Source organism: Aphelocoma coerulescens, chromosome 3, assembly GCF_041296385.1.
Source record: "Aphelocoma coerulescens isolate FSJ_1873_10779 chromosome 3, UR_Acoe_1.0, whole genome shotgun sequence".
Taxonomy (NCBI): Eukaryota; Metazoa; Chordata; class Aves; order Passeriformes; family Corvidae; genus Aphelocoma; species Aphelocoma coerulescens.
Genome location: NC_091016.1, coordinates 64,956,126 through 65,100,304, shown reverse-complemented (window position 1 = coordinate 65,100,304; position 144,179 = coordinate 64,956,126). Strand labels below are relative to the sequence as shown.

Sequence of the window (144,179 nt, the reverse complement as noted above, 5' to 3'; positions counted from 1 at the left end):
CTCTTTAATTTATGGTATATTGAACAAACTGTAAATGTTGAATTTACAACATTGTGCTTGTCACAACATCAGCATTCTTTGCTCTGACGTAGGATTCAGCACTTCATTCTCCTTTTACAATTATTTTGCCAAAACATGGCAAAAATCATATCCACAGAAAGGCTAACTACCCCTCAAATAATCTGTAAGTGGTCAATACCTACCTACAGTTCACCTAGTCTGCAGAGAGCTTTGTGATCTCCAAGGGAATTACTTGTACATAAGAAAAACATTGATTAATTTCTTATGTTTTTTTAAACACTGGCAGACATATGACATATATTGTTAGCTCATTGTTTAAAATTTCATAAAGGGTGGAGCATGCTATGAATACTTGTCTTTCATGTACCAGTGAGGAGATTGCAGGTGTCACCATGTTCAGTTGAATTGAAATCTTCTCAAATTTTGACCCATGTGGCAATTCCTTCCCCAGGTATCAGAAAACCTTGCCCTGAAATCTTTGGAAGGACAGCAAATCTGCCTATTGAGTCTTCTTTCTCTTTTCTTTCTCATTCTTCTGTTAAATATGTACTTCTAATTTCACATAATAAAACCTTTAGGCATCCCATGTGATGATTAAGAATTTCAGCCAAAATTTCAGCCTGTCATGACACCCCAGTTTTACCCCTGCTTATGAAAAAAATTAAACTAGAAATTATGGAGAATACTATTCAGAATGACTGAATAGAGGAAAAAAAGATTAAACTAAAAATTTCCCTAAAACTGGAAGGTCATCTCTTCTATGCCTTCCTAATCAGGATTACTTGTTGATGAGTGATGGGTGGGTCACTCTCCAGGTTTTTAAAAGTCTGCATGCTGAAGATCCCATGATGTCCCTAGTCCAGGGTTAGCAGTCCCCAAGCAAGACATGCCACTGTGGGACCAGAGAGTTGTTCCAGACAGTGGGTGGTCCTGTCTTGCCTGTGACACAGCAGTCCCCAAAGCATCAGGGAGAGCAATGGGCCATTGTACTGCCTCAGATCCAGGGTATGCCTCAAAGAGCAAGTTTACACTTTTACTACTAAGTTACTTACAGGTTTTTCACTTAAAAAAGAGCTCAGCTATTCCAGTAAAAAACAAATCAATCAAATACAAATAACACCATTGTAATGAAACCAAACCTCCCTTTAACTTTCCACCCTGCATTCGACTCAAGCCCACAAATCAAGAAAGGCTGAAAAAAGAAACTCACCATAGTAAATGTTAAAAAAAATATATTTTAAATCAATTATTCTATTTATCCAGGCTTCTAAAATGATTGAGTGATAGAGAGGAATTCCAAAAATATTCTTTTCCTCTAAAAACTGGAAGTCTACCTGAATAAAATTCAGTCACTGAGTATTACATAAACACAATCCGTAGCTATCAAATTTAGACGAAAGAAGGGTTAAGGTAATTACAGTCTTCAAAGCATCTCTTTTCTACTGTTGTTTCTAGTTACTTGATGATGCATTAGATAGCACTTCAAATGCATATCATTGGTGTTTATATGATAGAAAAAATAAGTGTTAAAATTAATGTCTGTAGTTCTTCTCAGAAACTTCTCTTCTGCAGACTGAACAACCCCAACTGTCTCAGCCTTTCCTCAGAGGAGAGGTACTCCATCCCTCTAATCCACCTGATGGCCCAACTCTCAACTCACTCCAACAAGCCAATGTTCTTCCTGTGTTGGGGATATGAAGTTCAACAAGTGAAAGTGCTGCATTCTGCACTTGGGACAGAGCAACCCTGGCTGTACAGACAGACTGGGGAATGAGAGGCTGTAGAGCAGACCACTGAAAGGGATCTAAGGGTTCTGTTCAAAGGCAAGTTGAACATGAGCCAGCAGTGCCCTGGCAGCCAGGAGGGCCAAGCGTGTCCTGGGGGCCATCAGGCACAGCATCGCCAGCCAGGCAAGGGAGGGGATTGTCCAGCTCTGCTCTGCACTGGGGTGGGCTTTGGGTGCCACAGTATAAACAAGAAGGGTATAAAGCTATTAGAGAGAATCCAAAGGAGGGCAAAAAAGATGGTGAAGGGATTAGAGGATAAGCCATATGAGGAGCAGCTGAGCTCACTTGGTTTGTTCAGCCTGGAGGAGACTGAGAGGAGACATCATTGCAGTCTACAACTTCCTCATGAGGTGAAGAAGAGGGACAAGCACTGACCTCCTTTCTGAAGCCAGTGATAGAATCCGAGAAAATGGCCTGACGTTGTGTCAGAGGAGGTTTAAGTTGGATATCAGGAAAAGATTTTACACCCAGAGGGTGATTGGGCACTGAAAAAGGCTCCTCAGGGAAGGGGGAGCACCAAGCCTGACAGAGTTTGAGGCATCTGGACAACACTCTCAATCACATGGTGTGACTCTTGGGGTAATCCTGTGCAGGGCCAGAAGTTGGACTTTGGTGATCCTTGCGGGTCCCTTCCAAGTTCAGATATTCTATCACTCTATGAAAATTTTGCCTAAGATGAGAAAAAAGTTTCAAAGTTTCTGGGAAACTCAGCATGTATATGAATTCAGTGCCAAAGGAGCACTACCTTTGCAAAGCACTATTCTTTTATTATCTTATTCACTACTATAAAATCATATTAACATATATTAGGCAATTGGGTACCATTTTAGCAAAATAAGATAAAATATAAATAGACTGCATCCTTTGCAGTCAAGCTAATTCCACTGTTTTTCTTGCCAGTGGAAATCCCTAGTTCACGTCTTTTTCTCACGCCAGTTTTCCAGTCATCTGATTTTCAACATAACTAGAGCTATGCTTACACAAACCACTTGAAACAGTTACTCATAAATGCTGCAGTGCTACTTACATCTTATTCTGTCCCCAGTGGTTATCATGTATTATTTCCTATATTATCTGACAGTAACTGCCACAGGCCTGCTAGAAGAATTGGTTTAAATGCATAAAGAATACAGCTACGTAAAGAACTGCGTATCTTGGGTGTTTTTAGATCTAGTCCTGATTTAATTAACCTAAAGCATGTAATTTAAATAGGAGGTGAATGCATTAATACCTCTGTGGCTGAATTGCAAATCAGGAATTCATAAATTAAATCACAGCTTGCTTAACATTCAAAAAGCATGCCCGGGGATTTGATTTTTTCCCTACAATGCAGGGAGCAATTCAAATAACACTAAAAATTAATCCATCACTGGATTTTTGCTCATGCAGTAAACAGCACTCTCTTCCTGAGGAGAAACCAAACTAGGTAAGACCAGCAGTTGTAACCCAGTTTTCCTTAATCTGTGGGATAGGGACAAAGCAAAAGAAGAAAAAAAGAAAAGGAAAAAGGAAAAAGGAAAAAGGAAAAGGAAAAGGAAAAGGAAAAGGAAAAGGAAAAGGAAAAGGAAAAGGGAAGAGGAAGAGGAAAGGGGAAAAGTGTTAAGTCTTCTTTTAAAAAAGGGAAAAAGAAGAGCTTGCTTTTCTGTTTTTGCACTTTGTTTTCTTTGACAAAAATATTTTTACAACCCCAAGGCTCTCTGGCTTTTCATACCTTTTCCCAGGAGTTCTCCTAATGCAACAGCATTGCACTGTTAAGAGTGCATATGCAGTGGATGGCAAACAGTGGCCAAAAAGAGCAGACAATCATACAAAAATATGAAGTGTTGTAGAAAATATCTGCATACCTAATATTATAGTGCTATATCTTTGGAAATAATTGAACTCTATCCTTAACTGCATTGCCTACTGGCATCATGATGCACGGGTAGAGGAAGAGACACTGACATTTGAAAATATTGCATTAAGTACAGATGGGTGTTTCAGGCAAGACAGGGCTAAATACATAATGCCTACAATTCAATTTTGTTGTTATTTACAGCTGACAGTGGATTTCTGATGAATGTGTAAGGATAAAGATAGGTGTAGGTGGTTCTCAGACAGTCGAAAATAGCATTAGCATACCATACTTGTCTGTGGAAAAAAAACCAAGGTTACAAATAGATGCCAGGGAAGGCTCACTGACAGTTCCTCATGGATTATTATAGCTCATTATTATGGTATTCATAACAAAATCCTTCCATCTAGGGGAAGGGAAGGGAAGGGAAGGGAAGGGAAGGGAAGGGAAGGGAAGGGAAGGGAAGGGAAGGGAAGGGAAGGGAAGGGAAGGGAAGGGAAGGGAAGGGAAGGGAAGGGAAGGGAAGGGATAAGTCATGTCTTAGCAAATACAAAGATATCCTCCCTGTCTTGGGAAGTCCCTGTGTGAAAACTTACGGAAACCATAAGAAAATCTGAAGAAGCACTACTACATGCTGGCCCTGCTACAATTGTTTTACATACAGCACCTGCTACTGATCACTAACAAAGTCAGGATTTAGGCTGACATCTTTAAATTCTTACTCTATATATGGTTCTGTGAATCATAAAGAGTATTCTCGCTTTTCCAAGTAAACATAGCCCTGATCCCTCAGTGGTCTGAGTCCTACAGAAACATGTCACTAGGTGGGATCTTAACTTAAGCATCTGCTTACTACTGAGTTCAGTGAAACTGCTGCTATGATTCATTTTAAGTAAACCCTAAGGACAGGATTCTTGTACTGCCTAAGGACACCACGTGGAGTCAGTGACACAAGACTTTCTGAAGACACAACCAGAGACCACGTGAACATTAAAGGATATCTTTAATGGCAATGGATGTCTATTTTCAAGGAACTGAACTTCATCCTGTCTGAACTGGCCACTGAGAAAGCCCTTGTCAAGACTGAGCCCTCTAATTCAAATTGAGTGGCCCACATTTCACAAAGTTTTTGTTTTGTTTTGTTTTGGATTTTTTTAGCTGTTAATGCACACTTAAATATTCTGCTGCCTTGGAACACCAAGAAGGTGCTAATGTCCAAAACCCAGAGGTAAAGATATGCCCTGGGACCTGCACTGGAGAAGGTCAGAACTTGAATATTTCTTTCATTTGGTTGATTAATGTAATTCCAACCCTTTGAAAATAATAGGAGAAACAACAGCAAGTCCCAATACAATGGTGCTGGGTTTGAAGATCATTCCATGCAGAGAAGAACACAGTGAACCTCATGGTAGGGAGGGATAGAAAGAGACAAAAGGTCTTGGTATCTGAACTGGAGATTCTGAGATTGCTAAAACATTTCAGAGCACCATGACAGTGCTAAAAACTAATTTTGATTCAACTTTTCATTTTAAAATTTCAATTAGAGCAGATGAGACTAATAAAAACAAATCATAGATTAAAAAAAAAGCATTTTGTAAGTAAAACTTTGCTCCATGTGAAATTATTTTTTCTTGCAATTCTTTCTTGGCAAATTTTAAAATGTCAGGTTTTGTATACAGATGAAATTAAAGTAATTTTTTAAAACTGTAAGCTTCTCTGAGAGAATGAATTTGTAGTCTGTGTTTCTCAGATAGAGATTCTGTGTGGGCTTGAGAAATTTAGGCTGGAACAAAGAATTTTTGAAGGAGACAGGAAAAGATGCAAGTACAAGTAAATTATTGACATTTTCTCTATTAAGCAATTTTTACGTGAATTGCTCTTTAACTGCTGGACTTCTAAATTACATCCAAACCTTGCTTAAACATAAGGACAAGGTATTCTAAATTACAGTAGTGTTATGGCCAGACTGAGAAGGCAGCCTGTGCTCTCCATTTGTGGAGTTGTTTGAGATATAAATGAACTGTATCAGGGTGGGTCACTTATTTTTTGGTGCCCCCAGTTTCAGTCTGGAATATAGACTTCTGACTGCATTTACAGTGTCTTCTAGAGAGACATTTCTGAGGGAGGCAACGGAGTTGATCTTTTTTTCTATCTGGAGGACCATATGAAGGAGGACACATGCTGTATACATAATATGTCTTTCCACAGGTAGGCTGTCTTCTCTTTTCCTCTCCCTCTTTCCCCTTTCTTCTACTCTTAATGCTAGAAATAAATCTCAGAAGCTTGGTGGTCTTTGTAGGAGGTGGGAGTTAAGGCCAAAATAGAAATATAGATCCATCTTTATATTAAAGATCACATAATGTGAACATTGATAATACCCACACTTGTACATCCTTAAACACTGTTCTGAGATTTAAAATGAGCATTTTTTTGATAAAAAGGGAAAGGCTTCCAGCCTTCAGGGCACAAATCTGTTTTCCAGGATGACTGGAAACATCTGGTAATCATGCCTCATTGCCTCTGCCACGCAAATATCTATTAGATGGAATGAGCAAACACTGTAAATAGAAGATATTGGATAGTTCTAATAGCACATTGGGACAAAATTAGTCCTTCACTCTTTTAAAAATCAAAGTGCCTGCTGTTGCATGAAGCTACTCTACTCATATTTTTCCACACTAGCAAAGAAAAGTTCAAATCAATAGTTAAAAATAGAAAGGTATTTATGGTGAGAAGACACATAGTCCACTAATACCTGATGACAGATATGGTGATTGATACACCTTGGTTTATTTGCTAGTGTTGTGTGTAGAACACCACAAAAAAGTAGTGAGGAAAATTTAGACCCCTATGTAATAAGTGAGGAATCAGTCCTGGCACCACCAAAATGCACCTGTCAGAACAGGCAGGTGCTTTTGTGGACACTCAATGCAGTGAGGGCACGGCGTGGGATCTGAATGCATGTTGACACATCCACCAGCAAGGAGCTGTCTGACAAGGCACCAGACAGGGAATGTGCCCACCCCCATTTCAGGATTCCATACCTTTGTGCATGCACTGTAGTCTGGAAGCAGAAGTGAGGAGTAGCAAACAACTCCTTTGATCAGCAAGGTCCAGTGGGTCAACTGATCTTTTCTCCCCCACTCCTTTCTCAGATCCACACAGATCATGAGACCCAAACAACCCCTGCTCAGTGGTTGCAGCTCACCTGCATCCCTTTCCCCCTCTCCAGGGCTGGGACAAGCAGCACCAGAGTCTATTTCAAAGGAACAAGTTGATACTTTATTATACCACAAACTTAAAAGGAAAACTTAGCAGAATTAATTCAAGAGAATACAGTACTAGCTGTATTGAAAAGGTACAAGTCCTGAAATCCTACCTCAATTTATACCCAATAGAGAAAGAAGATGGTCTTTATTGTTACAATGCCATAGAAAAAAAGAAATAGATACGGATAAACTGATGGATAAACTCCATGGCTTCAGTCAACAAAAATTTCACGGTCATGACATGTTCTCATGGGCAAATCATCCCCTGGCAATCTGTGAAATTGAAGACTAGACTAATTTTACTTGGGTGCTTAACAGAGGCACCTGTGTTAGGGATTTTGTGGTCCAGCATGGACACAGGAAACAGAAAGACAGATGCTTCCTCAGGAGAGACAAATACCTCTTGCACGATTCAAGTCACTTCCCACTCTGCCACTACTACTTCTCCCTAGTGTAGCTCTCTTCTCCATCCCTCCTGTACATCTTATAGAATTGGAACTCTTTCTTCACTCCTAGCAGAAAGGGAATTTCATTATGGATGGGCTGGAATAATAGCAGGTGCCAGAAGAGAAGAGATACTGGAAAGTTGTTGCACTCTTGTGATACTCATGAACAAAGGAAAGTTTTCCTAGTAGGACCTGGAAGGGAAGAAATAAACTGTCTGGCTTTCTGAGTTAATTATTAGAGACAGATTCTCAGCTGCAAATACCTCTTCTGTATTACATCTGAAGGATCCTATGCATTTGCCTGTAATTTGTGCTTGTGCCCTAACCCCACTCAACATCTGATGGTCCAATGCTCTCCTGGGCACTTGCATTTAGGGAGCCCCATTGGAAGGGCTTCCTGACTGACCAAGTGTGCTATTGAAAAGCATGAATCATGGGGTGCTCTGAAACCAGCTTCACAATACTTAAATATGAAAAACCTATATTCATTCAAAGAGGGCAGACTGACTTCAGCCTTTCTTCTGCACAGATGATTCATTCCAGGAATAATGAAACGTCAAGGTTTTGGCAACCCATCCTCCCACAATCTGCCATATCAAGGCACAAACTTACGAGGACAATCTGAACTCTGAATTCATGTTCTAATTACTTTGCTTACTTGACCTTAGAAGTGGTGCGGGGACTGCAAAGGTAATCACTGCCTGCCAGGTGAAACACTCACAATAGCAGGGTCATGGTTCCTGCCTCCTAGACTTCCTTTCCTTTGTGCTTATTTTCACAATTACTTCAAAAGTCCTTACAAGATGTGTGACTGAGAATTGTTAAGATTTTTATATAAATGAAGTCTTGAACAATGATTTGTCACTCCCCATTCAATTGTAAGTGATTTCAATGAGCAGCAAAATCTCACACCCCCTAATGCTATATTTGGCCAGTACTGGTGCACAAGTTCAAGTAGTCTTCAAGAAGAGAACATTTCTACCTAGGAGTAGCTTGATGAAAGATATATACACAGCAAATATCCTGCATTCAATGGATAATAACCATTTTGTATGCTTCCACTGTACATGTCATCTGAGAATTGCAGAACACTTCTCAAATGTTAATTGAACTTCGTAATACCCTTCTGAGACACATAAAAGATGTAATGAATGCTTCAGCTCCTCAGTAAACTGTAGTAGCTTCCAAGAGAGAACCAAGAAATTATCTGACAGTATATAAACACTTCAGCAGGAAGTGAGAAATGTCAGCATATTACTTTGAAATAAAGGGAATTCAGTAGCAGTATATTCCAGAAAGCTAAAACTTCCTTTTGCTTCAGATTCACTGAAACATAAACAAAAATACAAGTCAGGAATTTACTATTCTCTCCTATTAGCTCACTGTTTAGTAATACAAGTGCCCCAAGCTCTTTCTGAAGTATCGCTGTAGCAAATTCTGCCAAAAAGCAACATCCATTGTTTCTCTTCTCCACCTCCTGCACCATTTGCTGTCCCTGTACAGCAGCTATACCATCAACTACGGCTATTGTACAGCCTCCCACTATGGGTCATGGTATGGATGCAGCATGAAGTGGTGTGGCCCCAGGCAGGCCAATTCTGTGAGACCAAGGCTCTAGAAACATAGAATCATAGAATCACAGAATGCTTAGGATTGGAAGGGACCTTAAATATCATCTAGTTCCAACTCCCTCCCAACTCCTGGTTTAGTGAAAGGCAGGGATGCCTTTCACTATACCAGTTTACTCAAAGCTCCATCCAACCTGGCCTTGAACACCTCCAGGGATGGGGCATCCACAACTTCTCTGGACAGCCCCAGTGCCTCACCGCCCTCATGGTAAAGAATTTCTTCCTACCATCTAGCCTAAACTAACTCTCCTTCAGCTAAAGGCCATTGCCCCTTGTCCTATTACAACATGGTCTTGTGCTGAGACCCTTTCCAGCTCTCTTGTAGGTCCTCTTTAGGTACTGGAAGGTTATTATGAGATCTCCCCAGAGCCTTCTTTTCTCTAGGTTGAACAACCTCAATTCTCTCAGCCTTTCTTCATGGGAGAGCTGCTCCAGCCCTCTGATCATCTTCATGGTCCTCCTCTGAACTCATTCCAACAGGTCAAGGTCTTTCCTGTGTTGGGGGCTCCAGAGCTGGATGCAGCACTCCAGGTGGGCACTCTTTCACAAGAGCAGAGCAGAGGGGGAGAATCCCCTCCCTCACCCTGCTGGCCATGCTGCTCTATATGCAGTGCAGGACACAGTGGGCTTCCTGGGCTTCAAGGACATATTGAGCTTTTTGTTCACAAACATCCCCAAGTCCTTGTGCCCAGGGATAGTCTTGATCCTTTCTACACCCAGTCTGTACTTTGCTTGGGATTGCCCCAACCCAAGTGCAGGACCTTGCACTTCACCTTGTTGAACTTCATGAGGATTGCATAGACCCACCTCTCAAATCTGTCAAGGTCCCTGCAGATGCCATCCCTTCCCTCCAGCTTGTGGACTGAACCACTTAGCTCCATGTCGTTGGCAAACTTGCTGAGAGTGCATTCGATCCCACTGTCCATGTTGTCAACAAAGATGTTAAAAAGTGCTGGTTCCAGTACCAACCCCTGAAGAATGCCACTTGTGTCACTGCTTTCCACTTGGACACTGAGATGTGAACTGCAACTCCCTGGCTGTGACCATCCAGCCAATTTTTTACCCACCAAATAGCTGATCTATCAAATCCATGTCTGTCCAGTTTAGAGACAAGGATGTCATGGGACAATGTCAAATGCTTTGCACAAGTCCACATAGATGATGTCAGCTGAGTTTTTCCTCTTCTGCTCCTCCTGTAACTCAATAGTAGAAGAATTTTTTAGGCATGATTTGCCTTTATTGAAGCCGTGTTGGCCGTCACCAATTACCCCGTTATATTCCATGTGACCTCCTTTGCAATGACTCTGTTCCCTGGTGCTCTACAAGTTTGCTTATGGCAAAAGAAAGATCTTTCCCACATCCCAGAACTTGCATTCTAAGTAAATCAACAGAGCAGACAGATTCTGTTCCCCTAGGTAACAATAACCAACAAATCTTTCCTCAAGTTCCTGTTGCCCTTTGAAGCTCCACTGATTTCAGCAGAATTACAGCTTACTTACTCCAGTAATATCAAAGACAAATTATTCTCATAGTTTTCTTTATGATTAAATGATTTATGGTACAAAAAGATAATGGCATCCACAAAAGGAGAAGTTTTGAATGTGATGCTAAGGGTGGGATATCCAAACCAGGCAAGAATAAGGCTACCATGGATACTACTACTCTATCATTTCAAGCACTTCAAATACATAAAACATTAAAAAATAATTATGCATCTACAATATCCATGTTTACAGTCATCCATCATGCAACTTTCCATTGCATTTCCCATATGTGCTCCCATTTACCTCAGGCAAAAAATACACATGCTTCTTCACTCTGTTTTTCTTGCAGGCAAAGACAACCAAGTCACACATCAGAGGTTACAAGAGATCTTAACCTAATAGACTACAGATGTTTCATGGAAGGGAGAAATCAAAGTGAGAAAAGATATTGTAAACTAGTTTGAAATTATAGAAGTATCAATAAACAATCATTTCTACAATTTAAGGGGGTAGGGGTGCAAGGACTCTTTTTTTCCATCAAATGTCAGTGTACCCTACTAACAGGACATCTCTCTATTGCCAGTGGCTGTTAGCCTTCAGAATTTTAGTGAGAAATTAAAGGTCATCTTCCTATATGTCATATCCTACTGCAAATTAGTTTTTGCAATCACTAATTGATGAGAAACTGCAAGTGCTTATTATACAGATAAGTGTGAAAGCTTCACTTCAAGTTGATTTCTTTCTCCTATTGTGGTTATTTGGAAATGAATCATCTCCTATGCTCTCTTTTTAGTAACTGCAGACTACTTGCAACTAAAAAGAAAATAGAAAAGGAAGGAAGAGAGAACATAAATCAGAAAAATCAGAAATAAAAGTTTACTTCAAATTTCATATTTTATGTTGCTCAAAAATACATACATAAACACGGGACATACTTACGACCTTTCATCCTGTTGTAAGTAGTACTATTATCCCTCCTATGCAAATGTGAAAACTATGACTCAGACATCTAATTTGTGTAGCTTGCTGATTCTGTTATGCATTTGATAAAGAGGCTTAATAACTCACTGAGCAGAGTCTCTGCATGCTTGCACATATTCACAACACAAATACTGCACTCGGAATGCAGTAACACATCACCATGTTCCAGTGAAATCCTATGCCACATGGCACCAAGAAAGATTATTACCTGTCCATGTGTTGTCTCTTGTACTTGCAGCAAAGAAATAAGCTAAGCAGGTATACTTCTCCAAGAAAAATTAGCCAGGAAAACTCTTTGCCCTCCTGTAATATCTCCCCTCACCAGGTTCATTGTTCAAAATGGATTAGTGTGGAAACACGGCTACAATAGTTCACCCTTTTCTCAGCCCATGAACTGGCAAGCCACAAGGGAAAAAAGCATCATCCCAAGATCATTCTGCTTTCTGAATGTCAGGTTTTAACCCCAGCTGGCAACTAAGTACCACAGAGCCACTCACTCACTCCCTACCCCTACTGGAATAGAGAGGAGAATTGGAAAAAAGTATAAACTTGTGGGTCAATATAAGAACAGTTTAATAATTGAAACAAACTGAACAATAGCAATAATAATAATAATAATAATAATAATAATAATAATAATAATAATAATAATGAAAGAGACACAGGAACACAACACAGGAAACACAGGAAAATGAAGCAATGTACAATAAAAGTGCTCACCACTCATTCATCAATGCTCAGCCCATCCCCAAGAAGTGATAATCCCCTTCCAGCCAACTCGTCCCAGTTCATATACAGAACATGATGTTCTATGATATGGAATACCCATTTAGCCTGTCTGGGTCAGCTGTCCTGGCCGTGCTCCTTCCCTGCTTCTTATGCACCCCCTCACTGTCAGAGCATGAAACTGAGAAGTCTCTGACTTAGGGTAAGCACCACGTAGCAACAAACAAAACATCAGTGTCTTATCAACAGTATCCTTGTACTAAATCCAAAACACAAGACTGTGCCAGCTACGAAGAAGAAAATTAATTCTATCCCAGCTAAATCCAGGACACTTAGGAAAAAGTAAGTGAAGTGCAAGTGCCTTTCTTTTTATATAGACACAATACTTGTAAGATGCAAACTCAAACATTTGTCAAAGGTATGACAAGGATGAATGCAAGTAAACAACTTCAGAAAGAGAAATGCCCTGCTTTCTATCATAAATCTAAACTGAGATTACATCAGCGTTCTGCTTAAGATACTCTATTTAGACAATGTCATTATCTCACAACAGCCATCTATAGAGTACTGTGTGGGTTGAGGTCAAACCCCAAGGTTTCTATAAAGCAGGCATTTGCAAGTGCTAAAGTGAATTTCAGCACCAAAATCAGAACTTATCTTTGGGACATAAGTTCCCTTACCCAGTACTTGAGGGAGGTGCCTCCCTCAATCTGAAATCACAGACACAACTCCTTCCACTGCTGGGTGACCATCTCCATGTCACTTCATAAATCACTGCTGCTGCTGCTGCTGCTGCTGCTGCTGCTCTTATGTCCTAATCTGCACCTCAAGAACAAGACACCCTGCAAAGAAGATGGAAGGCCTGAGCTCTCATCTCTCATGACATCAAAAGGACCTAAGCACAATTTTAGCAGAGTGCTTAAATCATAGATGATAGTTCAGGGGAGACTGGGAGAAAAGAGGAAGTGAAGGATCTCTCCTTTTGGAAGCTGCTCAATTTAGTTGTGGATAATTAACCATTTACTTAGTCAGAGCAAAGGGACAACAATAATTCCCAGTTCAGCTATTAAGAAGCTTTGCTTCCTGAAGTGAACTTTAATACCAATCCCTATTCCAGTGAACACTGTAAATACAAAATATTTAGCATCTAGTGACAAATGGCAGCCAAATAGAAGTATGGAACTTTACATTTTGGAAAGGAGTTGTGATCCTGTGATAGAATATCTAAACCTGTTGGTCAAACTGGCCTTTTGTGGCTAAACTGATGACTTGAACTTGATGAACTCATGCTGTATTGCATCTCAAGGTGATTGTTCCTACTACTCAATAATACAAAATGAGGTTCAGCCTCCCTCACTATCTGCAGGGATTTCTAGGACTGCACCTGATGTTATGAGAAGACTGACATCAGACTCTCTATGGAATTCAAGTTTTCCAGCATGTCTTTTCCTTTCCTGTTGTTTTTCTTTGCTTAGCCTTAAGCCCTTGTTCAGTCTTCTGGTCTACATCTGTTACGTGCAAGCTTTAAAGTGTAGATCTGTCTTACAAAAACAGGCAGCCTTCCGTTCTGAGAGAAGCAAGGCATGCTGCACACAGCAAGAATGCACACAAAGGCTTCAAGAGCATTTTTGAGTATGAATTGCCAGAGCAGACAAATCAAGCAAGAAGCAACAATTATGAACTGGAAAAGAGAGGACCTTATTTTACACTAATTGATACTTACTGGGAAGACAAAAGAGAGATTAATTCACTTCACAGTATCACTTAATGTGGAAAGGTTTGAAAAAACAAAGCCCATGGCATGCCTGTAGGTAATTGCTCTCAGTCGGGCACGTTACGGGTGCCTTTTGCAAGCACTGTTTGTGAGAACACTGCTTTCATGATTTATATGAGCCTCTAAAATTATCTCCCTACAAATTACTGCAGATATGGTGGTAAAGTGGCTTCCTCTGCATGTAGAAGAACAGAGAGATAAAGGCTGCGAGGAGGTGCACTGAATTTTTATTTTGGCTCATTTCAGTGGTGCCTCAGCTCTGGCTTATGATTTCATGAGGGGGAAAACAAGATATTTGAAGGGCACATCAGTAGTTTTCTCTCTTTATTCCCATTTAATATACTTTATTCAACGTGGCTTGAAAAAAAAAAGAAAAAAATAGCAAGAAAACTTCCTAAAATACATTTCTTCCTAGAAACATTTGTTCTTTGTCAAGAAACATCACATTTCTTAGAAAATATTTTTCTAGGATTTAAGGTTAATAAGCTGAGCTAAGAAATTCATCTCTTCTCTGCTTCTCTTCACAGTAGTTTACAGTATATTTAATATTTTTATTAGCTCTTTGAAATCTGCCAACTTCATGCAGTATGCACAGTTACCCAGTGCAATACTCTGAAACAATGTTATTTCTTTAGATTTTCTGAATGGCAGAAGCTTCAAGTAAATTTATTTTAACATTTTACATTAACATCAAGCATATCTCTGCTGATATCAAAATAAAATGCTTGTGTGTGTTAACAAATATATAAAATCATTTGGTATTACCACTTCTTATATTGGAAGCATTCTGAGTGCAAATTATCATTGAAGAGTTTAAAAATAAATAATTGTCTGAAAAGTACATGTAACAGCTTCTCAGGAAAACACGTTAATTTTTCAGTGATCCTAAGAAAAAAGAGATCATAACTCCTTGATTAAGATTTAAATTCAAAATACTGTCTTTAGGACTTCTTTGAATTCAAAAGTACTGTTTTAGAGACAAGACTCACACATACATAGAATGCTAAACCACCAACTTAACTACCACAGCACTGACCACTGTGTCCTTAGCTGACCAGGTGGTCCAGCTTTCAGAGAACGCAGAGTTCATTGGTTCTTCTTTCCTTGTGGACAAAACAAGCAGATTTAGGTACTTCAGAATGACACCCACGAATCTCCTTGCCAAGGGTGTGACCCACGATGTTAGACAACATGAAATGACAGGACAAAGCTGTGACATCCTGCCCTTCTCAGTGACTCAGAGGTAACAATGGGTAGCATCCTCCCCTTGATCCTTCTCCTGGAAAAGGACAGTTTTATCTTCAAAAATAAAGCTGAAGAGACTGATTTTAGACAACAGCTAGCAATCATCGCAGTCATCAGTCACAGCTAGCACAATTTCATGAGGGGGAGGTCCTGCTTGTAGAACCTGATTTAAAAGGTAACCCACCTAGCTGGTCTAGGAAAGCCAGTAAATGAAGTCCTTTTGGACTCCAGTGAAACTTTTGGTACTGTCTCCCACAATATCCTTCTGGACAAAATATGCAGCATACACCCACACGTGATGGATGAGCAACTGGCTTACAGGTCAGGCACAAAAGCTTATACTGAATGGGGTGATGTCAGGCTGGCTGGTGGGATTCTGCAGGGCTCCATCCTTCAACATCTTCATGAACAACCTGGATCCAGAACTCCAAGGAATACTAAGTAAGTCTGCCAATGACACTAATTGGGAGAAGCTGTCAATTCCCTTGAAGGCAGGGAGGCCCTGTAGTGGGACCTTCACAGATTAGAGGGCTGGGCAATCACCAACTGTACGAGGTTCAATGAGGGGAAGTGCCGGATTCTGCACCCAGGATGGGGCAACCCTGGATGTAGGTACAGACTGGGGAATGAGATGCTGGAAAGCAGTGCCATGGAAAGGGACCTGGGGCTCCTGGTCCCTGCCAAGCTGAACATGAGCCAGCAGTGCCCTGGCAGCCAGGAGGGCCAAGCGTGTCCTGGGGGGCATCAGGCACAGCATCGCCAGCCAGGCAAGGGAGGGGATTGTGCCAGTCTGCTCTGCACTGGGGCAGCCTCACCTCGAGTGCTGGGGGCAGTTTTGGGTGCCATGATATAAAAAAGACATTAAGCCATTAGGGAGTGTCCAAAGAAGGGCCATGTGGATGGTTAAGGGCCTTGGGGGAAGCCATATGAGGAGGGGGTGAGATCACTTGGTTTGTTCAGCCTGGAGGAGACTGAGGGGAAACCTCATCACAGTCTCCAACTTCCTTGTGATGTGAAGAGAAGGGCCACACTTCTCTCTGGTGGCCAGTGATAGAACCCAAGGGAATGGCCTGAAGCTGAGTCAGGGGAGGTTTAGGTTGGATATGAGGAAAAGGTTTTTCAGCCAAAGGGGGACTGAGCACTGGAACAGGCTCCCCAAGGAGGTGGTTACAGCACCAAGGCTGACAGAATTCAAGAGGCATCTGGACAACACTCTCAGGCACATGGTGTGACTCTTGGGGTATCCTGTGTAGGACCAGGAGCTGGACTCAATGATCCTGATGGGTTCCTTATAACTCAGCATATTCTATGATTCTTTGAATTCTAGACGATGACAGACTTGGGTTCAAAACCTTCGTTTACCCTATGAAAACCTCTGGAAAGCAGTCTATTCCTGCCAGACTTGTCTGACCAATCGAAGAAAATTCAAGATTCAGTGGGTGAAGAAGAAGAAAGAAAAAAGATAAATTATAATATAATAATTATATAATATAAAAATTATTTTCACCTAAAAACAAACATATTTTATTTATCACTTGATACAAAATACATAAATAATCTTTGCAGCAGGAGCAGAAATCTCCAAAAAGCACACATTCTTACAAAAAAAATCCTCAGTCTCATATTGTGGAGGGTGAAGTTCATCTAAGCATAATCAAGAAGTTTCTCAGCAACTCTGAAGGTGAAAATCTATGTGACTATGGATCTCAAATGTATCCAGGATACAACTGACCAGTTCATAATTTTGAACCTCAACACCTAAACTATGCTGGTATCCTGCTGACCAAGAGTCTCTTGAGATCTGATATTTTTGTCCAATATAGAATGATATTTGGGTTCATGTAAGGCAAATTACAACTCCTAAGTAAAGTGTATTGAGATTAAAGGAGTATCTACAGCAACTGAAGACAAGAAAGAGTGAACCCCCTAACCTAAAAGAAGTTCACCAAGGACATTCAGAGGTCCTTTCAGAAGAACACAGAGGATTAAAGTCTCCTTAAATGTTCACAAAAGCCAACATATCCCTTAGTCGGAGACATTACCTGGATGATCCATTAGGATGCTGGACACCCAATATTTAAATCTAACTAATCCTTACAGTATATCACAGCTGCAAATGAACTCACAAGAAGAAAAAGTGTACATCTTTCTCATCCAGGGAAGTCACTACACTGAGCTGTCGTTTGTCAGCTTCAGCTGCACATTATTTACAGTGCTTTCATCTTGTCTCAGTGTATTTATCCTTTGTGAGCAAATAGCAAAAAGGCAATAAAGTAAAAACATCATAACACAAAGACATGGCAATCCTTCTGCAGCATGGCTTTTGCAATACATATAACATCAGGATCTCACTATCAAAAGAGGTAAGAAAATATACCAAAGCCTTGCCAGTCATTAGATTTTAAGTTCTCTTCTTGAAACATAGCAAAATACAGCCCCTTAAGGGGCAACAGTTTCTCCCATCAAAAAACAAAATTAACTCTGATATCCAGATGGAAGTTGCAGATATAATTTTAATATCATGCTTTTGACTTATGAGGTTAAGCTGTTTTCATTAGGGAGCTTTTTTAAGTTAACTTGGCATGTACTTTTTCCTAAATTGCATAAATTTAGGATTGGAATAACAGATACTCTAATCTTGGCCAACACAGGGAAGAGCAATTTCTGGAGCAAAGCCCTTTCTGAGAAGTGAGACATTGAAAATTCTCTATGGAAAGGAACTGTGACTGAAGACACTACTACTTACTCCTTTTTCTTTTTGGACCATTCCCCATGTTCCTTTTGATAAAAAGAACAACTTCACTGCTGCCTGTCAAAAGACAAGACTGAGAATCTGACTAAAACAGGTGTCAACAAAGATAAATACACTTAGTGGTACAGGGAACCCTCAACCATGCTAAGATAAGCAGCTGTTAAAATCAAATCCTCTCTTCTCCTCTCTCCATCTTTCCATTAGCCAGGAAACATTTTCAATTTTCCAACCCTAGAAGTTAACAGATGGCTTTCCTAATGGGTGAAGATCGTGACTTTGCCTTGAGAGCCAGCTGCCATGTGTGGTCTACCTAAACTTCAAAAAATTGATATTCCTATCCCAATACTGAGATTATCACTTGGGAAGACCATTATTCAGATTTGGCATTCATTTTCTATGTCTAAACTGTAATATTTTAGGAAGTCAGGAAGACATAGCTCACATTATATTTTTATTAGCTCTCTACAGATTTGTTCTGGGCAGGGGAGACCTGGAACGTATCAGATGAAGTGACTGCATGGCTCTAGGGATGGTACCATGATGGGACCCACTTTGAGGATCAAGAACTGCAAAGAAGAGATGGGATCTACCAGCAGAGGGGCAGAGGCTCACAGGCTCACAGGCATTGCCAGCACATTGAGGAAGGTGATCCTGCCACTCTATTTAGCATTAGTGAGGTACACCTGGGTTCCTCAGTACAAAGGCAAAATGGACATATGGAGACAGTCAAGAAAAGGGCCACAAAAATAATTAAGAGACTGGAGCATCTGGTATACGAGGAATGACTGAGATTGCTGGGACAGTTCAGCCTGGAGAAGAGGAGGATCTTATCAATGTGTGTGTACCTAACAGGATAGTGTAAAGAGGATGGAGCCAGCAAATTGAAATTCCATTTAAACATAAGAAAAAGCTTCATTACTTTGTGTGTGCTTAAACACTGGAAGAGGTTGCCCAGAGAGCTTGTGAAGTCTCCATCTTTGAAGTTACTCAAAACATGACAGGACAGCCCTGAGCAACCTGTAGTAGATGACCCTGGTCTGAGTGGGCTATTGGACTCCATGATCTCCACAGCAGCCTCCTCACCTCAGGCATTCTGTCATGTCTATGACCTAGGACACTGGCAGCATCCGGAGCATTTGCACAGGTACTGAGACACAGGTTAGGTTTTTTCTTTGCAATGGCCCCCCATCTTCTCCCTTGTAAGGCAGGTAAAGAACGGATTTGATGAAGACACAAAGAACAGATGAACATGCACACTGTGATGACACATTCAGGTCTGAACCAACAAGTGGTACAACAAGTGGCTGTGTGAGAATGACCCTATGTGTTGGTTTAACAAAATCTGGTTTGAGGGGGCAGGGAAAGAAGGAAAAAGGAAACTTCTATGTCCAGCACAGAGCCAATCGCTGAAGGCTCTGACAATGGGCAGGTTACTAGCCCAATTAGACAGGTTGGTAACACCTCTGTGATGACATATTTAAGAAAGGAAAAACCACAAGAATATCTTTCTTGCTCCCCTCCGAAGGGTGGCGAGGGGGCCCCTGGGCCCCTTCCCAGGGAGGGCTGCTGGGCCCATCCAGGGGGCCGCATGGCCAGAACCCTCCTAAAGCCGGGACCGTGTGGCTGGGCCCCTCCTGAGGCCAGAACCGCCCATGCGGTGCCGGCGAGGACCACACAGCCAGCAGCAAGAGACATGGCGAGCAATCCCCTGATGTGGAGCCCGGACGAGATCAACCTCTCAATTGCAACTTACAGACACCAACATTCTTCCAAGTCAGGGGAAAAGGAAAAGTTAGGACACATGAGAAAAACTAACCTGGCAGCACCAAGGTCAGTGAAAAAAAAAGGAGAAGGAGGAGGTGCTCCAAGCACTGGAGCTGAGATTCTCCTGCAAGCCGTGGTGAGGACCATAATACAACAAACTGTTTCCCTATAATTCATGAGGTGCATGGGGCGGTGCAGAGATCCACACACAGCCTGTGAAGCTGGAGCGCGTGGATGCTGAAAAGCTGTAATCTAGTGAGGAACTTGAACAGAGAGAGAGGACCTTTGCTTTCAGAGATCGAGGAAGAGAGCCTTCGCTTCCAAACTAGAACAGCTCATCCTTAAAAGACTAAACCCCATGAACTAAAATGACCCATGCTAGGCAGTTGTGGGAAGACTGCTTGACCCATGGGACGGATTCATATGGCAGCAGGTTCGGGCGAGCTGTTGCTTGTGAAAGTTAAAACCACACTGGAAAAGTTCACAGAGAGCTATCTCCCATGGGAAGGATCCCACAGCACAGCAGAAGAAACTCTTTTCCTTAAACATAAAGAAATACTTTTAAGAAGTGAAATACTGACCAAAACCCCATGTTTGTTTCCTTGCACAAAAAAGAGGGAGGGATTGGGGAAGAAAGGTGTTCTGAAAGTTTGCTTTGGTTCGCATTACCCTTTTTACTTTTAATTATGTCAATAATAAATCTCCTCTATACTGTTTAAATTTTGAACTTGTTTTGCCTTAAAGTTTTTTTTCAGTAATCCTTATCTCTACTCACGAAAATAAGTGAATAGTTTTCTCGTGGGTGCCTGGCACTTAACCAGCGTCAAATCACAACACAATGTGAAGGTCAAACTGTTTGGACAGCTGTTGACCAAAATATGCATTATCTTTGACATCTTTAACTTTTATATGCAAGAGTAATTAGAAGTAAAAGTATCCATTTGTTTAAAACTTCCCATTATTTCGAATTCAGAGTATTCATATGGGAACATGAATAACAGCAATTATATCAGTAGAGTTACACTGGGCAGATTTCCCTATGGCAGATCAAATGTATGTTTTATCACTTCTTGTAAGGGCTGCAAAGGAAATAATTAACAAGGAAGGATTTGAAAGGGAACAGGACATGAGTCTGAAGGACAGAATAAATAATGCAGTCCTAAAAACAGATCCATGTAGGATGCCCACAAAAAAGTTTTAGAAATGTAAGCGGGTAGAGGCAATGAAATGTTAAATTTGATAAACATGTCAAGCTACAAGATCCCACAGTTGGATTTATGGAAAGAATCATAAGCTCACACTTCACACAGGAGCAAATTGAGACTATTTCCTCATTTGAAAGTAAGTAGAGCTTGTCAGATTTTAAGTTCTGTAACTTTTAATCATTTCTAAAATTAACGAAAACACACATTGGAAAATTCTCAAAAACATAATCCCTCATTTTCCCTCATCTTCTCTCTCCTTTTGATTTTGAAAATAATTTAGTTCTCAAAATAAAATCACATGGATAAATCAAAAAGTCAGATATCATCATGCTCATCCTGTAGAGATTTCACTAGTGTCCTTCCCCTCCAAGAACCAGTCATCTCTTTATTCTGCCACACTGTATTATTTAATTTCATTAATCACATAATGGGTGGCATTTTCTTAGTGTCACATAATGCTCTACTTTTACTGTTACCAAAGTGGCATTGCACTGTAGTTTAGAAGTGATATTTGTCACAGGGCAATTTATGATGGCTCACAGTTTTCCATTTATTTCTGAGTGCTGTGTGGAACCTGTGACGCCTGTAACAAATATTCTACTAGTGCATTCTGAGGATTTCCTAGAAGTATATAATTTTATTTAAATTACCTATTTGAATCTCCTCCCTTCAGCAAAAGCCAAATTTATGGCCACATAAATATTTTTCCCTACATTACCATCTCTGAGTGTGCAGAGCAGTCAGTCTCTGTGGACAGTATTTATCCAACAGATTCATCCTTTGTATATGTCTAATGCTGCCTTTCAGGCATATCAGAGAAATCAGTATTTAGCAGTGAGATTGCCAAAGATGACTCAAGTGATGTGATCTGTAACTGCACACATGCAGGGAGAGACACAGAGATAGCAGCAGGTAGGGGAACCTAGATAATTCTCTGCCCTGGCTATTCCAGGAGCCACCAGAGGAACCACCAGCCCAAAAAAGACCCATCTCCTTGCACAAGGAGGAGCACCAGGGCACAAGGGCAGGTGAGGGAACACCAATAATGCCATCAGGGAAATGAGATCTCTCCCTAGACTGTCCCCAGGCTGTCACAGGGAAGTCTCAGCCCCATGGGCCAAGCACAATAACCAGCACCACAGGGAAGCGGTTTCCTGAAGCCCCTCCCAAACTGAGGGGTGTCACTGCCTAGGGATATGGGAAGCAATATGGGATGCAGGAGAAGAGTACCTTGGGATTGCACAGAAATGTACCACAAGATGCATAAGGGAGGAGGCACAGGCAGGAAAAGGAAATGATACAGGCCAGCTCCTGGTTGCACTAAGTCTAAGAATGGTTCCTAGGGGCCCTTAGTGTGTCCCCCCGTGTGTGTTGGGTGTCTGTACGTGGGTCCCTCTCCACAGCTGGAGTGGTGCTGCCGCCTCAGGGCTCCTATGTCCATGTGCTGGGATGCAGGGAGCAGCTACTGGGCAGACTGAGTGTCTCATCCAGATGCTCACTGAGAGCCATATGGTGTACGTGTATGTATATATATTCCCACTAGCAGATTTTCACCCTGAACAGCCAGAGGGGAACAGGATGAGGCTGTTGGTGCAGTTTGTATTTCTGTTAGTGCTGAGTTCGTGTCTGTGGTGGTCTGTAGGGCCAGCTGTGTGTATGTGCTTATGTGTGAGTTCCATAAAGGTGTTTGCAGGCATGACTATTGCGAATACAAGCCCAGTCTGGCTTGTAGTTGGACCTGAGGGAACAGAGCTGCAGCAACCACCCCTCTGTTGAGCTACTGGATTTGGAAAGCCTAACCAACGACCAAGAATTAAACTTGCAGAGTCAAAATAGCTAAGAGTTAGAAAATGCAAGATTGTATGAACTGAACTGTTCCCCTTACTATAGTATTTAATTATATCACATACTAACTTCCTCTAGACCATTATGTCATTCAGTACAGTGATAGTTTTTCGGAAAAATTTTGAGTCTTCTCATTCAGTATGTAGCTCCAGCTCAGCAAAAGCAAAACTATTAGTTTGTCAAGGATAGTTGAAAATATAGTTGACTATCAAGGACAGTTAATATAGTCCTTAACAAACCATCATGAATATGCTTTTTAGCCTTGCCAGATAAAGAAATTGAAGACTGTATCACAGAATCACAAAACCATCGAGGTTGGAAGAGACCTTCAAGATCATCTAGTCCAGCCATCAATGTGGTCCACCTGATACCCTTCAGACTTGTTATGCAAACAAAAGCTATCACTTACAGCTACATTTATTAAACGTTGAAGAGACATTTTATTTTTTACAAGGGCAGAAGAACTCAGAGATGCTGAAACCTGAAGTACTTTGTTTCAACTAATGGATATAGTATTTGCCACTCGGCAGATTGCCCTTATCTGCAGAGTCACTGTCACAATCTAGGAAGGAGACACAGGTGATCTGTGAAAATAGAAATAATGCAAATGACTGAGACTGCTTCTTTTCTGTGAAGAAGGAAAAAGCTGAACTGCTACCAAGAAGAAGGAATTACTGGTCTTCAACTTCACAAACACCCCTTCACCAGAATCTTGGCTACACAGTCCTATATTACCTGAAATTATTTGAAGAAAAGGTCTCACACATTATTACCCTAAAATTACCTTCAGCATCTGAAAGCATTATTTCACATTGTCTATGTCCTTGAGAAGTAACTCTTGTAGTAACTTTGCAAAGGGCTGCATTCAACTATCACTCCCCTACCTTGAAATTTTGCTTAATGAAGCCTGTCAGGCTCAACTCACAGGGCTTCTTGCCAGCCCTCTCTGCATCCTAAGTTTTCATCTGCACCTGCCAAAAGGTTGATTTATTTGGGCATAATAATTTTTTGTGTGTGCAATCACATTTCTGTGAGCAGTCATAAAGACTTGTATATAACACTCAATTTACCTGGGCATCTTTTTCTAAGGGTTTTTTAAAGACATTTTTAATGTAATTTTTAAGTCATTTTTAATGCACAGAAGGGCCTTCTGATAGTGAGGATGATACAAATCTGGCTATGACACAAGGTATGGAGTGAATCTCCTGGCAGCCTTGACTTTTGTTCCCCATCTTCCCCATTCCTTCCACAGCCAGGCACAGTTGTATTCAAAGGGCTAAATATTAATTGTGTCTAGGCTTACATTAAACTCTTCTGATGGCTTTGGTGCAGCAAAGGGCAAGCACAGAGGGAGGCTCCCACACTCTGTGCTCATACCCAGAGATTAAAGTCTTTGAGAATGGCCCAGTTTTAAAGCCTTGTTCCTCCTGCTCTGTGTATGACTATACATGCCATATTTCAGAAGGGGATAAAGAGGCAGTGTCTTTGACCATGTAAAATCTCTTGAGTTCTTGCTTTCATTTCCCCTTGTCCACAGCTTTTTCCAAAGACAAAATAACTCCTATTCTAAAGCTCTTCCTAAATGCGATGCTAAATGGCTCTCTCCTACCAATGAAGGATGCTGAAAATACTCTCTCTGGCCATGAAGCAATACATGCTATCTACTGAAAGTGCCCATTAATAGCTTACTCAATCTTCTCCTTTCAGTCCACTTTAGAATGAAAAAAAGGAATACAAATTCCCCAGATCTATATCCCTCTCTAAGTCCAGTGACACTCCTTTCCCATTCCCTCTTCTTCCTCCCCACAAATTATCAGATATACATCGAAAATGTGTGGTCAATTCTGCTACTGTTACCTGCCCTGAGCAGCACTGGTTCCCATTGCTTGTGGCACAGGCACACAGGAAGTCCTTAGACTAAAATGCCTGGGATTCTGCATCTTTCTTTTAAGCTGAAACTTGTTTTTTCTCCACTTCTGTCATTACCACTCTTGAAAGAGCAGGAGGTGCTCTGCACAGGGTGAGCAGACAGAATTAGTGTGCATCCATGATGAGGCAGCAGGAGCAATCACTGCTACTCTATCACTTTCCTGTTCACTAGGAGGTATTTTTTCTGCCTTACCAAAGATCTCTTCTGATTTCATTAGTGAGACAGTAAAAGAGCTAGGTCCTAATGATCAGCCATCAGGCAGTCCTGGAGATGCACCTCTGTGGTCATTTGGAGCAACTGATCACGAAAAGGTGCCGGTGCAAACAAGCAGTGTGCGAATCAAGCACCCTGTAACAATGAATGCACAGCTGAAGAGAACGGTTTTGAACTTTCTTATCTGTGTTATCACATCCAATAACAACCACACCATCTAGGGGAGAGCATCCTTGGAGCCCTGAACAGAAGGTTCTCTGAAAATCCTGAGGATCAATGAGATCCAAGTCATTTCCAAAGGACAACTCTCTTCACAACCACCCCTCCCAAAATGCGGCCGTAAAGTTCATCACATTTTATTACAAGGTTCTGTTATTTCTGTAATCACTGAGGACATCGTTTTGCCAAGATCCCTGACTCACTACGATAATCAGCCGCGCAGTGATCTCTGCACCGGCCTTTATCCCTCCAAGTCAGTCTCCCCCGCTTCTTTCTCTCCTCTGTCTGCCACCGATGCCTGTGGCGCTGGGGAAGGAAACATTTTAAGCGCTTTGCCTTCAAGTGCCACTCGCAGGGGAGGGGAACGCCGCCGGCGCGCCGCCCGCCGCTCCCCGCAGGTGCGCCCCGCTCGCCGCTGGGGGCGGCCGTCCGCGCTCCGCCGGCCTGGGAGGAGCGGCGGGAGCCACCTCCCCGCGCCCGCGGCCCGCCGCCGCTCCTGCGGACACGGCCCCTCCTCCCGGCCCTCCCCGGCCCGCCCCTCCCGCCGCACACATGTGCCCGCACCCAGCGGCGGGACGCGCCGTCGGGGCGGGCGGGCGCCGTCGCCTCCCCGACACCGCGCCAGCAGCGCCGCGCGTCCCTCGGGCGCGGGGAGCGGGTGGCCGCGCTGAGGCCGCTGCACGCCATGGCTGTCGCCTACCTGCTGGGCAACGCGTCCGCGCCGCTCCTCGCCGGCGCCCTGGAGGTCCCGTTCGCCGCCAACGCCTCCGCCTGCCGCCCGCCCGGGGCGCCCTGCCCGGCCTGGGGCAACGCCTCGGCGGCGCTGGGCTGGAACCGCTCCGAGCCCTGCGGCGGCGGCAATGGCAGCGCGGGCGGCGGCGGGCCCTGCGCGCCCGCGGGCGGCGGTCCCTCCGTGGTCACCGCCATCGCCATCATGGCCCTCTACTCCGTGGTCTGCGTCGTGGGGCTCTTCGGCAACTTCTTGGTCATGTATGTCATCGTCAGGTGAGTGCCGCCCCGCCCCGCCCCGCAGCCCACGGCCGCTGCCGTCGGGGCGGAACCCCGCTGCCAGGAGCCGGGATACGGGACGGTGTCCCGGCGGGTATGCTGCGGTCCCCCTCCGGCGGGCAGCGCGCAAAGGACTGCACTGGGGAGTGCGGAGGGGCGCCGGCCCCCGCGGGAAAGGGAAGGAGGTTTTTGTTAAAGACCCGGAGCGGGTGATGGGGGAAAAGAAACTTGAGGTGGAGCCGTGAGGGGCGGCCGGTCTGTCAGAAACCGTCTGAGGATGTTCTAAGGACCCTCCGAGCTGCAGCACCTCTGCGAGCGGCTCTGGCCAACGGGGCCTGAATCCCGCACCTGTCCCCTGAGGAGCGAGGATTTAAAGGGACTATAGCCACTGCCTGTGAGCGCGTACGGGTACGCGGTGGTACACGGATAGCCGGCACGTATCCACCTGTCTTTCCACCCACCTCTCCCAAATGCACGAACAAAATGTAAATGGCACCGCGGTTAAACGTTTCTCTATGCCCGTGTTTGGAGATCCTCTGCCTCATGTCTAGATCTCTGTGTGCATATTGATATCCATTTATATGTGTGTGTATAGGCATAGGTGCGTATACACGTGTATAAATAAATACGTATGCCGTGATCGCGACCGCTCTCCGTAATCCCGGCGTTCCGGCTGTGCTGCGGCACTTCGCAACTTTCTCGCCCGCAAGAGAAAAAGCCCCCACTGGGGCTATTACAGATCAGATCCCGCGCGATAAATCCATTCCCCGTAAATGAGCGGAAAACGAGTGAGAGGTAGATGAAAGAAGCTCCTTTGCCGGCCTGGCAGCGGAGCGGAGCGGGGCGGGTGGCTTCCGTGGGGGAACACTGCCACCTCCCGGGAGCGATGGGCCGGGAGCGGGACAGCGGGGCAGGACAGGACGGGGCTGACTGAGCTCATGTCCTTTCGTGGCTGCTCGTCGTTGCCAAACCAAGCATCCACTGAGCCCTGGAGAGCCCAGCGGGAGCTTTAAAGGGGGAGGATTGGAGTGGCCCGGGGGCGCGCTCCCTTCCTTTCGAGGCAGCCCCGGCATTTCCAGTTTCCCCCCCGTCGGGAGCGTCCGCTCCCCCTTTGCACGCTGCGTTCCCCGAGGAGTCGGGGCCGCAGCTGTCGGGCATAGGTGCCGTGGGCGCAGAACAGGGGCTGTCTCTTGGCATCACTTGCAGACCAGCGGCACCGGGTGGCTTTGTGGTGCGTGGGTGCAGCGCTGGCAGTGCCGGCTTTAGAAACCCGGGGGTGAGGGTGGCGGTCACGGTGGGCTTTTACAGCAGGGTGGAGGATGATTCCTTCGGCACGTGTTAGGGATGCCATTGCAAAGCCTGTGCATCTGGTAGACCTAGTGGGAACACCAGTAATATCCATCAGTGGTTCAGACTAGACCAGTTCAGAAACCTTGTGGGTTTAACTGTACTTTAGAGGCTGCATGTACACAGCTGGGCAGATTCTCTTCCATCCTGTCTGTTTTTTGGTCAGTCCAAAACTCAAGCTGTCTTTGTGAAGATACATCTGCTGAAAGGCTTCTGAGTGGGGGCATGACTGCAATCACCATAGCAGTGTTGAATGCATTGCTCTGGGAGAAAAAGCAGATGCACAGTGTAACAGAGATGGGAGAGCTGTCAGCAGAGAAATATGCCACAGGTTGTCCCTGGAATTATGTGTTTATTATCCTGGGCATAACCCTTACTAGGTTCATATTTCTTACAGTAATTAATTGAATTACACTTGCACTACAAAGTCAAATCGAATGAGGCACTTGTATTTAGATTTCTATCTAAAAACAGCATCTTTCCCTGAGATGACAGCTTAAAAACAAAGGCCAGAAGCAGTAGGAGAAATGCATTTTCATTTTACAGAGGAAAACACAAATTAAATGGCTTGTCCAATACCATCAGGAATTCTATGGCAAACCCCACATCTCCTGTTCAAGAACAGCTTTTAGTATGACAGAATTCCTTCCCAATTAATACCACGTAGCTGTTTAGCAATTGGGATCGAAAGGAGTTTACATGCTAATGGCTGAATAGGATCTGTGGCTTAAGCAACATAAAAATACATTCCCTTTCTGTGCTTCTCTGTAGGTGTAGTGCATCTTGTCAGCAATAGGGAGCTTAGTGATTTAGTTCCTGTTGCCCACTATACTAATATGACAGTGTTTCAAATCATAGAAATGTACCTATGAAATGGTGACCCTGTGTGCTCACATTCACGCCTCCTTGCCTCCAGCTACACATAAGAGGCCAGTGTTTCACTGGATTGATTTTTTTCATCCTATAAAACTCCCCTTCTTTATCTGCCTTTCCCATCATGCCTGCTCAGGGAGAACAAAATATTGAACTTCAAAATAATTGTGAGAGGAATTGACGTTACTAAAAATGAAGATTTTTAAGTAACATTGGTACCTAGTTTGGCTTGAAAATACTAGGAGTTGGGAGGTAGGTGCTTAGATATTTGAAATTGTCCTACTCACCTTTCAGAGTCTAGCCCCAGTGAAAGCAGCAGTGGCTTCAGATCAAGTGTGCTGCATGCTAACATCTCATGTTTGGTTTCTTTGGAAATATTTTTTAAATAATTATATTATTCTTATAAACATTATTACTCTTACAATTTTTCCACATGAGGCAAATCCAGGGGTTTGGAGCCAGAGCTGTGCAAGTGCTGGCCTGACAGGGAACTATCACTATCACTCCACAATGCCACCCTGCTATCCCTGCTGGGGCAAACAGAGATCAGAAAGCAGATATGTCCAATGAGGAGTTAGAAATGTATTGTGATTATCAATGGAAAAATAAGGCTCTTCGTGCAAAGCAGGTCCACAGATTTCCAATTTATACATATTACTTTATAATTAATGCATTCTCATCCACCTTCCTCATTCTTCCAGATGGTTCCTGTCCAGCTGAATGCTCTCATCTTTGAATTAATATTTATGTGTTTTATATGTAGTGTGTGAGGCTTAACCTCATGTTACTAACACTGACCTGTTTCCTTCCTCAAATACCAAAAAACCCCTTCAAGTGACAGAAGCAGTAGTTTAATAGGTTTTGCTGCCAGCTGTGAATTTCCTGTAATCTGAAAAATCTGTAGATAATTTTTATTATCTATTTTCCTCATGTGCTTTGTGTAAGTGTAAATTACTAATATGAACACAATGATGTTATGGCTATAGCAACAGCAAATGCTACTTCTAGCAGCTGCAGAGTACAACAAGACAGTGTACAATTAGTACCATGTGGCATTGAATTAATTTACACAGTAATCCAAAGGCTTTTCCAGCTTTCTCATCAAGTTGGTGGGATATTAGTCTCACAATTAGAGTGGGAAGAAGAATATGCCTTGTGATTAAGGCAATATGCTAGAAAGTTGTAATAGATCCTAGATGAAAATCTTGAGTATTGCAGGTCTGGAAGAGAGGAATAGCTCACAGAGGCCCCAGTCCCCCATGATCCAAATACCCTGGGAGGACTGTAATTCCCCCAACAGCCGCTGTAGTCACTCAAGTTCAGAGTGATTTCTCATTTATTTTGCTATAAATTTTATCACATACCATAAACAAAGGGGTCTCAGGTTCTCTGTGATCCTTTGCAGAGGAAGGAAATGTCTTGTTTCATTGAGTAAATGATTACAATGCTTAAAAAAAAAAAAAAAAAAGGAAACAGGGAAAGAAGTCAAAGAAGTCCTCTCCCTGAAATTAAGAGAAATCTTTCTATGTGTCTCAAAACAGCCTCTTAATAGTGTTTTGAAAAAAAAAAATAGAGCATCATCTAATCTGGAAAGACTGCAGCACTGAAAGCTCTGGTTAGTTCAGCTGAGCTCACTCGCAATTCAGAAAAACTGTTTTATTAAGTAGAACAGACTTAGAGTTGAAATTTCAGTTATAGAAATAATTGATATCACCAGGGGAATAAATATTCTCACACACATGCACAGAAGTGTGGAGTCTTTTTAGAGAAAATTTTCAGATTTTTTTTATCACAAGCTGGAAAGTGGGTGAAGCAAAACAAGTGTTTCTAAACAATGGGTTCTTTGCAAGGTGACATGGTGTTTTGGATGCAGTATTTAAGCAGCTTACAGCATCTTTTGCAGCAGCATAGATCAGGGAGCTTGGAAACCAAGAAATGCATAAGATTCCTGCTTTTCTTTCCTGTCCACAGCCTCATGAACTTCTCTGCATTTGCATGGCATTGCATGTGTGAGTGTGTGTTCTGCCTGTTCCACTGACTGCAAAGGTTCCACCCCTGTGCTAAGAGCTGAAAGCCTCAGCAGCCTTATCCAATCATGTCAATTATGAATTAATACAGCTCACAGCACCAGGCAGAGAAGATCTGGGGACAGAACTGAGGGAGCACTGTTGGGCAGGAGCAGCAGAGGAGCTGAATTAAATCAGCAGCATAGCAAGGGGGTGACCCTCAGCATCCTGCTTTACAGAAAGGCAGGTGTCCCTGTTTGCACACTGTTTGTGACAGAGTTTACCAACCTTTGCTAGTGGGCAAATGTTTAACTAGCAAGCAGCTCCCCTCCCTACCCCAAGATGAAGGAAAGCAGACAGATAAAATGGAATGCACACCTTTGTATTCTCTTTTTCTTTCCTTTTACTTTTGATTATGTTTTTACAGACATGGTCAAAATTTGACCAAAAAATACATGAGGCTGCAACCTGGGGGTAACACCCATCTCACTGAGGAAGCAGAGGCACCTGAGGGATGAGTGAGAGCTCTGCAGCCCCAGACTCATCTCCAGACCCAGTGCTTGGCCCCCATCCCAGTACACTCCCGCACATAAGACAGCATGCCAGGCCCAGGTGCACAGACCCTCTGGCTCTGGTAGTACCACTGGGCAGTTCTGGGCAGAAAACAACCCTTCTCACTCAATTTCTCTTTAAAAAGCTGTTTGATCCCACTGTACTTTTCCTGGAGTGCCACTATGGCAATAGGTCCCATGAAAAATAGTATGAAACACTTCCTGATTTTTCTTTTAATTTCTTTTTTAAAACTAATAAAGTGTTACCAACTTTTCCTGGCTTCAACAATTATGTAATATAAACTATGTTTGCACACATTGCTTAGATTACATAGTTACTAGCAAGCTAATGACTAATGATCTATTTAGCTAACATAATCCTTAATGCTGTATTTCATTTTAATTTACAGTGTTTTTCCAAACCATCAAGCATAACTTTTGCTAAACACTGTGGATAAGCTTTTATAACTTCTCTAGATCAAAAGGTGACATATTTACAAAAATCTCAAACCTATCATGATGCAAGTCCAAATGTCTCAGGATCATAATTTAGCCTGCTAGCCTCTTTTCCAGCCATAGCCAGCACTTGGTGTTTAGTCACTGAGTGAAAGAAATAGGGGCAATACTGTGTGAGTATCACTCTTAACAGACTGTTAGACTGCAGAGGGACTTTCTGAGCTGCAGTTTTTGCATCAGCATTTATTCAGCAGCTTTTTGTGGACATTTCTAACATGCAGCAGTCCCCAAAAAATTAAGGATCAAAAATAAGATTGGAAAAAGAAGGTCACAAAGATTGCCACTACTAAACAAAGCTGCTTTGAAACAAAAATTTGAAGCATTTTTAAAGATTCTAAGTTGGTTATTTTTAAGCTTAGGTGTTCTGAGATGGTTGTTTTAGAGATCTTCATTAACAGGCATTTTCAAAAAATTATTTATTTTCATGATGATTCCAAGTGGAAACAAGTTTCAAATGCCTGATAAGTCTCTTCAAAGTACAAATCCACTCTGGTAACTACATTTTTTTAAAATCCAATAGCAGCTATTTTCTGAATTGTTGTGCTTAAGCTGATCTCAAAGAAAGCTCTTTTCATAATCATCTTTGTCTTCTTTGGTTTATATCATGAAGTTTGGGTTTATGATATTGAAAGTGGGAATATTATAATTATCTTTCAAAGACCCCTAGTCCCTTTTGGAAGTGGACTTTTAATGGTGTTCACTCTCAAGCAGTTCCACAGCTTAGCTGAGCTGTGATAAGAAGCATTCTCATTCATCCATTTAATGTTAAACACTTCTAAATTTTATTTCTATTTCCCTTTGAATTTACATGATGAAAAAAGGTAGGGATGACACACCATAGCTAATCAAATAACTGTGAAGGACATGAAATAGATTTTTTTTCCACCTTCTTACTGAGAAGTGTTCAATTATCAGCTATAAGATCTTGTACCTCAGATCAGGAATAAGACTTCAGAACAAAAATGTTTGTGCAAAATGGAGCATCTCCTCCTCATCGTGTTGTGTGGAGCAGTTCCAACTGAGTGAAGTCTCTTTTTAAGGGGGAACAGAGAGCAGCAGTTGCCACAGTGCTAATCTTCAGCCCTGGGATGAGCTGCCCCTGTAGAAAAATAATCTAAGGAGCCAATTACCCAAATCGTTCTCATAAGATTGTGGTCTTAATAACTCCCTTAGAGCCTCAGTTTCAGACACAATCTCATCCTTGACATGTAGAGCAAGTGAGTCCATGATTTCCAGTATTTCTGATTTGGTCTTCTCATATAGCACATAACTGTGTTCCTTCTTTCTGTCACACCAGCTGCCACCATTGCCTGCTTTCTGCTTTTCCCCCATCACAGGCAAGCCTTCCTCCGCATTTATTCTCTCTCTAGTTCCTTTGGCTCACCTCTGTCGTTCCTTTCCAGATCACACTCAACAGCTTCACCAGAAGATCCCAATCTCCTGTATGCAAGAGGCCATGCCTTGTATACCTGCTGTTACTTTGATCTGTACAGTCTGTGTATGGCCTGGCCTACAGCCCTATGCCACCTCCCTGCTACCCTCTGGCCAAGGGGTATTGATTGATTGGGATTGATTACCTGATGTTCCCTACCACACCTTTACGGATCTCCTATCTACTAGCAGTAAAACTGTCTTCAAAAGCTTACCTGCCAGCTTCCCTGCTGACCAGGGATATTTCATGTACAGTCCTTATCTCAGGTGATCAGTCTACAAATCAGGAGGAGGGTACCAGCACCTGGAAACCAGACAAAATAGCTGATAACTTGTCCCCTCTGGAAAAATGTCACCACAGTTATCAGAGATGTAGTCAGCAGTTTTACTCTCAGTCACACTTCCCTGAAGGCAAAAGGGAGAAAGTTAAATTGAATATACTGACAGTTTTCCTTTATATGTCCTCCTAGCAAAGCCAAACCTTCAACAATAAGCACCTGCTGCTTGATAATGGCAATATATTGAAGTTAGTCTTTTTAGCACCATTGATTTATTTCAGAGAGATATGTTACACAATAACCATGAAAGCAGCGACCTTTATTGGAGACCCATATGCCTCAGCACCAGGCAAACAGAGTCTCAAATAAAAGTGGTTTGGCAAACAGGGCAGATTAAGTTCTGAAATAATTGGCAGGTAATTTTCCTCCCATTTAACTAGGCTGGAAGGGAAGGAAGTGTACCAGCAGATGACGGTTTGGGCACAGGAGCATACTTATTACTGTCATTTTTTTTTTTATCATTAAGTAGCTTTTTATGATGTGTGGGAAAAGACAAGCAAATTAGGAGTTATAAGACATAGCAACATCTTAAATATTTTTGTGGCAAGTGATATACCTATACTTGTTCTTGACTGGTTCTCCACCCTTTTTTGAAAAAAAAAAAAAAAAGAATGTATCACATCATCTTTATTTTGTATGGATTTCTGCCAGGATATTTTTCACATTTATGTAACTTAAAAAGGCATGAAAATAATAAGAAATCATAAAATAATTACCTGTTATGACTCCTGTGAAGTTTGTGTTTTCTCTCTGAAGTAATCTCCTTGCTTGTTAATCCTCTCAGTCAGACATCAATGGAAAGGACCAGCCTTCCTCCTGAAAATAGCTATTTTTTCCCAAAAGAAAAAAGCTTGTTTCATTTTCTCTGGGTAGGGACTAAACTCACTGGCTCAAACTAAATAGCAGAAAGAGGACTTCTATATGATGCCTTTGAGTAGCAAGAAAAAAAATCAGAAAGAGCCACAAAGACAGCAGCAAGTAATTTTTAGTCCAAAGCCCAATGCAGGAAAACAGGATGATGTCATATGCCCTCACAACTCTCATGGTGCCACATCATTTCCAAAAAGATTGGCACTGGAGTCTAAAGGTGACTCTGCCTAAAAAGGCTTTTGTTTAGCTCACTCTCTCACAAAGCTGAGGTATGAGAGAAATTCCTGATGGGTTCTGAGTACAAAAAAATATGGCCCTGAGCTGGTGCTGCTTCCTGGGAGGTGATGTGCTCTGCTTGTTTCTCCTGCATCCTGTAAGCAGATACCGCTGGATCTGCACATGCCTTGGCACTGTCCTGATGTGAGGAAGGGGTAAGCTGGGAAGTCAAAGATGCTAACAAGGTAACCCGAGGGAAGTAAACTTTGGTGACATTCTGGCTGAATCTCATTTGTGCTATGGAGGAGAATAAAATGAAAAAGGAGCTTGTCAGTGGGAAAACAAATTATTAGGGAGAAAAGAGGTAGCAACTGAAGCAACTACAGTCCAGCAGTTACCTGTCCTGTGATCAGGTCCACATTAACCACATATACACTCAAACTCCTTCAGAAAATGGACATCTGCTTGCCAGTAAGTGAAGAAAGGAGAGAAAGCTCCACCAATGTATGTGAAGTATGACCAAGTTTGTCAAATAACTAAACTCTGTGATTTTAGATCTACTGCACTCCCTCAGTAAGTCATGCCTTGACACCTAAGTGATGCCTAATATTTTTCATGTCTCAAATCACCATGACAGGTCACAGCAGTGACTGGGTAGCGCCGTGCTGGCAGTCAGGATGCAGGACTTTAACAGGAGAGAACAGCAACTGCCTCTGTCTTTCTTAAAGGCAGTGAAAGCTTCCTCACTTCCCCATTTCGGCTTTTATCCCCAAACTCGGGATGGGTGCAGGAAGTAAGTGAATGTGGTGCAAATTGCACAATTTAATTACAACCAAATGTGAATGCTTTCAGCTCTATTGTTGTACACTCAAGTTTTTTTTTTTTTCAATTTATTGTTGGTTTGGTTTCACTCAGGGCTTACTATGTTTAAATTACAGCCTTGTATAAGATCTCTTGAGTAGAACATAGATCAAAAGGATGCAGAGATTGTTAACCACAAGATGGCACCTCAAGTCTGGATGGCCTTACTGCCTGATAACCTGTCAGGGTGGTGCACAAATGTATGGTGCTTGTAGCCAGAGATGAAATTTGATAGTGTAAGGAATAAGCATTCAGAAGTACCCATGAATAGAAAAATCAAAGACATAAGTTTTCAAGCTGATTAAATCATGTGCTCACAGACAGGAAGGTTAGACCTATCCAGAATATATATGACTTCAAAACTTTTAATGGGTTACAGCCTGCCACAGCACACATCACAGCTGTGGCTGAGATACAGTACAGGTCTTTCACTTTATAGAGACCCATTACCATGTGAAGAAAGAAAAAGGACAATAAAATGGGATGGACATCAATAAAGTCCATCATTTGAGACCCATTAGCTCAAAGGTACTTTCCAGAATAAGGCTTTTCAGTGTCAAATATACTAATTGGATTGGCAGACAGAAAAAATTTTGAGGGTTTTTACAGACCACCTTGAATATGTCATGACCTTGTTCAAAGGTTTAAGGGCTCAACAAAAATTGAAAGTACCTGATATCTCAGAAAAACATGCCAAAAAATCCGTTTTTCCTACTGTTTTTGAGTTGCATATACAAGATGCACCAGAACAATCACGGAGAAAAAAAAAAGTTAATTTGAGTTGATTCAACTAGGCATACTTGACATGCTTTTATCTTCCCAGCCAAGGCGACCTCAACTAATCTAGTGTATGCATTCATACAAAAGATTCTTCATTTATTTAACAAGCCATTTATGCAAGAAGAACATGAATTTGAAATGCTAACCTCATCTCCAGCATCAACAAGAGTTTTGTCAGGTTGTCTGTACGCAAGACCGAGCTGTTGGCTGTTGTTTCTTTCAGCAGCCAAACCATTTTTGAGAGTGACTGCTTTCTGCAGGGAATCTCCAGCGATTTTCTCCAGTTTTTTATGTATTTTGTGCTGAACTTAGACACAGGTCATGAAAGAGTCTTTGTCTCCAAATAAGCATCTGTAGGCAAAATCTTGCATGCCGTTGTATTGCTGAAGGTAATTATTACGAGTCTGTCATCAACCAGCCCATTCCCTAAGTGCAAAAGACTGTCTCTGCTTTCCTCCTCATCGATGTTATTCAGATAGGAAATTTTTCAAATTAATTTGTAATGGCATGTATTACTCTGAGCTGCATCATTAATAATAATTTAAAAAAAGCAAGAATGTAGCTGTATTCTTATTATACTCTGTATTACACTGAGCTAAATGTGGACCTCTCTAGCTTCTTTGCAACAGCCCAATGGCACAAGGATGCTGTAAAACTGATCTGGTCCAGAAGGGCAGAAGGCTCTGGAGGAGAGGATCTCAACAATCCACACGGATGTAAACCACTTGACCAAGGAGCAGTAGGGACACGACTAAGTTGGTTGTATCGACCACGATAGCAGTACACAAACTCTTATCTGTTAGGCTTAAATAAAGTATGATGCAAACTAAAGATTTCATTAAATTTTAAGAAGCTTAAAAGAAGAGACTCTTAAAAAATATTTGAAGGTGGTAACTTAATTATTGGAGTGGACAGGCCAGAAACAGGGCTGTGGCAGGTGTCTTTGCAGAGAGTCACAAGCATGCTCACATCTCTCCTGTTGCATGAGAAGTGGAAGGGAAAGTGGTCCTGGCTCCTGTCCAAGGTGCTATTACACATTTTACAAGGGGGCTGGAGTCTCTCTGAGGTTAATCTGGTGAAGGTTTTACTTGGTTTACAAACTACAAGTGGCCCATGGGCAGCCAGTTGAGTGGTCCATTTCAAGACCTTCTATTAATCCTTGAATGCTAGGAAACTTGGTGACTATCTGAGCTGAATTCTCACTCTTTTCTCCACTGCTTTTTTCTGATTCCAAGCAAATCCCAGTTGAGTGGACCAGTACAGCTCAGGTCTTCAAACTTGAAGTCTATTTTAAAGCTTAGTTGGATTGAAGATAAAGACAAGGCTGAGCTTTCCCTAAAAAAATTAGACAGATATAAAGTGTACTCTTACTGTTGTAAATCTGATTTATCATCTACTATTACCAATAAAACAACACTTAATAAACAGATATTTTATGATACAAATCATGCACTGAGGAGTTAGAAGGGGTATACTAGTGGGTGTCAGTATTATAATGAACATAATTAATTTGGGTATATATCAAGAGCAGTATTGTACTAAATATTCACAAAAAACCTTGAATCATCATATTTTATTACTCTTTTCATTGCAGAGTTGTAAAATAAAAGTAAGGCCACCCAAAGTAAACTTCTGTCTTCATTTACAACCTTGCTCATTGTCATGCAAAATTTAATACACTTGATGTTTTAGACGCTGAAATTTCAATGTAATCTAAATACCAGTATTCAGATTTTCATGAGTTTGCAATTAAGATTCTTTCTTTACACAGCTGTTAATTTTTAGATTCTCTATTGGGTTTGAATGAAAGTGTGAAAGCAGTACCTTAAAAGATTGCATTTATAAATTTTGGTTTTGCATTATACATTTTGGTATTGCTAAGTCACTCTCAAGTATAGAAACCTCATGCCATGTACATCTACGTCTGGATAATGGAAATGTTTGTTCTGCTTCTTCAAATAGGTAGACTGGTACCTTAGCAAAAAGTATAATGACAGCTAAGATCAAGACTTTGAAAAGCTCCATTTTGATTGACTGTTACTTTTCATGCTGTTAAAATTACATTTAATCAATTGCTTTGGTATTTATTTGTTCATGCCAAAAAATAATCCTGGGGGCACTGATAATCTACTTATTTGGAAAAATACATGTTTTACAAAATGTACCTTGCAGAAATAAGCCCCTTATAAAGTTGTTAAATATTCAGTACAGAGAAACGCCCAAATCCTATAGAATTCACTGAAAAGAATATTGTAAATTTCAATAGACTTTTGTTGATTAGGCAGTTGTGGAGGTAAATACTTTCTATCACCATTAAGAGCTGTGCTTCTACTCATTGTAAGAACAGCATGATTAGAAGTACAAAGATTACAGAGTACCTCAAGCAAAACCCTTCACTAATGGTCTACAGAGGCCATTAAACATAGTAAGTCCAAGAACTTTTAAACTTAAACTGACAATGAAAAGTAGATAGCAAAACTGAAAAATGTGTAGCATTTAAGTGGGATAAGGCCCATGCCCAGTGAAGAAACTTTATTCTATTTATTCAGAGCATTTTTCTGTCCATCCTCTGTCATGCTAACCTGAAAGTCATTTATGTGTTGGTTGATGGTTTGGGGTTTTTTTGCTGTGTCAAGTGTTCCCTTTAAATCGTAGTGGCTTTAATTACTGATAACAAAGCATTGTCATTATTACCTGATGATGCACTCTCCAGAGAGACCTGTCCCAGAATCACGTGTGATGACAGCAGCTCTGAGCAGCATTCCCAAGTGTGCTTTCTTGTCCAGCCATAAAGATAAGGCAGGCAATCATCTAAGGTCTGAGCAGGGATCAGCAGCCTGGGTGAGGGCACAGAATCCTTGTCACCCTTACCTGTCTGTGCAGAGCTGAGAGCCACTGCCCCTCTGTTGCTGTACTTGCCTGAGCAGATCAGGTGGGAGAAAGCTGGACATGCCTGCTCACAACAAAATCAAACCTTCAGGTTAGCTCTGGACATACCTTCAGCTACTCCTGGATATCTCAGACCTTCAGAAAGACATTCATTTTGATAAACCACAGGGCTTAGTACTGGATAATAGTAAAAACAAAATATAAATGTTGCTGCTTTCATTCTCATCTGCAAGATTCTCCAGCAAATTGCCCAAGAAATATTTTCTCCTTCCTCCAAACAGTTTTTAGAGCTGTACCTCTCCCACACTGCAATCCTGTACATTTTTTCCAGTTTCCAGAGGAGAGAGTTATGGATGCTTGCAGCATCTACCTCCTCCTGTGTTAGTGTTACAAACTTGCTAGATAAACAGAAAAGTTTTGACAGGACTTTGAGAATATGAAGTTTATTTACAACTGGAAGGTGTCATATTCAGATCATACTTTCTCAAGGCAGCATCAAGATAGAGTTTGGATCTACTTGAAAATACGTTTTTTAAAAGCACCCTAAATTGAAATTAGAGTTATTAGTGGCTTCTCATGCATAGTGCTAAAAATGAGAGAACAAATCCAGTATCAATGGCTTCAAATGTTAATCATAAAAGCTTTCTATGTCCATTCAACATGAAGTCTGCATTTCTCCACACCCTACTAGAGAAAAGTTCCAAATGTATGTTCCCTACCAAATCCTTTCATTGGGATTTTTTTGCAACTGACTCATGTTCTGAAGAGATCTAACTCAGAGAGATAAAACCCATTAAATAGTGTATTTTACATTTTGTCTTCCCTAGCAGGTTCCCTGACAGGTCTTTTGAAATGGGATGTTCCTCTTGAAAAGCACTCTGTAAATTGTAAAATGTTTGATCAAACACTCTGCTTATTAGTTTTGCAGAAATGGAAGGAAGTTTCATCAAAAGAGCAAGCCATCTGACTCCCCAAAATCCAAGCAGCCACAGGGCCCAGCAACCTCAGTAGCAATCAGGGCACCAGGACAGCATGTCCAGGAACATTACTTAAATTGAAACATCTTTTGTACCACTGCAAAAGTACAGCATCCACATTGAAAGTGGGTCTCAAGTGCTGCTCAGTTGGAGTGCTATCTGCACTACTCCACAACCTACAAATGAATTCTCTATTTCTACAGAACATGGTTATGATATTTAGCATAATATCAGCAGGTACAGAAAATCTATCCATGTAGTACAGTATCTGATCCGTAAAGATACAATTTTTTCAGCTTCTCAATTCTCTAGCATTTGTAATATCATTTCTTCTATGTGTATCTTTTCCTTCTGCACAAGTTAAATTAATCTTTTCTTCCTTAACACCCTTTCGTTGATGTCTCACTGAACTGCCACCATGTAGGTGAATCATTTGGTCATTTGGTTAAAAGGTCATTTGGTTAAAAGCAGAAAATGTGATCTTTGACAGTATCTAGCACATTATTTTACAGAAGTTTCTTACAGGCTCAGTTTTATGGATTCAGTTTTATTTAACAATGTCAGTTGTGGTCATTCACATGCTCTGCCAATTTTTTTTTCTAGGTACACGAAAATGAAGACTGCCACCAACATCTATATTTTCAATCTTGCATTGGCAGATGCCCTAGCAACAAGTACTCTGCCATTCCAGAGTGTGAATTACTTGATGGGAACGTGGCCATTTGGTACCGTCCTTTGTAAGATTGTTATATCCATAGACTACTACAATATGTTCACCAGTATCTTCACACTCTGCACCATGAGTGTGGATCGCTACGTGGCTGTGTGCCACCCAGTTAAGGCCCTTGATTTCCGTACCCCCAGAAATGCCAAAATTGTCAATGTCTGCAACTGGATTCTTTCCTCTGCCATTGGCCTGCCAGTTATGTTCATGGCAACTACTAAATACAGGCATGGTAAGTCTGGCTTTCATTCCTAAATTGAGTATTCAACAGTTAAACTCCTTTCTGCATTGCTTCACTGTAGTGTACAGGCATTGAATTAATTTCTGACCTCCAACCTGTGTAAAGCACTTAACAGTGCAAATGAGCCCCTTCAACAATTTTTCATCTGGCTGTAGATGACTGGGCAAGCAGTGCATGTGATCTGTCTTTTATGACAGGCAGCTCCAGCTCCTTCTGTGGGTCCTTGCAAGTCTTGCTGTCCCACATGGTTACTGTAGTGTTTGGAAGAGCATCTGTGCCTGCCTGCCTTCTGCTGTGGGGCAGTTCTGCATTGCCCTACAGCACTGGACCCTGCACTTTATAAACGCAGGATACTCCCACTGGGAAGCTGGCAGTCATAAGTATGTTACACCCTGTCTGGCAGGACATGATACAGAGCAGAGAGCATGTTCTGGATCACTGGTACTCCAAGACTTTCCATAAAGGGATAGTGACAGCATGTCAACATAAATCCAGACCCTTCACAGTGCATAGTTACCTATTGTCATGTCATTCTCTTCCCCGTTGCCCTGAAATGCCCAAACTCTCAGCATACATGGTGGCTTAACAATCTTTCTTTTCACCATGTTTTATACTAAAAGTGAAAATGAGTCAAGGTTTAAGCATTTATGACAATTCAGCTCTTTTCCTTGTTCAGTGTACATTAAATTCCAAGCCATAGTATGCAAAAGAGAACATGTTAATTTGGTTTTGTTTTCCTAACTCACACTTCATGCATGTTTTGCAGTACTCTGTCCTACCAATGTTTGTGCAAATGACAGGTCACAGATTGCTTCATTTTACATGTTTACTTAGGCATAAAGTCTTCATATATTTGCCTGTGATATTTAATTAAAGAAAGGTTTAAAGAAAAGGAAATTAAAAACTGACCTGCGTGTTCTTCTGTGCTGTTTTCCTTTTCCCCAGGCTCAATTGACTGCACGCTTACGTTCTCCCACCCTGCTTGGTACTGGGAGAACCTCCTGAAAATCTGTGTGTTCATCTTTGCCTTCATCATGCCAGTGCTGATCATTACCGTGTGTTATGGGCTGATGATTTTACGCCTGAAGAGTGTTCGCATGTTATCCGGCTCCAAAGAGAAGGATAGGAACCTGCGGAGAATCACAAGGATGGTTCTTGTAGTGGTGGCAGTGTTTATTGTCTGCTGGACTCCCATCCACATTTATGTTATCATTAAAGCCCTGGTCAACATCCCAGAAACTACTTTCCAGACTGTCTCCTGGCACTTCTGTATTGCTCTAGGGTACACAAATAGCTGCCTTAATCCAGTCCTTTATGCATTTCTAGATGAGAATTTCAAAAGGTGTTTCAGAGAGTTCTGCATCCCCACTTCCTCAACCATTGAGCAGCAAAACTCCACCCGAGTCCGACAAAACACTCGTGACCATGCTTCCACTGCCAACACTGTGGATAGGACTAACCATCAGGTATGACTAGCAGTGGAGATGTCATCTCTGGATCCAGGCCACCCGCTTGGAGATGACATGTGTTCTGAAGTTACCACTTACACTGATTTGTAGCTGTTGGAAGGTCTGAACACCTTCAAGGTTATATTTGAAACTGATGTATGCATACACAGAGACCCTAGTCCTGCATGGTGCTAGTTGCTCTCTGCCCTCCTTGATGCTCAGAAGCTGAGGGTTCTAAAGGGTACCTTGAGTGACTGGGTCCAGCGTGCATGCATGTATAAAGTGCATAAAGCAGCATTTCACTCGCAGGATGTTTACAGCAGGTTGAAAATTAATCACAGATTTCTCTGTTCGTACTCCTTGTCTGCTGATGGAGACAGGATTGGGACAGAATACTCTTCTTGTCCCATTGCAACAGTGAATAAAAAGATAAAAAACTGTGCTTGTTCACTTTTGATTAATGTACAATGAAGGCATACCTGGCCTTGTTTGTCCTGAAAGACATGTAAGACATAAGACCAAGGCTTGTCTACATGCAGTTCTTGTATCAGATAATTATGTGGTGAATAAGGTGGGGTTAGATATGTATGTGTATATATATATGTATATAAATATATACACACATCTTAAAGACTAATGTGTCATTTCGCCATTTCACATATACCAAGAAAATACCTTTTCCATGTAGAAAAAGCCTTTAAGAAGTAGGGATTTCATGGCACATCAGATTACAAAAGAAAGAGTTGTTTTGGTTTTTTTATTCAGCCTACTTTTGCATAGTTTTTGCAATGAAGCTCTTTTGTATGTGTTCAATATCTATGGTCCTGTGATTAGTCTTTAGAATTTGCAAGCCCTGTCTCTCAGCAAAACATGAAAGCAAATCTTAACATTCACGAAAATAATTCAAGCACACTGCAAGCACTAGAAGAAGATTGAGTTGTCTAAAAAAAGAGCAAAAGGCATAAGCTTGGTTCATTCATTGCCATATCACCTTTCAGCAATATACTTAGGTTGCTCATGCACCACTTTCCCACTGCTGCCACTTCAGCCACAAGCTGGCTGCCTCCTCGAGGTGCAGAACTCAGTGGCTTCTTGCAAAAGCAGCTACCCACCTGCCACTCAGCTGCTGCCAGATAGCCCAAATCAGAGTATTCCCATCTCCAAGCAGACTAAACAGTAATTGCACCAGAAAACAGGAGGGCATAGTCTAAAGGGAGAAGGGCTAAAGAAGCTGTATTAAGCGTCAGCAGTTGGTATTGTTCACCAGTGTCTGAGTCATACATGCCAAACTGTGGCCTGTGAAATTGGCACCTGGCTCAGTCTGGTGGTGAAGCAGAACTGCCAAACTTGGCATAGGTGCACATATATATGTTTGTTTGTTTGTATGTATGTATGTATGTATGTATATATGTGTAGTATTTACTAGGTGTAGCAAATTACTAGATTCATCTGTTAATAATGCATTTGTAACCCTCGATGGAGTCAATTTTGTGCATGTGTCTGACAACAAGATTGTATCTCTGTCTAGTACAATTCCAGCTTTTCAGAGTGCAGTGTGTATGCACCCATTTTCTACATTTAGTTATATATCTTTATATTACTTCTAGGAGAGCTGTAGCCTTCTCAACTTCTACCCATAGAAAATATTGATGTGGTACTGCCTAGAGGCTGAGTGAAATAAAGTCTATTTCCCTGAGCACTGAGCAAGCACAGAATAAAAGATGATGTTTCCCAGAGAGATGTTTCAGCTTACACCAACAAGAGAGACAGCCTGCTGGGGCAGGGATGGACCAAGCAAGTGAAGTGATCTTGAGAGTGGCAATAAGGAGGAAGCTAGTCCTATAGTTGGGTTCTTTGTTGGTTAGGGTTTGTTTTCTTTTTTTTTCCTATAGTCAATAGCGATGAAATAAATAAGTTATGAAGAAATAAAGCATATGGAAAGAGAAGGGAAGTGAAGGACAATGAAGGGAAAGGGAGGTGAGAGGCAGATTGCTGAGGAGAAAGGGAAACATAAGGAAGGAGGCAGTAAGTGAGGCAGTAAGGATGGAAACTGAGGCAGAGAGCCAATCTGCATGGAACAAAAAAGGTGTATGCAGAGCTGGAAGAAATTGTTTGACTACTTTATTAGCTCTTCCTAGCATCTAACCATCAGTTTTCCCCAGAGTCAGGGAGAAGAAGACAACGCTTGGTAACTCAGGTCCTCAGAGGTGGGTCTGCATATTTAGATATTTGAAAGACTTTGGAGTGGCCAGCTCCACTTTCCTCACCACCATCCCTGCAGTCCCTGCTTTGGCAGTTGCTGATTCTGCCATTGGTTTATTTCTGCCAGATGTGCTCCCCGAATGCTGACCCGGGCCTTCTCCCTGGAGTTCAGCTCAGCAGCTATTTGGTGCAGTCTTTCTCACTCTCCACAATGTCTGTAAAATACATTCACAGCAAGCCATGTTCAAAGCTTAACATTAAACTTAATTTATCATTTCTTCTCCAGCAAAAATTTCTGTAAGCGACATTTTTTGATGTCTGCTTTTATCAGAATGAGAGACAAGATTGTTCAACTAATCTACACTAAAAAGATTCTCTGGAATAGTAACTACAGGTGTAATACCTAATATCTTTATATTATTATTTTAAACAGAAAAAGCCCTAGAGTGAATGCAGCTTTAGCTCTCAGAAAGAAAAAAGAAAATAAACCCTCAGACAAACCAATATTTTCTCAGACAGTGAGATTCTGTAAATTTTATAGATGGGGTGTTCTTTTCACAGGTAAGTGCTTTCTGTGCAAGAAAGTCTAGCTTGTGTATCTGTTCATTGAAGTCTACTGACAAGTTCTTTCTTGTATAGACAAGGCCTTGGAGAGTATTTGGTATGAATTCTAATTGCAAGGCTGTGTAGTACTTGGCACACTTCACATAATTTTCTAAGACAAAGATGTTCTACAAGTTGCTTTTTTGCCATGATGCCATGAAGATTTTTGCCTTTTCTTTTATACCCCTGTTCTACCTTTTTTACAACTTCTGTATTCCTAGTGCTTTTTGCCTACATTCTTGGACTTGTTTGTCAAGCTGAGAGACCAAACATTTTAGAAGCTTCGTAGCTAGGGATCAGTGTGCCCCAGACCCCAACGTCCTCTCCAGAACACATTCTGTAAACCAAGATAGAACCATCCAGGGGAAGGTTCCTGGGGGAGGGGGGCTCATTCAAGCCTCTCATTGGGGAATCTCTGATAGATGCTAATTAGTAAAACCTATAATGTTATACCAGATCTTTTGGGGGTGTGCACTGCAGTGTGCATTGCGGTACATTCCACCTGGACATGTGCACCTAAGGATCCTTAAAATAAATACCAAGGTAAAATCCCTTTTCCCCTTCTAACTGTGTTTGACTCTTGATTTTAAGACCAGGAAAAGACATCAGCCAAATGAGAATTCTTTTCTCCTGCTAAAGTTAATGAGAACTGCGAGGCTCAATCACATAAGGCCTAAAGCTCTAAAAGCATTTAAAATTAACACTCCTAAGCACTTAAGTTGTTGGAATGAACAGCAGTGTCTTCTGTCAGTTCAAAACCACCAACAGGAAGCATAAATATTCATATTATTCTGAGTTAATATACTGGCCTTTGGCCTACTCTGTGGCTCCCTGGCATTACCAAAAGGTTGAGATTAAGTGCTTGATTATTGTTTTACCAGCATTTACAGAAAGTGAAAGAGCAAAATAAGTTCAAAACTGCAGAAATGCAACATCTTGCCAATGCACAGAGCAGCATCTGAGCCATAACACTGATGGTGCAAGCATTTGTAGGAATTGTAAATGCTCAGTGGAGAAATACAGTTCTGAGGGAGAAAAGGCAGTGGCTAATCAGGCATGTGGAAACTGGAAGAGCCATAAGACTGAGCTGTTTCACATCTGGGGGGGTGTATCTTGTGTTACACTAACTCCTGCAGTAAAATGCATAGGATACATCTGTTCCAGAGTGAGCTTAAAGGCCAGGCTCACTTCAGTTTTCAGGAGGGTTTATGCAATCTTGTAAGTGCATTTGCATGGAGAAGGAGTGATGTAATCCTGGGGGGAAAATGCTTGAAAAGCAAAACTGCTTTCTTTAATCTTTTCTCTGTACGACCAAGTACTGGCAGGGGAGGGGAATAAAGAACCAGATACCAGCTTTTGCAAATGGCTGAGGGTTTTTGATGTCATTGATATTAACTGATTCGTATCAAATATCTTGGCAAGTATATCAAAATCGCTTTTACTTCAGATGCTCAGAGACTCTGCATCAATTTGTCTCTGAGATAAAAAAAGCTTTAATTTTTTTATATGTAAAAACAATTGATAGTTGTTTTTCCCTGAAAACTGTTTTCCAAATATATCAAGTTTTTTGCTAGTATCTATGTGTTAATAACAAAAATTCCTAAATAATTAGGAAACTGGATTATTAATAATTATAGAAATCTGAGAAATTTAATTTGTTTCAGTGCATTAGTTTCTTTGTGACCCATTTTTATAGCTGCTTTTATAGCAGCTTCACCTGAATGTATCCAAGCAACTAAGCAAATTATGTATAGGCACATCTTCAGGAATATTTAGTCATCCTGTGTGTAACTCTTGTTTTCTTCTTCAGAATTTTAGCTTCTGATGCTTTCTCCTCAACTACTGAAATGTCTGAATGCCCTAATGGAAGCTGCAAATCCTCCTCATATGATGAAAATGAGGCCTCAGATATGTTCATTAACAAAAGGCTCAGCCCTGAAAGCTTTGCCTTTACTGCCTGAATTGGCAGCCACATATAGAAATAAAAAGGATATTGGATTCAAGAGAAAGTTTTTAAGTTAAAACAAGGAAAAATTGAAAGCTAGTTTCACTTTGATTAAATAAATGAAGTGTTTTCTTACTTCTTAATTTTCCTAGTGCTATATGAATGACTGTGAACAAATATGGGGAATGCTGGTGAGTCCTGTTGCAGAAACATTGAAAAAAAATGGGCAGCTTCTGTTACTCCAAACCTTGGCAGATTCCCATCTACCTGTGTTAGCAGAGAATGGCCTTCCTGTGTATTTTTAGAAAATTGATGTATCTCCTTTGTAAATTATACTGTATTTCAGTAATAATTTTGAAGTACTGATTTCTTTAAAAGCCCATTTCTGGCAAGATAGTGGCATCTACGAAACACTTGTCTAAGTTCAACAGATCCTTAAAATTGGGCTTTCTTTTGTAGCTGACGTGCATTGACATGGGCTCTTTGTCAATCTCCTGGCTTCATCTGTGTCTCTGCTTTCCATTCCATAAACCCTTGATATGCAGTGTCTCCCACCGAGCGCTCAACAGGTTCTGGTACAAAATTTGCTGGGCTGATCAAAAAGGGGTTGCAGGCTTCCAGGACGTGGTGTGCAGTAAGCAGGTTTTCTTCATGAAAATATCTGTAGTGTTACTGTGCCTGCAGGCAAGTAGAACTCAGCATGGATACTGTGGACACGCAGGGCTGAGAGGTTGTTGGGTTTGTTTGCTGATGCAAGTCCGCCTCACACAGAATTTAAACTAGACTTCAACTGAAAATCCAAAAGTTAGACAGTGTCCTGATATGAGCACAGAATGTATTCAACTAACATAATAATTCCCCTGTAACTGCTACAGAAAGAATACAGAAAGGTAATGAAATTTTTCTATACTTGTGAAATTCATAGAGTTCCACCCTAGAAAGAGAAAAAATGGCTTGATGTGAGGTATATTCTAATTCTAATTCTAATTTCAGACCTACTAATGTTTCTTTGTCTTTGTCATCATTTCCTCTGCCTTTGTTGCTTCACGGCAAAACCATAGTCTTGCCTTACTCTGGGCTATGTGTTTAGCTTTATACAGCAGAACAGCAGCTGCAAATGAGAAATAAATTCCTCCTAAAAAAACCCAACACACAAGTAAACACAAACTTATGGGTGGGAAGATATCAAGCAATTGTTCATTGTATTTGCAATTTCTTTCCTTTCAGTTGGAACTTCAAGAAGCTGAAACTACTCCACTGCCGTGACAGGGCCTCCTGCTGCATGGCTCTCAGAGCAGTTGCCACTGCCACAAGTGTGCTAGTGGGAACATGTAGGATATGCTTTCCCTCAAAAAAATACCACAGAGGAAAGTGCCTGCTTTTCCGGTCTGTCAAAAATTGCTTCTGCAGCACATCTACATTGCACATAACAGAAGCATGAAATGCAACAGCAAGCAGAGCCAGGAGATACGGGGGCCTTCCAGGCTCCAGTGTTCAAAGCAGTCATGTTTACCAGGAGTACATACCTTAGCCTAAAACAAAGCTACTGTGCCTGTAGCAACCTGACATGCTCTTGGTGACTTTCAGTGGTGTTAAAACAGGTTGGAAACAAAAATTCAAAGGCTAGACACCTATAGTTTGAAAAATAGGTGACCTTTTGAGGATGAAAAATAATGGGATGTGAAGTTGTAATACTGTTGGGTACACTCTATTTACTCTTAAAATTTATTTGTAGAGGTGTTTTCTGTGCAGGTTATTTACGTGCTGAAGTATCACAGGGTCATCTAGAACAACACATTTGTAGCTCAAGAGGTCTTCTCTTGCAAGGATTGAATGTTCTGCAGTTTCAAAGGAAAAATTTTTTTCAGTGATTCCTTAATAAAAAGCCCCCTAAAACTCCAAGCTTCACCTTCTGCTTCTATTTCACATATTAAAAAAAAGACATTAAAATCAAAACAATGAGCTATCACTTTTTCTAAAAGAGTTGAGTAAATGAAAGTATTCCACATTATTGATTGTCAAATGATCTCCAAAACAGCATATATTAACATAAATTGTGAATTAAAATGTAGCTATAAGCCTGTCAGAGCTTGCACAGACTGATGATGTCTTCTCTTTCAAGTAGTTACTCAAATTTCAGCTGCTCTGTCAGCAGCATTTTCAATTTGTAGGAAAACAACAGCCCCTATGTGAAGTACTTGGAGCAGTTAATGCACTAGACCTATTTTAAAAAAGAAATTTTAAAAAATTCACTATCTATTTTTTTCTTAACCAAACCCATAATATGTTTGCTTTTCTAATTAAGATAATACATCCTGCATCTGTATTTTGTATTAGCTGCTAAAACACATTAGGATTTCAGGAAGAAACATTGTACTGCAGCAAATGCCTTCTTATCTGTTTTCTAGTATGAAAAATAGAAATATTCATGTAGATAATTTGTGGTGCAATGGTATTTTCTAGACATTGTTTTACTTCCTTTGTAAATAATTCATCAGTAGTTAACTGGGGGGAAATGTACTTTGATGAATTTAAGTGTATTCTAAAATACAACTATATGGAACAGGGGTTTTTTTTGTCTTTTTCTTTCTGCAGCCAAAATGCATTTCTTATTTTCATTGTTAAAGTCTGTGTAACAATAAGGTTATATAATGTGAAATTGTTTGGTTTTGCCATAGACTGCATAATAAAGATTGAAGACCAAATCCTTGCAAGTTGTAAATTAAAGGATTATTTGAGTTTCATCACTGTGTTGCAGCTAAATATGTAGCCTATGTATCAGCAGAATATGAAGCTAAATATAGCAGAAGTGCCTTAATTTTTTTCTCTTTCTGTTGAAAATTCCACTGTGTTGTCATATGGATTTATGTTTAATTTTGTGTTAGTTTAGCTGTATCACCTCATAGTCATCATTAAAGTTTAACCCAGTCATCACCATTCTAAGAGGTTTTGCATCTAATTTTTAAACAGCATAAGATAGGCACTTGGAAGAAGTTGATGTATTGTTTTTTACCACACAGCAGTATTCTTTAAATAACAAAACCAACATAGAATACACTAGATGTAAATGGATTACCATCCCATGACATCATTACTACTTGATGGGTTCAGAGCAATCGACATGCTCACAGACAATTTCAAAGAATTTTAAAGTATTGAATGAATATTTGAAAAGTCTTTACTGATAGACCAAAAACTTGTTTAAGTAAACTTAAGATCATAGTTTTGTGAATAGTCAAAAGTTCAGTTTTCACAAAATTTACATAATTAATTGAAGTCTTTATTTCTTCTCTACTTTGGATGAAGCGCACAAGCAACATACTGTGACTTGCCAGCAGACAGCCAAATAATTTTAAGGATATTTTTTGTTTCTGCAGTTTAACAATTGAGAAACCTGACTGTAAATATATTTAGCAGTAATAATGTTGCAGCCTTGATGGTTTAAGGATATGAGGAAGTAAATTTTATTAGAACACTAGCAAAAAGTAAGAAAAGTGTCTTTGTTGGGGTTTTTTTTCCAGATTTAAATGTTCATTGGTAGTGCTTTGCAGTAAGTAGCATATCATTACACAAATTCTGTATCTGCATTGTAAACCGTTAATAAAAATGTCTGTGTTTCTTGTGTATTTGCACTCAACCCCACTGTCCACGTTTGTGATGAAAACATTAAATAGCACTGATCCCAGTACAGACCCCTGAGGGACACCATTTGTCACCAATGTCCATCTGGCTATTGAGCCTTAGACCATGGCTCTTTGGATGTGACTGTCCAACCAGTTTCTCAACTACTGAACCGTCCACCCATCAAACCCATATGTGCTCAATTTACAGAGAAGGATATTGTGGGAGACCATGTCAGAGGCCTTACCTGTGTCACGACAGATGACATCCAAGGCCCTTCTCTCATCCAGCGATGTAGTCACTCCATCGTAGAAGGCCAAAAGGTTGGTCAGGCAGGATTTGCCCTTGTTGAAGCCATACAGGCTGTCCCAAATCACCTCCCTGTCCTCCATGTGCCTTGACATAGCTTCTAGGAGTTCCGTGATGTTCCCAGACACAGAGGTGAAGCTGATGTGGTTGTAATTCCCAGGAGCCTCCTTTCTACCCATTTTAAAGACAGGTACAAGGTTTCCCTTTTTCCAGTCACCTGGGACTACACCTGACTGCCATGACTTTTCAAATATGATGGAGAATATCCTGGCAACTACATCAGCCAACTCCCTGTTTACTTTCAGGAGCCTCTATGTAAGGGAAGAGGAAAATTGAAGAGATTTCCTACTTAAGTGTCTGCTCAACAAGAGGTGCTCGATCCTGGAATTGACATTTTCCACTGCAGAGACAGACTCCATGAACCCAAGTCTGTGTGAGTTTCTCTCTCTTGAAGCTGGAATGCAGCTGAGTGTACCTGCAGATGCTTTAGCAGAAGAAATACACAGTTGAGCTGGCTTTGAGCTGGCTTGTGCCTGCTCACTCAGCTAACAAAGGGAGAGGAGAGATCAACAGCTGAACTCTTTGTCTTTTTGGCTTTATTGTTATTAAAGTCAAGGCAGCATGAGTAGGCTTACCTGTGCTACAGGTATCTGACTCTCATTTTGCATAATGGGAAGAAACCTTAGAAATCTACATCATGCCCTTCCGTATCTCCAAATTAATAAAAAAATAGGGCCTTTATAGTGATTGTGTCATGGGCAAAACAGTCTCAACTAATTCTTGCTACTTAACACAAAGTTTTCATAAGGATTCAGGTAATCGGGAAAAATTCTAGGAATCAACAATATACCAACTGCAGCAGTGAAAGTACTACTTTGGTGACCTCCAGTGGGTCCCTGCCCCAGTGTGGATTGCTTGCAAACATGGTCCTCTGGGGGGTGTCCCTGTCCTTGCTACCTATTTTTCACTGGTTCTGGTGTGCTGGGGTCTTTTTGACCAAAGCAGTTTTCTATATAAGGTCAGTGTTTTGCCAAATTTACAAAAAAACAGTTTAGCTCTGATTTTCCAAAGACCATTCAATAATTTTTTTTCAGTGACCTACTTCTGAGTTACTTTATTTTCTCAGAACTAATTTTTTAAGATCATGTTCTCTTGAAGGCTTTTTCGTACAAATAAACGGAAAGACGTTCTTTCAGTTTTTGCTTTGTATCAAACATTTTCTTCAAGGTGTAGGATTGTGGTGGTTTACTTCAAAATATCCATTACTCACTTATTTTCTTTCTGTGGGATAAGAATTAGGAGAAAGCAAAGCAGGCGCAAAACTTAAACAGTTGTGGTACGAAGAAAGAGTTTACTACTAGTAGAATTAAAAGTAAAAAGAAATAACAAGAAATTAAAGTAAATCCCCTCTTCCCCCCCTTCCAGCACTTTCCTCCTTTTACCCAACTTGCACAAAGGATAACAGAATATGGGATGTTAGTCGGTGTTGCAGTTCTTGAAAAGTCTCTTTCATATGCTTAAGGAAGAAAAGGGTTTTCTTCAGCTGCACGTGGTTCCCAAACTGCCACCAACAGCAGACCCACACGGAAAGAAAGAATCTACTCTGGCGTAAGACATCTCTCCCATGAAAATCTCACAGTTCCTTCACACTGCAAAACATGAGCCCCATCACATGGGGTTATTAATCTTTTTAAGGATGAGTTATTTTGGCCTGAACACAAAGGTTCTCTAAAAGCCTCTCACTGCTTCTGTATAGCCTGGCACAGGCACTCTTGTCATACATAAAATCCCTATTAGTGCTTGGTCTTTGCATATTAAGTGCTTTAATTAATTTTGAGTTAAATATTTTTAAATTGAATGTTAAAATTAACCCATCAGCCCAGGTACACAAATCAAGTTTTATTACTTTGGTTTTCACTCGTTCCAAGCTGTTCATTTGTGCCCTTCCCAGTAAAAATCCCCAGTTAAAAGTTCCCCAGTTAAAATCCCTTTTCAAACATTTATCACTTGTACACCATAAGAGCTATCTTTCCTATGTTTACTGTATACTTTTACAAGTGTTTTAAGATGTGTTGGATGTATTTTTTTATGTTTTACTTGTACCTTGGTTTCAAGGCAGATTTTAAAAACCCCAGTTGCAACAAACAGCCCAGCCCCCATAGCCATACCCCCGTAAGCTCCATGACTCTTATCTCAACTAATACCACCCCTCTGACAAGGAGGAGCCATTGGTGGACAGAGATAATCTGTCAAAGGGAAAACACCAATCACCTTAAACCAAAGGGGCGGGCTGTGGGCGGACTGTGGGCGGAGCAAAAGCTATAAAAGGGAGCAAAAGAGAGCTACGCCCTCTCATTTCCCCTTCCCTTCCAGCTTGCTAAATTCAGTGCTGGAGAAACCTACTCCTTTTCAGGGGCCTTTAGAAATATATATTTCTTTTTGACCAGCCTAGCACTGCAAGTTTTTTTTTTTTTGTCTACCTGAGGTCCAGTGCTGCCTAAGCCTGAAGATCTCGAATCCCTGTGCTCCTGGGGCATACCTCCTGAGCCACTAGGATCCCAAAATTTTTATATTTTGCTAATTTTTGCAATTTTTCAATTTTTCTGTTTTAATAAATTGTTTTAATTTCTACTAAGAGTTGTCTCATTCCTCACAACTCTTCACAATTTTCACGGGCCACACATGAATTCTCCATCCCCTCATGTACTTCAGATGGATTAAAGAGACAAACAGTTTGTGATATTACAGTTTCTTACCACGGCATGCAAGAAGGTTTTTAAGCTACATGCGAGAATTGCGGCACCGCCCTTTTTTCTCCCATCGCCATGCTCAGCTTCGTCTCATGGGACTCACTTTCTCTCTGACTCTGAAGCCGCCATGTTGAGGAGTGTCCTTGTTCAGGCTTTACGGTGGAGAAAGCCTCGCTCCCTCTGTGCTGCTGGCTGCATGGTGTCTTCCTCAGTTCAGCACAAAGTGTGCTGGCTGCAGACGGGAGGCTACGCTGGCTCCTGTTGGCTCCTCCGGCTCTGTGTGTGGAGAGGATAAGGGCCCGCCGGTCCCAGGAAGCCATGCCAGATGGGTTTAGCTGTGTGGCAGTCCATGGCTGGTTTTAGCTGCCTGCAGCTCTGGGATAGTTCCCCCCTGAGCAGCCCAGGATCCGTGCCGCATCATTGGGAAAGGGGGGGGGGGGGCAGGGGCTCTGGCCCAGCAGGGCCCGGAGGCTCGGAGCCCCCCCACCTTCAGGCAGACCAGCTTCAAGGAAAGGCAACTCCCGCCTTTCCGTGCAGTTTAAATATGTAAATTGTGAGAAACGTCATTAGTCTAAAAGACTGTCCATCAACTCAGGTTCAACCCACTACAAGGATCAAAGTGATAACCTTTGTGTCAGGACTGTTAACTGCTTGGAAAATATATCATCTAGGAATTGCCAATACTGAAATCTCCAAACCAGGTGATAAGATCAACACTTTACCTTCTACTGGTATCCAGTTCCTAATTTGACCAGCTGCTGTTTCTCCCGATCTTTTTTAAATTTTCTTTTGATTAGTGCTTCCATGTACTACATTTTGTCAAATGAAGTGAAGGCAAAAGTGCTTGTACTTTCGTATATTTTTGACTGAACATTTTACTTGACATATTCTTCTCCTTTTCTTTTTCCACCACAGATTTCTAACAACTAGTTATTTTCTTTTCAATTTTTCAAGGAGGCAATATATTTGTGAATAAGGTGCAGTTTAGTTCAGAATAATCTGAATTCTCTCTCACTGCTTACCAATGCTGCGAATGTACATATTCAACCTCTTATATTAAATGTTTTCTTGGTTTACGCAATAGTGCAGAGATGATACAGGCTGTTCAAATTTAATTGCTTTTTTTGTATTCCTTCATTGGGATATTTTCTTGTATCTAATGTTCCAGAGAACAGAAGACAAAAGAACAGGGAGCAGGCAAGCTCCAGGCATACACTCTTCACATGTAAATGATGCATCACATTGTTTCTGCACATCAATTTACTGTCACACTCTCTTTCTGTAAATATCTATTTTATTTTTCTCTTGTAAAGCTGTCAGTAGGCAGCATCAGAGGAACTCATTCTTCCCAGAATCCTGTACATTGAGTCAGAGGGATAAATACAACCTGGTAGATCCAAATGTGATAAGGGGTCTGATGATGAAGGCAGACAAAATTTCTAACTCTGAAAGATTTACAAATCAAGATTGCTTCCATGTATCATAATGCTATTCGATAAAAACAGAGAATGGTAGCATCATAACACTGACTAACACAAAAGCTATTATACAATGTTTATGAGACTCTTGTTTTCAAGAGAGAATCAGACCACATCAAAGTATCCACTTATGATGGATCAGAATGTCATGTATTGACATTAATTCTTGGCAATGGAGAAGATAAATATCACCAGTTGAACTCTGAACAGGAGGCCTCCCATTGGTGTTGCTAATAACTATAACCTCCCTCTGTGCTGATGGTCTCTGGCTTAATGCAGTTCATTATGGAGCAACAGAAGACTAATTTTTTAAAAGCTTTTAATAGTGCATTTATGTTCCTTTTATACTGCCATCATCATCTCTGTAATTTGGAAGTTGAATATGGGATAATTGTAAGAAAGCTTTTGTTCTCTCCCAAGAAAACCATGCACTAGATGTGGCAGAGAAACCCCATGTTCACTGTATGAAAGTAGAAGTACCAGTGGAATTACACATGAACTTGTAACTGTACACACTACCTGTACTTCTGTCTATTGGTTGAGCTGAAGTAGAATCACAGAATCATAGAATCACTTGAGTTGGAAAGACCTCTAAGGTCATCAAATCTAACCATTAACTCAGCACTCCCAAGCCCACCACTAAACCACTTCACCAAAGGCCATATCTATACATCTTTTAAATAGCTCCAGGGCTCAGAAGCACTTCCCTGGGCAGCCTATTCCCATGCTTGACAAGCCTTTCCATGAAGAAAGTTTTCCTAATATCCAATCTAAACTTCTTCTGGAGCAACTTGAGGACATTTCCTCTCTTCCCATCTCTTGTTACCTGGGAGAGGAGACCCCCACCTGCTTACAGGTTCCTTTCAGGCAGTCACAGTGAGCAATAAAGTCTCCCATAAGCCTCCTTTTCTCCAGGCTAAATACGCACAAGCTCCCTCAGCCACTCCTCCTAAGACCTGTGCTCCAGACCCTTCACCAGCTGGAAGTTTTAGTCCCTTTAATAGCAAGGAAAACAGTCAGGAAAGGATTGCAATTGGTAGGAAGTGAAACAGTGGCCAATTCAGGTGGCTCCCCTGTGAAAATACATGTACTAGAGATGTTTTAGACAGAAGTATTGTGAAAGTATAATGGGACTTCAACTTATTGAGTCAAGAATACCCTCCCTCTCCACTTTTCTTAAAGCAAAGCATCATGCTTGGACTTGGTAAAAGACTAGCAGAATGCTTCTGTAGAAAGTCTGAACAGAAGGTTGTAGCATTTGGGCTTGGCTTTCAAATCTCTGGATTGGTGGTTTTGCCTGTGAGGGATGAGCAAAACACCATCTAAAGAAATCCTCACAGTGTTTTGGCTTAATACAGGTTCCTAGTTGCAGTAGATTTTAGGTAACAATGGCAAAATTTCAGCAAATCTCCTAAACTAACATAAGTCAGTAATAAAATACAGTCTAGAAGTGAGTGAGAAGAAGAAAGTAAACAGTAAGCAGTTTTACCTATAGTGGAGTACAACTTAGGGCAAATTTTAAATGTCATGTAGGTGATTATCTCCACAGGCTGTCCTACTAAGGTTTCCCCTTTCCACTCCCCCACTGTTGCTGTTTTACCTTCTGTCTGGTGTAAAGTTCAGTGGAACTACTGCTGCCTCTTCTCCAACACGGCAGCAACGCTCTTTCTTGTCCTATTCTTTTGTAGAAATGATTCTTCCTTTTGAGTGCATAGTTTCTAATAATGTATTTGATGGCTGCTGCTGGGCTTTTAGCAGAGATATCAATGAGAGTGTTAAAAGAAGCATTACTCTTTTTTTTTAAGTTTATGATGAAAAGAACAGTGAAATAAAATGTTATATAAAAAGTGTTATGAAGAAAAAAAATACAGTGAGTGTTCAATAGTTTACAGGCTTTCTTCAAGCTCAAGGTGTTTTGTTGCACCTTAATCTGTGAATCTGTGGGTATGTGCAAATTTATGTGTATTCCAGAAAAGCCTACTGGATTATAAATTATTAATTGGAGCAATACACAATAAATGTCTCTCTTTCATCTTGATCTACACTACTTTTATATTCCTCACTAATGTAGCACTTAGGAATTTAGCCTGATACTGCAGCTACAAATTATTCCAAAACTTTCACTGAATCAAATGAAAAAAATATCTCTCTCTTCAGCTAATGCCACGGGTTAATTTGGTGCAGTGGAATTAATTTGATGCTACATTAAGAACTGAATACAGGTTTGTGTATATTTATTTTTCTGATCTTTACTGTAAATTTTGACAGACAAGTAGGAGTACAAAATGGTTGCAAAGATCCTCATCCAAAGTCATTTTACTGTGAAATTTTGGGAGGCTGCAGATGGCATCCAGAGATAGCCATGTCTTGCTAGGCAGCTGTGCATGTCTCTGTAGCTTCCCTTAAGCTATAAACAGAATTTATCAACGTTTCCTACCCAGGATGTAGATAGTATATCAGGGAAGGTGTAAACCCACGTGTTGGGATTTCATATCTTCCAAAGCAGCAAAATCGTTGGAAGACTGAAGGCTGGAGAAACTGAATTGTGAACATTGCCGAAAGTGCCATCATGTTTCAGGCCGCACTCCAAAGTTCAGGCCCAGGGTGCTGACCTATTGCAGCTGCCTACTACATACAAACATGTCATTGGGAACTGAACCTACTGTGGTTTCCCTCATGTCACCTTCCCATCCTGTCTTGACACCAAGACAGGGTTTACTATGTCTGGATGCTCTGCTTACCTTGCCAGGTGGTGTCTATGAAACAAATGGAACTTAGGAACTAAGGTAGTTTTGCATCCTGTGTTTTTCTCTCCATGTGATCCTCTTGCCAAGCTTGTGTCATTAAGCTAGTTACAGATGTCAGCTGATGAGCTGTCCAGTCCTGCCTGGGCTATAGCCCAACCAGGTCACCCTACAGTCCTCCAGAGCAGCTGTGCTCCTCAACCAGTCAATACCTTCCTGCATCTGAACTTTATTCCCAGGGGTTACTTCACACGCTGATTTTTGTATGAACAGTGCTGTCACACAAACTCTGCCTTCATAATTTCTCTGATTCCTTATGGGATAGGCTTCTTTTCTCTCTTTAGTGAGCTAAATTTCCATATCCTCTTTTCAAGATATCATTTGTGTCATTGTCTCCAAAGTGCTGAGCTTTGTTTGCTGCCTCAGTCCTGAGATTCTCATCTGCTTCTTCCAAATATTATCAGCACCATAAGTCATTCTTTTTCTTGTGTTAGAAAACCCATTTCAGCAACAACACAGCCACCTGAATTGCCTCAATTTGTCATCAGCAAGATGAACAGAATAAATTGCTTCACAGAAAACAAATTATGCTCATGATGAAATATCACATCTATCTGGGAAGGTGATATGTGTGTTTTGCAAGAGTATGAAATCTTATTTGGAGCTCCTCCTGACATTTGTAGAGCAAAATTTCCAAATTTCACAGCCAATGACACTACTATCAGAGTCATCTTCATTGCTGCTGTAACAGCAGCAATGCTAGCCAAGGTGAACTGAATTTACTGTCTGTAAAAAAATAAGATTTAGGAAAATGCACCTTAGAAACAAACATTCTAGTTCAGCAACGGGACTGCAAGAGCACAGGCAGGCCCATCCATTACCAGGACATGGCTGCCATTGCAAGGGTTGAGGACATTGGAAATGCCTCTGACTTTTCAGCTATTTTCCTGTGACACAACATGATAGTGGCTTTGGGGTTTCATCAGGCATGTGCAGAACATTTCACAAGGGACAGAAACACACTATGGACCTTAACTGCATTTTCCATAAAACAATCTCTGACATCTGAACCCTCAGGGTGCTCTGAAAAACAGCTTTGACAAATTGCTGGATGAGATATGTGGATGCTAAATAGCCAGCTACTAAAAATCATCCCCTCTGAGACATTAGTTGTATGGCCAGTTGTGGTGTTCCGCTGATCTCTTGCCACCCATTTTTCCACAGGCAAAATTACCCCTTTTCCACAGCCCCAGATTTACCAGCTCTCCTTTCTTTGTGTCTGCCTTTGCCACTCAGGTGTTCACTCACTCTTCCTCATAGAGCATCTTTATCCCCAGACTGACCTCGGTTTCATTTTACTGCTTCTGTTTCAGGTCTGGAGAGGGTTGGTGTCCCAGAAGCACCTCCATGTTCACACCTGCAGTAAATGCTGTCACCTCTCTGCAAAATTTCCTCAAATGTGGGCTGAGACCATTACACAGTTGTACACATGCAGAAGAGGGGAAGGCAAAAACGCAAAACCTTGTACTGAGGACAATGAAGCAAAAAAAACAGGATCCTGCAGCAAAACCTCTCACATACAAACCTGTGATTTCCCCCCTTGCTTGTCGTGCTGCCAGCAGCCAGCAGGCTGTGCTGAGGGATAAGTTTTCTTCATCAGGAACACGCCGAGACCCGTTTGCAGAAGCTGTGTTTTCCCACCAACTGTACAAGAACTTGTTTGTCTGCCCAAGACCGACACCACTTTGCCAAGAAGCGGAAAGCGGAAAGATGCACGTTTCCCCATCAAAATAACAGCAGTTTGTCACTGTACTCTGTATCCCATGTACTGCCAAGGCTTCTGCTAGACAGTATGAAACATCCCCTAGTGACAACGAGGATATCTCTTGAGAACAAGAAGATAATACAGGAACTTCCTCACTGACAATAGGTACTTTCTTCCAGCAATAATAAAAAGCCACAATAATAATAAGAATGACGACTGAGCCATTCCAAAACAAGCAGTGATGAAATAGGGTCAGATGCCAGGGATGGAGCCTTTGCCTTCTTCTGTTGCCAGTGATCATGCTCATCCCAAGCTCACGGGGAATGCCCAAGCTCACAGGAAGCAAGCTCAATAAAGCCCAGCGGGTTTTCTTAAGCAGACAAAAGACAAATGTCCAAACCATAATGAGTAACTCAATGATACCTTTATAAAACTTTGGAACAGCTTGTGTTTTGTACCACCACAAGAGGGTGTAAAGCAAAAGCAAGAGCCAAACGAGAGACAGCCCGAGCCAGTGAGGAGTGGTGTTACAGCAGGCATAAGGGTAGGCAGATGGTGCCCCACTGCCTTTCCTGTCAGCATTCCCACAGCAAGCATGCCAGGAAGGATCCTAAGGAAAGATGTCATTGGATGCTCTTTTGTAGAATTTGGCTTTCAGGCCCAGAAACCAAATGTTTGGCCGTGCACTAGTCACTGAAAGCAAGAGCACAGGCTGAGATCACATGAAAACTGTTTCCTCAGGTTGTCTTCACAACTCCCTGTCTAGCAGGTGGAAAAAAGAGAAATCATTGCTCGGTAGAAGCAAAGGTATAACTTTGTGGGAAGCTGAGCCAAGCTAATGCTCTGCTTCTGAAAGGAAAATGTCCCCCTCTTCCCTCCCACATACGCAGCTCTTCTTCCTTCTGGTTCTGCCTACAGAATCCAGCTGCTGCCCTTCTGAGGACTCTGTCAGGCACTGAACCTCTCCATGAGGCAATTTTAGTTATCATTGCTGTAGATGAGTATCCAGCTTGCTGTGTTTGTTCCCTGCTGCCTGACATGGCTGAGCTGACAGAGGTGCCAAATGATGAGCTGACTAGCCCAAAGCAAGCAGTGGCAGCATGTAGAAGGTGGGAAGAGAGGGGACAGAGACAGGGACATTATTCCTTCAGTTGAGCCCTTAGGACAAGCTCATTTCCTAGGAAACACACCTTCACCATATTGTGACCTGTCTGGCTTATCCAGCTAAACTGAAACCCTTTCGACAAAAATCCCAATCTTCTTTTATTGCAAACAGGCTGCTCTGTGAGCTAAAAAAATCTAGTAACATCTCGTACCTATCAGAAGAGACCAACCATTCTAAAGCGTCCCTACAACCACCAATTAGAGTTGACTAATTTAACAGTAGTTTCAAATATTACATTGCAAACTAGTAGAGGGTATTCCTCAGTCAAACCATTCATTGACTCTTCCTGGTTCCAGATTATACAACTTAATAATAATATTAGTCCCACAGGGAAATTTCTTGTTCAAAGAACCAGCAAAAATTTATTTTATTTTATTGCAGTAAACTAAAAAATCAAGAGTGAAAATTAAAAAATAAAAAGGCTGAGCAAAATAGTCTCTCATTTCAATGTTTAATTGACAAGTGCAAACATAAGGCTCTCATTCTGCAAGATGTGTGCATCATTCCATGAAAATCGATTCACACGTGTGGGCAACAAGCAGTAAAAAGGCAGCGCTGAGTGCCAACATTATGCTGTGAGTTTTAAACCAGTGAAGAAAAAAAAAGGCTCAGCAGGTAAAATACCAAATTTGGGTTCCATGTACTTTCATGGTGCTGCAGGCCCTGCCCCTGCCTGATAGATGTCCTTGCAAATATTCCTCTGTGCATGACTTTCCCTCTCTACATAGAGTGCAGTTCAAACACACCCATTCTTCCTTTGGGCCAGTCCCCTGCACTGAAAGCTTTGCACAAGAGCATTGCTATTTGCGTGCACAAATGGCTTTTCACCAGGTGAGTTATTTTGCTAAACGCTCATAAATAAGGTGACTTACATGAATCTTTGCTAGACTAGTGCTAGTTTTTTTTCATGTGGGAGTGGGAGATGTGTTTTCATATCCTTTTTTTTTTTTTTTTTTTTTTTTAGGTGGGAGAAGATAAAACTGCCATAAGCAACTTCAAGAGTCAGAATAATTTGGGCAGGTCCTAAGGCATCTAGGATACAGGGAGTGGTTCCTAAGCTATGGTATGATGACACAAGATATTTTCCCTATAGAAAGGTCATTCACCTACATCCTCAAAATGGACCTCATGTGGACCAGATGGGGTGCATAAGCTACAGACACTGGTAGCTACAGTGCTTTCCCAAAGAAATGGATTTTGTGTGTTACAGGCTGAGTCATCTAAAGTCAATCATTTCCAGATCATACATCAATGCTGTTGAGCTATCAATGAATTACATGCATATTTCATCTTTAGCTTGCTGCCAGCTTATAAACCACTCCCTCCGGATTTTGATCAGGAGGAAATAAATTAGGAAAATATTCATTTTTCCAGAGCAGACAGGTCTTGGAACTTCTCCCACAGCAAATTTCAAGGAATGTAGTATTCTTTTCAACACCTTACAATCTTTTCAGAGTGTTGAAATTCTTAGCTTTTGGCAAACTTAGCTCCCATTACCCTACACAGAGATGTGGATTTCAGCACGATCTTAGCTCAGAGCTTTTTCTGTTCTGGTTTCCTTTTTTCACTTCAAATTTTGTTGCAGTTCATAATTAAGGCAGTTTTTAAAAAATGCAAGAATGTTGCAGCTTGAAGCAAACCAAAATGGGATAAATCTTCAAGCATCAAGGAAATGCTCACTGACGTCTTAAAATGTCTGCTGCTTTGAAATGCCCCACACAAAACAGGAAATTCCAGTTTGGCTCTACTACTATAAGAAAACCACTTTGGCTTCCTGTTAGACAGAAACACATCTCATATAAATGAAGTAACCCCAGACCATCATTACAATTGGTTACTTTTGTATGACTAAACAAGCAAAACAGCAAAAAAAGCCCAAAGCCCAAACCCCAGCCACAACACATGGAGTTCCTCTCATAGATGCATGCTTACATGGGCTCCTCTGCTACCTGAAAAGTTTAAAACTACAGGTTTTCATACTAAATCTGTAATAGACATGTAAGTTTACAGGCTCACACAATAGATGTAACACCCCATAATTTTTCCAAGTTATAAATAATTTTAAATTCTGAATTTCCACACAGTTTTAAATCAAATACCATCACATTTTTTCTTCCCCTCCCTCTTGGCTGTCCAAAACCAGCCTTTTCTCTCAATATGAAGGTTTCCTCCAAAATTAAAATTATTTGCAAAAAAAAGAGAAGTAGCACATTATTTATTCCTCTTTATTCCTGGTTTCAATTAGGGTACAGTTAATTTGTTCTTCAGTAGCTGTACAGTGCTGTGTTTTGGATTCCAAATGAGAGTAGTATTGGTAACATGCTGATATTTTGGTTTTTTGCTAAGTTGTGTTTATCCTAAGTCAAGGACTTTTTCCCGTCTTGTGCTCTGCCAGTGAGGAAGTACACAAAATACAAACTAGGAGGGAGCATAGCTGGGACAGGTGACCCAAACTGACCAAAGGGATGTTCCACACCACAGAACAGCAGGCCCAGTATATAAACCAGGTGGGTTACCTGGAAGGGGGGCCTGATCTCGGTTTGGGAAGAGGGATCTGGCAGGTCAGTGGGTGGTGAGAAATTGCCTTGTGCATCACTTGTTCGGGTTTCTTTCCTTTTTATTATCATTATTATTGTTTACCATTATTATTGTATTTTACTTTATTTTAAATTATAAAACTGGTTTTGTCTCAGCATACAAATTCTTCTTCAGTTCTCCTCCCCATTACACTGGGATGGGGAGGGAAAAGAGAGGGGGGCTGAGCAAGCAACTGCATAGTGCTTCATCTCCAGCTGGACTTAAAATAATGACAAGGTGAAACCCTAGTATTGATTGAATCATCAGAGCTAGATGCAAAAATTATTCACAATCCCCACATGAAATCTCTTCCATTATAGGAAAGGAAATGTGATCCCACCTCATTCTGGTATCTCATAAGATGTACACCACCAGAACAGAGAGATTCAATTTCCAGAAAAGCTGCAGAAAGAGCTGAAATTACATATTGTTACTAGGAATTCCAAAATCTCCATTGTTGCATTTACTGCACCAGCTGGCTTTACTGACAGAGGAAAAATTGTGTATGTGCACATATCCATGCACACATACCTTCTCCTGAAAAACACAAAACAAGTCCCTTGAGGCAGAGGGTTGAAGGCTTCTTGACATTCACACACTAGGGATGCACAGCTCCCTCTGCTATGAGTCAATAGTGCAGGTCTTCCAAATCCAGACCAAGAAACACCAATTTCTCCAAGCATCACTGCGCAGAGCAAGGACTTGTCCAAATTTCTCCTGTTGAGGTGGCTCCCCGCTGTAGCTGTCAGCTTGTGCATAATTCTGTCTCTGATTATGGCTTTCACGCTGCTGGGCAACCCCTTGTGATAAACCCAGGCAAAAACTGTCACAATAATTAGTAATGCCAGAAAATTAATCCAGTTTTACTGCAATTTTCACTTTGCATTTTTCACACTTTTCATTTTTTTGAGTCTATATAGTAGCTGAAGAGAGTGGAGTTAGACCTCCTGCACAGTACTTGCATAAAACCCATACATTTGTTTTCCTGAACACAGAAATTTGTTAAAATTAAAACTGGATTAAAGTAACCCCATTCAAGAATTTTCTGTTCTTTTCTAAGAGGTGATAGAGCCCATTCTCAGCAGGTCTCCAAAGCCTCAATAGTTCAAGAGCAATTATCTACTGACCATCTGAAAGAGAGTAATTTAAAAGCAATTTTAGGCTATGTAATCCGTCAGAACCAATAGCAGAGCTTGGGCAGTCCAAGGGCATTTGTTTGTCTCTCTGTTTGGGAAGGCTGTTGTGTATGTGCTTGTACAAGTACAGTGTGAAAAGAGCCAACACAGCACGTACAGGCCACATAGCACTTTTCTTTGCATACTGCAAATCTACTTCAGCAAATGGAGTTGACTAGGACTTTGCTCAGAACTGCAAGGCACTGACTTGTCTGGCCCAGCTGAACAGGCCACTTAAGCACTTGCTTCTTTTCAACATTTAAGTGAAGATGCTTTTGAAGAAAAATGGTGTTTACATGCTTTGTTTCGTGAGAAACTCACATGTGTGATAGAACATGTACATATAATTTGACCTCCAGTACTTATCAATTACTTAGCACCAGGTAGTTAAAAATGAAATGGACCAAGTAGATTAATCCCTACACTCCTAATTTTCAGGGTGCTCTCAGAAGTTAATTGACAGCATTTCCATGGGAATGGTGGAAGAATTACTAAATAAAAACCAAACCAAAACAAAACAAAAAAGTATCCTAAAAATGGGCTCCCTTTTTAAGATGCAATTACTCTAAACCAAATTACACCAGGTATTAAGCTTGCTTAACTTCTAGTTAGAATTAGTGAAGGGATGAAATCACTGCTTATATGATGATTTCCTGAAAAGAATAGCTTTGTAACTATCCAGGGTTTTCTGTCCACTTCCCCATTTAGTCATTTTCATCTATTTCCATGTCTCTATTTTAAAAGAAAAGCTGGTGAGTATTAAAAAATGCAGTATCAACAGTCAAACTAATCACTACACAGGTGGAAAAGATTTCACATGTTCCCACTAACACCATTACCTTTTTTCTCAGTCAAGCTATGATAAAACATATAATGTGTAAAGACAAATGAATATGGCTGCATCTCTATAGTGTATTTTGCTTTAAAAGATAAACTGTATTGAAAACCAATGACAAAAAATATCTTTATGAAATATCAACAGAAGTGCAGATTGTCACAGTTGCTGTAGTGGCATTAATTTGAGGATGGTGGGCTAATTCTTCCTTTTCAAAATTCAACACCCTGCAAAATTCCTTATACTTCAGAAGAGGGGAAGGCAAAAACCCAAAACCTTGTACTGAGGACAATGAAGCCAAAATATCATGATCCTGCAGCAAACCCTCTTATTTTTGTTTTCCCAAAGGGAAATCTTGAAACTTTCTAGAAAACCTTTTTTTCAGACCCTAAATTGAACAGATTTTCTTCATCTAAAACTCAAAGCTATAAAAGCAGAAGAAAGAGTCACAGCAGATGTCTCAGGGCAGTCTCAGCTGTAGGGCCGTTACTGTGATCTATAATGGAACACAAAACAAAGAGGCATTTCAAGTCAATCTGTAAGCACTCGCATCTGGGTGGCCTTGGTCCACATGTGCCTATTTATATTAGGAAATTCAGCATATATAAATATATAAATAAAACATCTATACAGTACATAGTCACATTCATATAAGCCATAAAATCACATATATTTACAAAAATATTTGCAGCTTTGTTTTACACTTCCAGGTCCGCATTAGGAGTTTAGTTATTTAGCTTCTGCCTTGTGAACTTGATCACCTTCCTTAAGCCGGACTCTGGGATGAGCTTGTACCTTGTATACTCCCAATTGTCAAAAATAAGAAAGCAGAACATAATCTTCCAAGGAATTCTGCCAAGTCCGTAAGAAAAGTTGAAACTTGTCTCACTGAAGAGTAAATTACATGTTAGCAAAACTGAGAGACCTCTTCTTCATGTAGAAAGACAGTACCTTCTTGGTCTGGACCATAAATAAACTTGAGACTCATTAAACATCAGGCAGAGCCCAAAGTGGGTGCCTGGCAGCTGTCTATAGTATCAATTAATGCATAATTACTCTTCTACTTGTCTCAGTTTAAACTGGTAGAGTGGTGAAAGTAAATGGGTCCAGAGATAAAAATGCATACATCGGGTTACCGTAGAGGGTAAAAGTAGAGTAGATTACATCCTATTGGTATCAGTTTAGCTTCATTTCAAGGTAAGTTGCATGGTTAAAACAATCCCAAGGATCTCATATTTATACAGTACATATTCCATAGTTCTGTGTCCTCCAGGAGCTGGACACTTACAATTTTCTTCTCCAAAAACTGAAAAACATTTCTTTGCCGCTTTTGTTAAGTAGTCGTCTTACATGCGCAGGCCAAGTTCAGGCATGCTTTTTTACCTTGAACTTGCCTTTTTGACATTAGATAAGTTCTGCAAGAGCATTCAAAACTTTGGAGAGTGGGTTGTTTTCCTTCTGAAGCACACTTGCGAAAAACAAACCTCCAGTACAGCAGCTTAAATTGCTTGTACGTGAAGACCCAGAGAAAAATCTTGCCATGTGCCATTGATCAAATAGCACTTTCAGTGATTGGCTGTGGAGTCATCTCTTGCTCCTCACTATTCTCTGTGGACATGTCCTGGATCTCCTGCTGTTGATAAATATCTTGGACTAGCATGATGTTTGTGCTCCTCCACTCTCTGTACTTCACTGCTGTCAACTTTGGGTCCTCTAGCAGCTGGTTAATTGTGGCCAAGTCATGTTCCTTACACTAGGAAGAGAACAAGTGGTTATTTCTACAGAAACTGTCAAGATAATTCTCCCTAACAAAAACACTCTGGGAACATTAGACTCATGTCACAAGGAGATGGACAGTTACCCATCCTCCTGGCAGCTTGTTCCCATTTTTAGAAATAGGTCGTCAAAGTTATATCTGCAGCAAAAATTCTTCCCAGTTAAAAGCAGGTATGGTTTCATCTGGATTTTTTTTGTAGGCTTCATAACAAAAATTCATGAGAGAAGATTTATGTGAAAATTACACATTGTTATGCTGTCTCTCAACAAGACAGTACTCGCATGAAACCAGACACAACAGCATTTATATCTACAATTCACAGCATTTCTAACTTTCTCAAAAAATACTTATTCCACTTTATAAATGTCTCTCCTCTGGGAGCTGGACTGAACAAAATTTTGGACATAATTTGTGCACTGGCAGTAGAGTGGCCACAGCACATATGGCTGCCATCTACCACCAGCTACTACTAATAAAAATGGTATCTACTTTTAGGCAAGAGCAGCTCAGACTATATATTGTAGGCACCCTGGTTCACTCGTAAGATGTGAACAGTGACAGATGCAGGGACACTGAGACTCTGTATGTCACAGAACTACAGAATGGTTGAGCTTGGAAGGGACCTCTGGCAGTAATTTGGTCCAAAACCCTTCCTCAAACAGAGCCACCTACTGCAGACTGCCTAGGGCTGTGTGCAGATGACTCTTGAATATCTGCAAGGATACTCAACACCTTCCCTGGACAACCTGTGCTTGGTCACCCTCACAGTAAAAAAGTGTTTCTTGATATCCAGGGGAAACCTTCAGTTTGAACCCATCACTTCTGGTCCTGTCACTGTGCACCTCTGAAAATAGCCTGGCTCTGTCTTCATTACACCCTCCTTTCACATATTGATGTTCTTTGATGTCCTCACATGTTGTGGCATAACAAACCACTTCACTTTTCCAGCCCATATTGCCTATCCCTGCAATGGACCACAGAATAGAGAAGCCCTAGTTAGCAGGTGTAACTTCTTAATGGAGGCACCATGCTGCAATAACGAGCCTTAACAACTTTTGCCAGGCTCCATCCCTCCAGTCTGTGTGGGAAAGGGATGGAATAGCTCTAACCATCTTCTCCTGCTGCTACCCATTCATCACACCTGAGGACACCCTGTGCTGGTGGCTGCCTTGGAAACACCTTGAAAGGACTCCCATGCATTCATTTCACCTTCTGATAGCAGCAATCAGCTGTTTATACATCCATATCCCACTACTACTCTAATAAACCTTCAACTGCTCCAATCTCGTGATGCCTTAGCTGCTTTTTAACCCAAAAGCTTGTTCAACTGTAGTTTACACATGTCCTACCCTCAAGACCCAATGCCAGCCCTTTTAGGAAGACTTCTGGCGTTGATGCAGGGATATGTGCAGTTAGCTTAAGAGAAGAAGAGAGGAGATAGGGAGGTAGAAGGGAGAGAAGTATTTCTACTGGACAAACCCGGTGGCAAGAAGTCACGGCATGGAATTTCTCCTGTAGCACTAAAACTATTTCCCACATTCATGAAGACTGTGATGCATCTGCACATAGCTTCCCTCTCTTCCAAAGTATTCAAAGCATGTTTTGCTAATGATATATTGTGGCAGCAACATTAATCTGTTGTTAAATATGTGGAGTCAAAAGTCTAAAATTAAAATTGCACTGAGACTTGCATGAATCACTTCTCAAACTAATAGGGTTTTAATTAAAGCAGAGTACATATGGATTAGAAGCAAAAAATTCCTGATTTTTAAATTTTCAGTAGATCATTTCCAATTATCTTATATCTCATACATTAACAAAATTTACTTTAAAAGCACATCATTCCACTGCTGTAAAGAATATGGCACTTTCCCACTGCAGGCCTTTCAGACAGGCTAAGTTAAACACTGCTGTGGAACTCTGTTTGTGTCTATGAGAAAGTGTCTGTGCTATATTTGTCTTGTCAATACTCAAGTTTCTTAGTTTGAAGAAAGCAAAAAAAAACCCAAACAAACAAAAAACAAAACAAAAAAAAAACCAAAACCAAAACAAAACAACAAAAAAAACCCCAACAAAAACTAAGAGATCAACACATTTTATATGTTATGAACACTCCAAAACTTATTTTTCCATATTAAATACAAGTGTTAGACAAGCCTAAGTTAATCACAACTTATATAATACTCCCATGCTAAATCAATGCACGGTTGTCCTCCTTGCTCATGTCTTCCATTCAGGCTTCCATTAAGGCTTCCATTCAGGCTTCCATTCAGCTCCATACTAATGAAAGTGACTTTCCCACAAAATACAACTCCATTTTGTACTAACTGGTTCTTAGATTTATTAGTGAGGCTCCTGTCAGGGAAAACCTTGCAGAATGTTTCTGTATGAAGCTTCCTATCCTATAAAATACATATATTTTTTAAACTAACTTTCTGTTATGTGGTGGGCTCCCTTTATTGCTGATGCAAATGAATATTTCAATAGTCACTGCCATATCACTGAAAACTCTTTGATACTAAGGAGAGACTTCACCAGGTCTCATGGAGTCAGGAAGAATGCCTCTCTCCCCAGTTCCCTTTACAATTGTATCTTTCAGAAATTTCAATACAGGCTGAGGTGCCAAAGCCAAGCCTCCCATTGCAACTAATAATCAAACCAATGATTGTGTTGATAGCATAAGTTTTTAGAGTCATGGAATTGCTAAGGTTGGAAAAGACCTCTAAGATCATCAAGTCCAACCATTTTACATGCATTTCTCCAGCTCACAGTGCGTGACGCCAGATACTTGCATTTGAAACAAGACACTCAATTCCTGCTTCAAATGCATATGAAAAGAAACAAGGGAAGCCCTAAGTTTGCATTTATTCTTTCATCACCTTACAATATAAATGCTATGGTTAAGCTTTCTATTTCCCTCAGTACCATTCAGAAGCAGGCTTTGAAATCCCGTAACACTTGATGCTGGCAAGTAAACAGCTCCATAAATCTCCATATTCCAGACAGATTTACCAGCCCTTTCATGGAACAGCTCCTGAACCCCTGCACTCCTCCAGTTCGTGATATATTTCCAACATAAAAGCAGGATGCTTTTGTTATTAAAAATATTTTAGTTACAGGTCTTTACAATAGCTTTGGCACATCCTGTACATTCTCTAATAATCACATAAGGAAAACTTTTTTTGGCTCAGGGTCATTTTCATGTCCTTTATCATCACTTTACTTTGTCTGCTCTTCCTTTTTTAAGGCTCCCCTGTTTAGTACATTTAGCTGAGCTTGCAAGTTTTCCAGTTAACTAAGAGAAGTTTTCTTTATTAAATTTTCCAAATGGGCTGGAACTTCTGCAAGAAGAGTCCCTCCTGAGCTATTACCTCTGCTTCCAGTTCAAATTGAACAACGTAACACAGATCAGTATTCACAATGAAGCAGAAAAAAAAATTGGAAAACTTAACAAAATTCTCTGGGGCTTTCAGTAAATACATAATTAGAGTTTGGCTGAAGTCTATGCTGCTTCTTTTTTCAGTCAAACTCTTTCTTTCTGTCAAGCTTTTCCTTGGCAAGATTTGCAAACTCACCTTTAATGTACTGTTCAGCATTCGAATTTTGTGGAGTTTCTCATTAATGGAGGGGTTTTTACTACGCTTGATAAATGACTTCCTAAGCTCCTTCTTAGTTGACAGTCTACGATCACCAATGGGAGACAGGCTTGCTTGCTCCAATGACTTGTAAAGTCTCTCCATCTCATCATCATCATCACATTTTTCCTGGTCTGCAAAGAAAAGGATAAACTGGGTATGAGAAGGTGAATGTGGCAGCAGATAACAGAAATGTTATGTTCAGCCATCAGGAAGGCTCTCAAACAAGTCAAAAAGTGATGGTATTAGAGTTAAAACTAAGGGCAATTAGGGTAATTTCTAGGGTGATAAAGCCTATGAGAAAGTCATACTTCCAAACTCAAATGTTGTTAAGAATCGGGTAATGATCCCACAGATGTGAGCCTGTATCTCCACTAACAGAGTGCTGCTTTAATGCTCTGACTATATCACAGCCTTTGAATAGCTGTCAGCAACTCTGGATGAAACAACTCTGATAGCATCTATGCCCATTCACCCTTCCCTACATGCTACACACCATGAATTATGTTTCTACCTGGAAACTCAAAAGGCAAATTCTATTTGGTGTGCTGATTGATCACCAGGTTTTGGTAATTATTGAAAACTGAGTTTAAAAAAATTAAGCAATTAAATGAAACATAGAAGTATTTCAGGGGCCTAAAGAGAAGGTCCCTAGAAAAAAGATTAAAGAAAGAACCCTTGGGGCATCCAATGTCTTGCCCCTGAGTTTCACAGATTGCAGCAGAGAATTTGCTTGTAATGCCTCACAACAATGCCTTGATTATCTCCACCTTAATTATTCTGATGGCTCTGCAGGACCGTCTTCCAAGACAGAGAGTACATGAAAGGAAAAGCGAGTAAACAGCTGAGAATAGCATAAAATAAGATGAAAATGCATTTCTCAGAATAAAACAACTTAAAAATGAACAGACAGAAACTAGAAATGTGCCAGGCATATGTAGGAGCATTTTAGCAGAAGGCCATTTTTAGCAACAGACTGCACAACTTGCTTCTTGTCCTTCAGTCCACACAGCATCAGTGATCTCTAAAGGAAAATCTTACAGCTATTACTGCTTTCAGCGTGCTAATGAATACCTCAGGAACCACTTTGGATAACACTTGGGTTTATATCACTGGGGGTAGTGGTGTTGATTCTTCTCAACTGCAGTCTTCCCTGTTAGCACTGAACTGGCTGGGCACTTTTTTCTTTTAAAGTAAAGTTAAGCATTTACTTTTCTAAATCATCTGCAGTCAGGAAATATATTCTGAACAAAAGGAACAAGTCCTTTTGCTCACTCATGCTGCAGCAAAAAGACTTCTGCAATATGTCAGCATGCTTAGGAGGCTGCTTCTTATCTTTTCCATGTCTTATAGAGTAGAGCATCCTCCTACATCTCTGTTCTTTCTAAATATTTAGGTTACAAGAAAGGTTTATGATACGCAGCAAATATTTGCCTTCACTCTGCTGCTGGCCTATTCTTCACTACTGTGTGATTATAAAAAGCCTACTGTAACTTGACAAAAACTAAATATAACTTCCAACATTGGTACATTGCTGGGGGAGGAAAAGGAGAACTGTTGTATATTTAATAAGCTGCAGGAAGCAGAAAAAGAATGGAAGTGTAAGGCATAATACACGGCAGTAGTATTTCCTGAAAACTGTTGGCTCATGCCATGGGGCTCGTAATAACTAGTTTCCTGCCTGTTTTCTTGGGATGAAGCAGCTGTTTGTTTCATCAGCCAGCTTCTGCACAGGACTGGCTCAACTCTACTCTAAACATCACCCATCGGGACTGTGCACAGTAACACTTTGAGGGATAAAGTGACTTTTATCAGCTATCCAAGAAAGAGTGTATAAGAAGAAAAAAAGTTGCTTCAATCCTGTCCACCAACTTTTAGATAAAGTCAACCCACAGGGGACATAAGGTCCCTGCTCCAGACACCTTTTGAGGCTAACTCATGACCTTCCTCAGTGTCCTAAAAGGGTTACAAAGCAGCAGGCACGAGAAAACATCCTCACTGAACACTGTTCTTCCATGCTAAATATTCTGGTATCTTCCATGCACTTGTGGATAACTGTAATGAGGACAGTAACACTCAGCATAGAAAAAGATGGAGCCAAAGTCAGAAAAGCCCAGGAAAAGGCTCCCAGATGATGCACTTGCCCAGCAAAGTGTACTCAGCTTCTGCAGTCTTTTAAGACTGCAACCTGAAACTCCTCTCCTATTTCTTATTCTTCCACCATTCTCATCCTCCAAAAGATTAATCATAGTCAATTAATTTCAAAGGGAAAGGTGTGCCAGGTTCTTCATATCAGGTGGATAAAGGAAGTGACAGTAAAGCAACTAAATGGAATTTCAGCACACTTGGAAAACAAGGGTGTGTGGAACTTACAGGTTGTGTAGAGCCAGGTATGAGTTACATAGCACTTTTGCCTCCATCTTTGATGAATTTAAACTACAGTTAAAAAATAAAAGAGTATCCTAATATTGTGCATTTGCATAGAAGCAGATACTGTTGCTACTGACAAAGGATATGTCTGCCAATAAACTACTACAAACTGAGGCCAGACTGGCTGTTACTTATCTGTAATTTTACCTTCAGTGTCCTGAGTATCCCTGAGCCAAGTTCAGAAAGAAAAACTGTGGTGATCTGCTTACCCATTGCTTTTCCTATCCCATATTGCTCCCCCCACCCCACTTTTCCCTGCCCCTAGCCCTGGCCACTCCCTCCAGTTCTCCCTATTGGTTCCTGTACCCAACCCCGCCCAGGTACTGCCCCTGAGCCCCTGATAAAATCCCCTGCGCCTGGATTAGGAGGTCTCGCTGCCTCTGGAGATTGCTGGGACACGGTGTTAGTTTAAAAATCCTCTGAAACCCTTCTGGAGAGACCCTTCTCACCTCCTTTGCCGTCACTGTGTTGTAAGGCTGGTAGCTACCGGAGCAAAAGTGCGGAGCTGTCCAAAATGGACTACGGGAGGATGGAATGGCTGCCCTGCCCTAAGCAGCTCCGCTGAGCTCTCAGGAAAAGCTGCAGCTTGCTAAACTAAACCTAGCACTACAACAAAAAAGCCCACGTTTTGCAGGCTTGAAGCTGCCCCTGAATGCACTAGATTGATGCTGTAAATCTGAAAGGGGGAGAGGTAATGGAGGAAGAGCAGAGGCATTATATCAACGTTCAATTAACAAGCCAAATAAAATGACCAGTGATAAGAAAATATATTTAACCTCACTCACACCATGAGGTCTTTCAGTATTTCTTAATGCCACGAAAGTAAACTAAGAAAGCCCTACCTGTAATTTACTTGCTTGTTTTTCCCATGAAACACCTGAGAGGAAATTAAGATTGGATAAAAGAAATAAAGCAATGTAACTCAAGACTTTAGCAGACTGGAGGTTTTCTCAGCCTCTCAAACATTCATGGCACATTTTCACAGAACTTGGTACTGCTTGAACCTGGAGTCAGAACAGTGACCTGCAGAGGAGCAGGTCTCTAGAAGAGGCACAGGCATTCACCAGTTCTGTACTCTTAGGCTGCAGTGATTTGGATTCTTCCTATAAAAGAAACCTGTGGTGTCTAGACCATACTACCAAATTGTTACAAAATATTTGCTTTCTATCACAAAGTAAAAATATGTGCAAAAAGCACACAGTACATAAGCTCAGGCCCCGGTGTAAAAATGAACAGATTGTCTGTGTCAGACTCACAAAAAAATATGTACTATCCCTACTTTGAGCTTTTTTTTTAACCTTGAAGCTTTATAAGGATAGATATATTCCACTGGCAAAAAAAATCTTAATAATATGGATAGGTTGAACCCCACTAGCATTGCTCTGGAGTGATTCTGTCCAGCCAGGTCACACAGCTTATATCAGGCACATTTAAAGTCACTTCAGAATAAATTACAGCCAGTTATCTCTTCTACCAGCCACTCCTCAAGCTAAGCACTTTCTGTCTCAGTCACGCAAGTTAGGAAACTGAAATGCTACTGCAGCATTTTTTTATCTCATCCTATTTTAAAGATAAAACACATTCATTTTTCTCCCGGGACCTACGGAAGGATTAATGGGAAGGAAGAAATGGCCACAGTGGAAGGATGTTACATATTGTGTGCATCTATGATGGGGTACATGCAATCAGGGGAACACGTGCACGGTGCACTTTTTTTTTCCCTTAGCACTACTAACTATAAGCAATCCTGTTGAGTGATGCCACTGGAAGGACCTGTCTTCCTGGGATTCTACACCATGCCCTTCACTCACAAGCCTCACAGCCTGCTAAAGCTTCTGAGCACTTCTAGAAAAATTTTGCAATGTTGTGTATTTCTTTTAACTTTGTCAGACTCCACAGTGAGCAAAGCGGAAAAGAGCCACTGACATGAGGAAAAGGCAAGTTCTGCACTGAGATTCAAGAGAAAGAGACCTTCTAGGTTGGAGTAGTAATAGTATTTCAGGCACAACTGAAAAATTCTGATTTAGGGGAAGTAAAACACAATTCTGAGGCTTGATGCCATTTATCTGGAATTTCCCTCTAACAGGAGATATCACAGACAAGAACAACCTGCCAGAATTTCAAAATGCCTATTCTTCACCTCCTCAATTTTCAGCTTCTGCTCTCCTGTCAGACAACTTGCCGCAGGCTGGAGACATTAAGGTATTGAGACTCCCCATCTTGGAACATCAGTACAGGAGCCTGTCTGAAATCTCAGCTTTAATGCTCTTTAAGCCTACACCAGTGAAATTATCCAGAACTTTTCAAAAAGCAGCTGTGAAAAATAAAGTTGATCATTTTCCAGTGGTAAAGATAGAGAAATTAGAAATCTTTGGCAGAAAGAGCATTTTGCATTGAAAAACACCTCCAACAGAAAGGATCTGACTAAATTTATCTGAAATGTAAATATTTTTTCTGCCATTCTGTAAATGAGATCTCACAGACTCTCAGTTGTGTATTAATCCCAGGGAAAAAAACTCTGCTTCTTCCTCCTGTTCTTGCTACTCTTATGAGCTTCTTGTAGCTTTGCCAGCACCTCTGTTTCTAATTCTGCTAAAAATTTTGATGCCAGTGGGAGAGAGCACATAAACCCAAGGCTGGGAAGAACAGAGGAAAAAAAGTCATAAATTATTTCTGTCCTTACCTACCTATCCACCCCCTAGCCCTTCTCCATAGTGGTAGTAGACTTTTCAACAGGAGTATGAAGTCACCTCAGGGAAATCACATTTCCCACATAACTGTGGAACAGAAAATACAGGGAAAATTTCAATTAGGTGAGCATAGCTCAGGCAAACTCCTCACTGGCAAATGCAGAACTAAGGTAGGAAAGATTGGAAGAAAATAATAGGAAAACTGGTTTACCACCAACAATTAGATGCTGTTGTCTGACAGTATAGTGGACTCAGCAGTGTGGAGTAGAACTTTAATTAACTGACTGAACTGGAAACAAATAAGTATCTCTTTTTCAGAGAGTTCAGAAAAACTATTGCACCACAGTTTTCACTGTGATTTCGAAAGCTTTTTTGATGAGAAACAAAATAATTATTCAAGTTGTTTCTCTGCACAGTTGTTCTCACTGTAGGCACACTTCTTGGCTAGTCTCAGCCATGATCTAGCTATTTTCTATAACTTTTGCAGAAGGAACAAAGGGGCCAGAGCACACCAGAGGATCTGTTCAGGCTATTACTGGCACAGACAGACTCCAGAGAGGAAGAGGATGTCAGTTCTGAGAACAGAAGGAATTGAATGCATCCAGCTCCTATTTAACCAACTCCTTCCCACAAAACCAACCCAGATAAAATCCAAGTGGTATTTGAAAAGCTGTCTAGATTTGAAAATATCAGCACACACACACCAGATCTTCCACAACTACTGTGAGCTAAGGTAAAATAAACCAGAAGTGGTAAAATAAGAACGCCTTGCCAAGATGCAGTAACTTCATATGGTCATGAAACCCTCAGAAAATGCAAGAAAGAAGGATCTTACTGGTTTTTAGTAGATCCCTAAATAAATAGAAACACACATTCCTGTTTTCTTTCTATATAACCTCTCATTTCCTGTGGCTTCCTTTTGCTGTTACGTTTTTTGATCGTACTGGTGGTGGGTCACAGTTGGATATCAGATACTTTTTGTTCCAGTGGTTGCCAGAAGAAATACAAAGGATGAAGTGTGGCTGGAGAGCATGTCCAGGCACCCTGGAGGAGGCAAGGCCAGCTTCTGGATAGAGCACACGTAGTCAGATAGCTGTTTGTATTCTCAGCTGTTTCTTGTTTACCTTTCAGTTTCTTTGCATCACGGACAGCTTAGAATCCTTTGTCACTGCACATGTAGCAAGCTGCATCACCAAAGTCTTAAATATTCCCAAAAAGTAAATGGATGCATAATGTTGGTCTCTTTTCAAAAGAGAAAACTGATAAACTTCTCTTCTTTGTACCTGTGTGTCGCTCTCTGGTATGTAACATCTCCCCAGTAACTGGTGCAGAGAATTAATGCTGAGAATGTTCACAACACCACTAAGAGTGGTTGGAAAGATTGTTAAAAATATCATATGCTCCTTGCACCAACAACTCATGTTTAGCAGAGTTCATTAAGTAATATTTGTTGGAAAAATAATCCATCGTCTTTTAGTTGAATCTGTAGCTTTTCTTATGGACATTCATCTATTTATTTCTGAAAAATGTTTCTTTCATTGTTTAACTCATCACTAAGGTTTCTTCAAAGTTTTTGTACTTTTTCTTGGTAATCTCTTCCCACAAAACCACAGCTACTCGTTCTTCCTTCTAGGTACCAACTTTTCTCACATTGGTCTCCATTTCTAGACTTTGTTCAGCAAAAGTGCTCTTCGGTTCTAGAAAATTTTTACCTCAGCTCTAGGGCTCTTATCAGCCACAACCAAAAATTCCTCAGAACTGGCAGGGTCTTTTTATCCTTACCAGGAGAAGGAGAGAGCATGGACACACCTGTAGGTTCTGTGGGGAGGGGCATCAAAGACTACATAGCTGTTCTGATGACAGCAGAGCCTTCTTAACACACAGGGAACATGTGCTTTCAGGACAGAAGTCAACACAAGACAGACTTTTCTCCTCCTGGATGCAATATCATGACTTTGAAATATGTCAGAAATGCACTATTCAGAAGCACTGTAAAGCAAATAATACCAACTGAACTGAGGTATGCCTTCTTGTTCCGTATCAGGTAACAAGGGTTTTCTTACCGGTTATTGTAAATCAGGAGAATTTGCAGCTAGATTTTACCCAACAACTTGAATTCATCTCACAGTATTTGTGCACATCCTTATAATTCGCTGGAGAGGGAAATTCTTGGGGATAAGCCCCAGAACCATAACTGCATCCTTTTTGATAACTTTCATTGGAAGTGAATTGCTATTTTACATTAATCCTTCTTTACCTGCCTGATTTTCAAATTGAAGTAGTTTAATCTCCTTGCAAATTATTTTCTTAATTTTTTCAGTGGCCATTGCAGGGGAGGGCCCCACACAGAAATACTCTCTACACCCAACCCATAATATGCAGACTGATAAAGGAAAAACAAACCTGTGTATGGTGTACATTTTACTTGGTCAGCAATGGGTTATGATGCAGACAATAAGTAGTGAGGTTGTACAGTTTCCATTGTGACTGTCTTGGTGAAATTATCTGTTTCTGGAATTCTGACAGCGATCACCATTGTGGTTAGGATAGAAGTGTCCTGTGTTCTGCCATCAGGGTTGCCCATCCACTTAGCAGTGAGCAACAGAAGAATTAATTTCCCCGGGAATAATCCTAGCAAAATGAAACCATCCTGCACACAGCAGTAATATACCAAAATGTACCTCGATTTACATTGTAATCCCATTTTTATTGGTTAGTGCAGTTGAGACCATCAAACTATAAGAGATTATGAATGTGTCATGCTAATTTAATTCTATGACCATCCATAAAAGTATTTGTCACCCTTACATTACAATGGAAAGCAGTAACCCATGCATTATTGCAGGATTTCTGACAATACCAGAGTAATGTATTCTAAGCAAAAGTTTAGATGTCTGCAGAGCAACTACTGAATCTTTGTCAACAGGATCTATAAGCCACTATGCCATTTATGACCTACATTCCAACAATCCACTTGAATGTCCCTAGTAATGTTTTCCAAAGACATTAGTTTGTCAAATTTAACCCAGAAGGTAAAATTACAGAAAACAATGTATTTAATATGTCTTTGTGACATTTTCATTAGGGACTTCATTTCTGCCAGCCCCAGCCTTTTCACAACTTGCAAAGCCAGAAGTAGGGGAATCATATTTCACAGTAACTCCCTCAAAACACAGCACTCTTTTCCAGTACATAGAAACAGCACATATGCTCACTCTGGATTTTAATTCTTTCTGATCTTCTTTGCTGCAGAACGTTCTAGCAGAGAAGCCAAGAAAATGGATAATCAAGGTGAGCATAAAACACTGAGTTAGTTTTCACATTTGATAAAAACTGTACTTTGATTAATGCCCTTTTTATTTTTTTTGTAAAATCAGAAAAAGGTATGACAACATAAAGGGGTGCCAACTTGCTAAGTGTTGATATTTGTAAAACAGTAGGGGGACTGACAATGTAACTAATGTGCCTTATAGTATCATTTTTCAGTGACAAGTTCACCTACAGAGAAATACCCTGAGTTCCCAACAGCTCCAGTCCAGTTTCTTTCCAGCATTGCATTACCTTCAGCCTAAGCTTTTAGATGCACCTTTATTTTGCATTGTGCTGAGACAACCCTTCTCTTTCAGCAACAAAGTACTCACTTCAAATCTTTACAAGGATTTGGAATCACAGGAAGAGCTGATGCACAGGAACATTGTTGTTCCCCTATGTATTACCCCTCTAGGCAGAATAATTGTATGCCAAGAACAACTCTTAGGCTTCAACTGCTTTTAATTCAGAAAGAAGTAGCTTTGCTCAAAAGGAAGGAGATATTTCCTTGTGACACAGGAGAATTATAAACAGTAACAATGACCAAATTCTGGAACAATGCTACCTTTTTTAATTAGAAGTACATTTCAGTAGGAGGATAATGTGCAGATGCCTATTTGCTTAAAGAAAATCCCGTCTTAATAGACTTTCTCATTCAGGATTTCAGTTGTTTTCTCTTGATTGCAAAGAATCTTAATGAAGCAAATAGGGAGTGTGTACTTCATGTAAAGGCAGATGCATTTTTTTGTAAAATTGGACTGACCTAACCCCATGTTCACCATGTCCTACATATTCCATTTTGGTTAGGGTGTCCATTCTGTGACACACTTTGTTAACATTTTGATTCAATCCTAATTAATAAAAGACATCTGCATTGAAGTAAAGACTGTCAATAAAATTATGTCTGTGCTAGATTTATATACAGAGGTTATGATCTAACATGTAGATACAATTTGAGAACATTTGTAAAGGTACCTACCAAGCAGATACTAGGTTATATATTTAATGTGCAATAAATTAAATGTTTGTTATAAATGGTGTGCCACTGGAAAACTCTTCAGTGACACATATAGAGGAAGGAAGGGGAAAGGACGTTAAGGAAACCCATAACTCTCATATTGTACAACTGCAGCAAAAATCTCCTCTCTCATTAGCTCACCTTTGGCAAGTGATCGCTGTCCTGTTGCATCTGGCACAGCTAGACAATGTGTATCTGCACTTAAGTAAGAGGTTTGGGAGCCACCATTGGGTTCGGAAAGCCGGACTTCCTGTCTCTCTGCTGCATCTCCACAGACCACTTCTGGCAGCTCATCAGAATGAATCTGCACACAGAACGTTAAAGGCTGATCACCCTCTTCTGTGGCAGAGCTGTTAACCAGGTCAAGCCACGACTGCCTCTCAGAAAAAACCACTTTGGGTGTCAAGGAAGACGATGATTCTTGGGAGTTGAAAGTGCTTTCAGGAGAGGAGAGAGAACAAGATGCTTCACTTGACAGCGTTGAGGTGAATGATGACTTCTGCTGATCCTTCTTTCCAGAAGCAAAAGGAGGGAGGGAGGAGGGGGAGGGAAGAAGAAAGAAAAATTATTTACAAGTTACTCCTGTTTCTAGATTCTATATTATATATAGATATGCAGCTGAAATGCTAAGTGACCAAAAATTGATGTAGTCTGGTTACTTATTTATCCAAACAAGCCTGGGGTATGGCAATCAATCTCTTACAGAGCAGTAACTTCAGAAACCAAGCCACAAGGAAACCAAAGGCAAAGGAGATACAAACCTGTCAATGCCTAGAAACAAAGACCAAGGAAAACTATTGTGTTGAATGTAGCTTTCCATGCTAGGTCTCACATTCACTTTCTTTCTTTAACTTGTCTTCACTTTATTGATCTAATCAAGAGTCCGGAAGAAAAGACCCAAATTAGCCATTGAACAAGTAGTTGTCTTGAAGCACTCAACAGTTCCACCATTGCAATAACCAGAGACAGAGATAAGGGGTCTATAGTACAGTAAAGAACTATCTTTCCTAGTCCATTCAAGGGATAATCATTCACCAGGGCAAGAAGGTTTAGCAGAAACTATCAGAAATTGTGATGAGATCATCATGATATGAAAGCCAGATTTCTGGCTACTGCAGAAATTTACTCCTTCTGCAAATCATCTCCTATTGGCCAATGCCAGTATAAGAATACCAGACTTGATGGACCACAATTCTGGCAAGTTTGTGTTCTCAATATTTATGCAGAATAGATCTGTGCAAGGATTAAAACAGATGATACCTAGACTGAAAATATTGAAAATTACTGAGAAGGTGTTGCTAGGGAAACCTGAAAAAGCTGCAAACACAGTAAAGGGACTAGCCTGGAATACCTATTTATAACCCAGTAAACCAGAAATAAGCTTTATTCAAATAAACCAAGAGTAACAATTTTTTTGTTATGATTTATAAACTTCCGTAAGTCAGTGCTGTATTCTGTAATGTATACTACATCCTTCTTATATTAAAAACAGCAAAGTCTTCCTGTGCTTCTAACACAGCTGCATCTTGTAATGAGTAGTCAACTCAGAAGATGAGGAGGACTTATATCAGACTGTGGGTACTATTTGTTTATAGCAGCTTCTTCACTTTTGTAAATTTTCAAAGCCATTCGTAGAATCATAGAATTGTCAAGGTTGGAAGAGACCTTCAAGATTATCCAGTCCAACCATCTACCCAGCACTCGCACTACAACCCCTAAATCCCTAAACCACATCATCCAGCACCAGATGCAGACACGTCTTGAACACTTCCAGGGATTGTGACGCCACCACCTCCCTGGGCAACCTATTCCAATCCCTGGCCCCCCACCCTAATCATGAAAAAAATTTGTCTTATATCAAATCTCCCCTGACTCAGCTTAAGGCCATTTCCTTCAGTTCTCTCACTGCAGGCACAGCAGGGGAGACTGGACCCCCTGGCTACGACGTCCTTTTAGGGAATTGTAGAGAGCAGTGAGGCTCCCCCTGAGCCTCCTCTTCTCAAGACTGAACAAATCCAGCTCTCTCAGCCATTCCTCATAAGACATGTTCTCTAGTCCTTTCACAATTCCCCTAGGACTGTTCCAAATATGGCAGGACCCAGACATTTATATTCCTCTATGAGAAGTACAACACTGTGTTTCAGGTGTGGTTTTGTTTCTAAAATAGAAACCTTCACATCTGCATCCTCAAGCAAAGGACAAGGAGATGCTGTAGTAAATTATGAGAGCTAAAAAAACGCCCTTGGGAACACAGGTGATATGAAGTATTTAATCTAAAATCTCCTATCACAAAGACAAATTGTTGAAGCATTTGTAAAGTCAAGCAGAATAACCGAACAGTAAAAGCTCTTGCCCACATGGTGTAGATGGTCTAATTTCAATTGTTCAAAGCCAGGAAAGGAAGATATTAGATCTCACCTCTATTTTTCTGGCATTTGCCCATGCAAAAAAAGAAGTGTTATTGAAATGAAGACTTGAAGACTGTGCCTCACTGAGTGGAATATGTTTTTGTTTTCATTTTCATTGTGTGCTAATTAAAAAATATGGGTGAGAATAAATATAACTGCCAGAAGGTGTTTCTTTTTCTCTGCATTTGTGTTGTGTTTTGTTTTTACTTTGGTGTGACAAATGTTTATCTAACTTATTTGAGTGACTCCTCTGGAAATTTTGCAATCATCCATATGATAATAAATTTCCATTTGGGGATATTTTAAAAAGCAGATCATAAAAATTTCACTGGAGATTAATGAGTCTCTAGATTTTTTAGAGAAAATTATGGCTCTGAAACTCTTCAGCTGCTTTTTTGGCCACTGCTGCAATCTGTTTTCTCAGCATATCTGCCGATTTGTGTACTTTGAATCCATTCACGTGTGGGCAAATTAATGCAAGTGGTCAATTTAACTTTTGTCCTACAGATGTTATAATTTACTTGTTCCTCACTTGTTTTTTTCTTCCATGGTACCCAAACCCATGCATACATATGGAAAGCTCATGATCACTTCCTGTTTTCTTCTGCAAATTCCAAAAAGGTTTGAGTCAGCAGAGAATAGAACAGAAAGTATAAACTTTTTGCTAGAAGTACAGCAGTATTTGCTGCTCTAAAATGTAACAGAGCCTGCACCTGGGTGTCTGTTAGTTTCCATACTAATAGTTTTAGGTTTGGAGTTGATGTCAAGAAGTTTGGAGGCCTTTCTGCTTAAAATAATAAAAAGAAATTAACTCCAGTCAATGCCTGTGACATTCTTGACACTGAGCTGTCAGGATGACTGTCACTTCCAGTAGCAATTTAAGAAAATCAAAGCAGGCCAAGTGCTGCACCCGCAGAATATGATCCCAAATCCACCACATTTTTGAGATTTCACAGCTTGGTTCAAGAACTCTGCAACAAATAAACAGGCAGCGAGCAGTGTTTAACCAGCATTCCCTGAGACAACCACAGGCTCCAATCTTAGAACTGAGTTTTCAGTAGAAGCTGCACTTTGCCAGTCCTTTCCCAGTGTTTTTCTTGTTTCAGCACTTGTCCAGAAGTGAAAGAGGTATTGAATAGATATTTAAAAGAAGACTCTGACTTGAAGTCAAACAGAGCTGTTCCTACTCGCTATGTAAGCAAGCTGAGCACAGGGCAGACCCACAGCAAATGGAGCTCATTCCAGTGGCCAGTTCTGGGGTGAAAAGATGACAGCTTTGCTCAGGAGACACCAACCTTTGTCCACAGTGGATGGGATTTTAAGGGATAAGAATAAGGAAAATCAGGTGACAAAGGTAAAGGCTGAAGGGAAGATAACCTTTAAGGAAAGGCTTGATAAAGCAGGACCCCTCAGCATCTGCACCACTGCCTGCCTCTCAGGTGTACCCTGCCAAAACATGGAGGCCAGCACTCAAGAGGGTCATATGGGAAGGAGACAACCGGAGATCGCCTCTGCAGCAACAGACCAACAAGCAGCAGGAAACCAGAAAAACAGAAAACTAAAAACCAGCACCTGTTTAAAACTCATCATCTGGAAAAATGCAGGCATTCACCCAGAGGTGAGCAGACAGAAAAGACATCTACAGCTTCCTAAAGGCAAGCCACTTAGGCATAAAATCCAAGACGCTTCATTAACTGACCCACAGCCCAAAATAACTGCAGGAGACATATTGCCAAAGTTCTTCTTTTCTCTGATATTTATAGCCACTCAGCCACATTTTACTTCCAGATAATGCAGGCAGTGAAGAATCACGTTCTCCAGCAGTGAATGCCTCACACCCCGGAGTGCCAGGCGGATTGTTCTAGAGATAAACATTACATGTTTCAGGAGAGGAAGTGAAGACTGACTTATCTGGCTGAAAATGAGGTGGGCAGGTGGGTGACAGTGTGACAGGCACTCCCAGCTTTATGTGAGCTAATTATAGATTGCCGGCCAGGCAACCCTGTGCATGAGATCTCCTTTTACTAATGCCTTTGATTGCACATGATTCTCTAGCTCATCTGTGTATTTCAGATTTGGTACTGCTTTGCTACTGTGGTGCCCACCCCAGCTAGTGGCTGTCATTTCAGCGTGCCACAGAGGAACTTGTACTGCAACAGTGAGGCAGCAGACACTTCCCTTCCGTGAGGTGCAATGAGAACATTTGGCACTAAGTATATTACTGCACAGCTCTCAGTGTTAACTTTCAGCTAGTGAAGGGAAAGGCTTAAGCTCAGGATTCCTTATTTCGTCTGTATTACCAGCCCAAAGCAGATCACTCATTTCTAAACACAGAATTAAGTAAATTTGACTTTCCATTTTAACGGAAAAATTTTTAAAAATTAAAAATGTGGAGACAAAAGGCTCTCACAAGGCTGCTCTATAGTTTCCAAAATACTATATGAACAATCTGTTTACTCCAAAATTGCAGCCAAACCCCCAACACCTGTCGCTAGCTCCAGGAAAACTTACTGGTTACAGAGATTGAGGGATTGCCTTCACTACTTGCAGCAGCTTTCCCTGACTTCTACTACTTTTCTTTTAAGGCTGCAAAGAGAGGAAAAAAACTCACACCAAACCTACTTGTGAAACTACCTGTCATAGCAAATTAACAACTTCTCTCTCTTTACTTAAAAAAAACCAAAAAAACCTGAAAAATTAAAATAATTAAAGAAAATCCATTTAAAGCACATGTAAGAGCAATGAGATCAGTGGGAAAAACAATGACATAGAAACAAGATTAATAGGGCAAGCAGATAATAATTAGGCAAGTCAATTTGATTAGGTTCATGAGGGTGCATAGTGCTTATTCTAATTTATGAAATTAAGTGAGACAGGAAAGAATATCCTGGGACAATATGCTACATAGATTTTGGAAGAATGCCTTATTTTTTTCATAGTCTATTTTTCAGAAGTAGAGGAAAGAAAACAGATTTTATCACTGTGTGAAGAGGCCTCTTTCCCTTCACTTCACTGCCACAAAAGCAACTTCAAATTCAGCAGTCTTAGAAACAGCTCACTCAAATAAATAAATACTGTTGGATGATGCTACCAGGGTCACAAAAAGAGAGAGATTTCAGGATTGATTTTAAAAAAAGCGAGAATAGTATGAAAAAAACAGCTTATAGCAGTAAAGACACAGTTTGTGCATGAGGTAGAATGACACCTGCCTTTCTCCAGCAAGATAAATAAGAAGGTGTTGATCTTTTACAGCGCAAAGCTCCCTGTGGTGCAGGATGTGATAACTGTGTGCTCTGCCACAGGACGGGCAGTCGGGGCACAGGCGTTTCACAGGAACACAGGGTGAACATTTCCAGACATGGTTTTAGGTTATTCCTACAGGCCCACCACCTCAAGGGAGTTTGTTTCAACCTGCTTGCAACAAGAAACAAGGTAATTACTGGAACACTTACCGAAGGAGGAGGTGGTGTCTGGACTGTGTAGGGAGGAGGTGGCGTGTCTGTTATTTCTGGATCATCATGTTCACTTTCACTGTAGCATTCTGAGGCAGACATGGAAAATGAGCAAAAATAAAGAGTTAGACCAACATATTTATTCCTTGCAGCACTGTGGCAACCAGAGATCACCAAGTAGGTGAACTTAGGTCCACACATTAACAAGTCAGTGTCTCCTAATCCATTTGTGGTAATGCTACACTACTTCATGACTTTATTTATTTATTTTTAGTAAAAACAATAGTTGTTAATTTGCTGTAACAGGAAACACTGGTTGCACTGTTCTAGGTAGCTTTACAAGTAGGTTAGGGGTGGGTTTTTTTCCTGTCTTTGCAGCCTTAAAAGTTTCATTTGTAGGAGAAGTCAGTGGAGAGCTTTTGCAAGTAGCGGAGGCAATCCCTCAATCTCTGTAACCAGTAAGTTTTCCTGGAGCTAGCAACAGGTGTTGGGGGTTTGGCTGCAATTTTGGAGTAAACAGATTGTTCATATCATATTTTGGAAACTCTAGAGCAGCCTTGTGAGGGTCTTTTGTCACACATGGTAACTCACATAGACACACCATACGGCACAGCATTACATATGAAGAGGCAGTACCAAAAGCAAACACAGTAGGACTACCCTAGTAGTCTCTCTTTTTCTTTTTCCTTTTTTTTTCTTTTTCTTTTTTAGCAAAAACAAACTGATAAGAACCTCAGTATCTCTTGACATGTGGAAGAGGCAGTCATGCTGTTATTTCTTTCAACTATCTGTGCAGCAGGTAGAAACATTTTCTAAAAATTTGTTTAAAGGAGGATTAAATGAAGTGATAATCATTGATAAAATTAGACACAGAAAAAGGGAGGCAGAATGCTGCTGGTTCTTATGCCCAGGACCTGGGGACAAGATCATACAATTATAGAATAGTTTGGTTTGGGAGGGACCTTAAAAGGTCATATAGTCCAACTTCTCTGAAATGAGCAGGGACACCTTCAACTAGACCAAGTTGCTTAGAGCCCTGTCCAGCCTGTCCTTGAATGTTTCCAGGGATGGAGCTTCTGCCACCTCTCTGTGACACCAGTTTCAGTGTTTTGCCAACCTCACTGTAAAAAATTAAAGTCTAAAAATCTAGTCTAAACTGGCCCTTTCTTAGTGTAAAACCATTACCCCTTGTCCTGTATGCCCTGCTAAGAAATTTCCCCCCCCTTCTTTCTTACAGGCCCTCTTAATGCACTGAAGGGCCACAAGGGTCACTTTTGCTAAATCTCCCAGCACAGATGCAACCTCTACAGGAGCAAATGCTTGCGTCCTGCCCTGCACGGTATGTGCAGAGTGACAGAACTCACCCCTACCCCACTGAGCTGGGGACATGAGAGTTTGCAAAGACGAAGTCAGAGCTTAATGAGGACAACTGGAGTGAGTGCCCAGTGTCCCAGAACAGAGGCTGCCCCCGTGGTCTCCATGGGTTCCAGCACTGCCCTTTGCTGGCCATATGCACTCAGCAGTTTGTGCTGTCCAATGTTGGAACCCTGGGTTTAGAGAATTTAGGTTTCTGGGATATAATAATATATATATGTGTAACAATATGGAGGATTTCAGGTGTGGATTTGTTCTTCTTTTCTCCTTCTTCACAAATCTGGGTGTTCTGGTATTGGGTCAAAAAACGCACACTGCAGATCATGAATAGTTAGTTATTTGATTATAAGTAAAAACAAATTACTTTGCATTCTGTAATTCGGTAATTCGGACCTTAAAAGGCCTTGGAAGTTAGAACTCACAGCCATTTTTCTACCTTGTTAACTTGGAGGCACACTCAGTGCAGCTCTATTATAGATAAGAAATTATAAACATCAGTTAGAAGAGAAGCCTGGCATCTCCTGCGTTTCAATCCGAACTCTGAGTAAAAGAACTCACGATTCAGAGGCAAAACGAAAATGGAGATATTGACAGTCCAAGAACTTCTGTCCAGCTCTGCCCCAGAGAGCAGGAGTTGCTTAAGTTCAGGGAGTACTTCATCAGAGCTGGACTTCAGGGGCTCACACCACTAGAAAGCAGTGTGTTAGCATGGTCTCTGGACAGTCACCTGAGATTATTTAATCTAAAATTAACTCATTTAATACCCACATGTATTATTTTTGTGCATGTCATTGGGGGGGGTGGGGGGAGGGGGGCTAATAAGCACAGAATGAGGGGGATAAAGTTTTAAGAGAGAAGAATTTTGTACATGAGAGAGAATTTTATAGCATGTTAACAAAGAGAAATTTAAAGGGGTTCATTACTTTTTCTCCCTGTACTCTTTGCAGAACCATAGGGGTTTTGAGTAGCATAGATGGCTCTTCTGTTTACTGGAAATCTGTGTTGGCACATCTGAGCATAAAGAACTGAAACTGGCTGCAGTAAGGCCTATATTGAATTCTAATACTCTATTAATGCCTTTTTGAGTAACTCTTAGTAAAAGGCTTATTGTTTCTACACCTCCCCTTTTAGGCACACAGAAGAACTGAAAAAGAATCTACAGCTGTTTCTGATACTCCAAATACACAAATGGCAGTGGGGGGGGATGTTAAAATGCACAGAAAGTACATGAATACACAAGAAATGCCATGAAAAGAGCCAGAACTTCTGAAGAATTATGGTGTGTGATACAGAGAGGAAGAACAGGTCAGCAGGAACAGAAGTGACTGTGGCTAGTGACAGTTCTTTTATGAAGCATAGCAATGTTTCTGTAAGGGCACGTCCACCCAGGCACCAGCGGGTGCTGCACCCACACTGAAGGCAGCTGCTGGATCACCTGTGACAAAACATGCATTAAAAGAAAAGGAGGTGTTTGACACCAGAATCAGAAGGCCTTTTTCTGAAGGGGAGATGGCCCACCAGCTTTAAAAGCTGAATAAATTTTGGCTATGTTATGTTATTGCAAGGTAATTAGCCTGCTGCAGAGATTATTGAGTGGATTATTTTGTATCTTTTGGTCATTTTTTTATAAAAGTAGGAGTGGTGGAATGACTCATTTTGTGTTGCTTCGTAATTCTTGATTCAGCCAACACAGCCAGTATCACATTTTTGAGCCTTAAAAAAATTGGTTTAATGTATAAAATTTTGCCCATTCTCATTTTCCATCAAACTCTTCCCTTCATGAAAAATGGACAACATATTTGCACACTTCCTCTCTGAGTACAAGTATCTTGCAGTTCTTGCTACACAACCTAATATTCAATATAGCCCTTTATCCTAAAGTGTTTTGGTAAAGTTGGCTTCAAAGAGGACACAGAGAGGAGGAATTAGATGGTGTGGGAATTAACAAGTTTCCTGACAAGAAACAACTGTGAACTGAAAACAAGAAAGAAACTGATGAGACTTTCTGGATCTCCAGGAATCAGTAATATCTGTGTTTACCAACCCCAAAGCTGCTTTTAATGGTAGAGCATAAATGGAGCCAAATCAAGTTAATCAATTATGGAATTGCATGTCCCAAGCCTGAACATAAACCCCAATCTTGAATTTTGTGATAAAGCAGAAGGGATGCAGAGAGGAACATTTCCTTGCTTAGGCAAAACAGGTTGCATCACTTAAGTGTTCATACTACTGCAAATACCAGTTTCTTCTTCATAATGACAGCTCCTTCACAAGCTCAGCAGTTCTAAAAAGGGCACTGGGTACCAATACTCTAAAAATGGAGACTTAAAAGCTCTGATGATGACGCATATTCCTCGGAGAGTTAAAAGCCCAGATGATGACACATCTTCCTCAGGTTAGAGTCCATTCCTGGTTTGGTAACATAATACTACCCAGAGCACTTCTCATTCTAAATCAGTTCCTCTGCCCAGATTTGTGATTTGAGTGCAGGTATCCTCCCACCAAAGAGTTATATTGGGTCAGTGTGCAAATTAAGACAATAAATAAATTGCTTGGGAACTTCTAAAGTTTCTCATTCCATAATGAACTCTCGAGCTTGGCTCTGAAAAAATTGTAGGCTCCAGAATAGCAGTACCACCCCCTTGTCTCCCAACACTGTGGTTGTTGAAACCCCCAGGACTGAAGGACACAGTAGGGATGGGTCTGCAGAGCACAAGGTGTTCCTAGGCCTGCAAGCTGCCATGCTGCAGCACAACTCCTGTAATATAACTCACCAGCTCAAAACCCAGAGCAGCACAGCTGTACATCTTCACACTTGGTAGGCTTAGCAAGCCAGCAAACTGCCAAAAAGTAGTTACACACCTCTGACAGGATCACCGAGTGTCTCTCCCTCACACTGTTTCTCACCATTTTTTCTTTTCCTGTGATTACTCTATGCTGTGACAATGTGGTTTCTCTGAGCTCAGAGTAGATAGACCCAAGATGATAGTTTAAAAAAAAAAAGAAAATAGCCCACAAAAATTTGGCCAAACTAAAACTGTGAAGAGCACAATGTAGTTACACGCTGAAACCAGTGAGGAGCATACCTTCCTCGTTCTTCCCGTTTGGTGCCTGAGGGTCTACAGCCATTCCCAGCTTACTTAGCCACCTGTGTTTGAAACAGAGGGAACACAGAGTCAGGGACACTCTCATGCTCTTCAGACAGAGTTTTGTTCCTTTCAGTTGTGCTCTACATCACCTGAAGACTAAATGTCAAAGTTTCTATTTCTTAGATCATCTTCTAGAAAGGCACCAGTCACCTCTATATTAATATTTCCTGTAATGAACAGGATTAGTTGCCTGGGACATCTTCTTTCCCTGCTACTGTAAAAAGGTACTACTGATGACCAGGAATCGCATTTGTGGAAGCTAAAGAAAAAGTCTTTGTGCTATAACACTACGTCAGTGATTTAGTCCAGCCATTGAGGTGTCATCCTTCACCTGAGATGAAGAAAAAGGCATGGCAGCTGTAGAAGACGATATCAGCTGCCCTGGCCAAAAGTATTGCAGCACAGTCTGTGCCACTTGAAACCAAGTTTTTGATCATAACATACCACATTCTTCACCTTGCTTTGTACTTTTCGTTTTAGTAAGTCTCACTTCCTGGGTTGTTTTAAGCTATTAACAGGGTTCTTTTCACTTGTCATCCTAGGTGGCTGCATTTTTCCAGTGCTAGAAACATTCCCTAGTTATACTTTTTGTGTATTATGTTTGCTTGTAGGTCATTCAGATCTATCCAGATTTTAAGTAGCTAAAAACTGAAAAAGCTCAAGCTTTTAAGATTAAAACTCAAGGTATTAATAGAGAAAGTATGAAGGGCAGGAATTCATTACTGGAAAAAACAACACTTTGTTTGATTTTGGTTCTACTAAAGCAATGGGAAATTTGGAAGATCAGCATCAAAGTAACTGCACTTTTAGACTGCAGTATGAACAATAGAGCCACAAACAATTCAGAAAAACAAAGTGTCGTTTTTGTAAGAGTAGTCTATTGACTCTTTTCTAACAACTAATTCTAACAATGATTTTTTAAATGAAAACCCACCTTAACAAGGAAAAGATTTGCTAAATACTTTTGGGACTTCATGAATGACAAGGGCAGCCAAGCCACTAATAACTATGTACAACTGGCCAGGTAAATGCATGCAGCTAGTCAGCATGCCTTTACTTTTCATGTGTGCATGACAATAGCAAATACATAATAAATTAGTGAAACAAATGACTGTGTTAATAAATCTACTATTGATTTAATAGAGATGTATGTGCAGGTATATGCATATATAGATATATGCAAGAAGAGTTACAAAAGGTTATGATCCATCAACCATTTATGCACACCAGAAACTCAACACACAAATGCTCCAGTGAGTTCAGTGGAACCATTCACACGTGTATTTACAGCACTGGAGCCAAGAGAACAGATGTCCTTTAGTCTGTTTTGACATATGTGTGAGTATGCATGTATTTTATGTATTAAATGCATGTATTTTATACTTTGCCAAGGAAAACATCATCAGTTGCAACAGTGAGGACTTAGTTCAACACAGCGCAGGCTGCTCTAACACTAGGCTACCTAGCTTTAAGCCAAAATGAAATTGACTCAAGAAGTGAAGTTTGAACAAAATCATTCCAGAGGCATAAGAGCTAAGACACCTGCATAGATTTCAATCACTCACTCACAGGAGCCTAAACATTTCTCACATGAGAATTTCCAGCTGGGCTCCAAACTGGCTGTTAGCACTCACTGATATCCTCCATTAGCTCTAATTTTCCTTCTCCATATGTCCTTCCATCTCTTCTCTCTCACCCAGGGTTACCCTCTCTATGGAAATATTCCTGTCCAGCAGTCCCTCATTCTCAGTCGTCCTTATTGTATCTGCCTCAGGAATTTGTCACTCCATTCAGGAGCTCTGGTAGGAAATGCAGGAACACAGAAACGGATGGTTATCTCCCCACCAGAATGCTCTGTGCTGCTCCAACTTGCAAAGGGCAACAGAGTCTTTTCATTTGTATTTACTTGTAGAGCACAGATTTATTAATACATATCTGTGTACATACATTACTGTAATATTGTACATTTCTGTATCTACAGACCTTTCAGAAAGTCACACACATTCTCTCAATCTCTCTCTTTTTCTATAGTGGTAAATTTGTATGAGGGAATGAGTAGTCAATGTCCTGTGAAAAATCTCACAAAGATCACCAGGAGAGCCAGGATTAAAATCCTGACCTGTCATAGGAGCTCTCCTCCCATTCAGACTGTACTGCTTTGTATCCAGTATTTGGCCATTTAATGCAATAGCATAGAGAACAGACTGCAATCTAAAGCAGAAAAGGCAAAGATATGAGATCTATCTAAATCAGCCAAAATTGGATCAGCAGAAAATAATATCTTTCTGATAGCTCAGTAGTTTCTAAAATGGCAGCATTCATATCCATTTTTACTTCTTCCATTGAAAACTATCTGGTTGTTTTTCTTCTGGACATTTGTGGAAGGAAAATTTCTGACCTGTCATGAGGATCATTCAACTACAGTGTACTTTGGTGCTGTGATTAATACTTATTTGCAGTAAAGAAACAGCCCTTTATACCCCTCTAACCCTCCTTGTTAGCTGACGTGGTACTCTGAAATCAGAAATTGTTATATTCTAGTCCTAGACAATTTCTGGGACAAAACTGTGTTAAGTTTTTCCCTCTCTTTCCTTCGTCCCCTCACTTCTTCCAAGGTGATGTACTTGCTATCAAATTGTAGCACCTCTATAAGAGAAAGGGATTTATATCAGCAAATGTTAGGAAGATTAGTATCAAAATTGGGCTAATTATGCAATTCTGATTTCAATTATAATTAATGAACAAAGTGCAATAGTTTTCTTCCATTTAGTGACCAGAAAAATTAGACTCAGTAATTCCACAGATAAATTTGTCAACTGCTTGACAGTGAAAGAATGAACTTTCAAAGGGTGCTCTCATGCATGAGACAGGATGAAACATGACCAGTTGCTCCTACTTACGTGTTCATTTCCAGAACATTTTCTGCCGCAAAATAAAATGTCTTGATCTGTGGGTGGCTGATCTTAATAGCACTTTAGGAAAAGAAAAATAGAAGAGATATAAAGAAAACTAGTTCCCATAAGAAAGAAAAAATAATAGCTGAATGAATTATTTAAAATATTTATTCGCTCCACCGAATTAATCCGGATTAGCTTGTCCATCAATATAGCTCTTTCTTTATAACTCTAGTCTATTTTTAGCTCATTTCCTAGGCCACACAGTATCCAGAGAGTATAAACTACAGGAACTAAAAAGGGAGGAATAAAGAATAAAACAAAGGCTTCCATTATTTCATTACATAATCCTGTTGCTTTCCCACTACTCAAATACTATGTGCAGTTTTGCTTCCTCCAGCTCTGAAATGTAAAGCAAACCTGAAAAGGGTTTGGAGGAAGCACCAATAGTGACCCAAGACATGGAACAGCTTCCATGAGTGGTCAATCAGGCTAAGACCCCACAGCACAGAAAACTGATGGCTGAGGGAAGGGACATGTGATGCAGTAAAATCACATGCAGCACACAGCTGGTGAACAGTGACTGACTCTTCTGACTTCTCCAACAGAAGAATGAAGACTTTCTCTTGAGTGACACAATTAAAACCATGCTGAGCTTTATAACTTTGAACAACAGCAACACCCCTCCAAACCTTTGAAGTGTGCTCAGAAGCAGCTGGAAGTCAGTGCTGCATATGGAGTTTGGAGAGAATATTTTTAAATGTGCACCCCACTAAAGAAAGTGTTTATTCCCTGCACATCCAAAGGCTTCAAGTACAGCCCAAGCTCAGTTGCACCACAGCAGCCTAAAGAATAGTCCAGACTTGGAGTAATGCAGCATTACTTGCACCACTGCTGACCTCCTCAACTAAGAGGGGGCATCTGAGAATTACAGCTTACTCATAAGCAGTGAATGAAAAAGAGAAAAAAAAAGAAAGCATTTGGCACATTGACCTGTTTTTTTTGTTTGTGGTTTTACCAAAGCACATCTGGCAGAGATTTTAAAAAAATATTTTTGCAATATGGTTTTCTTTCAGTAGCTCAATTAATATCTCATTATTTATACAACACAAAAGAACTCCCCACAGTTTCACTGCCAAAGATTACTGAGATTCATTCCTTGCAACGTTGTAAAAAATCATGCAAAAGTGGGAACAAGAGATAAACTTACTGCTTTTTTTTGCATTCAATTGCTCGATCCACACTGAAGTCTGGAAGTCTTATAAATCCTTCTGCTTTTTCAGCCTTCCATAAAAGAAAAAAAAATTAAATATCACCAAATCAACCAACTGGTAAGACACTAGACTCCAATGCTGAATAATATTTAACATGCAAGTGCTTGTTTTTGACAGCTTTTTATACTGTGAAAATATATGCTCATCACCATGGGGACAGATTAACGCCTGATGAAATATTTCTATACCAGCTATATTTGTGCAAATCCTGGGTGCTGGAGAGCCATCACTCCTGTTGGTGCAAGTGGCAGAGTGTGAGCATAGATTTTGTTGACTAATAAGGATGAACAAGGGTTATATCATCTGTTCAGGTCGGGATGGCACCTACAATCTCAATGGTGTGTTTGTGCCATGACACAGCGTGTATGCTTCTTACACATGTACATCTTACATGTAACAGCAGCACATAAAATGACCTATGTATAGCTGAAAAATACAATTCAGAAGTTCCCCAAGATGATTCTAAGTAGAAATGGAGGAGGGAGTCCCCTGTGTAATTGCAGCATGGACCATTTTGCAGGGTCACCTGTACATGAGCAAAGCAGAGGCAATGCAGGCTGCTGCCGTGCCACAAGGTGCAAGGGGATCATCCCATGCAGCTGAGGTCTGTTTTTAAACACTGCAAACCTGCCTCAGATGGCTTTGGTCACCCAGCTATCACTCCCCCCAGAAATTTGCAGGCATGGTACAAGAGGTAGCAAAATCCAGGCAGATATTTACAGTAGCCTGTTTATATCCAGTCAGCCCTTTCTGGATGCGAGAAGGTTTGCTGAGCACTGACGTCTCTGCTCTCAGTCAGCAGGACTCTGAGTCAGAGCATTGCTCCAGCAAAACTGCAGTGACAAGCCTCAAATCCCTGTTTGTGCTGCCTGAAACTGAAACATCTGAAGCAGAAACATCTTCTTTTACTACATCTATCTACATACACCTGGTCATCTACGATAAGATTAGGAATCCTCCTAAGATGAGCAATATATAATGTAGATGAAAGTCTGTAGGACATAACATCAGGAAGAAGTGTACTTTCCAAAGCACAGAATACTCATTCCTGAATCACATTGTTGCTGCTCCCAGCCATTACTCGTAGACACATTAAAATTCTGAAAATGTACACTGAGTTAAAGCAGGTAAAATATACACAACAGTTACAAAGGCAGAGGATAAATGAAGATGACTGACAGTATCTCAAGTCTCATTATGCATGAATATGACAAGACTATAAAAAGATGTTCATCAAGAAAAGCCTTTGAGCTTTAATGCTTGGAAGTAAGAATCTCCAAGAACTGAAATATGGATACAGAATGGATATTTCAATGGGTGGTTTCTCCTCACGTCTGCATATCTGTTCTTTGGTATACAATAAATCATGGCCTAACTATCATTCCTGCCATTTACATGTATTAAGCATTCATATGAGAGGTTTGTATTTTGCATCATCACCAGTAAAGGGTTTTGCTGCTCCAGGACACACACACACACACACAGAGCGTTGGTGGAAGGGGGTTTTCTTATTTTCTTTAAGCACAGGAGAAAAAATGATTTTTTTACATCTGGGCTGAAAAACATTCATTTTGTAATATTTGTATGAAAAAGTTTATATTTGCTACTGTGGGCTTTTAGCACTCTGATTGTATTTGTATCTGTAAAACTTGTTTAGAGACTAGCTCAGGGAGCTTTTGTTTCCATTCTATAGGTTGGAATTTTATGAGACTAAACTCACTGAGATAAATAACAACTAACTAAAGCTAGTATTACCATCCCAGATCCACACTATATTAAGTATATAAGGATGAGTAAATGAGTAGGGGTGAGTAATGAAGAAGCTCTATTCTTGGGCTGCACTGTACTAAAGATAGAGATTGTATTATCCTGCATTTCTGTACCAAAAAGATGGTCACTTACTGTATTGGGAACACCAAAATTCCTATTTGGTTCCCAAGACAAATCTGAGAATACCAGAGACCAATCTCAAAAAAGCTGTCCATGAGGTACAACAAACACTATTGCAGGCATTGCTGGATGAGAAACCTGCCTCAAGTGAGAAATGCATACAGTGCCAGTTGTTTCTCTGCAGTATGAATCAACAATCCCAGTTTAAGAAAAAGTTATGCATGAGACCCTGTGTGAAGGAGTATGCTCAGGTACCCATGCAGCAATAAATCCATGGCCTGGGCTAGGTAAGTCATCAGGTGGGCGAGTGGGTGATTCAGGTCTGGGACAGGTTTGGCCTTTCTTAAATGTTTCAAATGCAATCACAGCTCAGCCAGTTCTGTCTATCAGTGCAGTAACCATTGGTCTAGATTGCATCCTACAAACAGTTTAGAGTGCTGCAGAAGCACTCATGAGGGGATTAAGTCCATGAAATGCCGTTAGATAAGTCACTGTCTGTATAGTCAATGTATAAAAGTATTTGAGTGTTTGGATTTTGTATTGGACTAGTGAATTATTAGGACCCCGTAAGCCACTGTGGAGACACCCACCTGGAATGCTCCCACCCATGCAGAAATGGAGCTTGGACTTGCACCACTGAACTAATCCATTAGTAATTTAGATAGACTCCTCCACCTAAATTAGAGAAGCACCCTCTAAATTACTAATGAAAATAGGTCTGTAGGCTTTGATTTCAGGGCTCTAATGTTAACAGCTGTACAGCAGAGAAACCCCAGACTTCTTATGCAGTATTTGGCATGTTCCAGTTGGTAAAAGATTATGTTCTCACATACACATTCTCTCTCAATCCATTCAGATTTTATACTAATTCTGTCTGTGATTTCATATTTGTTAATTTAAGGAAAAAATTATGTTTCATTTTATGTATGACTGAAAGGAAGGACAATGGTGTGAAGCTTTGAAAGCACTATTGGTACACATCTCAAATGTGCCATCTATGTAACAGAAAAGAGGGGCTTGATGCATATGTAGTTCATAATTATCAGGAAAAAAAGAAATGAATAAAGGAAAAGAAGTCACAACATTAAAACCTTATGGGTGTTGTTACAGTCAGCAAATGGAATTCCAAATAAACCCTAGGAACAGAACATGTGAAATCATCTTCCCAGTCATTCTTGGGATAAAAATGACATTTTAAAGCATATAGAAATCCTAAGTGTTTTCTTTCTTCCAAAATGTTATCTCTAACATGACTTTAGCATGCTATTATTTAACTCACACTTTTCACTCAAGCTTCCTTCAAATTTTGATGCAAAGCTGTAAATTAGCTCTAAAAACTCAGATAAAAAGAACCTTGACCTGCTTTCTACTTAATCAGGATGTTTAAAAGAATAAGCTGTTATCTCTTGTGGGTTTTATGGAGGTTAGCCTAACATAAATCTGTACTTTCGCTATTCCAAATTGTAGAAAAATAATTTCATTAATGACAACAGTCTCTGCAAATGCTTGCAGCAACAAAGAAAGCCATTTTTTCACAGAAAAAGCTTTGCACTCAAAAAAAAATTATTTACGAAACACAATGCATGAATCCAATGAAAGAGGCTAATGTCCTTTTGAGCTTGCCTCAATACATTATCTAAATGTTGTGGCTTTAGGAGATTTAGTAAGTCATTTAAAGTGAGTGTAATGTTGCAGCAAGATTTTTAAAATAGTGCTTTAAAATGAAATATCTGGTTATTGCGGAACAACTCCAATCTGCAAATCAGGGTTGTCCTCATGGCTTCATCACAGTGTTTCAGCACTGCCCCCAGAAGACCCTATGGATGCTGGAAAAAGCAGTTTAGACTTTTTAGCCTTTTTTTCTCTGCCAAGTACACCAATGAGCCATCCTGTAGAACTCTGAATAATTTGTGTAAGATATTGGGCCAGAGGTCCCCAAGCCTCTCAGCACAATCAGCCAACATCAATGACTTTTTCTCATCCATGTAAGCAGCTATTACAACTCAAAGGTAAAAGACTTTTATTTTAAAAGACTGTCATTATACAGCTTCCCGCAAAGCTGTTGGAGTGAGGACCAATTTAAGTGCAGTGAATGGGGGGGAGGGGGGGAAGGTACAAAGATAAATAGTGACAGTAGATCACAGCCTGCAACTCTTTAATTTTATATTTATATTTCTTTTCAGATGAATCCCCATGACAACCATCGTTGACACATTCTGCAAAAATCTATTTCAACTCTATTTGGAAAACCAGTCAAGCTACCCTAAAGACCCACCAGACAGAGGCATTTATTCCTGTGTCCCATTCCAGCCAACACTGTCCAACACAGCTGAAACAAGCACAGAGAACCAGGAGCATAGATTATGTAACAATCCTCCCCACCACCCCTCTTCCTATGTAAGAATACTAATTCCCTCTGGAGTTTCAATATGAGAATTGAAACTGCTAAAGGGTCAGGCAGGATCACAAACTGAACTATTTAAACACTTGTCTTCAAGGCAGCTCCCTACAGAGAGCAGTACTGAAAAAAAAAAGGAACCAAACACCAACACAGTGAAGAGCCATTGTCCAAGGAGTCTGGTGTTCTTGAATGCACCCAGAAAGTCTGACTGCTCAGATCCATTTTCTGATATTTCCTGTGTTTTCATTGCAAAACAACCCTTCTGTGCTTCCTCCCAGTCCAAACAGCTTCCCCTCCACAGACTGGGAGTGCTTCCATGCTGCAAAGAGTTTACGTGCCTCATGTTTTGTAGAAAGAAGAAGGGTGTGTGGGACAGGCTCCAGGGCAGCCTACCCAAGCCTGCTGAGACCACCAGGCCCTGACCTCAGCTAGCTCATCCAAAATTTATTCAGATTTGCCTGTGTTCTCTAGCTTTCTTTCAGTAAGGAGAATCTTGACTCTTGGGGTGTCTGATTTGCTATTGCTGACCTGTTTATTATTTTTACTCTTTTGAGTTGTGGCATTCACAAAATATTTTTATGTTAGATTGAAGGAAATATCAGATGCAAATGTCACAACAAGTGTCCTATATCATATACCAAAATCTGCCTCTCCTGAGAGACCTAGAACCAGAGTGGCTTGAAGAAAAATTAAACCAGACTCACAGAAACATCCAGAGCTTCAGAGGCACATGAAGACAAACTTGACCAAGAAGATGATATTCAGGTGAGGTAATCTACCCAAATCCAGGATAATGCACATTCCCATACAAATTCCACCCACTCTCTATTTTCTCCATCCCCATTAGAGAAAAGGTCCAGCACCCTGTTGCTATGCTACAGTTGCCAGTGTCTGGTTTTCACACAGCCACAAACAAACCACACTCATTTCTCACAAGAACAGAACTGTTCAAGCAGAGCTACAGGCAACCTGTAGCTTTGACGTCAGCCCCACTCTTTCATCACCACCTTTGGCATCAGCCTCTGTAAAAGGGCTGGTTGCAGGAAGCCTCAGGCACGTGAGAAGCAGGACTCCTGTTTCAACAGGACTTTAGACTGTCATCTTGTATGCCACCTTAGGACCAAGGATCAACTTTACTGAAGACAGTGGAAGCACAGGCAGTCCTAATGCCAGGCCAGAGACTTAAAAGAAATGTCAAGCAAGCAAGTGAATATGTCACTGCTATTTCTCCTTCATCAATCTAGAATTGAGAATATCTGGGTCTAATTGATCTAAGGTATGACTCTGAGCATGCGTCTGGTCTCAAGAATTTAAGAAAGCAGGTCTTAGCAAACCCCACAGTCACTGACATTCTGCAAACCTTGCCTGGATCTATAGTTACACAGAGCACTTTAGGCTGCCCGAAGGATCTTTGTGATTTTAACTTAAAATAGTGTGTGAGAGTTGGCAGAAGTTAAAAGCAAAGAGGTATTACCAGCTGGCACGCTTAAAGAACAACTGTGGCAGGTGAGAACTCAGGGCTGACACAAGACAACAGTATTTTGAAGCCATATGAGCTCTCCAGAGGAAATTAAATAAGTTGGAGCGAGGCTGACACTTATTTTTCAGCCTTGTTCATTTGGGGGCAGCCAGTGGCAGTCAGGAAGTAGGCATGGACTAAAAGGATGAATGCTGTCTAGGAGCGCTGGGACCAGCATGATCATGGTTTCTCTGGATCTCAGGAGTGGAATTTAACCTGGCCAAAACAACTGAAGGAAGAGAAGGAATTTGCACCTCTCCCCCATCACCCTTCTCTTCCCAGAGGCAAATTTTTAGTAGTCTTGCCTTTTCATTTCTTCCCAGCTTGATTACTCCTTTCCGATGCTTTCCATGTCTAAAAAGACACCTCAGCCAGCCAGCTCACCTTTCTTAAAACGGCTGGCCAGAAGTATAACTGCAAATACAGATTTATAACAGACAATATTAATAAGGTTTTGCAACGTATTAATGCTGCTGATTAGAATATCTGCCAAGCCATGTCCTTCAAACAGAGATATTGTAAGTATTAGGGAAAAAAGTGCCTTTTAAAACTTTTTTTTACCTAATTTTTCTATTTCTTTTCTTTCTCTTATGCATGCATTTAACTTAGTCTTGAAAGAAATCTGTATCAGACTACTACAACATCATAAAAAACAACAGCCCAAGACTAGCAGAGTTACTTTCATTTTACCTCAAAAAGAAATAGCTAATATAATCTTGAAGTACTAGTCAAAGTTTTTATTCTGATTTTAAAAAAGCAAACAAAAAAAATCTCTCTCTCTCTCACATACACACACAAGCAAACAAAAAACCGCTAACACTATACCCACAACTGAAGGGAGAATGTGAAATACTCTACATGACTAAAGCTTTGTTTAGGGTATGAGGATTTTTTTTAATGGCTTAAACTGTTTTATTTATTCCCTGAAACCGTTAGCAACATTTTTAATGAGGATTATTGCAATGGAAATAAACAAGTGGAAACAGCCCAGACTGCCTTTGATTTTTTTAAATGCTCTAAGAATTAATAAGGGTTCCTTTAATCTTTCATCCTTTGCTGTGCCTGGGACATGCTGATTTCCAGAGTAGCTAATTTGCATTTAGAGAACCTCGTGTCCATCCACAATTCAACACTGAAGCTGCTGATTTTCAACTTATGTTTTTTCTGGCATACCCTAATTCTCTTCACACCCTAATTCTGGGCTCTGTCACTCCATCATTTGAATGTGTTAAGAGCTTTTTAGAGGTAGCAGTGCAGACAGCAAAGTGAACAGGATAATTATATCTGAATCTTCCTAGGATGGGCAAGACACCCTCTCTGCCCAATCAAACAAGCTCAGAGTAAAGCCAGCTGCCCTCTACCATTTGAAAGGAAAAAAGAAAAGAGAGAAAGAAAGACAAAAAAAAAATAGAAAGAAAAAAAAGAAAAAAAATTAAATAGGAAAAAAAAGAAAAATATTGAAAACAAAAGAAAAAGAAACCAAGCAGAAAATAAACAGAATAATCTCAGTGTGGAAAGGGATGGTAAAAGAAACAGGAGAGACATTTCTGAAAATTAAATTAATAAGAAATGAAGAAACATTCCTGTTTTGAGTTTTTATAACAAGTGTTTGCAAATTGCCTATACCCAGGAAAATATTTCTCAAATTCAAGTGCCACCAGAGCCTTCAAAGAACAGCTCTTTACAGGGCAAAGCAGACATCAAGTTAACATTTCACAAGTACTTGCTGAACTACAAAACACGTAATTTTCTGCATATTTCACATTCACATAGACACTTCCCAGATCACAAGAAATGCCAGGACTGAGAAATAAACCCAGTTATTTGTATTCCTCCAGAGTGCACCTAAATTGTGACCCCCAGCTTCCTTTCTCTCAGTCCCAGCAGATGCTGTTTGTCTGGCACCCAGAGCTGGATGCACACTGTACTCACCAGCTGACTGCTGTACCAATACAGTGATGACTCCTTTAGCACACACCAGAACTTTTTCCATTTGTTTCCAATGAAAGCTCCTTTTTCCTTCTTTTTGTAGAGCCATCCTTGACAATCAGCTTGCCCCAGCTCTTTGCACGATATCCTCCGTCGGCTCATTATAAAGAACCCTGTGCCATTAAAAATAAGTGTTGTGCTTGCTTAAAAGTGCAGTACCAGGAAAGATGTTGCTGCCAATTAAAGATATCATCCTTACTGAAGAATCTCAGCAAGTCACCCAAGCATAGCTTAAAATATACTTAGAAGTCATTCAGTTTTATAATGGCTGTGACAGTAACACATATTCATTTGAAAGGCGTGCCGATGTTCAGGAATAAAACAGTAAACTGTAGATAATGCAGATAGTAATTAATGCTAAGATAATCATAAACGAGTTTTTGCAAATTAAAAATACAGCCTTTGATCCTTTTAAGAGAAGCACGCATATATACTCCCTCACACAGCTGCACTGAAAAGAATACATCTATTTAAGTCAGCTAGAGAAAACTATTATGCCAAGTACATGAAAACCACTAGTGTGTACATCTGTGCAGGCAGCTGATTCTACCTCACTGATTTCCAGCTTTGATTCAATTAACATACCACAAGGATTTAGTCCAAAGGAACAGCCCGTTGTCATTTTTCTCAGAATCAGTGTAAGAATCAGTGGAGATAAAAAGCAGCTTTTCACCAGCTGAGTAGCAGTACAAAATCTTCACCCTCCCAGGAATAAGACATACTAAGCAAATAACAAAAGAGGAATCCAGGAGAGAAAAGAAAAAACAATCTCTCATTACCTTGACTTTTCTTTTTTGCCTTCTGACGCAAAGGAACCTGTAAGAAATGCAGGAAGGAAAGAAAAGAGGAAATTTCAGATTGTGTTGCAACATTTGTGTAGAAAGGGGAGGGGGAAGCTAGAGAAGGACGTGTGGTGATGCTGGTGGTATATGCAGGATGGAAACGCATAACCCACTCACTGCTGAAGGGACATGAGCAGCTGAAGCAAAAAACGTGTTAATTAAAATTGATGTATATCTAGTTGAGCAAGAGCAAATGCAACTCTATTACACATGTGTCTATGTACTAGTGCTTCCTGTTTCACATCCACAGGCAGCTTCTACTTTGCTGTGTTTGCCTGAATTGTTATCTGTGTTTTGAAGTTAAAAATTAAAAGTTAAAACTCCAGCATTTCAATGCTTCATTACACTCCACAAGGGGGATTTACAAACATGGAGAGATTAAAACACATGCCAGGTGACTGATAATTATTTAGCTCATTCTATGAAATCTTGAAAAATAAAAAAAGAAAGTTGGTCTTCACCTTTGCCTTTTTTTATTTAATGCAGAACATGTATTTTTCCCTATGAAAGTGTTTCATAATATTTCTTAAGAAAAAAAATCACACAAAATATATAGACATTTTAGTCACTGCAAAAATAACACAATTGAATTTATTTACACATTTGCAGTCTGCATATTTCATCCTGCATAAACACATAGAAAATGAAACTAAAAGAAAAGACCAAAAAATAACAAAAAAGCAGGTAATGGAAAATGGAAGATATTCCTTTTGGAGTCAGTTCTCCCCAGACAGGCTGGTTGGTTGTGTGACTGCAGACAAAGTACTTGACTTCTCTTTGCTTCAACCTTTCCTTCTCTAGTGTGGGAACTAAAGCATTCACCTTTTTCTATTTTAGGAAGGGTTTGAAGCTGCCAGATGACAAATGCTGGATAAAGTGACGTATGATTTAATATGCTGGCCACAATGTTGCTATGCAAAGCCGGTAGCTACCTGATCCGCTGCAGAGCTACGCTATGAACATCCCTAATGTAGCCCCTCTGCCTCGCCAGCCAGCTTCTTGGGGAAACAAAACCCCACTTCACAGTTCTCTTGAAAAGTTTGATAGCTCTTCTCACAGGCAAACTGAAGGTGAGTAAAGCTAGATCATCTGCAAACAATGACAGAAGAGACCACTGTCACCAGTATTTACAAGAGCTACAACTTTTTGAAGCAGGGATCTCTGCAGCGTGTATCACAGAGCACAGAACCATGGATCGCAGTCCTGTGCTTATCTGGTGCCTATTTGACATGACCTGAACAACACTCCTGTGGGAGGCTTTACAAAGCATGAATAATCCCAGACTCCTGCTTAATCACTGAGTATTCTTTTTCCCTTTTTCCCTTTTTTTTTTTTTTTTTAATTCTACCACTCTCTCTCTCACACTATTCTCCATGACAACACACAAAGAAAAGCAATAAGAAAACACATCAGCTGTATTAGAGGCTCTGCTATTTCCCCATCCTATATAGGCCACCCTTCATGTCTTCATTCGGAAGAAAGTAATGCCCTATTTAGGACACATGGAAATAATACATGGCCTCAGGGAATCAGTGGGTCACACAAACTAGTTACTTTCCTTTAGAGCTATCCAAAATGCTATTAAAAAAAACAAATACGAATCAGGTCTCCTGGCCCAAAAACTATGTAGCAAAGCAACATCACATCTTTGCCGTGGTACTATATTGGGGTCATTTCATCTCTAACTGATGCCTTTCCCTGGTCTTAAAATCAAGAGGCAAACATGGTTAGAAGGGAAAAAGGGATTTTACCTTGGTATTTATTTTAAGGATCTTTAGGTGCACCATGTCTAGGTTGAATGCACCTCAATGCACATTCCCAAATGATCTGGTATAACATTATAGGTCTTACTAATTAGCATATCTATCAAAAATTCCCCAATGAGAGACTCCAATGAGCCCCCTTCCCTGAGGAACCTTCCCCTGGATGGTTCTATCATAGTTTACAGAATGTGTTCTGGAGAGGACCTTGGGGTCTGGGGCACACTGATCTCTGGCTACGAAGCTTCTAAAATGTTTAATCTCTCAGCTTGACAAACAAGTCCAAGAATGTAGGCAAAAAGCACTAAAGAATACAAAAGTTGTAAAAAGGTATAAAAGGGGTTTAAAAGAAAAGGCAAAAAATCATCATGGCATCATAACCAACATAAAATGATATAACAAGAAGAGCAATACTGAGACAGGATGTGGCTCTTTCTACACAACTGAGGAGGAAGTAATCTTTCCACTAACCTTGTTGACGATCTAAAGCAAAATAACATGGTCTATTGCTCATCTGTCAAGGAAGAGTTAATACCCATATTATGTAAGTCATCTGTTGGGGCCCAATTTATTATCAGACTGAGGCAAAAACTGATTACCAAGTAAGAGCTTGGGCTAGCTAAAAAAATTTATAAATTTACGTGTATTAATCTGTGGCAATGATGGTATCCTGCTGCAAGTTGATAGGGGTCATGAACCTACCCTCTTTTCTTCATATATTGTGGGAGGAGTTGGGAAATTGATGGTGGAAGGAAGAGCAGTTTCCCCACCCAGCACTGTATTTAGTTTTCCTGGATAAAATTAGTGGTAAATCTCTAACAAAATAACTGCTGAATGAAATTTTTTTAAAGATACATTTCTTGTTATCTTTCCAAGTATCCCTGAAAACGGAGGTAAATTTTCAACAAATTAGTACTAAGCCTGGAATTCTGCATTTTTCATTGTTTTAGTGCTGTTCAGAAACCCAGCTTCATCCTGCAAAAAAATATGTGTTCTGCTCCATGCAAGAGAACGCTCTAATCCCCAACTGCAGCAATAAAATCTGGCATGATTCACAAAATTGCCTTCTCAAATTTTGTTGATCTATAAACAAATAAAAAAAAACCTCTTTCTCCAAAGCACAATGTTTGGAGTCAGATAGATATTCTATGAAATAAACAAACAGTTTTCAGTAAAACTGTTTTTCTCTCAAACCAATAGAAACCCTATATTTAAATGAATCTACCACAAAATTCATAAATGCCTCACCAGCACAGTTTGGATTCAATTTTCCATGTGAATACAACACATTAGCAAGTCTCCAGTGGCAAACCTTTACTCAAGAAGTAAATTAAAGTTTCCGTCACTGAAAACTCTTTTATAAATGTCAATAAACTTTTATTGCAGTGAACCTGGGTGAACGTTGATTAAGAGATACTTTAAAGTTTCACTCTTATAGAAATTCTTACCTGTGCAGAATAAAGAGAAAACTGTGGAAGGCAGAGTTGTTACCAATAAAACCAGGGGTATAACAGCAGATTCAGAGGTGAATGTACTGTAACTAGCAGACATAGTCACTGGAACAATCTGAAACTAAACCAAATGTCATGATTTTGCTTCTGACAATGGTGGATGTTTTCCTATCATTTTCAGTTTCCTGATGGAAAGTGATTTATTTCATTATCACAGGTTCAACTGAAAAACAAACCAAGAATGTCAGATGTATTTCTATCTCTTCTTGTTACCAGGGAAGATCTGAGAGCAATAGTTCTGAGAAAACTCTTTGGTTACTGCAAAACACACTTTTGGGCAAGACTGGCAATAGAGAGTAGGTTTCAATTGTTTTGGCATGCTTTGGTTTGCTAAGGACTGAACAGGAAGGGATAGTGATCCTGCAGAACAACACAGACATCAAACTTGCTATCCATTACTCCTTCACTTGGCAAACACACCCTGAATGAGTTGCAAAGGATTCTGTTCAACTGTGCATTGTTCACAGCCACCTCTGTGCCAGGCAGACTCCAGTGATGAACAAAAACGTATGAGAGAAGCAACAACTTCAGCAGAGACTTCTGTCAATTTAGATGTCCTATTTTTCCACAGAATCACAATATGATTAAGATTGAAGGGACTTCAAGAGGTCATCTAAGTCCACTCCTCACCTGCAACTGGTTTTCCAGGACCCTTCCAGATAGCTTTTGCATTTCACCAAGCACGGAGACTCCACACTCTCTCTAGGCAACCTGTGACAGTACCCCGTCATCCTCACAGTAAAAAAGATTTTCTGATGTTCAGAGGGAACCTCCTGTGTTTAAGTTTGTGCCCATGACTTCTAGTCCTGTCATTGGGCACCACTAAAAAGAATCATAGAATCATTAAGGTTGGAAAAGACCTGTAAGATCATAAAGTCCAACCGTCAACTTAGCACCACCACCATGTTCACCATTAAACCATATCCTCTACTTTGCATCCTCCCTTCAGGTATTTAAACACATTGGTAAGAGCCTCCCTGAGCCAGTTCTCCAAGTTAAACCATCCCAGTTCACTGAGTCTTTCCTCATATCTTAGATGTACAGTCCCTTAATTACTCTTCTGGCCTTCCATCAGGCCTCTTCAGTATGTCATGTGTCTCTTATATTGAGAATCATTCCAGGGGTGGCCTCAGCAGCACTGAATAAATTATGACCTCCCTTGACCTGCTCTCAATACTTTGTCTAATGCAGCCAAAGATACCATTTACCTTCTGTGCAGCATAGGCACATTGCTGGCACATGATGTCCACCAAGACTCCCAGGTCCTTCTCTGCAAAGCTACTTTCCAGCTCTATGGCCCCCAGCATACACTGGTTTCCCCTGGTGGTACCACTTGTTCTCAAATGGAATAACAACAGGGGATAGAAGTCAGAAGGCTGGACAGGCTTTGGCAGTCTCTGCACAGCACCCTGTATCCTGGCCCCTCCCAGGCAGAAAACATCTCTAGATGGTTGGACAGGCCTACATATGGGTCCTCTGTCCCTCACAACAGGGAGTCACCCACTGCAGGGTCTCACAATTTCTTCCTGGTAGACCTGCATGGTTTACAGTTGAGTGAACTAGGTCTTTGCTAGGGCACACATCTGGCTCTTCTTCAATTATGAGGACAGTTAGCCTGTTCTTAGATGAGGCAAGAGCTTCCTCTTGATACAAGAAGTCATCACCTTCCATCCTTCCAATTCTCCAGAGGTTTTGCTTACTTTGATAGTGGGAGTAGACACTGCCTGCTTCTCCACTGCAGATGGGGACTGATGGTGTTCAAGTGTTGTGTCTCAGAGAAGACCCCATCTCTCTCTCTTTCACTTTCTCTGATGCCGCACAGTCTGCACTCTTCCTTCCAAATCTCCTCCACTTCCCAGCACAGCTCCTTCAAGACTTCCTGCAGGGCCAAGAGACATCTCCCTAGGCCTCAGGGAGAGGTCCCTGACACCCCCTTAAGTCTGGGACTTGAAGGGCTGCAGACACTCTGTGTGGAAGCCTCTGCCCTAGCAGGGACAGCTGCTTCTGCACTTTCTGGGGAAACTGCCCTCTTACCACCATGTCTAAGACTGTTACAGCCCCACTGTTTCAAGGGAGGCCCTTTATTTCATTCCTTCACACCCTGCTGCACAAACTGATGGCTCTGTTGGCTGCAGTCAGGGTAGGAGCCTCCCAAACACCAGTTAAAGGGCTCTTCTCCCTTCCTAATCAGAGGGAGCTATGTCAAAGGCTCCAGGTGTCCTGGGTCAGGGGCAGCCTGCAAATTACCCAGGAATAAAAAATGGGGTGAAATAGGTATATGAGGCTGTTTCAGGGGAAAGAAAAAAAAGGTCTACATGGAAAAGCAGGGCCATTGGGCTAATATGAAAAAACAGTCTTCATGTCTCATGAAATTTGACTCAAAATGCATGAGTGAGAAGGCACCAAAGGCAGCTGTGATCAACAGTCATATTCTACAGAGCTGTATTTTCTTTAATCTACTTAAGGGTTAGACAGATGTGTGGCTAAGAAAACCCTTTGCTAAGCTCATGTATCTTATGTTACAGTTTTCTCATCCATTGAGAGGTAGGACTTGGGAGTGAGGGCACCCCTGGCACTAGGCACATGCAGTAGACTTCATTTTATCCTTAGAGCAGAACTGGGACAGCCTCACCACTTGGGCTGGCCCATAAGAAAGATCTTGTTTGGATGCTGTTCACATGTGCAATTCTTTTATGCTGTTCATGGTCTTCTATGACTGCAAGGGTACAATCCCTACATATGACCTCTTCAGATGATCAATAACTCTGGCATAACTTCAGTTATACTTACCAGAATATTGCCATCAGCTTCCATGAATGGTTTCAAGGCTTAGTGGAAAGGCTGTAAAAAGAGAAAGTTTTGTGTACTTAAGCTCTGTATTATGCTTTCATTTAACATAAGTCTTGGCAGTACAGTAAAAAAATGCTTTAAAACATTTTGTCCTTCTAACTCTACCCTCCGATTTCTTACAGCCCCTAAAAAAAAAAAACCTTTTCCAAAGACAATCCTATGTTATGTAACTGATTTTACTCTTTTATAAATCAACAAGCAGTAAGTAATAATAACTCAAAACTATCCAAGCTTATTTTTATGAAAGAAACAGAATAAAGCTCATGGGTGTGGCCAGAGGTTTGCTTTTTTCTGGTTGTGATGGGTTTTAGAGTTGGGTGGGACTGGGGGTTTTTGGGGTTTCTTGAGGAAATGCAGAGAGAATAAATAAACAAAACTGGGAGTGGATTTTTTTTTTCAATTTTGTCTTTACTCTGGAAGAAATCTGAAGGATTTGGCTTTCTTCTTTAGTTGAGTAATTCCCAGCATTTTCTGGGATTAAAACTTAGGTAACCTTCTAGTTCTCCTGAATGGGATGAAACCTCATACTGGACTACTTGTTTTATCATGGATTGAAATTTTCCTTTCTGGAGACCAAAATCTGCACAGTCCAACAGCAGACACTAGATTCTATTTTCCACAGACACACCAGATTAGTAGGTATCCATTTAGGTGGCAGACCAGGTGATTTCATTTGGTTAAAACAAGCACTTGCCAGCTCCCTGGATGATTTTCCTTTGAGTGGTAGAATGGGTAGATGATGAGTTGGGGCAGTGTATAAGACAAATGAAAACATACCAGTGTTTTGGTGCCAGCAAAGTTCCTATAAAACTCACCCCTCTGCATGTGAAAGAATCATTGAGGAAGATGGGAGAGGATGCAAGAGTCTGCTGAAGCAAGCAAGAAAGGATTTCCAGAAATAGAGCCACACTTCAGAAGAATTTCTAACTAGAACTTTTTCCTGTTACTAGAACCAGTTATTTAAGATATGTGCCACTCCTCATACATAATATTTGCCTTAGTTTGAAAATAAAATCTTAAAAAAGAAAATAAAAACCCACCTACTAGCTTCCAGCAATTTCAAACCAAAAATAGAAAGGCAAACAAATACATATTTTTCTGGCTCCCAGCCGTTTCTGTTCAAAAGTAGAAAGAAGCACTTTCTATAAGTAGCTCAAGTTGGAGTAATATCATGATGAGCAGAGATGTTATGGCCAATAATTTCAAGGATGTTTAGAAATCATAGCTAGTACAAACAAGCAGAGGAAACACCTTGAGTTATACAAGCAAATTAACTTTGAGCCTCAAATACAGAGCAAGCAAGAAAGGGAATAACAGACCATATCACAGTAATTATTGTGACATGGCCTTTTTCCTGTCATTTCTTCATTTCATGTGTGCCTTGGGTTTGGGGAGGAACTGCACAGCTTTGAATCAGACAGTACCAGGAGCAAGAGGAGGAGCATTAGTTAGCTGGCAAGGCAACGTTTCCTCCTGTGTTCTTTGTGCCAAAGGAGCTAAAATGGATTTCAGCTTCTCAGTGACTTTAATGCAAACCTTTGTTTAGTTTCCAGAAACTGGATAAGCAGTCTTTGAGCCAGCACACAGTGTTCAAAAGCAGCATTGACTCCTGTCTCATTCTAGTTAAAGAGTATAATTTATTGTTCCCTGTGTAATGAAAGATATTTTAAAAATCACAGAGTCACTGCAGAAATAACTCTTAGACACTTAACCTGAGTTTGTTTCTCCTAAGTAAATCCAACCTGAATGAGATTAGTTACTCTGTGAAATGGCATTAGGATTCTTATATCCACTCAAGTGTACTCAACTGTTGCAAAACTAACATTTCAGAAGGGCATAACCTGTTTATCTCTGCACTACAGTGAAATAAGTGATTCTTTTCAATTTTGTGCAGGTGCACTGTGGGAAAACTATCTCTCCTTTCTAAACAGTCTGAGGAATTAAGAGAAGGAGCAGAATAAATGTGGCCAGTCAGATAGAGCCAATCAATATCCACCTTACTGGATGGTCCAGCATGACTCTGCAGGGACTGTTTCTGGGAACCATGGCCCTCTGCCCCTCGATAACCCCTTGCACAGGCTGCATTTGGCATCCCCTGATGGGCAGTGCCCTCACTTTTGCCTCTGTGTGGTGGCAGTGGTCACACCATGGCAGCCCAGGGGCATGCTCAGGGCTGGCAGCTTTGCCAACAGAAGGACTTCCCAGCCCACAAAGGCTACACCTGAGCTCAGGAGCTTTGCAAGTCAGTGAGAGGTTTGTAAGAGACAACCTTTCCGTTCATACCATCAGGAAGGTGTCCTGACTCCTAGCTGGAATAGCTGCAGCAGGAGAAGGCTTGGCCCATTTCACAGCACTAGCAGTGCAATGTTACAGCCTGGAGACCTGTGTGTATCCTTGTCGTGACTTAGGTGGCCATTGAATTTGAAGAGGGAGGTCACCCTGAAAGGTGGGTGTGTGATTCAAGCCCTCTTCCTAAAACTCTCCATTTGCAACAAGATAAATTCTAGGCACAGAAGGAGAGGAAAACCCTCCAGCCTACAGATTAAGGTACCCACATGGAAGACATGCAACAGGACTTCAGTCTGCTGTAGTGGATGCTCAATTTGCTAAAATTGGATAGTGGAACAAACCAAAGAGAAAAAATTAAACACAGTAAATCCCCTCCCACTTCAGATGGCTTCAGAAACAATAAAACAAACTTGAATCTCTCATTTTCTGGAAGATAAACTGCAATGGATGTACTGAAGAAAAGCAAAGGGGATAGGTATTCATTATCAGTTTGTAAACCTTATCTATATTTCTTTGGCTTTTCTTAGAGTTACCTGAACCACCTGTTATAATTTCAGTCTGAACTGAATACAGTGTCAAATGTGGCTTCAGTTAAAAGATTTCTAAATCAAGTTCTTGAGGGCTTTTTTATTTTGATTTAACAACTATACTATAATATAGAACTATAAGTATCGATGTGCATAGTTTTACTGATCCCACCTCACTCTTGCTTTTTCAGGAAGAGTAATAAACAAGTAGGTACGTGAGCAATAGCTGATGCAACAAACGTGGAAACGTGACGGGTGTTTTGTCAGAAATATCTTGAAATCATAGATAGAGGTAGTCTGTTTGACTCATCATCTCTTCTGAAATACATAGAAATATCTCTGTGAAGGTCAAATGTAATCTGAAAGGGTGGAAAAAAGGGGGAAAGAAAGGAAAACACTGAGGTTCCAATGACTATAATTGCAAAAATCAATCTTAATTCGTTAGTAATATTCCTCTTGGGAAAATCAAAATCCACAAGGCCTTATTCTGTCTCTTACCAATTACAAGCTACAGTGAGTATGTCAATCTGCAATGATCATGGCATAAGCTTGCCAGACATGCCTTCCAGGCATCTCTCCGATGACATCCAGAGTGGACATATGCCTTCCTGCTTCTGAGCAAAATATTTGATACATTCAGTGTGACTCAGACTCTTTGTACTGCAGAAGCACCCAAAATGTGCATAGCTAAGCTCCTGTTCAGATGGCATTGACACAGAATACTCCAAAAGAAAATTTCTGTTTTACCAAGCACCAAGCCAAGGCTCTAGACAACCCAGAAAATAAGCTTTGAGTCTTCCATTCATATTTCCCACACTGGTCACCTCTATGCTTTTCTGCCTATTTGGCTGTCTGCAGCAATCTGTGCTTCAATGGGCAATGAATTGACAGGCAATATGAAACTAGTGAGAGTGCTACAAAATTTCTCTTCCCAAAAATCAATGATTACTTAATCACATATTTCACCAGACGTTAGGAATAGCATTGCCCCAATTCACAGCAGCGCTTGAAGCACTGTCCTGTGGCAAGGAGACAGCCTTACATAATAGTCCTAAATTATCACACTAACTGGGGTTCTTGCAACAATGCAGGGGAAAAATTATCACAGTGATTGCAAGCTCATAATTGTCCTTAGGCTTACTAGAGATCAATTTAATCTGACAGAACCTTACCATTAACCACCAATTAGCCAGCTCTACTCAGGTACTTAACCGGTTAATCAACTATCTAAATTGACTGCCTAACTTGTACAAGGAGTTTCTTGGTCTGCAGATTTTCTCTCACATGCAGGCTCACCAAGGGGGATGGATATTAAGATGGTGCTTTGCCTCGGGGCAGTGACAAACAGACATTAAGGTCATTTTCACAAAAGTTCATGGACCCGTCCCATCCTGGATAAGGTTGCCCCACCCACCTTGGTCCCCATGACTTCATGTTTCCAATTCCAGATGAAACTACAGATTCACCATTAGCATCAGAAAGAGCAAGTCTATGAAAATATAGTCATAATTGTCAGAGAATACCTGCAGCTTTGGTCACAATGGATAACTTTAACCTTTTGAATAAGCATTACACTTCGAAAAGATCAAAGGGTTCTTTTCACAGGCTTAGCAGCAAGAAACTGCATTTTTCATATCTAATACCTTTATATTTTATAATACCATTTGTTTTGAAATGCATTTGGAGTTACTCAATCCCCTCATGTGAAAGCAATTCAAAAAGATGACTTCTGACTCTGTTTGGGAGAAGGCCAGGAAAAACTGGAACAAAGTTCACTGCTCCTGTGTTGGAGACAGAAAGGGTCTGAGACATCGCTCTGCTTGGATCATGGCCAGGTCCTGTCAGCCCAGCTGGGAAGCCCAAGGGCAGCAGGTTATATGTGCTGACAGCTCTGAGCAAGCAGTTGCAGGAGTCAGTGTTTCCTACCTTCAGGAGGAGAGGGGCTAGAAAGAAAGAAGATGTTCAAGAGAAGGAAGACGTGCTCCAGCTGCCTCACAGACTAAAATGAGAAAACAAAATGACATGCTTAATGAAGTGTGTCTGCTCCAAATTCCTTGTAGTGTTGAACTGACTCCTAGTGCTGCTATATTTGAAGGCCAAGGAAGAGTTTGCAGAAACATTGCTTCAATTCCTACTGCCTCCTAGCTGGCTTTTTGCTTTTGCTGTGGCAGGCAATGAAAGCAGGCAAAGTTAAGCTGGCTGCAAAAATGGAGGAAGAGTTAGTGCACTGAAGGGGTAAGGAAATACTCCAGGGATAAAGAAGCACTTCCCTGATCTTCTGCTCTCTTCCAAAGATGCACAGGTTTTTGCTGGTCCAGAAGATGAAACACAGAAGGAAGGAAGGGGGGGGAAAAAAAGGCAACAAGCCTATAGACCCTCCTGAGAAAACCATCTAAAGTGTTTCCCTTGAAGCAAGTCTCTTGTGAAAAGATACAGATGAAGAGAGAGGAACCATCATTCCTCTATTTTTTCAGGTCAGTTGTTCAGCAAAGACAGTTTTGAGGGTGCACTGCAAGGTCCAGCACATAAAGAGAGAACAAGGGCATGATTCACCCTAGCACAAAGGTACAGAACTGCTGCTCTACTTGCAAATTTGGATCATTGCAGTGACAAGAACCTGAAACATCCTCACTGGAAAGCTGTTCTAAATAACCTTTGCTGTCATGGCATTGCAGCAGGTTTATGCATCCAATGGAAGGTAAAAATTGAAAAAAATTTGAGTTTGGAGGACACGTTTCAGAGGAAAAAAAGAAAGAGAAAAGGAATTGTTGCCAAAATGAATAAGATTTCCTAAAATAAGATTAATACAAAAATTTGTGCCAGATAGAGCTGACATGGCTAGGCTGCTTGGCACACTCCAACTTTCAGCTCTGCCCTGTGCCACTTCATGAACCCACTGACTTCAGGGTCCTTTGCCCAGAGCAACTGTGGCATTTTCCTTTTGGAGAATTTTTATTTTTTCCCATCCAGTGGCCATTGGGATGAAAACCCTGCTGGGAGGCAGGAGTCCTTGAGGTGGGGAATGGCCTTCCTTGCAGTACTGCCAGGCTGCCCCTGGAGGGGATCAGTCTCTACCCACAACATTGCTGAAGTCATCTTGTGGGCAGCAGTAATTTGATTTAAGGCAGTGAAACCAGCTCTGGAGCAGAAGCCAACCAGTCTTTCCTGTGTATACAGGTGCTCTCCAGGGCACTGTGGATGGTGTTTTCTCCTCTGTTCAAAAAACCCAGTTACCTGAGAAATATTTCCTGAGCTGCCACCCTGACAAGAGATGTAACAAGGAAATTCAGTCCCACTACAACTGACACAATTGCAATTAATATTTCAGGGTAGCAGTAGCATGCTTTTGACTCCTGCATATGAGAATAAAAAGCCAGAAAAAATTGGTACTGTTTGCACTCTCTGAAGTTCAGATGTGAGTCTTTCTTCCACAAAGGCAATGTTTGTTCTATCAACAGCACTATACAAAAGGGCAACGTTCACACTTCCAGGGAAATCTCAAGAGAACAGATTTTAAAAAATAAAGCAGAACCATTATGTTGACAATTACATGGATGAAACAGGTAAGAAATATCTGGGCGACTTTCTGCTTCTTCCATCAAAAATTCCACTCCACATTCATAGATTTCTCAAGAAACTGAAGTCTTGAGAGTCCTGTCTGGTTCTTCATTAAAAGATCAGGAGCAAGGAAGAGTTTATCTTCCTCCCACACATCAGAGCCCAGCAAATACATGCACTGCACTCAAACACCACCTCTGCAATAGGGCAAGGGAGAGGCATAGCAATGACAAAGTGCCCTGGCAGGTTTCACCAGAGGGTGGAACTGCTTCTGCACTACAGTGTCATCTGCTGAGCCATACAGATTTGCGTGTGACCTCCTTTTTCCCGTGGCTGAAAGGCATTTCCCCGGGAACAAGAGAGTGGAGAAAACTGGACTGCTGCCATCATGACTTCTCCAGAGAAATTTAGCCAGTACATATTCCTCAATTCAACATCCAAGTTCATGTGCTAATAGATAGCATAGAATTTCTCCAAGGCCTAGGACAGGCAGGCCAGTGAGCTCAGCAGGCAACTGGGAGCCAAGTGCTGTTCTTAGTATGTCTGAGTTAGACCAGATATGGACTGCTGAGAGGCAAAAATAATCACCTCTAGGATGAAAGCTCAAAAATATGATGAGAAGGTACTCTTAGAAACACTTTGCCCTGAAATCCAGTTTAATTATCAGTGATTTGCCTGCTTCTAGACTATTTCAGCAGTAGATTTGGGGTTCTTTTAAACACATTAGTTCTAATCTTCAACTACTAGCAGCCATATTTACTTTGACTTATATTTGCAACAAGCGAGAGAAAAAAGTCTCTTCGCCTCACAAAAAGAGCACAGTAAGAAATATCTGCTAGAAAACAGACCCTCACCAGTGTGAAAAGGGCGTCTTGTCTAAGGTGGGTGGCATAACAAGCTGGTTGGCCCTGAGAGCTGCAATAAAACTTTAAAACCCCCCCTATGACTGGTTGCAAATATTTGCTGCATGTAAACAGTTGCTGCAGTACTGTTTTTCAGCCTTCCGTGCCTCTAGGCATTCGGGATTTACTGATTCTTGTTTCTTAAACACCATAGCCTTTGCCAGAACATCTGCACAAAGAAATAAATCATTAGAGATGACTATTTGCTACTCCTGCAAATGCAGATCTGACTACATCAGACACTTGCTTCTCAAATCTCACAGAAACGAACACTTTTCTGTACACCTTTTCTGTAGCGTTGCCCTTGCTATAGTAAAATCCCAAAGGAAAGCAGTGAGCCTTTTTCTGAAGGAGAAACCAATATGTTAAAACTACTTACATAGAGCTAAAACCTGAAGTTGTTCTTTCACAGAAACAATTTCAAGGTTTTCCCAGAAGATCTGGATTTTTCTTTATGTGATAAGTTCTATTTCATCAAACTTTTGTCCTTATATTCCACCATACTATGGTTCTCAAAACAGTCTACACAAAGTTAATCCGTGTCTCTTATTTTTCTTCTAAGGAGAGACTTTCTCTCTTCTCTGTTTTTCTTCTATAAAGTGCCCAGCTGTTAATATCCTTTTATATTTAGAAGAGTGTATTCCAAGATAGAGCACCTCCATTTTTTAACAATTCTTATAGACATATCTTTGAAGTTTTTTAGAGGAAAAGCAAATAGTCAAAATAAATTCTTGACTCCTCAGTGATAAAAAATAGGAATCGAGACAATATAGAATTAGTATTATCACCTATTTAATGGTAATGTATATCTCAGTATCTGCAGGCTCAATAGTTACTCTTATTTCCGTGATCCTCTTTAAATAAATTATTTTAACTTATTACTTCAGTTTTTCCTCTCACTGGTGACAGAACCCCCATGGTAGTAAAAACAATAAATGAGAGGTAAATGCTTGGAAAAAAGCAACCCCACACTTGGTATTTCCCATTGCAGCAGAGTTCTAATTTATACCAATAACTGGAATTAAGCCCCAATATAATTTCTAAAGTTAAGTATGTAAGTAATATGTATGTAAGTAATATTTATTTTCCAAATTATATTAAAGTCCTTGAATTTCAATTTTGTAACTTACGAAAAATGAAGTAATAATATAAAATTCATCCAAGTTCATAAGAAGGTTGGCACAAGAAGCTTTTGACCATCAATCTGTGATTTATTGAGATCAATGAGGATGGAAAACAAAGCAAGCTATTCCAAGCCACTTCAGGGGACTCAATATGCTTGTGTTGTTTTTTTTCTTAAATGTCTGCCACTCCAGAGTTTAAGCCCCAGTTCTTAGCAGGAGAAGAAGAGCTGACTACAGGAATGGGATGCAAGAATGCTGAAAATGTTAAATTCAAGGCAGCCAAGCCTAAAACTCCACAGAACGCTGTCAGGTCAGAACACTGAACAGCTGTTCAAACTGGATGTCAGTCAAGTTTTCAGCACATTTCATAATGTGTTGCATGTGCAACCAATATTTTCCTACTTTGTCACGTCCTTGAAAGTAAAAGAAGGGGAAGCAGCAGTAGAGGAAATCTATGGACTCTAACTGAGCACCCACTGTCCTTGCACATCCACAGGCAGCAATACAGAACCCAAATATAATATCATCTGATGTAGTATAAAGTTATATTTTGGCCCAAAAGTAGGAGCAACTTAGTGCCACATGCTGAGCAGCTGTTTCTAAAGCTGTACCAAGGTTTCCATCAGGAGATAAACAGGCCAGAACACAACCACCACCTGGAAGTCTATCTGATCAGAAATCATTGAAGTGGAGGAATCGGAGAAAGCTCTAGGACTCAGCAATAAACCAGTACGAGACCAAGTCTTCTCCACGGGTTTAGGAACCCAAGACCAGAGTTAAATCGACCTGATTCACTGTGTTTCTAGGATTTTATCTTCACAATACATCTTTGCTGGAAATGAAGTGCATTCCAGGCACAGACAGCACATCCAGAACACAGAAAACTGCTGGAGGGTCTTGCTTACCCCTGCAATGGTGTGTACTACGTGGCAATTTAGAATAGAGATTCACTCTTCATTTCACTTGGACACAGCCCACAAAACCCAAGGTAGAGACACTATATGAAAACCACAAATGAAAAAAAAAAAATCCAGCACACTAAATTCCTAGTAAATAAATAAGTAAATAAATAAATAATGATAATTTCTGTTTCTTAATTCCAGCCCTCTTCCCTTCTCTCCCAATTCCCTATTTTGCTCTTGTCTGTAGAGACATGCTAAACAACCAATTTGGGAAATGCTGCATCTTACTAAATACAAGCATCTTCACATTGTTTCTTTCTGAGAAAATTTGACTTTTTGACATCACCTCCTTTCTCCTTGCACTTTGTAAGATTCACACAAATCATTTAAAGACTGTATTAGGGAGCTACAGAAAGCTCAGGCAATAAGCAAATTACTGTGTGTTAGCTGAGACACATTAACTACGAAAGAGCTTTAAGGCAAACTGAATTGCCTAGCGATTGTTTTTGCTTTAGATTAAGAGAAAATAAGCACAATTAATATGACTCAGCTGGTGTGGTATTTTGATGGTGCAGGTACCCAGAAGCTGCTCCTAGAAGAACCTGGTAGACTTAGATGCACCACAGAATAAGAGCATGAAGTCTCTTGAGACCTTGCAAGAAGGAACAAGGATAACAAAGAGCTACACAATGTAACAAAGCAGGGAAATATGTAAAGTGATTCACAGCATTACCACACAAAGTATTTTTGAAGAAACTTCTCTGAAGTATTAGCAACAGGGATTGCAGTATGCTTGCTTCCATTACAGTGGACCACATGTACTGTAGGAACAGGGAAGAAAAGACAGCTGCTCTTGTCAGGTTCCAGTTTAAGACAAGCTGCAGCAGGAGGATGTAGGCAGGAATCAGGCAGAGTCCAAGATAACAGTGAGACAACAACCACCAGGATCATATTTTGGGTCTCCAGAAGCCTGAGTACACGCATTGTCAAAGGTTTTTGTTAGCACCAGAGCCAGGGCTTTGAAAAACAATGAGATAGTATACATTCAAATGCTTGTAAAACTAAGAGAGAGATCCCAGGCAGTGAAGGATCCCAGGGAGTTCACAGTGAGAATTCAGGCTCAGTATGTTTAATGCTGTTCAGAAGTATAAATAAATATGATGGGAGATTCATCAATGAACCAGAGTAAGAAAACTATCCTTGCAGTGAGTTTCTGAATTGATATGAGGTGGTGAAATTACTTTTGTCAAGGCCAGACAATAGGAGATTTCAGTAAAAGTGGCATTAGATAATGACAGCTTGGATAACAGTATAATTCTGTGTATGGAGAGTAAAGGCATTTGCAAGTTTATGTGAAATTTAACGAATAGCTTGGAAATGAGGACAAAGAGCTGAAGAAAGTGCTTAGGCTATGATATCTTTCTCAGTATGATATCATTATCAGTAATGAGCAAATATGACTTAGGAAAGGTAGAAGTTGATCATGCTGGCTGGATTCAACTGAAGGCTGAGCCACGACACATCAGAGAAACAGGCCAGACTCTATATTTGGTAAAAAAAAAAAAAAGACAATTCTGTGTTGAGGAGTAGATCTGTCCTTCATAGGAGGATATTTGTGAATAAAATCACTTGGGCAAAACGTGCAGAGGATTGGATCAGAGTGCAGTACCATTTATTAGATCACAAACAGTATTTGAGGTATATCAGGACCTTCTGAAAGATGTTTTGCATGTGTTTTCAGAAAACAGGTGGAGAACCATTGGCAGATAGAATCACTTTCAGATAAAACTGAAGGTAAATGCCAGGGTAAAATGAAGGCAGAATGGACAGGCTTTTGTTCATTGATTGTAGTTAATAGAAGAAATAAGAACATGTTAGCTGAGAAAGAGAGAAAGACTGGAGGAGGTTTTGGAGAAAAGCAAGGTAGAGAAGTCAAAGGAAGATGAGCTCTGCCTAGATGAGGAAGCCATATCTGCAGAAGAAGCAGTTAAAGAAGTAGTAGGTGATGCAAGGCCATGTCATTATGTTGATTTTTTTTTCTTCCCCCCTAGAAGCAACCCACAAGACCTGTTTGGAGGGAAAGGACACAAGGATATGGGGACAACTGTAAGCATAAGCACAGAGAAAGCATGACTCAGCTAAGCCAGAGGCAGGGGATAGAGTTAGAGGAGGACAGACGCAGCCTATTGACAAGATTTATGCCGGAGATGCCCCATAGCAAAAGCAAAAGAAACAGACACTGGAGGACAGCCAGACTGTAACTTGATGATAGGAAAGAGAAGTGAGCAATTAAAGAGTAGAGGAGGCTGCAAAAGGGAAATATTTTTAGAAATATACGTTGCTAAGGCAAAAACAGTGCACACACTTTGATGAGCTGTGTCTTTAACTGCATGTACTGCTTTCCAGAGAAATTCTTGAGTGACAAAAATGCAGCTCTGCTTTGGGCAAGAAGGAACCGAGATGCAGAAAGGGGTAAAAGGTGTAGTTTCACATGCGACATTTCCTCTGCCCATCTCCCTGTCTAGTGATTGTGCAACACTCAGCATGATTTTATCACGTTAAGTGACGCATTGGGAAGGACAGACACAAAACCAGTAGTAGCTACACTGGCCTGTAAACAGGACTCGTGAGTTAACAGGGCGTTAAGTGACTCCTTGAAGAGAGTTCTGTGAACAAAATAGTGAAACTAGTCAGCATCCAGCGACTATGTCATCCAGCAATAGCCTTTTCCCCGGTTACTTCTCCTGCCACAGGATCCAACAGCAACTGAGAACCTCTTCGGACCTCCCCGTGACAAGCTGGTGAGCAGCAGGCTGTAAATCCATGCCATTTAATCAAGCGAGTGCACAATGCACAATACTGTTGCCTGCACAGTGCCCTACAGCTGTGTCTGTACCCACAGCAGACCTCGTCCTACTAACCCACAACCATGTCGGTATTACTTTAGAGAGATCATGGGAGAGTGAGTGTGTAAGGGATGGATTTGCGGGGCAAGGGGAAACATCTAGAATCAACAAGGACAAAACACAGCATCTTAAAAAATGAGGAAGCGCTTCAGCCTCTATTGGCTTGAGGCCTTCCCCCCTCACCTTGCAGGTACTGCACGGGGTTGGTGTAGAGCCTGCCATGCTGAGCAGGCAGCACCCAGCTACTGCACCTACTGAAGGAAACACACTCAAAGAGGTGAGATGCAAATGCTGTGTTCCGGCAGCTAGACAGCCCTGCAGGAAATCAGGTCTCCCAGTATCCATGGGGACAAGTAGCAAACAGCTAGAACCCAAAGTTCACATGAACATTAGCAACCTGGCATTCATAGCTCTTACCATTTATAAAGTGAAACAGAACTTTCCACCACCCTGTGATGGAAAAGGGGCAGCAGTAAGGCAGCATGCTGGGCAGAGTGAAGGTGAATGCAGCATTTGAAAGCAGACAGTTTCAGCATGCCTGACCGAGGCACAGAGCCTCCACAGGCCACAGGACTTCTGCCTGGTCATTGTGTGCAGCTCTCCCACCAGAGTCAACGCCAAGAGAGGGGAACTGTGGGAGTCTCCTTTCCACAGAGGTAGTTTTTGTATCTAGAAAATTTCACCACAGGGGACAGTACAGAAAGGCCATTCTGTAACAAGCCACAAAACAATTTCTCTCTCCTTTTTGAATTGTCACAAACCATTGAACATGGGCATAACTGGCTGACAGGAAAATCCTGCCAAACTGAACTGCAGTTCCTGCACAGGGATAAAAAACCTTCCAAGGAGCCCAATTAATACTACTGAGCTCTACACCCCAAAAAGAACTTGTTGAAAGCAAGTAGGTAAGTGAATAATTAAACAAGATGCTAATTTCCACTTTCTCCAGAGGCACATTTTGTTGAGAAAAACTCAAATCCAGAGATAAAGACAGGGGTTTGGGTTTTCTGTTTCAGCTTAAAGGACATGAGATTTTAATTCCAGCTGGCCTTTTGTATGGGTAAGCCCATTCACATAGTACTTTAGCCATGTCTTTACTCATTCAAGTTAATGTATATGAGAGAAATAGTAAAATTAATGCACTCTAAAATTCTTTTCACAATGAAAACAGAAATAATTCTGCTCAGTGCTGTCACCAGAGCACAATACAATCTACTTCCATATTGCACCCTAAATTCTCTTTACACAACACTATTTGCACATTTTACTCTAGGAAACCAAAATCAATAAGGGAATTGCTTCAATTTCCATATTACACATTTGTCTTCACAAATATCAGATTTACATGAAGCAGTCATGAATAGATTGTCACTGTGCCCCTTGATGGATCTTAAAACATAACTGAATTAAACTTGTCCAGAAGAGAATCATTCGTATACATGTTGTCCCTTGTCCTCACTCAAACATTTTTTCTAATTATTTCATTATTTTTTAGTGATCCATTTGCATTTTTAACCAAAGTGCAGAGGGGGAGGGGAGAACACGAGATCTTTTACAGAGGCCTTTAAAAACAGGCAGCTACTTGCCCGTGTGAACTTCCTTTATTGTACAAAGTAAGCCTTGCTTCTTATCAGCTAAAACTATACTGTCTTTTAAAAAGAAAAAGAAAATAGATGTGACTAGACAGAAATAACTAACATTTGTCACTTAAACAAAAAGAAATAAGTCACAACCTTACCAGCAAGGAAGTCTGACGAATAGCCACACTTGTCCCATCAGCTCCATACACCTTGCAAAGGAGAGAGGAAACTCTTACAGAAATCAGTTGCAATGCTAAAATTGCCCAAGAGGAAACTGATGTCTCTCTTACAAGCCATGACTACACAAACCACAAGTCAGGCATCTAAGCAAGTGCTAAAAGCCTTGCCTGCCAGAACTGTTAATGCTAGAACCTAGACATGTGGAAGCAGGGTAGGGGATGGGAATAAAATATTAGAAATGTTCCCAGATGGCTAATTTTTAATATTTTTTTGTTTCCCAAATGGAAATTGGTTTAAAAGATGTACTCTCATACATTCCTGGGCAGAGGCTTGTGGGAGACAGAAGAAAGTATACAAAAGTCCCCATGACAAAAGGCACTCTCCAAGCCTCAGCAAAGCCTCTCTTGCTAATGCATTCCTCAGAGCACCTCTCCAGTCCCAGTCTCCTGGAAGCCTCAGAGTTCACTCCTGAACCCCCAGGCGTGGCAGAGCTCAGGGCTGCCTGAACCCAGCCACACCAAGGCCAGGGAGCCCTTGGGACAAAAGGAAAGACAGGACATGAAGTGCTGTCAGTTTGGTTTTTCTGGGTCATTTGCAAGGTGTGTCCCAGGAAACCCCATCCAAGCAGGGATGAGAGCAAGATCTGCAGACAAGCGCATGGATCTAATAGTTTCAAATCAACCATCTTTACTTACCACATTTCCTTTTCAACTAACCAATGGAGTGGTATGCCAAAATTAATAACCCTGTTAAAAATATGGGACAGATGCCTCTGTAAGTTACATTTTCACTAGGCTTGGGGAACAAACGAAATGAAAAATCAGGACCCTGTATTTTTGCGTAGTTTTCTGGCTTATATATTCAAGTTTTAGCCTAAGGTATGTGGACTCCAAGAATGAATAAATATCTAGCACAAATATCCAAGTAACTTTGCTCTGTCTACACAACTCTACTTATTTCACATATCGCATTAGTCTATAAAGACAGAGCATGAACTCTGTTAAATTTCATCCTTCTTCAAAGTGATAGGCATTGCTAAAAATAAGGTAGGCCATCACATACTTTTTCCTTTTTGACTCACTGGAATATTACAGACCAGTTTCCTCAAAGTAGGATGGAGGGCTGCTGCTGCCTAGGGATTCTCCTGTGTTTTCTCAGATCTCTTTCCCTGTCACAGCAAAAATCCAGGGTCCAGAGTCAGGTAAAGGAGACATACAGAGATCTAAATGCTCTATTATTCATGACACTGAAATTATAGTGCCACCTGTAGGACATCCACAAAAAAAATAATTTGGGCCTTGCTGGTGCCATGAATGCCACTTAAAATGATAGGGCTTTCTAATAGTCTTGGCAGAAGAGTAGGAACATAAAAAACAGATGACTCAGTCTACAGGGAGTTACTTGAAAGCATTTTTCACATAGAGCAACATGCATTAGCACATCCAGAAGAGGATATTTTGCTACAAAGATGAATGTTTCATGGAAGGAGGATGTGCCTGTGCAATACATTCATAGTCCAGAGCTTGTGCCAGTGTAGGCAGGAGAGATCTGCCACATCCTCAACCACTTCCAGCCAAGACAGACATCACCCTTGAATCTAAGGAGAGTTTTCATTGTGGCTGCTCACTTTTTCTTTATTTGTTTTTAACTTTTCCACTCTTAACTTAGTTTTTAACCATGAACCATGTTACCCAGTGCATCACACTTCATTGACCAAAATTTGCATTGCATTCATATGTTACTTTGCAGCAGTGTTGTGAATCACTCATATATCCTTCAAAATATACTAATAAACTGATTTCATATTGCTTTCCCTTTTTTTTTTTTTTTCCCTCTTTACCAAAAGAGTATTTTTCCACTTTTCTAAGCCATAGCTAAGGCAACGTTTGTAAAGTCTTCTCTCCGATGTATCATTTCAAGATGTAAGGTAAGACAAAAGTAGATGCATCTTTGTAGCTAAATTTCCATTAATAACATTTGAAGTGGAAAGTACTCAACTGATTTACTTAATAGCTCTGTTGTTGCAAATGAACTTAAAAAGAGGAGGTGTACAACATGTTCAAGGGCAATTTATGCTTATTGTTCAACTGTGGTCAGAAACAGAGCAAAATATTCTGACAGATGAGGAAGGGAATGGTGAATAATGGATTTAGGAATGCTTTTATTTGGATCAATGGCAGTTTTGTGTGGAATATTACGTAACAGCCATCACCAACAAACAATAGAAAGAATCTGTAAGACTAAAGAGAAAAGAGTGAAAAGAATGGTCAAGAATTTCCAGGGGAAAAAAAGGAATCCATCTTGTAGGAAGATGGATTTTAATACAAACATGGACTTTAATATAAACAATGCTTTGTAGTGTGGCTTGACTGATAAGGGATTCAACATAAATAGTTTAGATTATAATTTACATAGGGAAACAGATCTCCTTCTCAGTCAATGTAAAACAAAAAGGGAAGGAACAAACAATGAAAGGTGATAAAATGAAGAGAAGGAAGTGGATTCAAGAACAGCATTTGGAACTTTGCTACAGAATTGAAAATACTACTCTGTGAAACAGGGCAAATAGTATTCTCTATGTGCAGAGAGCAGTAAATTAAGTAGTTTCCAGGAATATTAGGTTGAAACATTAATGGCAAATTTCACAGCATAAAAATATTATTCTAGTTTTACTAGCTTCTTATGGTCACAGAAGAGGCAAAGAGCCAGAGACCGTCACTAACTTTTGAGGTGCACAACACAAGAATAAAAATTGCAGTAGGGTAAGTGATGCAGAGAGTTAAAAAAAAAATTATTTATGTACTTGTGCAAATAGAGGCTGTAGAAAAAAAGGATTGTTGGAAACAGAATAACCAGAAGCATATGTACCAGGGCACATATAAACATGAGGGTAGCTCACAGAGATGAGTGACACTTGGTGAGAGAAGGCAGGTTAAATTACTTTTCCACTGTGCTCCTACAGCAGATTTCAAATCCATTGGATTTGGGAATTGCACAGCAGAAAACGTATCTGTCTGGTTAAAAACTCAAGACATAGCATATGTATTTTCTCCTTGAGCTGAGCAGCAGTTGTCACAAAAAAAAGGGAAAAAAAAAATCACCTAGTTTGCAGTTTATTTGCAATGAAACCCTATTAGACACTGTATGTTTTATTCAAAATGCTCTGTGAGTGTTTCTTACCAGACAGGAAAAGGTATCACCTGAACTTTCCTTTGCCTACTCAGCCGACTAAGTAACCGATGAATGTACCAAAGGGTATGGGAAAGCCGCTGAAAGCAGATAACATATCACTTACCAACAAACTATTGGCTGCATGACTCCTGTCACAGGCAGTAGAGACCACAAGTGGGGTGAGATGAGTCTCTGTCAACCATAATGATTCATATTTGCCAAACCCACCTGTTACAGGCAAACCAGGTGCTACTGACTTGCACAACCATAAAGTTTTCCTTCTAAGCAGTAAAGATGTTCCAGCTTCCCCTGTGAGCTTTTTTTTCTATTTTAACTTGTTCCAGTTAATGAAGTAAATTTGAATCAGGGAGCATTAAGCTGTCATTGAATGCACCAGCGTTGAGAGAAAGGCGGGGGTTTACACATATCACCTCAGTTTTGTGTTTCCCTCTCCCTCAGATCAAGCCACCCTTGTGGGAGCATTATTGGCAAAATCAAAGGAGAGGAAACCAGCTGTATATTTACCACTTGGCTAAATCCCAGTGTGAAACTTTGAGAATAAAGTGCTGAGAGACGACATGAAACTGGAAGCCTTTGAGCAGGGAATGAGTACTCAGAGGCTCCAGGCCTGATTCTGGCACTGACTTACCACTTGACTTTGAAGACACTTCTTCCACAGCTTTACCTCCACACCTTTAAAGGCGGTACATAATAATTACCTACATTGGAGGAATTTTATGAAAATTTAGTAATTAATTCCTCTAAAGTGTTTGGCGTTTCCCGGCTAAACTGCTTCACAGGCGGGAATCATATGAGCTGCCTTTGTAAGGACACCATTATCAGAAAAGAAAAACATCTTTAAAGGGGCCAGAAAATTGCTTAAACATCTTGCAAACAAACAGTTGCCAAAGTTAAGCATTAGACACTGGTTTTATTGCGGCACTATACTAATCAAGGACTTTAGCATCTGTACAGAATCCTAAATCCCACTCTTTGCTTCAAAGTCGTTTCTTGCACAACTTTATGCCACTGCTTTCCTTTCATCTTTGATAAAAAGCCCTCAGCAGTTCTAGTCACATTAGCACTTACTGCTGCTTGTTGTGGCTGTATATGTTGAAAATGCCTGCCAGAGAGCCTGCAACAGCTTCCCATTGTAAATGTTGACATGGACACTTTTATCACTAACCCAGCGACAAGAACTGGGGGTTCCAGATGCACTGGGAATGTGGTGCATTTTCAAGATGGCCAGCAGGCTATAGAGAGGGAAGCACAGCCAGAAGATTGAGGGACAGGATTACACCACTCTGCTTGGTTTGAACCACATCTAAACGCTGCAGCCAATTTGGGGCACACACCCCAATGTAGGAAAGATGGTGACAAACTGAACAAGCTCAGCAGGGGACACCAAGATGGTCAGAGCTGAATGATCGGTTCTGTGAGAAGTTGAGGGACAATGACACTTCCAGCTTGGAGCAGGGACAGCTTCAGAGCTCCTCTAACAGCAGCCCTCCACCACCTATGAGGCGATCAGCAAGACTATGGAGATGGGCTCTTACTGGTGGTACACAGCAAAACACTGAGACACAAGAAACAGAAGTTGAAACAGGAGAGCTGTAGACAGAATGTAAATAAAACCTCCTTCCTTATGAGGACAGTGGGACCAGTCACCCAGAGAGGTTGTGCAGCCTCTGTCCTTGGAAGTTTTCAAGCCCCGATGGGATAAAGCCCTGAGTGAGTTGGCCTGAGCTCATAGCTGATCCTGCTGGGAGCTGGAGGTTGGACTGAGGCCTCCTGCCCAGGTGGTACAATGAGCCTGTCATCCTTTGTTAGTTCCAAACTTCCATCTGACCAGAAAATCATCCAAAAACCTGTAGAGAAAATATTAAAATGCCTTCCCAGAAGAAGATAGACACATATATTTTCAAAAGCAGGATATGTATGAGCACAAACACAAGTTTAGGACAACCTGTGACTTGTACACATATGCAAAAATCTATGTTAAAATCCAACCATAAAATATCACTGTTAAGGATATGATAATGAACAAAGACTGTGTAATTTCAAAAAATATGCTCCTTTAGACATTATCTTTTCTCACCATAACAAACATCCTTCTCCTTCATTCATATATTTCAGCTGCTCTACCAAGTCACCCAAAAAAGTTTTAAAGTATATTTTTTCACACACAAAAAAAAAGGGATAAGGCCTTTATCCAGCTATTTGGTATTTAAAAAATTATTCAGGTAAAGAGGAGAGTTGTTGGATGTAACACCTTACATGAGAAGAAAAAAAAATAACAAAGAAAAGTAATGAACAACATGCACATTTTTTGCATTCTAGCTCAACTGTTTCTATTCCAATTGCAAGGTCATTTAGCAAAAGCAAAAATGAAAAAGGAAGAAAACTATTATATTTCTTGAAAATGAAAATATCTAAAAGTGTTTGAAAGTCTTCTAAAAACACCCCATATTATTTTCACATATATTAAATTTATTTTTTCAAATAATTCTAGGATTGTGCTCTAAGATTACTAAGGCATCTATTTTCTTGTAAAGAACCCAAATGAGGGAGATCCCATGTCAGTTGTAAGATAAATAGATAAAAAGCCAATGCAGCTATTGACTTAAGTTATTAAATTCAACAATTCACCAACAACCTTTAATTATTTTATATATAAGTCACTGAGAGTCCATTGAATTCAATTATACTTTTGGGGTCACATGAACTACACTTAAATTCAAATACTGCCATGATACAGCCATCTGAAATTCAGAGTCTTTAAAAATCCATAACTTGCAAAAGGTCAATTTTTGAGACATTGGTAAGAAAAGCCTGTCATATTATGTTTTGGTTGTTTGGGTTTTTTGTTGTTTGCATGTCTATTTATCAAATAATAGCTTTTCAGATTATACTACCATTAGGTATATGCACATCATCTAAATTCATTTGGGTTAACTGAATTTGCCCAAACAAATTCTCTCCCTCATTTCCCCTGCGGGCATTCCCTCTGGGCTGAGGTAAGATGACTGCTGAGCTCTCACACCTCTGAGGGACAAAGGAGGTCACACAGCAATGCCAACACATTCTCCAGGAAGAGCAACGACCTCAGCTGCATGTTTGCCATTTCTCATCAGTATTTTCTGCTGAGGTTGTAAAGCATTCGCAATTGCTGCTTCCTTTTTCTCTCTGCCTCTCCCACAGCATTTGTCCCAGGCCCAGCCACAAACTTATCAGGTGAGGAGGGTGAAGGCTGCTCTCCAGTCATCCTTTCTGGCCAGTTATCATTTTTGCCCTTACTCCACTCCCCTGGGTTATTTGAATTTTTCATCCTCAGCAGTCAGTCATAATAAGGCAAGAGAAGGGAATAAAAGCATTTTGCAATACAGCTTAATAAACGTTTGAGTCACTGTGGTTAAAATCTCCCTCTCTATTTTGAATAGAGCACAAGCAAGCACAAGGCTTCAAGAAATGCATTTGGGACTCGCTGTTCCTTTTTTACCAAGTCTTTTTTTTTCTAGGTTCACATGTTCCTCAACAGGCAATTTCACCTTGGTAAAGACTCAAGCTTGGAAATCTCCAAGTAGCATAAGGAAAACAGCTCACTGTTAAGCCCATGGTATACCTGAGGAATGTGAAAATGTTAGGACTAGTTTGCACCCTGACTAAAAAAAACATAAAAGCCTAAGAACTTGAGACACATCTACCAACACTTTTACATTGCTAATGACAGCAATTCTGTGCAAAGGTGCTGAAGCCTCCCATGAAGGCACAACTGAGGATATTGCACCGGGTTTTCCTTTGTAGTAAGAGTGATTGCTTAACCAGATCTCAGAAAGGCTTCCAAACAATCCTTGATTAAGAAGACAATATTATCTATGGTATTGTCAACTCTAATTTTCAAACTCATCACCACAAGCAGCAATTTATTTTCCTTTTATACCAGAACTGACCAGTGTTTGGCACCCCTGAAAGCACCCTGGCTAAATAGGGAGCTCTCAGAGGAACTCAGGAAAAGAAAACAGAGTTATTGACCTTTGGAAGAAGGGGCAGGCAACTCAGGAAGAATACAAGGATGTTGTTAGGTCATGTAGAAAGAAAGGAGGAAGCTCAGCTAGAACCTGGCCCCTGCCATGAAAGATAATATAAAGGGATTTTAGAAAAACATTAACAACAAAAGGAGGGTCAAGGAAAATATCCATCCTTTATTGTACGCGGGGGGAACATTGTCACTAAGCATAACGAAAAGCCTGAAGTACTTAATGCCGTCTTTGCCTCAGCCTTTAACAGAAAGACCTGTCAACCTCAGGCCCCTGAGCTGGTAGACAGACACAGGGAGCAGAAAAAAAGCCTGCAGTCCAGGAGGAAGTAGTTAATTACATGTTGAGCCACTTAGACACAAGTCTGCAGGGCTGCAGGGGATTCACCCAAGGGTACTGGCTTGTGGAAGGACTCGCCCAGCCACTCTCCAACATTTATCCTCAGTCCTGGTTAACCAGGGAGGTCCCAGATGCCTGGGTACCAGCAAATGTGATGCTCATCTACAAGAAGGGTTTGAAGGACAATCCAAGGAACTACAGGCTTGTCAGCCTGACCTTGGTCCAAAGGCAGGTCATGGGACAGGTGAACTTGAGTGAAAAAACACGGCAAGTACAAGACAACCAGGGAATCAGGCCCAGCCAGCAGGGATTTAGGAAAGGCAGGTCCTGTTTGAACAACCTGATGTCCTTTTATGAGCAGACAACCCAACTACTGGATGAGAGAAAGGCTCTGGATATAGCCTACCTGGACTTCAGTAAAGCCTTTGACACTGTCTCCCACAGCATTCTCCTGGAGGAACTTCCAGCCCATGGCTTGGACAGGTGTTCTCTTCACTGGGTTAAGAACTGCCTGGATGGCTGGGCCCAGAGAGCAGTGGTGAATGGAGTTACATCCAGCTGTAGGCCAGTCACAGGTGGTGTTCCTCTGGGCTCAGTGCTGGGGCCAGTCCTGTTTAATATATTTATCAATGGTCTGGACAAGGGAACCAAATGCCCCCTCAGTCGGTTTGCAGGTGACACCAAATTGGGTGGGAGTGTTGATCTGCTGGAGGGCAGAAAGGCTCTCCAGAGGGATCTGGACAGGCTGGATCAATGGGCTGAGGCCAGTGGTGTGAGATTCAACAAGGCCAAGTGCCAGGTCCTGCACTTGGGTCACAACAACCTCAGGCAGTGCTACAGGCTTGGGGAAGAGTGTCTGGAAAGTGGCCCAGGGGAAAAGGACCTGGGGTGCTGGTCAACAGCAGCTGACCATGAGCCAGCTGTGCCCAGGTGGACAAGAAGGCTGATGGCATCCTGGCCTGAATCAGCAATAGTGTGGCCAGCAGGAGCAGGGCAGTGATTGTCCCCCCTGTACTCGGCCCTGGTGAGGCTGCACCTCGAGTGCTGTGTCCAGTTCTGGGCCCCTCACTACAAGAATGACATTGAGGGGCTGGGGTGTGTCCAGAGAAGGGCAACAGAGCTGGGGAAGGGTCTTGAGCACAAATCTTGTGAGGAGCAGCTGAGGGAGCTGGGAGAGTTTATCCTGGAGAAAGGGAGGCTCAGGGGAGACCTCTACAACTCCCTGAAAGGAGGGTGTAACCAGGTGAGGGTTGGTCTCTTCTGCCCGGGAACCAGCAACAGGACAGGAGGAAAAGCCTCAAGCTGCACTGGGGATGTTCAGGTTGGACATCAGAAAGAATGCTTTCACTGAAAGGGTGGTTAAGCATTGGAATGGGTTTCCCAGGGAGGTGGTGAAGTCACTGCCCCTGGAGATGTTCAAGAAATGACTGGGCATGCGCTTAATGCTGTGGTCTAGTTGACAAGGTAGTGTTCGGTCAAAGGTCAGGTTCAACAATCTTGGAGGTCTTTTCCAACCTTAATGATTTTATTCTGTGAAAGCACCAAGGTTCAAGCCATTGGAAATGAAGCAGATAAAGAGCCCTTCCACTGTCCTCCACCCCTGTGGCCAACATGACTCAGTGACATTACCACACACGTCCTTTGACACTTCAAGCAGGGCTCGGAGCTCCCCAACCCCACTGCTTCTCCTACATGTTTGTTCCACCACTATAAACAACTGCTGCAACCCAAAAAACTTTTTATGTGAGGCTTTGGGCTTAGCTGCACTGCAACAATCTTTTCACATTCAAGTACTAAAAGTTCCAACAGTTTCTGTTACAGAGGAATCCCGTCTTCTCAAAAAAAAAGGATGGAGGGGAACAAAGGTGAATGGTTACAGAAAGACTGAAAAAGAAAGAGTGAAAAATAACAAGTGAGAAGGCAAGAGATGTGATTAGACAAGCCAGTGGAACAGTTTCTCGCTTTGCTTCACATGTTTTTTCCAAGAGCCTGCACCACTTCTGTGCTGCAAAGTTCAAAGGACTTTTGAAACTCCTAAGCACCATCTCTTGAGGAGCTCTCCATAGCTTCCCAGGCAGTCTCTGCTTACCAGGCCACCCATCCACCTGGTCTTACAATTTCATCTCTCTAAGAAGCTCTACATGTTCTCTCCAGTGTCACCACTTTAAAAAAAGTTCCCTTGCTCTGCTACAGCTTGCTACAACATCTGTAACCACATCTGTAATTTCCCTGGTGCTTCTCACAGCCAGAAACTACCAAAGCGCCCTTTGGGTGTTCTCGCTTCTCTTAGTCCTTAGCACAGTACCCCTCCACCTGCCCTGTGCCCTCTCCCTGCTACCAGGATACACTCTGAGCTTTGTCCCAAATACCCACATCAACGTTGTTCCTGAGGCTGATTCAGAAACAGTACATGCAAGCCACTTCCCAAAGCTGGAAATTACAGCAAGACTCTGCAAGGGAGGTTACAGGTGGTGCACAAGGCTGAGAGGCCTCGTGCAAGCCTTCACACCACCAGCAGCATCTCCAGAATTAAAGCAAGCTCCCTTTGGCTTGCAAGACAATGCAACATTCTTAGTGAATAAGGTATGTGTGCCAGTTTCATCCTCAGCTTTCTAGAGAGCTCGACCCAAGACTGCTACATAAGAAGTATGGATAATCTGGGTGTCCCAAGACGGTGCAGAGAGAAAGTATTTGTACCTTCAATCACAAGCTGAAGAAATTTGATCTCATGGATTATTATTTTTTTCTTATTTACTTAATTACATCCCAGATTTTGAGATGAAATAAAAGTGGCTTTTTTATTCAGTGCTCAAATTGTGTCAGAATAAAGGTAAAGTGGAAAAGAGACAAGAACAGAGACAGTGTCAAGAGAGGTCTCCATGAGGAATTCTGTCATTCCACAGTCTGGGCACATCCTGAAGGAAGATTTGCACAGCTTCATTGTATGAAGTATTTCTCAACAGCTTGTCCTTCCATACACTTTTCTCTTTGCTTTTTGAACTTTTGAAATCTTCCCTGAGAGTGATACATATTTACTCTTAGTTTCTACTAACGGCACAATTAAACAGCCTTGATGCCATTTCCAACAGCTCTTATTTTTCTCTCAATACACATTCTCACATCATTTAGGGCCACTTTTTAAAGTTACTTTACTTGGTTTCTTAACTACCAGATTGATGTTGAATTGGAAGTCACTGAATTGGTTTCTACATTTGTTTACCTTAATGAGATATATGATGCTTTCTTTGCATTCCTTTTAACCTCTAACATGAAGAATAAAACTTTTATCCATTATGTTTTTGGGTTTTTTTGATAAACACTTCCTACTAAACAATCCTTTTAATTGAAAAGTTTTTGTCCATCCTCAAAAGAAAAATCCCTATATATTAAGTACTGATGTTAGTTTTCTCAGAAATCCTGAGCAAGAAGATTAACAGTAATAACAAAAACAACAATAACTATTTCACCCCAAAGCCAAGGCAGGGACCAGGGAGGCTGCAGGAGGCACCAGGACACTGCTGCCCCATGCTCTGGGGCTGGTGACGCCTGGCAGGAGAGTACGGCAGCCAGGCTCTGCTGGGAAGCAGCACCATGCCCCAGCCATGTGCAGCATATCTGCTCATCGCTCCTGCTAGGAAAACCTACTTGTTTAATAAATACTAGGTGCACGCACACATTAAGCATACATTTGTACAGCAGTGAATTTACAAAAGCCTTTCTTTCCCACCCCTTAGGCTGTCTGCCAGAAACACTCAGCTGTAGGTTTCTCTACAGACTAAGCCCACATTAAAAATCTGAACCAGTATGACCCAGCCTTCTTAGGCCATGGAGTGTTTCACCATTAACTACTTGTTGGATCACAGCAGATTTCTATCAGCAGCACTTTTCCTGGTCCAGCAACTGCGTTAAGGTTGGATGAAGCGCTGGTTTAAAGAGCAGAATGTGACAGCTGGTGGAGTGCCCTGCTCCAGCAGAGCTAAGCAGGGGTCTAGGCTTGCCTGCAGGACTCAGGATTCAGTGGGATGCTCCTTGGGACTTCTTATCCTCTGAGAGGAGATAAGGAGAGCCTAAAACAATACCTAGTTTCTGCGCATGACTCCATGAACTCTATCTAACCAAGACATGGTAGAAGTTGGTTATGTGGAACTGCATTCATTTGTGTAAAATGTTAGAAATTACAGATACACAAGGTATTCAAGAAATCACTAGTTACAACCAATTTTTAATCCCACAGATGGTAGTCAAATTAAATATTTAAGTGTCCTTTCCCAATCCTGCCTTATCACATATTTCTCTTCTTTTGGAGAAACTCAAAGGGAACATTACACATAGCTAAAAAGCTTTTAGGAACGAGGTATGGAGATATTTTAGAAGAAATGCCACATATAAATCTGATTCTACCAAAATCTGTAAGAGATAATAGGTTCATTTCAATGATTATACCCATCAGAGGCTCCCCCTCCTACTGTTGAGCAGACTGCTCAACATTCTGCTGCAGAAGGTGACAGCAGTACAGGCATCTTGTCCCGAAAGACACCGTGCTCTGTACACACACAGTGGAGCAGGCAGTGAGAAACACCACAAAACACAAACCCTAAGCCTCTCTTTACACAACTTTTCCATACCACAGCTCAAACCATTTCCTTCCCCCTTCTCCAGTAAGGAAAACTGTGCATTCTAATCTACAAGAATTCAACAAATAAAATTTAGACACTTAACATTTCTGTTAGCGCAAAAAGAAAGCGAAATCACTCCAAACAGACCAGAGTGGGCATTAAAAATCTTGAAAGAAAATTTAAACTCATCCTGGACAGAGAAATATCCAGCATATGTTTTTCTCAGGGCTAATTTGCAGACTTAGTTTTTTAATGTTTGTTACTTAATACAGCTCAGCTGAATCCTCTGCAGGCACAGAAACCCCATCAAGCAGAGGTCATTTCAAAGACTGAAAAACTGGTAGTGACCACTGCCATGCTCTACTGAGCTATCCACAGCAACCGAATAGTTAGGAGATTGACAGCAGGGAAGATAGTCCAGCTGCAGAAGAGCACTGGTTTCCAATTCAAGGCCTTTCCGTTCCCCCATTTGCTTTGCAGTGCTGAGTGGTTTACCTGTCTCAGTTCCTCAAATCATCCAAGGAAAGCAATGGCTGTTCTCTCCTGCAGATGGAAGTGTTGTGAAGGGCAGATAGAAATCCACAAAGCACTAGGGAACTTCTCTCCCCAGATGCGGGGATTGCAGTCCCCAGTCAGCACCCAAAACAAGTACTTGTTATTAAATGCCAAATGAGATCTACCTCAGTAACAGCAGCAATTAGCCTTTCAACACAGGAAATAAAAATATGCAAAGACTGAAATTGCTGACCAAACTCTCATGTTTTTAAGTTAATGAAGTTGATTGCAATGCCATAGCTACAATGACACAAAAGTCAGCTCTCGGAGCAAGAACAGGAGGTACTCTCCCACAGAAACATCTCTGGTCCAGGGGCTCCTAGTGCTCCAGTTCTCACAGAACAGCATTAGTGCCAATGCATTCTTGATGGTCATTTTCCTTAGGGTTATGTGCCACATCTGCTTATGATGTCTGACAGCAGAGCCTAAGGAAAAACTTTTTAAACCTACCCATCCTTCTCTTATAGAAAGTCTCCAGCTTCCAGGCACTTACAAAGTAACCTCCTCATTTTTGTTTGCAGAGAAGCCAGATGATGGAGCTGAACCTGCATGTTCAATTCTAGTTTCATAACATTCCATCTCAAGAAAACTCTTTTTTTTATCCCCACTATTTAAAAATGTCAGATATTGCTAGATAGTAACGAAGTTTCCTCCACTTACATAATGCTTTCCCTTCTCTTCTTCCCTTACATCCTCCAAGTTGATGAAGCAGAGGCCATGGACACAGCTCCAAGAAGACTGCAGTAGGAAGAGCAGTGATTCTTGCTACCTTCTCACCAGTTGTGCTACAGACCTCCCAGACATGAGCAGGAGATTAAGTGAGCACAAAACTTTCTCTGATGTGGGGATGCTCCACATCAGTGAACTACAATTCTGCTCAGCAAGTCTCTTCAGAGAGACAGAAAGAAGAGACAACTCCAAACAAACACAAATGGTCACTTTGCTTTCTTTCTTCCAATCTACTGACACCCCCTTTTCTCACTCTTCAGTTTCAAGAATTGCATTTTACCTGCTGTGCAGGAACATCTGGGGCTGAGAAGCAACCAATCATTCAGGGCAGCTACTTTTCCCAAGCCTCCATCAGCCCGGCTGCAGCAGAGTCCAAGTTGCAAGTGTGATGACCGAGTGGGGAGAGAAGCTCTGGGAGTTTGCTCTGGCACAGGCTAAGGGTGGGAAGACTGGAAGAGGACTGATGTAACGAGGCCTATATAAAGCTTTGTGACAACTAGCAGTTGTCTCAGTGGTTTTACAAGTATCAGTTGTATTTACTCTAGCTGAAGTGTTGCTGTCTGCAATAGAAATTCAGACTTCCTATGGCTGCTTCTCAATTCAACATTCATGAAACAGCCAACACCCTTGGTAAGGATCAAGGGCTCATCATGGTAGATACCAGGTAGATAAAGAAGATGACATCATCCCATCCCAAAGACTTGGCAGAGATAAAGAGGGAATAAGATGATGACAAAGTACCTGGAAAGGGAAAAAAGAAATCCAACCATGCCCCCTTTTGGCCTCTATCAAAATAATGATTATGTGTAAAGCCCTGATTGTATGAATGCACATAAGTAAAAATCAAGACTCATACTCAGCACCGGGAAGTTGTTTAGCTGAAGTCTGCAAGCTTCTGCCTGTAATAATCTTCCTGCCTTCTGATTAGAGCCAAGAAAAGGGTTTAGCATTTTTCCTCTTCTCTAATCTAATACTATTTGTAAATGTGTTTTTTCCTCTCTCCTAACTTTCCAGTTGGTTTTATTTATGTAGTCATGCCACTGTGGTAAATTTCAGACCCATAATTTGTGGCTTCCTGACTTGGGGATGGTTCTGAAGTAGTTCTTATGTGGCCGTTCTTCCAGCTAAATGTTTACACACATTATACAGTGTGCACAGCTTTTACTTACGTGCATGAGCAAGGGTTCTGCATGCTTCACATAACTTTTCAGAGTCTACATGTGTTTTCGATCATGACAGCACATTGAAAATATGTGCCTACAAAACACATTTTAAATGTATTTATACAACACAGTATGTGCTTACCCTTGAGGTGTTTTCTATATATAGAAAAGCTGAGGATTAGGCTTCCTGTTCTCATTCTTTCCCTTCAAGTTCTTCTCTTGTTATTCATTCTATCCAGGTTTCCATTACCACTCAGCTATACATTATTTTTCACTGGCATGAAATCAATCAAACCTGAATTCTGATAACACAAATGCACATGACAAAGCATGAGACTATCCCCTAAGGAGATATTTGGACTTTCACATTTCAGTCAATTCAACAGCAGCAATGGTGTGGGAATGACCATCAGTTCAATGTCTGCTGAGAGACCACACCTAATAAATTCAATCTTGTTTCTAATGTTTAAAACAGAATGGTTTTAAACAGTGATTTAACTCCAAAGTCCTTTTTTTTTATTTGTTTATTTTAGCTTGTGGATGAGGCCAAACAAGCCATTCTAATTTTCCCCCAGATGTCAAACTTGAAGGCATTGATAAGAATTTTCACACCTGAATCTTGCAATGAGCTACACACGGTATAAAATGTCAGTCACCCTATTGGCCCCAAATAGGAACACAAAGAGAGCCATGGCTAGTTCTTGATTGCCCCACGCTTCTGGAAGTACTCACTCTTATAAGACTTTACAGTATGAAAGTTAAACATTACTTTCTCCACCACAGGCTTCCTTTTCCTAAGGCCAAGATGCAAGAAGTAAGGCAGGCTGGCTGCAGCAGCCCTGGGACCTGCACTCACAATTTGCCAGTTCCCAGTTAACAGCTATACTCACCTCTGGGGTGGCCCTCCCCCAGTGAGGAAATACAAAATACATATGACCACAGCCTGATGGTAACACTTTAAACTAGGTGAGTTTAACAAAATGACTATGTGTGTTCCATAGCCTTTGGACTAATCTTATAAACTTAAGCAGTCCTAAAAGTCAACAGTGCTACATAAATGTATTTACACGCTGATAAATGCCTGCAGGACCAAGACCTAAGTTAAGTAGATTCTACAAACCTCATTATTGTCTGTATTTACAGCATATGATCTATTTGACATATGTATGTTCCCTTTTTGTCATCATTATCCTGAAGGAGTTTTTATTTATGTGCATGACTAGACAGTCTGTTTGGTATGAATACCTGCATTCACCCACAGAGAACAATAAAACATCTTTCTCCCACTGCAAAAGTTTGTCAGGAAGCAAAGATCCACGCAGCTCAGCCAGGCAGTCAAATGCCACAAAAAAATCCAAATAGGAAACCATGTAAGCAAACATTTTCCAAAGGACTTGTACATCAGGCTGTGATATATAATCTGCTTGTTTCACTGTTACAAACAAGTCAGTTTGTACCATTCAGAGTATTTTCACAATCTATTTGAGATAAGAAGAAAGAGAGGGCTGAGTGGACTAGAAAATCCAACCAGGGTTAGTCACCACTGACAAGCCCTTAGCAGCCCAAACATCTGAGTAATTCCTGTGGTGCTCTCCTACAGCAGAGTCACACAGGTAAAAGTCTGACAGCACACCAGTCAGACTGCAAGTGCCAGCTGCTCACACAATGACATTTGAAAAAAAAGGTTAAATAACACACCAACAAAACATTGTCCAGAAATTCCAGATGAGGGCTAGCCTTTTGCATGGATCTGTTTGATATAAATCTAGAGAATGTGGAATGAGAATATGCTGTCTAAATAATACAAACTTCAGTAGGCACTGTCTGCATGCTCTCAAAGATGTTCCCAAACTATGAAAAACCATCTTGGCCAAAACCAGCAGAGACTGATGTGGGGTCTGGGAGGGTTTCCAAGAGAAGATGCTTCAGTTTGCAGAAAAGCACCAGACCTCTCCGGCTGTACCTCTCACATCCCCATATGCTCTGTGAAGGGAACAGGGTAAGGAGACTCTAGCAGGCACACACCAAAGAGCATTTCATCCAAGGGAAAGACCTGTCCCAGACAGACCTTCTGACCAGTGCCACAGACACAAATGCCCCAGGGCACCAGTGACTTTACTTAGTGCCGGTCTCGAAGGAGTGAGGCTCAGTGGTGGCAACACACTGTGCCTGCTTTCACCTCACATGACGGCAGTGCTGTGTGGATGGGCTCTGCAGATGTCAAACTTCCTCTGGTGTGGGGTATCTTTCCCTTTGCTGTGAAGTACACTCATCCTCAGGGATCTTCAGCAACACCAGTGCTTCTGGCACAGCAGCATAATCAGACAGACACCCCAGCTCCTGCAGCCATGGTACAGCCTTACCCCCGCAAGGAGGAGGCATCATTCCTCCTCCTCCTGCACCCTTGTGAGAGGGACCTGGAGCTGCTGCTGCCCTTTCCTACAGTGGGAGGACCCCAGTGGAGAAGACAGACAATGGGAGGATAACCAGATCCCCCAGGATCTCTCTTTTATCCCAAAACACACTCTGGACTACATTCCCTCCCACCCATTAACTTTCTCTTCCTAAAGAGAATGCTGGGTTTGGGACCTGCTGATAGGATCGTCGGGAAGAGTAAATTCTGTTAAACTCAGTCTCTGATATCACAAATTACATTCAGAATAAGCCACTTTTTTTGTTCATTCTGATGATGGCTTTTCAGGAGAATAAATAGATATTTATTGGAAAAGGAATAGAAATAAAACTTTTTTTTAAGAAGGCTAAGTGGCGCCTGATAGTCTACAATCTGGCAAGTTAAGTAAACAAGGAGAAGGGGAAACCCTACCTTGTAAATAAGGCAATTACAAATCTAGTTTCTACACTCTGGAATGAAGCCAAGATCTAAGTGTGAAGGATTGAGAGGAAAATCTGTTGTAAATTCCTTCAAGTGAAAGTCCCTATTTAAAAGGCAGAGAACACATTTTAGAAAGGTCACAAAGTCACAGCAGTTGTTTGGGGTTTTTTTCAAAGCACAACTCTAAATGAAATTTGACTTCTTTTTAAAAAGGCAGAGATAGACACAGCTGCACTTGTAAGTGTAACATACTAGAAGGAGAATAGCAACGATTAAAAATAGCTTTTGCACTGAGCTTTTGTAGGTACTTTAAATATCTACTGAGTAGGCATTACAACCTCAATGATTGTGAAAATTTATTCTTGCATATTCTCAGTTTAAAGAAAAAAAAAACAAAAAAGAAAAATACACCTCTCACATAAGCATAAAGTGGGAAGTTACACATAAGGTGTTTCACTAAAGCTTTCACTTGAGCCTGGTTTTATTCTCTTTCTAGGTAAGGGGGCTGCATGGACAGGGAAATATGGCAACAGCAGACTCATGTTCCTTGACTACAGTTTGTAAGTCTAAGCTCTTTGGAAGGTTTTTAACAAAGGTAAAAGAGTGAATATGAAAGACAGAGCTGACAAGTCATGCCATTCCGTCTCCAATAAATATTATGGTTGAGTAGTTTAAACAGAATTCAGTGCATGGGTATATACATACACCCACAGGCATACACACATGTAAATACTTTTATACTTATATAAAGCTCAGGCAAATTCCACTGAAACTAGGAAACCAGACTGGAAAATCCACTTACATTACACCTTTGCATTTTAGTCATAAATTAAAAAGACTGTGGGTGTTGTGACTAACTGAGAGAGAGTAAACTGAGCCACTACGTGGTGTTTACCATGGGGTAAACTCCTGCCTCTCCTGATTTTTAATTGGAGGTTAACTTTGGCACACTCCACTATAAACGAGTCCTGGCACTAAAAACAAAGAGACAAAGAATAATTTCATGGATGTATTCCCATAGTTCATCAAATATTCATCACTTGCATTGCCCATATATATTGTCAAAGGTGATAAACACACACGTATCAGTAACAGTAGCCTGATATTCTGCTCCATTCCTCATTACAGAGGCACCCTATCCTGATTCCAAGGAAAGCAAAAGGGTAGTGTACAACCATATCCGAGAACATGAAAGGTCTGGCTCTAACTCTCAGAAGCCTTCCTGAGCAAGTACAGCATTACAGCACCTTGATGCTGGTCCCCATTTCTATCCACCTCACACATAATTGCATACACATACAAAAGTGACTCTGAAGTAGATCTAGAATAACCCAGCAACACTTCACACACCTCCTACATAACACCAGAAGGCCTCGTGGCATACACCCCAGTCACTTGCTGTCACTCCCCGTCAGGATGCTGGCAGATCACACACACACACAAAAAAAATTACTGCAAGAAGAAAGGGTCCTGGCAGAAAAGTGATGGCAAATCCTAGAACAAAGCTACTATAGCACTACAGGATATGTGGGTAATCTCAGATGGACCAGCTGGCAAGGCTGCCACATTCCAGGCAGTACGTATTTGAACATCCCCAGCTTACTTGGAGTTGTACTGAGGCTCAAGCAGACATGAAGTGATACAAATACCTCATTTATAATTTTATGCACACTTTGAAAAACAGAGGTTATTAGTTTTTTTAGCTTATCAGGCTGTTATTCTCTTGCATTGCTACTTTGCTAAGTATTTTATCCCCCTCAAAAACTTAAAACACAAGGTCCTTAATCACAGGTTGTTCCCGCTAATAAATTACCTATTTAATATGTTTACATAGGCTCTTTTCCACAGTACGAGTCATGTTGAAATTGCCCTAATTAAAATATCTCCATTTATTTGCATGACTAATCAGTACTTATCAGTAACTTTACATCTTCAAAGCACTTTAACTGCATATAAACAGATTATCTGAAAACTTGCCCAAAAATCTGATGCAGAGACTCAGCTATTGCTTCCCAAAATAACTACTGGCTTTATGTGCACTTAGAATCACAGTGAGGGCAATACTGGCAGGTCTGAAGAAGCATGTGTGTTACTTATGGAAAGAGTTAATAGTCCACAGGAGGCAGCAGACCAGACACTGCTCCTTGATGACGTGGAAAAGCAGATGGCTCACTCCTTTGAGTGGTAGTAAAGACAAGGTCTATCCTACTTCCCACCATGCTTTCTGCTGAAGGGAGCTGTCACACTCATGTGCAAATGAAGTCCCACATCCCTAAAACTGCTTGCGAAAGACTTGCCACCATTCTTCCACTTCCTCCTCTTTGGAGCTTTCTACAGGCTTGAATGTCAAAATATTCAGGACATCTGGTGCTGCTTTCTGCAGACTCTGGCCACACAATTTGCACTGCATGAGAAATTAATTTATTGGCATCATGCCACCTGTGTGTCTCCCCATAAATTCATACCCCTGGGCCACCCACTGGTTGAAAGAAGATGAAGGTGGGTACTTTTTTGCTTCACAGCTTGTTTTAAACAAGGAACTTATATACAGAAATAAGCCACTTCCATAAGCACAGAGCTACCCTACCTGTCCACGTTATTTTCCTTTTTAAAAATTAAAAATTACATTAGAAATGGCAGGGATGGGGGGATGTGTCTTTCAACTCTATCAGGAAGCAGTATAAAAGAGAAGATTTTGTAGGTCTATTGTATTGATTTTAAAAGGCCAAACTATATTTTAGACCTATCATTATGCTTTCCCTTGAAAACTCAGAAGTGTAGCACCATTCCTAATACTTTCCTTCTATTAAGAGGAAAAGCTCCATAGCTCTTCAAAACAATTAGCCATGTTTTTCCAATGTCCTGCAAGTGCCTCAACTGAAGGAATGACAGTGGTAATTTTAATTATGATTTTACTCTAGATAAGCACAAAACTGCAAAATTACTGATTCTGAATGTTACTGCTCCCTGTCCCTCTTTCCTGTGGGGTGCCCCTGAACTGAATCTTCTCATGCGTTCATTTGATTGCTTCAGGGTCCTTTAAACCTCCAAATTTCACTAGGGTTATGGTGAAGTGTACATAGTGGCTTTTATCCAGAAGGGCCTGAAAGCACTTGATGAGCTGTACCAGGATGCAATTACATACAGCCTACTCACATCTCTGCAAATTCATAGGGTTGTAGAGACATCAAGAGACCATTAAGTCTGTCCCTCCCAGCAGGATCAATT

The 144,179-nt window shown here is 40.9% G+C and overlaps 2 protein-coding genes across 5 annotated transcripts; one reads left to right on the top strand and one right to left on the bottom strand.

The window, feature by feature from the left end:
- The first annotated feature begins 25,808 nt into the window (after window positions 1-25,808).
- Window positions 25,809-49,940, top strand: OPRM1 (opioid receptor mu 1). Its single transcript, XM_069008548.1, has 4 exons — window positions 25,809-26,128; window positions 40,390-40,742; window positions 41,697-42,217; window positions 48,177-49,940. The coding sequence occupies exons 1-4, from the start codon at window positions 25,809-25,811 to the stop codon at window positions 48,213-48,215; spliced, it is 1,233 nt and encodes a 410-aa protein (XP_068864649.1). The 3' UTR covers window positions 48,216-49,940.
- Window positions 49,941-61,220: 11,280 nt separating this feature from the next.
- IPCEF1 (interaction protein for cytohesin exchange factors 1) lies at window positions 61,221-123,526 on the bottom strand. Of its 4 annotated transcripts, XM_069010642.1 has the most exons (11): window positions 123,487-123,526; window positions 109,481-109,531; window positions 103,357-103,393; window positions 102,521-102,690; window positions 94,715-94,788; window positions 93,511-93,582; window positions 90,548-90,609; window positions 86,088-86,176; window positions 80,369-80,738; window positions 70,721-70,914; window positions 61,221-67,121 (listed from the first exon to the last, which is right to left on the bottom strand). In XM_069010642.1, exons 2-11 carry the CDS (start codon window positions 109,502-109,504, stop codon window positions 66,921-66,923), a joined length of 1,293 nt encoding a protein of 430 aa, XP_068866743.1. In that variant the 5' UTR covers window positions 109,505-109,531; window positions 123,487-123,526; the 3' UTR covers window positions 61,221-66,920. The 4 variants fall into 4 exon arrangements, with proteins under 4 accessions (XP_068866743.1, XP_068866741.1, XP_068866742.1 ...); XM_069010640.1 differs by lacking the exons at window positions 109,481-109,531; window positions 123,487-123,526 and adding an exon at window positions 107,899-107,976; XM_069010641.1 differs by lacking the exons at window positions 109,481-109,531; window positions 123,487-123,526 and adding an exon at window positions 107,899-107,976 and having other exon boundaries at window positions 80,369-80,735.
- Between the last annotated feature and the right edge of the window lie 20,653 nt (window positions 123,527-144,179).

Excerpts from the sequence above, each read along its gene's own strand:
- OPRM1 (XM_069008548.1), top strand. The coding sequence starts at position 25,809 with ATGGCTGTCGCCTACCTGCTGGGCAACGCGTCCGCGCCGCTCCTCGCC. Across the intron at positions 26,129-40,389 it reads GTCATGTATGTCATCGTCAG|GTACACGAAAATGAAGACTG; the intron begins GTGAGTGCCGCC and ends TTTTTTTTCTAG. Across the intron at positions 40,743-41,696 it reads AACTACTAAATACAGGCATG|GCTCAATTGACTGCACGCTT; the intron begins GTAAGTCTGGCT and ends CCTTTTCCCCAG.
- IPCEF1 (XM_069010640.1), bottom strand. The coding sequence starts at position 107,931 with ATGTGCCAGCAATGTGCCTATGCTGCACAGAAG. Across the intron at positions 102,691-103,356 it reads GGCAAAAAAGAAAAGTCAAG|GGTTCTTTATAATGAGCCGA; the intron begins GTAATGAGAGAT and ends TTAATGGCACAG. Across the intron at positions 80,739-86,087 it reads AGACACCACCTCCTCCTTCG|AAGGATCAGCAGAAGTCATC; the intron begins GTAAGTGTTCCA and ends GCTTCTGGAAAG.